General features: G+C 42.4%; 4 protein-coding genes across 11 annotated transcripts in view; all 4 read right to left on the bottom strand.

The window, feature by feature from the left end:
• The window catches only part of SRSF10 (serine and arginine rich splicing factor 10), a 13,071-nt gene extending 9,826 nt beyond the window's left edge, over nt 1–3,245 (bottom strand). The window contains exons 1-2 of one of the 6 annotated variants that reach the window (XM_058195476.1): nt 2,972–3,241; nt 1,643–1,749 (exon numbers count right to left, since the gene is read on the bottom strand). In XM_058195476.1, the coding sequence (XP_058051459.1) occupies nt 1,643–1,749; nt 2,972–3,036 (172 nt within the window). In that variant the 5' untranslated portion in view covers nt 3,037–3,241. Of the gene's footprint in view, nt 1–832; nt 1,549–1,642; nt 1,750–2,971 lie in introns of those variants that run through there. The other 5 variants (XM_058195475.1, XM_058195477.1, XM_058195473.1 and 2 more) reach the window with 5 other exon arrangements.
• A 7,935-nt stretch (nt 3,246–11,180) lies between these two features.
• LOC131204680 (interferon alpha-inducible protein 27-like protein 2A) lies at nt 11,181–18,549 on the bottom strand. The gene is made up of 5 exons (XM_058196182.1): nt 18,379–18,549; nt 18,023–18,040; nt 17,639–17,668; nt 14,579–14,737; nt 11,181–11,355 (listed from the first exon to the last, which is right to left on the bottom strand). The coding sequence occupies exons 2-5, from the start codon at nt 18,024–18,026 to the stop codon at nt 11,282–11,284; spliced, it is 267 nt and encodes an 88-aa protein (XP_058052165.1). The 5' UTR covers nt 18,027–18,040; nt 18,379–18,549; the 3' UTR covers nt 11,181–11,281.
• A 9,619-nt stretch (nt 18,550–28,168) lies between these two features.
• LOC131204351 (fatty acid-binding protein, liver) lies at nt 28,169–34,571 on the bottom strand. Its single transcript, XM_058195547.1, has 4 exons — nt 32,224–34,571; nt 31,731–31,903; nt 31,010–31,099; nt 28,169–28,643 (listed from the first exon to the last, which is right to left on the bottom strand). Exons 1-4 carry the CDS (start codon nt 32,288–32,290, stop codon nt 28,593–28,595), a joined length of 381 nt encoding a protein of 126 aa, XP_058051530.1. The 5' UTR covers nt 32,291–34,571; the 3' UTR covers nt 28,169–28,592.
• Nucleotides 34,572–43,284: 8,713 nt separating this feature from the next.
• On the bottom strand, nt 43,285–121,069 carry MYOM3 (myomesin 3). 3 transcript variants are annotated; one of them, XM_058195544.1, is made up of 38 exons: nt 120,933–121,049; nt 117,280–117,408; nt 104,617–104,777; nt 102,977–103,051; nt 101,252–101,411; nt 95,238–95,395; nt 90,927–91,022; nt 89,240–89,328; nt 87,995–88,039; nt 85,514–85,654; nt 83,309–83,470; nt 82,753–82,894; nt 81,880–82,079; nt 81,476–81,532; nt 80,551–80,678; nt 79,839–80,022; nt 79,216–79,390; nt 78,068–78,189; nt 77,230–77,417; nt 76,589–76,715; nt 75,547–75,725; nt 72,485–72,599; nt 72,086–72,242; nt 71,259–71,368; nt 70,078–70,122; nt 68,870–69,006; nt 68,084–68,228; nt 66,398–66,457; nt 62,091–62,158; nt 60,087–60,197; nt 58,390–58,477; nt 56,192–56,230; nt 55,729–55,834; nt 52,876–53,039; nt 50,158–50,194; nt 49,739–49,761; nt 46,870–46,925; nt 43,285–45,300 (listed from the first exon to the last, which is right to left on the bottom strand). In XM_058195544.1, exons 3-38 carry the CDS (start codon nt 104,721–104,723, stop codon nt 45,043–45,045), a joined length of 4,254 nt encoding a protein of 1,417 aa, XP_058051527.1. In that variant the 5' UTR covers nt 104,724–104,777; nt 117,280–117,408; nt 120,933–121,049; the 3' UTR covers nt 43,285–45,042. The 3 variants fall into 3 exon arrangements, with proteins under 3 accessions (XP_058051527.1, XP_058051528.1, XP_058051526.1); XM_058195545.1 differs by lacking the exon at nt 117,280–117,408 and having other exon boundaries at nt 101,252–101,402; nt 120,933–121,069; XM_058195543.1 differs by lacking the exon at nt 117,280–117,408 and having other exon boundaries at nt 120,933–121,069.
• Nucleotides 121,070–123,857: the final 2,788 nt, after the last annotated feature.

Raw genomic sequence — 123,857 nt, forward strand, 5'->3', positions numbered from 1 at the left:
CAACAAACTTGCTTATGAAGGGTTTTTTTTTTGTAAAGTTTAAAATTATGATTTCAAAATTGAGTTATGGCGAAGACAGGTTTCCAGCAAGGAGAACCCAAGTCAAGGAGAATCCTCTGGAATTCAATCTCTCACTCTCCTGAAGGCAAAGTGATCCAACTCAAAATGGCAGGCAGTGTTCTTTCTCCTTCTACTAAAATTGCACAATGCTTTCAAGAACTGATAAAAAAGGAATATAATGTATTAAAAATACACATACTACTTTGCAATGTTCATGAAATCTTTTTGTAGCTTCAGCAGTTTGTCAGCTCAAAGGAGAACACTGTCCGCCATCTAAATGAGATCACACTGCCAGTCAACCATCTGCTGTTTTAAATACTGTAATAAGTGATTTTGCAACACTTCTGCCATTTTGTAACAGTCCTGTTCCTCTCTTGAGGTTGTCTTTAAGTTGGATGTTCTTAGCCCAGGGACTGCCTGTATTGATGATTTTCGTTTTCAATAATTCATTTAATAAGATAGATCATTGCAAAGTTATATATGATTTTATGACAAAGACATATGCTGGAAAATTAAGCTCGTTACATATTGCAAGCCCCTAAGTGAGCTTAATTGTCCGTGTCAAATTACAAATATCCTATGCAACAAATGTCACCTTATTAATAGATATCCTCATCTCAAATCAGTAATGATTAGTTGAAATTGCACTTCTCAATTAAATGCACAGACATCATGGTTATTACAGGGCCACAGCTAAACTAAATTAGAATAAAAAATATTGGTTAACCACTTACACAACCAGCAAGAGGACAGCTCTTATTCTGTAGGATACATCAGGTAAGGCTTCTTTTTATCTTGGCCACCAGTCAACTTCATCTTGACCTTTAACTCTTTAAGTGCTTGTCAGAAGGACTTGAGATGCTTGGTCAAAAGTGACAGATGGCTTTATCTTTACACTTTGAAAAACAACCTTTTCCCCCATTTGTAGATAAAGCGAAGCTTTTTCTCCCATTATGGCTTGTCCTTCTTCCAGCTTTTCTTTACATTTTCTTTTCCCAAACTTTCCCTTCTCTTCAAGCCTGATCCTAAGAAGGTCTTTGGCTTGTCTACTTGCCTTAATTCTTGAATTCTACTCTAAAGGTTCTTTCATGCTTTTTCTTTGGGGTCGCCATTACTGTACAGCTTTACACTCTGAGGCAACAACAGAGGACAGTAAATTAGGGGACAATAATCAGAGCAAGAATTTTCACCTTATTTTATACAAGTCTGTTCTTGATCAAATAAACAATAAAATATCAGTCACATTTTGCTAAGCATTAAGAACAAATTTACTAGAAATGCCCAATATGCTGAATTGCATTGCAATGATAAAACTTTGGAGGCAGCAGCAAATGCCATTTCCATACTAAAAGCACAAGTCTAAATATGAGGCCTGTGCTACAATAATGCAATATATTACTGACTATAGTTAAAGTTTTCAAAATATGAAAATTTGTTAATGCATTAATCTTCGGAGGATTGGAACACACACATCACAAATAACACAAAAAACAGCCTTGTCATTTAGGTTTGTTACCTCATACACAAATGTGATTTCAAACTCCAACACCACTCTCACCAATCAGTCATCTGAAGAAAGGATATTGAACATAAGCAAATCCTCTTGGACGGCGGGTGTAGAAATCCAGGGGTACATATACATCAACTATTGGACCATAGCGACCAAATTCCCGACGTAAGTCTTCAGACCTGCAATGAGACTTAATGTTAATTAAAATACTTATGTGTATAAATACTGATCAATATAGAATGGGGGGACAGGACGGGGAACAACAATCCTATGACTTTACTAAATACATCCCACATTTTGTTGCAGACTGTGAACTCAGCTGTTAACTTTCCCTTGCCATCTTGAAGCAAGAACCCAATTTTTAATAGAATATAATGTTGCAATATTTAACACAATATGCCACTCATGCTAAATATTATTAAGAATCTAACCTCTGGAGAAAATAAATTCAAGCTTGTAAATGGCTACCAGCCAAAGATATACAAAAGTTCTTGCATCAGAATAGCTGATTTCAGATGCCTTGTGATTAAACCAAAACCTGCATGACTGGACTTCCAAACCCCAACTTACTTTGTGCATGGGACATGTATTTTTTAGTGTGCACGCTTCTACAAATCATAATACTGTATGACTTCATTTACTTAAATCTGACCATTTACTTAGATGCAAATTGATAAAAACATTGGGGAGGAAAATAGATTTGCTGTAGATTTCAAGTAATTTCTGAAGTTCTTTAATCTTAGGAAGGGGAAGGAGAGAAGAATTTGGGAAAAATATAACTTAATGTAAATCTCGAAACGCAATCCAAATTTAAAGAAAAAGAAGATTTGGAATGTGCTAAAATTGGAATTATGTATCATTACCCAAGAGCCATTTTAATGAAGCTAAATTCGAATAAAGGAAGTAGTGGATACAGCAAACGTGCAGCAGTGTCTTGCAGAAAGGAAAAAAAATAGCAAAAAATGTATTAAAAAAACAAAGGGAAGCTGGCAGAAAGGCAGGCAAGGGGAAAGAAAAAGAGGGAAATAAATAAATAAATCTGCTTCCCCTCTCAATAATCTCTCAAACAAAGAACGGTTTCATCGTTTTACTAACTGACGCGATACTCTTGATTTCGCACACGGCTTTTTTTTTAAAGTCTCTTTTGGCGCCAAAAAAAGACAAGTTAGCACACAAATCAAACCAGCCCCAAGTGGCGATCTAACGGAGACTTCGAAGAACGGGTGAGGAGCCACAAAGGCAGGAAAACGATCAAGGCGGACTCTCCAAGCAGGCCTGCCAGGAGCCTTAGCTACCTCACCCGAAACGCAAGGCCGGGACGAGGGAAACGAGGCAACCAAGCCGCCGGTCGCGCCTCAGGCCTTCCGCGCCCTTTCTTCCCCGCCTCAAATAAACACACACCTGGTGTCGTCGGCCACGTTTCGCACAAATAACGAGGTGTTGGGCGGCCGCAAGTAGCGAGACATGGTTGTTCCGGGGGAAGGGAAGCGGACCGCAGGGCGAGAGACGAAGGCCAAAGCCAAGAAGAGTTGAAACGGGGCCGGCGCTGAGGAGAAAGAGACACACAGAGAACGACTCAGGGCAACCGCCTTGTGGCGAACTCTCGCGAGAGCCAGGCAGCGCGCCCGCGCGCACCAACGCCGGGCGGGATAGCGCCTCGCGCGCTCAGCCGTCGCGCGAGATGGCTAAGGCGCCTGCGCCTTTAGCCCGCAACCGTTGTAAAAGGAGGCAGGTCTCGCGTTATTTGCCAAGCGTGTGGGGGTTGGGCGCGCCTGCGCGGGTTGATTCGGGATTTGCTTTGCCGCCTTTGCTGCGCGGGTGGAGCTGTGGTCGAATGATACTTAGAATACCTTTATATTGTCAGTTTAAACCAGGGGTCTCCAAACTTGGGAACTTTAAGACCTGTGGACTTCAACTCCCAGAATTCCCCAGCCAACCATGCTCCTTAGCGCCCCGCTTTCTCCTCAGCGCCATGCTGGCTGGGGAATTCTGGGAGTTGAAGTCCACAAGTTTTAAAGTTGCCAAGTTTGGAGACCCCTGGTTTAAATGTACACTAATCGGCCAACATTACAATGAAATTTCGTTGCATACTGTTCTCAAAGGGTCACCTCCAATATACACTACATAAACATGAGAAATAAATAAGTAGAGTGATTCTTTTTTGGGGGAGGGGGGAAATGCAGAAAGAAGAAAATAAAATCGTTTAAAATCGTGTCTTTGGGGGAAGGTCCTTGGTCATTTGGTTTGTTAGGCTGCGTTTTGTAAAAAATAAATGTTGGTTTTGTAAAAATAACGTTGGCTTTAAGAGGTGGTACTGTGGCCTGGGATTTTAGGCTTTGTTATTAGCATTTTTAAAAGATGATATTGGCACTTTTAACCTGGTAGGTATAGGTCTCTTTTTTTAATGTCAGGAAAACACGTTTGCTCTTGGCCATGGTAATTTCTTTTGGTAAATCAGAACTTGTCATTAAAGATCTAAACCAGGGGTTTCCAACCTTGCAACTTTAAGCCTGGAGGACTTCAACTCCCAGAATTCGCCAGTCAGGTGGCTGGGGAATTCTGGGAGATGAAGTCCGCCAGGCTTAAAGTTGCCAAGGTTGGGGACCCCTGCTCTAAACAATAGCATATTCTGAAAAATCTTGAATATGCCTGCAAGTTTTAAGAAAGATACCAAACCGGCTGGCAAAGAATAATGTAACCAATAAATTTGCCACTTGTGGAATGTTATTTAGAACCAATGTTTATTATTGTTCAAGTCCCGCATGTAATCAGTGCTTTTTTATTGTTCCCTTGTTTTCTGATGTATCGGATTGTAAGGTCCCAAAATGTACTTGAGTCACCAGAATGCCAAAAAGAGAGACTCAAGATGAGGCTTGCAGAAAGAAGCAGATTTTATTCATGGCCAAAAACAAAATACTGGGTGGGACTATATCCAGCTATATACAGATACAATGCATGTGAGGAGATAGCCACCTCTTGGGGAAGATATGGCGTCCTTTTTATACCCTCAGAGACATCAGCTTAGTACCCAATTCTGGCCTCCCTAGTTTAGATTTATGTATTCCTTGTTGCCCTGCAAAGGAATAGAAGCCTTCAATTAGTGTTATCTCTTCCTTGAGCATTCCTTTATTCTGCCAATTCCTCATTTGGCCCCCTGAGCTGCAGGGAACAGATCAAAGGTGTAAGTCAGGGCTGAAGAGTAAATTATCCCCAATGATGTCTGCAGTTTTAACTGAGATAAGTACCAAGCTCTTAGATGGCACAAGAAAAACAGGAAGAAGATTGATATGGGTTCAGATCAAATGGCAGGGACATATGTTTGACAAATACCAGATACATTACAGGGGCCTAATAACAGAATATGTTTGTTACAGGAGATATAAATATAAAGGCATAATATATGTGATACAAATACAAAGGCATATTTGTGTTATAGATATAAAGATACAATATATGTGTGTTGTACAAATACAAAGGCTATATATGTCTATTACAGAATAACAAGTTTCTACTAATTCTAGTTTGAAACTCTAGTTTGAAATTCAACATTAAGAAAACTAAGATCATGGCATCTGGCCCTCTCAATTCCCGGCACATAGATGGGGAAGAAATAGAGTTAGTGACAGATTTTATTTTCCTGAGCTCCAAGATCGCCGCAGATGGGGACTGCAGCCAAGAAATTAAAAGACACTTGCTCCTGGGGAGGAAAGCTATGGCAAATCTAGACAGCAGACTAAAAAGCAGAGACATCACCCTGCCAACAAAAGTGCCTATAGGCAAGGCTATGGTTTTCTCAGTTGCAATGTATGGCTGTGAAAGTTGGACCTTAAGAAAGGCTGAGCGCCAAAGAACTGAGGCCTTTGAACTCTGGTGCTGGAAAAGACTCCTGTGAGTCCCTTGGACTGCAAGGCAAACAAACAAGTCAGACCTAGAGGAGATCAACCCTGTTTGCTCTTTAGAAGGCCAGATCCTGAAGATGAAACTGAAATACTTTGAGAAGGAAGGACTCACTGGAGAAGGGCCTAATGCTGGGAAAGATTGAGGGCAAAAGAAGAAAGGGATGACAGAGAATGGGGAGGCTGGATGGACTGAAGCAGTCAGCGTGAGCTTAAATGGACTCCAGAGGATGGTAGAGGATAGGAAGGCCTGGAGGAAAGTTGTCCATCGGGTTGCGATGGGTTGGATACGACTTCGCAACTAACAACAAGCATATAAAACTTTTGCTAGGCCAATTCTTGATTACTGCTCGCCTGTCTGGAACCCATACCATATATCTGATATCAATACAGTTGAGCGTGTCCAAAGGTATTTTACGAGAAGAGTTCTCCACTCCTCTGTAACCAATAAAATACCTTATTCCACCAGACTTGATATCTGAAAACTTGGAACTTCGTCGCCTTCGACAGGACCTGGGTTTAGCTCATAGAATCATCCGTTATAATGTCCTTCCTGCCAATGACTACTTCAGTTTCAACTACAATAACACAAGAGCTACCAACAGATTTAAACTTAATGTCAACCGCACTAGTTTAAATTGCAGAAAACACGATTTCTGTAACAGAATTATCTATGCTTGGAATGCATTACCTGACTTTGTGGTCTTTTCTCATAACCCCAAAAGTTTTATTAAAAATCTATCCACTGTTGACCTCACCACATTCCTAAGAGGACTCTAAGGGGCGTGCATAAGAGCACAAATGTGCCTACATTCCTGTCCTATTGTTTCTTCCCCTATATATATATATGCTTATACTACCTTGTTTCTCCTCATATATATGTTTATATATTATATAATCTTTTGTGTTATGCTTGTTATGCTTGTGTATATTGTTATGACAAAATTAAATAAATAAAAATAAATAAATAAAACAACAACAACTGATTCTAGTATACCAGTATATTATATTCTAGTATTATTTATTATAGCCTTATTACTGTTTCCCTTCAAGATATACCCGTGATGGCGAACCTATGGCATGCGTGTCGGAAGTGGCACGCAGAGCTATCTCTCCGGGTACGCGAGCCGTCGCCTGTTGCTCTTACGGGTTCCGATACGCTGGCCAGCTGGTTTTCACGCATGCGGAAGCGCTGGAAACTGGAAGATCATCTTCCCGGTGTACGCATGCATACCAGGCAGCTACTCTTCTCTGGTTTCTGGCACATGCATGTGCACTAGCCAGCTGGTCTTCGCACATGGATGTGTACCAGAAACCGGGTGTCTGGCGCGCATGCCATCTAGTGGTTTTCATCCATCCGCTTTTCCGGCATGCACGCATGCTCCTGTAGGGTTCACTTATTAATATGACTAAGCTCATAACTGCCAATCAAGAGACTTAAACAGAGGCTTGAGTAAAATAGCATTTTAATCCTGATCAGGCTCAAAATGGTTAGTCGTTCCAAATACATAAGATGATACATACGTGCAAGGAAGGAATTACAAACTCATGAGAGGAAGCAATGTCCTCTTATCCCAAAAAGGTCATAAATCCTCAACTCTGGCATCTGCATATCCCAGAATCTGGTTTGTGTATCTCTTGAAATAGGATAGTGACTCTTAATGGGCACCATTAGTCTCTTTTGTTTTCACATGTGCCTATTTGGCCCCCTGGAGGATGACATACGCGTTCTCAGCCAGATTGGGGTGGGGAGAGAGCAAATGATGGGATATATATCCTGACAATTGCCAGACACTTTCGGGATGAGGTCCCAATAACAATCCAAGAATTTACTCAATGTGACCTCAACACTCCAGGACGCATGTCTGTTTTACAGCTTCAAGGGCACACTACTTATGTCAGTGTGGCATGTTTGTCTTATGTCAGTGCCACAGGGAACATATATTTATAGCGTGCAAAGACATCATATCTCATACATAACAAGTATGTTTCTACTAATTCTAGTATTTCAGTGTTGTGACCCAGGTTCCTGGACCTGGACTCCTGGACTCGGATGAGTCAGAAAGTGAGGGAGAAGACCTGGCAAGGCCTGCTTCTCCTGTGCCCTCTCCCTCCCTGGCACCCACCCAAAGGGAGGAGGAGGGGCCGGCAAGGCCTGATTCTCCCGGGCCTTCTTCTGATTTGGCAACGCCCCAAGAACAGTTTTGGAGTGATGCAAGACTGCGCAGACGTGACCGGCGCGTGCAGCAGAGGAAGCATTGGGACAAAGCCAAAGAATGATGGTCATGCAGTGACATCTGCAGAGACTATAAAAAGGAGGCGGAACTTCCTGGTTTTTTGTCTTGGACAAAGCAGTGAATTTGCGCGGGCAAACTGTATCAATGGAGGAAGAATATATTTGTGAGTAATTCTGGCCTTATCTATAATTTCCTCGTTATCTCCAGAGACTTGGCAGGCCCGTGGGTAGACATGGTGAGAACATTTATCTATGTAAATAAATTAGAAAAGAAGGCCTTTGACTGACTCTTTGTTGGGAGTATTGGGGGAGGGAAACAGAACATTCAGTATATATGTTCCCTTCACTCCCATTGTGGCACTTGGTGCCGAAAAGTTTTGCCAACATTGACATATATCAAATGTACGTATCATTTCTGTACTCTATAAAAAGATGCTTAATAAATGCTTTTTGCTTTGTCTGAATTATTTAGTGATTGGTATTTTCAGGTGAGCAAAAAAGCCACTTTGCAAAGGTAAAAGTCTCTCAAATCCAGGGATCATTCTTATTATCTCCCCGCGAGACTCGGGGCACCTTCGTTTGGGGGTAACAGTAAGAGCAAAGTCACGTCAGTCTATGGCAGTATTTCTCCAACCATGGCCACTTTAAGATGGGTGGAATGCTGGGAGCTGAAGTCCATAGTCTGGCTAACTCAGGGGTTGGCAACCTTAAGCCCTCAGAGAGCCATTTGGACCCATTTCCCACAGAAAAGAAAACACCAGGAGCCACACAACTGTTCCCGTGCCTGACTAGTTCCTGAGCAGCCACAAAACTAGCATATATAGTTGAATTAAAGATTCTGTTTTCTTCTGAAACTTTTCTTTCCTTGGATTTATCCATGATTGGCCTACCGGGGGTTGAAAAGCTTAATAAATTGTGCGTTGGTGGGTGTTGCAGTTTGGCGGTTGTGACGCATATTTTGAGCAACAAGGAGCCACAGCAGAGGGATGAAAGAACCGCATGTGGCTCCAGAGCCGCGGGTTGCTGACCCCTGGGCTAATTAAACCTTCCTGGAAGTTGACTTGTGAGTTAGTACAACTCTGGAGGAGAGGGTGGTGCTCCAGGCCTTTAAGGTGGTTGTTTGCGCCTTAAGAAAACATTGTTAGATCCCAGCAAGATCAATAGTTTTTGTTTTGCCTCTAATTTTCCCTTTCTGGGGAGGGTGGTTGAGAAGGTAGCTCCACTGCAGCTCCGGAGCATCCTGGAGGAAATGTGTAATGTAGGCCAGGGGTCTCCAACCTTGGCAACTTGAAGACTTGTGGACTTCAACTCCCAGAATTGAAGTTGAAGTCCACAAGTCTTCAAGTTACCAAGGTTGGAGACCCTGATGTAGACCTCTTTCGATTGGGATTCTGGCCTGGATGTAGGATGGAAATGATGGGACCCGGAAAAAGAGCTATGTGGCGACTGCCTCTTTTTGGAACATCATTCGTTGAGAGATAAGGTTGGCCCCCTTCTTGTTGCTTTTCTACAAGTGCCTTGGCTTGTCCGATTTTGTTGTTGTCGCCTTGGGATGGGGGTGTTAAACTGTGGCTTCTTAACTAGATTTTTAATGTTGTACATCGCCTGGAGTCAGTTGGGTGAGTTGGGAGGCTGTATAAATTTCACAAAATAAACATTTGATAAATAGGAATTGTCAATTTTGGAAGGTGTTCTGTCTTTTTTGCTTTTCTTTCTTGCTTCTTAACTGCCACATATTTTAGCTGGGGAAGTTGGGAGGGGGTTGTTGTTGGAGCGGTAGAAAGTTAGTCATAACAACATTCCGTTTTCAAGGACATTCTGCATCTGATGGAGACTGCCTGAAGATTGTATCCAATTGAGTGTGAAGAGTTGATTGGACAATGTGATGAACTTGTGGGTGTGGGGCAGGGCTGTGAAGTGTCAACTGGGTGTGGAAAACCTGGAAGCTTTCAGTTTCGAGTTTTCCCAGCTGTGCCAACATGTCATCTCTAATAAATTGGAACTTTGAAGAACCTCAAGCCTCAGAGCTTTATTTCGTTGGGGGTGTTCCTTGGACCCTGACAGGCATCTTCTTTAACCCAGTTATCAGCGAAAGGTCTACGCCGGGGGTGTCAAACTTAACATAACATAACATAACATCAGAGTTGGAAGGGACCTTGGAGGCCTTCTAGTCCAACCCCCTGCCCAGGCAGGAAACCCTACACCATCTCAGTCAGATGGTTATCCAACATTTTCTTAAAAATTTCCAGTGTTGGAGCATTCACAACTTCTGAAGGCAAGTTGTTCCACTTATTAATTGTTCTAACTGTCAGGAAATTTCTCCTTAGTTCTAAGTTGCTTCTTTCCTTGATCAGTTTCCACCCATTGCTTCTTGTTCTACCCTCAGGTGCTTTGGAGAACAGCCCGACTCCCACTTCTCTGTGGCAGCCCCTGAGATATTGGAACACTGCTATCATGTCTCCCCTGGTCCTTCTTTTTGTTAAACTAGACATACCCAGTTCCTGCAACCGTTCTTCATATGTTTTATCCTCCAGTCCCCTAATCATCTTTGTTGCTCTTCTCTGCACTCTTTCTAGAGTCTCAACATCTTTTTTACATCGTGGCGACCAAAACTGGATGCAATATTCCAAGTGTGGCCTTACCAAGGCATTATAAAGTGGTACTAGCACTTCACGTGATCTTGATTCTATCCCTCTGTTTATGCAGCCCAGAATTGTGTTGGCTTTTTTAACAGCTGCTGCACACTGCTGGCTCATATCTAGATGGTTATCCACTAGGACTCCAAGATCCCTCTCACAGGTACTACTATTGAGCAAGGTACCACATATACGGTACTGGTGCATTTTGTTTTTTTGGCCTTGATTGCATTGAGGGCCACATCAGAGTTGTGTTTGATCTTGGGGGGTGGGAGGTGGCTGTGGCCGGAGTGGGTGTGGCCAGCTCAACATCACTTGTGTTGGGAGCACCTGTGGTGGCCCGGGCGGGCCTGGGGGAATCCTCCTGCAGCTCTCTGCCAGTGAAAATGGAGTCTGGGAGGAGCTCTATTTTCACTGGCAGAGGCATCGTGGGCTATTCCTTCGCTGTTTCCAGGGCAGCCCCATGGGCCAGATCTAAGTACCCCATGGGCCCAATCTAGCCTGCGGGCCCTGAGTTTGACACCCCTAATTTTTCAAATCTTGAGTCTCACACCCCATCTCAAGTTCTAATTGCAAGAAAATCCATTTAAAAGGCCTGAGGTGGTCCCAATATTTCAATGTAACTAAAATAAAGAAAAACCCAAGTTTAACATGACCAAGGGATACCATTTCTCCTTTACAAAAAGCAAGCTCCAACACATCAAACTTTTTCCTATTTTAAATACAATTCCAAAAAAATCTACTCCTAACTATGTGGTTTATAGTTGAGAGTATCAAATGCTTCTTTATTTAGCTTTATAAATGTATACTCAGCCAACAGAAAGAAGAGACTTGTGAAATCATTCAGATTATAAATCACTTATTGATTAGTCGCAAATTAGCTTCTTAGTATACAGATAAGTATTTAAGTGCTGTTCCAAATGACATTCTTTGCAGGTATTTCTTACACCAGGAGCCCCAGTACTGCCCCAGTGGCTGCTATCCCAGCTTTGGTGGTGATAGCAAGGCCTGCCGCGCCTAAGGCGAAAAACAAAAATAGGTAATAGATTAGAAAGATGAAAAACAACTTATCAAATGTTCTACAAGTGTCTGAAAAAAATAACGTGATATCTTGGAAACTTAAAAGTCAGATCTAATGCAAATTGAGCTAGGGAAAATAAGCTACACATATATTCAGAAGAACTGCAAATGTAAATAATACAAGTACACATTGATGTTGTATATTTGTCTGTTCACCGCCCTGAGTCCTTCGGGAGAAGGGCGGTATACAAATTAAAACATTATTATTATTATTATTATTATTATTATTATTATTATTATTATTATTGTTGTTGTTGTTGTTGTTGTTGTTGTTGTTATTATTATTATTATTATTATTATTATTATTATTGTTGTTATTGTCTGCTTAAGTACTCAGGTAACTGTACCTTGGAAGTTCTTGGTTCTTATAGATTTTGAGGTTTAGAATGTGTGTGTGTGTTTGTATATGTTCATTAAGTGCTTTATTTTCAAGGCGCTCTGAAACTTCACATTCAACAAGATAAAAACAGCTAAACTCAGCATCACTTAATTATTGTTATGTATTTTTTCAAAGGTTCGACATGGATATCTTAGTTTTGGATAGCTGATTGACTATCATTCAATCTTGCGCCATGTAAAGTTTATTCTCTTGCACCCTGTTGTTCAGAACACATTTTAAAATGCAAACGATTTTATGTTCGTCTATTAAAATACAGTCATATGGACATATGGTCTATTCATCCTTGAGTACTGTTGATGCAGTATATGCTATATTTAACCCAAAAGCTACTTTGCACTTGGTGATTTGACCTGTATATTCTCTGTTCCAATATAACTTCAAGAATGCATGTGCTATAATTGTTTGGAGTACTAGTAGTATTATATACTACTTGGGGGATTAAATGAGTAGCTGGGCAAAGAGAAATGTTTGGTGTCTCCAGGATGGGGCCTCTGAGTAAATTCTTTTTTTCTTGTCCTCCCCTCTACCTCCAAATGCTCATTTGATCAGGTAGAAACTGCCACTTGTTTTTCTTTCAGGAAAAAATGGAAAAAGTAAATGCAGGCAGATTTTTAAATATTGGATGGACAGAAACAATCCAATTAGGTTTAGGAGAAGACATGGGAGAGGTTTATTTGAATTTTTTTTTTAAAAAAATAGCTTTCTCATAAAGGTAAAGGTAAGGGTTCCCCTCGCACATATGTGCTAGTCGTTCCCGACTCTAGAGGGTGGTGCTCATGTCCGTTTCAAAGCCGAAGAGCCAGCGCTGTCCGAAGACATCTCTGTGGTCATGTGGCTGGGCTTGACTAAACACCAAAAGCTCACGGAACGCTGTTACCTTCCCACCAAAGGTGGTCCCTGTTTTTCTACTTGTATTTTTAACATGCTTTCAAAGTGCTAGGTAACAAGTAACGGGAGCTCACTCCATTACGTGGCACTAGGGATTCGAACCTCTGAATTGCTGACCTTTTGATCGACAAGTTCAGTGTCTTAGCCACTGAGCCACCGGATCCCTGTAGCTTTCTCATAGAATCAATTTAATATTTTCTGCACAGATGTCCATCTAGTCTCAAGCAGCTAATTAGGTTTATCTAATTAGGTATCTAATTTAAAGTCAGATACACAAAAAACTGTGCAGAGCTTCCATTTGTACCATCGTGGCCATCATCTTGATCTTTTGGACTACACCCTCCAAAAGCCGCTGGACATCACTGATTTTTGAAAGGGATGTGTCTTGTGAGGAACCACAAACACAAAGCCAGCCTATTCTCATTGCATCCTTTCAATAGAACATCTGTTCTTCCAAAGAAAAAGAGAACCCTGGTGCTAATGCTACAGTACCAGATTTGGATGAAAACCACTAGATGGCAGCAAAGAGTTAATAGAAACAGAAAACTGGGCAGGAAAAGACCCAGTGGTCCATGGAGCCTGCACTTTTAAGTTTTCTTTTCTTTTTAATTACTGTATTTTTCAGAGTATAAGACGCACCTTTCGCCCCCCCCCCAAAAGAAGGTGAAAATTTGGGTACATGTTATACACCGAATGTAGCCCTGACCAGCCTCTCAAACAGAGGTTTCAGAGGCTGGGGAAAAAAGCAAAGCGCAGAGCTCACAACCAAGGAACCATTTTGCTAAAATTCACCTCTGGGAACAGCTGATTGGGGGTATTCCAGGAGGCGGATCCAATCAGCTGCCAATCAGCTTTTTTCTTATTTTCCTCCCTCAAAACTAAGCTATGTCTTATACTCCAGTGCGTCTTTTAGTCCGAAAAATAGGATAATTAATTTATTATTTTTAATGATTTTACATTTTATTTATTTTTATTTTATTTTTAATTTTTGTCAGATGATGGATGTGTATTTTTCCCAAGCATGTTTAGACTCAGTTAAATGTCTTTTATATCCAGGTACTGCCCTAGCAAAACACCCCAAATGATTTCTGGTTTGTTTTGGCTGTAACGTAGAACAGGGGTCTCCAACCTTAGCAACTTTAAGCCTGGAGGACTTTAACTCCCAGAATTCGCCAGTCAGGTGGCTGGGGAATTCTGGAAGTTGAAGTCTGCCAGGCTTAAAGTTGCCAAAGTTGGAGACCAGGGGTGAAATGATCCCGGTTTGCACCAGATTGCCCGATCCGGTAGCGATGATGGCACGTGGTTCGGAGAACCGGTAGCAAAAATCCCTGCTCCGTCTCCATGCCCAGCTGAGGCATGCAATCATTAGATTAGAGGTAATTTTTTTTCTTTTAAAAGCATTTTTTCTTCGGCCAAAAAAATGCTTTTAAAAGTAAAAAAAAAAACCCTCCGATGATCGCGCAGCTCAGCTGTGATTGTCACAGCCTTTTAAAAGCATTTTTTAACAATCTCTTCAGCTGAAGAGGTTGTAGAAAAAATGCTTTTAAAAGTAAAAAAAAAAAGTTGGCCATGCCCACCCAGTTGCATTACCCCCCCCCCCAACAAACCACGTTCACAGAACCAATAGTAACCAATTTTACATTTCACCACTGTTGGAGAACCCTGATTTAAAGCAATAAAATTCAGTGTCTGTTCCCATTGGCACCTTCCCAAAAGTATATAGGTATCCTTCCCCCCCCCCACTCCCCAAAATCACAACTTAGGCCTTTGAGGAAATGGGACAATCATCTGCAAAAGGCTATAGCATAATAAATGGCTGGGCCACTACAGGTTTTGTTGCAAGAGAGCAAAAAACTGAAAAACGATACTGACCAGCTGATTGTGCGAGGGCAACAAGGCCTCCAGCGGCCACACCACCACCATTGGCTACAGCTGCAGCAGACATCATTTTTGCTGCCACGGATCCTGCAGCAATGCCGGCCGCTGTGAACCCCGCGGCACTTAGTACAAGCGGGGCCCCCACCACCGACCCTGAAAAGTATGCTGTTAGTTACAGCTACACAGACATAACCTACATCTGAAGTAAATTCATATCACTTGTTTATTTACTGCATTTTCTACCAGTTTTTCCACTCCATGCCTTATTTCTCCGCAGAGTCATTCAAGCAGCTGCATGGTCAAGGGGTTGACTGTGAATGTATGTCTCCTTAAAACCAATCCTACCTTTTAACCACTGCGTTGGCTTTCTAAACAGAAACAGCTACAGCCTCTCCCAGGAGTTGGTTTTACTCAAAGAAGGCGGCAAACGAATCCTTCAGCTCAAAACAAGCTGCTTCTAATGTGCTCTCTAAACATGAACGACAGGTATTACGTTGTGTAGAACGCAGGAATCCAGCAGGATAAAAAGGACAGGCAATCCTTGTCTTACAACTATTTGTTTAATGATCGTTCAAAGTTACAACGGTTTTGAAAAAAGTGAATTATGACCATTGCAACGTTCCTATAGTCACAGGATCAAAATTCAGGTGCTTGGCAAGTGGCATGTATTTATGACCAGTGCCGTGGTCATATGAGCCACCATTTGTGACCTTCCCAGCCGGCTCCCAACAAAGTCGGTGGGGGAAGAAGCCAGATATCGTTTAACAACTGCATGATTCATTTAACAACTGTGGTGATTTGCTTAACAACAGTGGCAAAAAAGTCGTGGAATCGGTTACTTAACTGGACTTGCTTGAGTCCAAAATTTCCATTTTGGTCTCAACTGTGGTCATAAGCTGAGGACTACAAGTAGTTCTCCACTTACAACTGTTCATTTAACAACCGCTCAAAGTATTATAACAATACTGAAAAAAATAACATTTTTTCCATTTTTTTACAATTGCGACCTTTGTCATACTTACGACAGTTGCAGTGGCCTGGGGTCATGTGATCCCCTTTTGCAACCTTCGAACAAGCAAAGCAATGGGGAAGCCGGATTCACTTAACAATCGCGTTACTAACTTAAAAACCACAGTGATTCACTTAACAACCGTGGCAAGAAATGTCGTAAAATGGGGCAAAACTCAGCAAATGTCTCACTTAACAACATAAATTTTGGGCTCAATTGTGGTCATAAGTCGAGGACTACCTGTACCTGTAAAGATTTTTAATAACTCATTTTTTATACATTTTTTAATTATTAAGTGATCTTCATATTTGTGAAGTTCATGAAGGGTGAATATTGTGGCACAAAATTTGGACTACATAGGAAGCTCCCATTCCTTCTACCAACTCTACAAGTAGTTCTTACTACCGGTAGTAACAGGGACTAGAACTTCTGTTGCTAAGTGATGCTGTTAAAGGTAAAGGTAAAGGTTCCCCTTGCACATACGTGCTAGTCGTTCCCGACTCTAGGGGGCGGTGCTCATCTCTGTTTCAAAGCCAAAGAGCCAGAGCTGTCTGAAGACGTCTCCGTGGTCATGTGGCCAGCATGATTCAATGCCAAAGGCGCACAGCACGCTGTTACCTTCCCACCAAAGGTGGTCCCTATTTTTTCTACTTGCATTTTTACGTGCTTTCGAAACTGCTAGGTTGGCAGAAGCTGGGACAAGTAACGGGAGCTCACCCCGTTACACGGCAGCACTAGGGATTCGAACCGCTGAGCTGCCGACCTTTCGATCGACAAGCTCAACGTCCTAGCCACAAGACCACAGTGTCTTGTGGTCAGATGGCTGCCATTTGTGACCTGCTGGCTCCCCCATCAATTTTGCTTGTAGGAAGCCAGCAGTGAAAGTTACAAATGATGATCATGTGACCCTGGGGATGCTGTAACAGACATAACTATGAGGACCCTTCATAAGTAACCCTCATTCAATGTCATTGTAAGTTTGAATGGCTGCTGAACATGTGGTCGTTTAGCATGCACTCCCTTGTAGAGAGGCAGTCCTTTCATTCTACCGTTGATGTCTCTTATCTGCAGAATGGAAATTAATAATTTCATTTTCATGATTTAAAAAGCTCAGAAACTGATAATGTACATTAGCATTTAGATGCACTTGAAAATGTCAGTTATAACTAGTAGATCTTCATTGTCCACTGGTAGGCAACTATGGCCCAAGAGTGGGCTTCAAAAATTTCAGCAACAGGTTCTCTGCCCTGTTGCCGGTTGGGCGTAGCCATGGTGGGCGTGGCCTAGTTGGCCTCCTGCACCATGGTGGGGGGGCGTTTCACCTTCTCCAGACTCTGGAGGCTTTCCAGAGGCCGGAAACTCTGCCACCCTTGGGCTCTGGAGGCCCTCCGGAGGCCAGAAACGGGCCCGTTTTCAGACTTCCAAAACTTCTGGAAGGGCCATTTTTCCCCTTCCCCGAGCCTCCGCGCGGGCCCTGCACTTACCTCACATCCAAAACGGGCCGCATTGAGACTCTTGGGAGGGGAGGGGCAGGGTGGGTGGGAGCAGCGAGGGGTGGGATTTGGTGGTTTGCCGAACTGGCCATAACTTTAGCTTTGGGTCCTCCTGAACCAAGGTGAACCCGTAGCAGCCCACCTATGGGCTGTGGCCCCTTCACACCTGTGGCCCCTTCACACCTGTGGATTCCAACTCCTAGAATACTGGCTCAGGAATTCTGGGAGTTGAAGTCCACAAGTCTTAAAGGGGCCATAGTTGCCCACCCCTGGTGCAGACTGAAAGCTGCACCTATCACTGAAACTTCTAACTTCCCTATGGATCCCCAAATCATTTTTGTCAATAGTAACAAAGATTACTTGAGCATTACAGAGTCTTGGTGCATATGCTTCTTAAAAGCTAGAAAAATATAAAGGAAGAGCATGGTCATATTCCATCAGCACTAGGAAGATGCTAGCACTTTTCCCCAAATGAAACGTCTTGCTTGCACCGAGAACTGGTCCTCTAACACAAAATTTCCCACTGTTTAGAGATACAGAGAAACAACTTACCAAGGCCGATTGCAGCAGCTATTAGCAGCCCTAAGGAAATAGATATGTGCCAGTCACATTTTTGACATATATAGTAAGCTTCAAGTTCCACTGCCAAGAGAAGTCTATGAACATGTGGGTAAAAAGAAGCTGGGCTATGATGACAGGTATGCAGTCACCAATCTCTCTCTCTCTCTCTCTCTCTCTCTCTCTCTCTCTCTCTCTCTCACACACACACACACACACACACACACACACACCTCTCACATTCAGGCCTCTGATGTAAAGCACTAATAAGGGCATTTCCCCACCTTACATGGCCAAGTGAACCCAGCCATTGTAACTACATCATACAAGATTGACAATATCTTCATGGCCAGAAAATTAAATGGTCTTATTTCTTACCCATGATGACGGACAGATCTGTAAGTAAAAAGTAGAAACTCTGGTAAGAAAATACTTTCTACAGCTAACAACTCCTGACTGCCGACCCAATGCCTTGAGGTCCATCCAACCATTATCCCCAGAACTGGTTTCCAGCCAGTATTGTTTCCTAGACAGCCCAGGTACCAAATCTGAACATATTTTTCCCCAAGCCAACCGAGAACCACTGATTTCCCACACGATGCTCAAAAAGTTCTGTAACCCAAAAATAAATGTCTAAAACCCAAACTGCCTGGTACCTCATAAACCAGTAGTAGAGGAAACAAAAGCACCTTATTCTTACTAAATGAAGCTTACAATCTTATTGAAGGACTTACCAAATCTGCCGGCTCTCCCCACACACAAACCGACCTGTGGCTTAAAAACTTTCCACAGTGGGTGTGGCTAGTGACAGATATCCAATAGGATTGCAGGTAGTACTGTCCTGGTTGCCATGATGCACTTTCCAGCTATTTAATATTGACCCAGCCCCCCGAAACTTATTTTTAGGTTTCGATTTCCCAAGTAGAGGAAAAGAATAACGTTTTAATTTCGATTTCCCAGCAGAGGAAAAGAATGAAGGACTTCCCTGTGGGTTGATGGCAACCCATGAAGCCCTTGCCAGCATGGCAATAATATTCACATCCTGACAATTTGCTGAGGGACCGTAATCTTCATCTGTCAGGGGGCTGCTTGGCTTATGTAATGGTGAACTGCAAGGTTCAGATAACAAGCAGGAAAGAAACAGGCCAGGTTTTTAGGTTTGTTACTGTTTGCAAACTTCTTTTCTGGATGTCCAGATAGCAACCAGCTGAGGTTTGCAACTCTCTTACTATTTCTAAGGCCGTTGTCAAGAAGCAGATGAGTGAAATAGAGAAAATGTTTTAACAAAGTTAAATAAGTTAAGAAGAGGATTGTTATAGTACTAGGTATGGTATATATTAAGGGATGCAGTGGCTCAGTGGCTAAGACACTGAGTTTGTCGATCGAAAGGTCGGCTGTTCAGCGGTTTGAATCCCTAGTGCCATGTAACGGGGTGAGCTCCCGTTACTTATCCCAGCTTCTGCCAACCTAGCAGTTCGAAAGCAGGTAAAAAATGCAAGTAGAAAAATAGGGAGCACCTTTGGTGGGAAGGTAACAGCGTTCCGTGCGCCTTTGGCATTGAGTCATGCCGGCCATGTGACCACGGAGACGTCTTCTGACAGCGCTGGCTCTTCGGCTTTGAAACGGATATGAGCACCGCCCCCTAGAATCGGGAATGACTAGGACATATGTGCGAGGGGAACCTTTACCTTAAGGGAACCTTATGGTATATATTAGGATTAGTATTGTAAAGAACAGATGAAATAATAAATATGGCCATGAATTGTATAAAATATTTGCACAAAATATTTGTACCCAGATGACGTTTAATGGAAGCTGATGTTCAAATCAAAATAAAATATTTTTATTTTTAGAAGTTTGTTGCAGGAGTTGAGAATCACGTGCCAAAGTTTGCCTCCCGTCACTGCCCCCGACCATCAAATTCAAGATGTTTTGAGAATGGTTACTTCAGGTGTAGGTTGGCATGCAGCTGCGCTCTTCTCTCAGCTGGGTTGATCTTGAAGCAGGGTTCAGGAGAGATACAGCAAGCAACCTGGGGTGGGGGAGGGGGAATACAACATTTCATCTTGCTTTTCCCAAACAGCAGTCACTTTTGCCGGAAAACAAGCTACCAACGTTGTTTTCCGGCAAAGCCCAAAAGCCGTTGCTGGTCTGTTTTAAGCCTTGGGGGGGCGCGCAATCATTTCTTGCCCTTACTCCTGAGTTGTCCTCTCTGCTTGAGCTGCTCTTGCCTTCTGGCAGCTCTTCTCATGTGTGCATTAGGAACAGGCTCCTCCTGTACCTCTGCCTCACTACTATCAGTCTCTGGAGGCTCTGGAGTCCGCACCTCACTCCCCGATGGCCCTGGTCCCACCTCAGCCTCATCGCTGTCCGACTCCATTGCCAGCTCTGCAGGCTGCTGGCAGACCACAACAGGTAGGCTTTGCTTTTTAACTGTCATTTATTGAAGAAGTCATAGGGGCTTGGATCTTACATAATGCTTGATCCATGATGTGATGACCTTGGGGCATGGCACAAAGGCAACATAGCCAGAGAAAAAGTACAAGTCCCTTTATTAGCACCAAACTTTGCCCCCAATGTCCCTTTACTCTCCGGGCTGGAGAAAAACTCTTCCACAAACCTGTAAGCAGACAAAACTTCCAGCTATAAATCCCACAGGGCAAGATTAGGTAATTAATTCGGCAGGGCAAGCAAGATAAGAAGTCCAGACTTGAAGTAGCACGGCAGTAAATCAAACCAGTGGGGAGGATGCCAGAAACTCAGATAAAGCAGCTAACATGAACTCAGCATTTGTTCAACTGCCCCTCCCATTTGCCTCTCTTAAAAACTCCAGCTCCAGGTGTATCTTGTGAAGGGAGTCGGGGCCCAGGGGTGAAATCTGATTACCTTCCCTACCGATTTGGAAATGCACACGTGTGTCACATGCATCTGCTGACCCTCTGCGCATGCGGAAATCCTTCTGCACATGCGCAGAGGGTAAAAAACAGGTTACTAGAGTACCTGTCTAGAGCAGGGGTCCCCAACCTTTTGGACCTCAGGGACCACTAACTTCATAATTTTAAATCCCACAGACCACTAATATGATCTGCTTAATGACCGGCTGGTGGGTATGGCTAGGTGGTCATGTGACTGGGTGGACATGACCAACTTGATGTCACTCACGTCGAAGGGCACCTCGCCGGCATCTTCTCGCCCCTCCCCTCCTACCCACTCCTCCCCTGCCTGCTCGGGCTCCTTAGGACCCCAACGGGAAGCCATTGTTGGAGCTAAGCAGCCGCCATGAGAAAGAGTTGGCAAAACAGCTCAGTTCAAATTGGATCTGACCGAGAAGGAGGCTCAGCTGAAGCACCTCACTGAGGACTACGAGCATAGGCTTTCCAAGCAGAGGGAAGACCTGTGGGAGTGCAAGACCAGCTACCAGTGCCTGGAGGCTCAGCGGCCTGAGATGGTCAGCCAGTTCCAGGCCATGATGCAGTCCTACTGGAATAAGTCCTCCGGCTCTTTGCCACCAGCAGCATTTCCCTCCTGCCTTTGCCCAAAGCCCCGCACCAGGAGGTTTAAATAGACCCTGAAGGGGGAGACTCTCTGCAGCAACACAAGCATTCATTGCACGTTTCCGGTCCAGGGGCCATAGTTTGAGGACCCCTGATTTAGTCCAATATAAAAAATGCAAATACTTTTTCTGGGGACCACCAAAATTTTCTGGTGACCGCTGGACTAGAGGGTGGAAGGGCATTGGCTGTCATGTAGAGACTACAAGACACAAATAGCATCGGAGTTTGAGTTGCAGGCTGAATTCCAGCTGAATAGTGGTGGAAGATAGGCTAATATTTTGGGAAAATTTTCACAGCCTCGTTCAGGAAAACAAGGACCTTTGAACCACTGTTCTTAAAGAGTAGATGCAAGTAGAGACTATATCCCAGGTTGGTATTCTCACAAAATGGCTGCCATGATGGGGATCGTGCTCTCTGTTTCTCTCTCTCTCTTTCCATCACTCACACAGAGAAACTTGCAAAAGGTAAATTGGAGATTAATGTCAGCCCTGCGTCAGCTCGAGCCCTAAGAAAAAAACGATCCTTGACTCCATTTACTGAGAGAGGTCAAGCAGGATACAGTAAAGCAAAGCCAGTTCAATCAGAATGGAGCTGGAAGGGACCTTGGAGGTCTTCTAGTTCAACTCCCTGCTCAAGTAGGTCAGTCTTTTCTTAAAAACTTCTAGCGATGAAGCACCCACAACTACTGAAGGCAAGCTGTTCCACTGGTTAATTGTTCTCCCTGTTAGGAAGGTTCTCCTTAATTTCAGGTTGCCTCTTTCCTTGATTAGTTTCCATCCATTTCATCCATTGTCCTGCCCTCTGGTGCTCTGGAAAATAAGTTGACCCCCTCTTCTTTGTGGCAGCCCCTCAAGTACTGTTATCATGTCACCCCTAATTCTTCTTTTCTTTAGACTAGCCAAACTTGAATGCTGCAACCGTTCTTTATATGTGTTAGTCTCCAGGTCTTTAATCATCTCAGTTGCTCTTCTCTGAACTTTTTCCAAAGTCTCAACATCTTTTTTGTAGTAAGGTTGCTTGGGATTTTAGGCTTTGTTGTTAGCATTTTAAAAGGTGATATTAGCACTTTTAACCTGGTAGAGAGGTATAGGGGTCTCTTTCTCCCTCCCTCCCTCCCTCCCTCCCTCTCTCTCTCTCTCTCTCTCTGTTCTTGGCCAAGGTTGTTCTGCAGCTCCAGAGGATGCTGGAGAAAATGGATAATGAGGACCCCTTTCAGCTGGGATTCTGGCCTGGATGTAGGATGGAAATGATGGGATCTAGAAAAAGAGCTTCTCTATGATGACTCCTTCTTTTTGGAACATCATTCCTTCAGAGATAAAGTTGGCTCCCATCTTGTTGCTTTTCCACAAGGCTTTGAATACTGTTTGTCTGTCTGCTTGTCTTCTCTTGTCTTGTCTTGTCTGTCTATCTATCTCTATCATCTCTATCATCTATCCATCTACCCATTTATTAAATTTATTGGCCGCCCATCTTACCTCAAGGTAACTCTGGGCAGCTTACAGTGGTTTTGTCAGCAGGCTTGAGCCTATCCAGTTGCTTGTCTGATTCAGTTGTTGCAACTATGGGATGGGTGTTGAATAGTGGGTTTTTAACTGAATGCATGTTGCCTGGAGTCATTGTGTGTGAATTGTAAGTTTAACATAATAATTATTTGACTACCAAATCAAATAAGCAACATCTCTAATCCAGTTATCAGCAAAAGGTTTATGCAAAGCTTTAGGATTTTGACAATAATTAATGGAACACTCAGCATTTCACATCTCAACTCTTAATTGCAACAAAATCCATTTAAAAGTCCTGAGAGGGTCCCAATATCCCAATGTAAATAAACCAACATAACCAAGAGATACTATTTCTCCTTTACAAAAAGCAAGCGCCAATACACCAAAGTTTTTCCTATTTCAAATACCTACAATTACAAAAAAAAAATCCCCACCCTTATCAATAGCTGAGTCTCAAATGCTTATTTATTTAAGAAGCTTTATGTATGTATAATCAGCCAACAGAAAAGAATCTTATTTTTAGGTTTTAGTTTCCCAAGCAGCATTTAAATTTCGATTTCCCAGCAGAGCAAAAGAACGAAGGACTTCCCTGTGGGTTGATGGCAAACCGTGAGGCCCTTGCCAGCATGGCAATAATATTCACATCCTGACAATTTGCTGAGGAACCGTAATCTTCATCTGTCAGGGGGCTGCTTGGCTTATGTAATGCTGAACTGCAAGGTTCAGATAACAAGCAGGAAAGAAACAGGCTAGGTTTTTAGGCTTGTTACTGTTTGCAAACTTTTTTTCTAGATGTTCATATAGCAACTGGGTGAAGCTTCCAATAAACAGAAACCTTATGTAAAATACCGATCGCGTGGGCACAGTTCAGAAGGACATTTTACAAGAAGAATTCTCCATTCCTCTGAAAACAACAAAATACCTTATCCCACCAGACTTGAAATCCTAGGCTTAGAAAACTTGGAACTCCGTCGCTTTCGACAAGACCTAAGTTTAACTCATAGAATCATCTATTGTAATGTCCTTCCTGTTAAAGACTACTTCAGCTTTAATTGCAATAATACAAGAGCAACCAACAGATTTAAACTTAATGTTAACCGCTTTATTCTAGATTGCAGAAAATATGACTTCCGTAACAGAATCATCAGTGCTTGGAATACTTTACCTGACTCTGTGGTCTCTTCCCATAATCCTAAAAGCTTTAACCAAAAACTTTCTATTATTGACCTCACCCCATTCCTAAGAAGACCATAAGGGGTGTGCATAAGAGCACAAACGTGCCTACCGTTCCTGTCCTATTGTTTTTCTTTTTTCTTCTTCATATATATATACCTCCTTATACCTCCTTATACCTCCTAATTTTACTCATATATATGTTTATATACTATATAATCTTTTTATATGATGTTGTGATAAAATAAATAAATAAAAAAAATAAACATATATAATGATGTATGGATAATTTTTCATGCTGTACCACTAGCTGCCAAATGACCACCCTTGAGCCCAAAATTTATGTTGCTAAGTGAAACATTTGTCCAGTGAGTTTTGCCCCAGTTTACGTTTCTTGCCACAGTTGCTAAGGGAATCATTGCAGTTGTTAAGTTAGTAACACGGTTGTTAAGTGAATCTGGCTTCCCCATTGACTTTGCTTATCAGAAGGTCACAAAAGCTGATCACATGACCCTGGGCCAATGCAACGGTCATAAATAGGAGTCAGTTGCCCAGCGTCTAATTTCAATTAGCCTCCGTCCTTATACAAAGTGGCATTAGAGGAAACAAAAAATGTTTGTTATTTCTCTTGTCATCTAAACCAGGGGTCTCCAACCTTAGCAACTTTAAGACTTGTGGACTTTAACTCCCAGAATTTCTCAGCCAATTTTGCTGGCTGAGGAATTCTGGGAGTTGAAGTCCACAAGTCTTAAAGTTGCCAAGCTTGGAGACTCTTGATCTAGACCAATGGTTCTCAACCTTTATAGTGCTGCGACCCCTTTAATACAGGTCCCCATGATGTGGCGAACCCCAACCGTAAAATTATTTTTGTTTTGAATTTATCGCGCCTGAAGCCATATTGGCTAGCGATCTGAACTGCTTGCGATTGCCTTGAGGACGGAGGCATTAAAGCGGAGACTCCTCCCCTATTAAGTTTATCGCGCCTGAAGCCAGATTAGGCTAGTGATTGGAAGTGATTGCAGCTGGCTTGAGAGGGAGACATCAGAGCAAAGATTTCTCTCTTTTTTAATTGATCACGCCTGAAGCCGAATTCGGCTAGCGATTTGAAGAGCCTACAGCTGGCTTGTGGAGTCAACCATTGGAGCGCGATTCTTCAACTCACAAGTATACTTCCCATATTTCTGATGCTCTTAGGCGACCCCTGGCAAATCGTCATTTGACCCCCAAGGGGGTCCCGACCCACAGGTTGAGAACCGCTGATCTAGACCATTGTCAGAGGTCAGATCAACTTTGCAGGGAAATTTTACATTGTTTGCTATTGGATGAACATCGTGGTCTACAACAGGACTTCTCAACCCCACACATCTTAGCAAAAACACTGCTATAGTGGCTGAGGGATTCTGTGAACTGAAGTCCACACATCTTAACAGGTGCCAAGGTTGGAAACATTGGTCTAGAGGGCAGAGGGGCATTGGATGTCATGTAGAGGCACCAATAGCATCGGAGTTTGAGTTGTAGCTTGAATCCCAGTTGAATAGTTGGGGAGGATAAGCTGACATTTTGGAGGAATTTTTCTCAGCCTCATTCAGGAAAGCAAAGCCCTTTGAACCACTATCCTTAAGAATAGATGCACAAAGAGAATATATCTCAGGTACTCTCACAAAATGGCTGCCCTGATGGAGCTGATTCTCTCTCTGCTTTTCTCTCTCTTTCCATCACTCACACAGAGAAATATACTTACAAAAGGTAAATTGGAGAGGTTGCTCTTTGTCACTAGTCCCTATGATGTTCTTTTGTCACCCCTTCCTCTTTGGGAAATGTGCTATTCATGGATTGGGCTATAGCCACCTACAGTTTTTAATTACTTAAAGATGCTCCAGAGAAAGGCACCAGAGAGGAACTCATTTGATCACCTCAGCTCTTCCATAAATCTTAGAGCAGCCTTTTCTAGCGTAAGGCTTGTTTATTTATCTATTTTCATCCTGCCTTTATCACTTTTTATAAATAACTCAAGGTGGCAAGACTCCTTCCTCCTCCTAGTCTGCTCCTCAGAACAACTGCCCTGTGAGGTGATTTGGGCCGAGGGATAGTAACTGGTCCAAAGTCACCCAGCCAGCTTTCATGCCTAAAGCGGGACTAGAACTCACTGTTTCCTGGTTTCTAGCCTGGTGCCTTGATCACTCAACCCAACTGGCTTCTTCCAGAAATGGAAGAACAAAATGTTCTTGAGAGGAACAGTAAAAAAAGAAAAGAAAAACAGAGGGTCACTTGTGCACTTTCTTTCAAACAGTTACTCGTGCCCTGGTCACCTCCTTATGCAACAAGGAAGCTGATATAATACCAACAATTCCAACTGGTTACTACACCCAATTTAATGAAGCATTTCTTATATCCGGCAACCCATGGAACAACGCCCATAAAAGTCTTAAGAGATTCATGAATAACAATGATCACACCACCACCCCTGCCTGAAGTCTCAGCTGTTGACATAGCAATAGCATAACTTAGACTTATATACCGCTTCATAGTGTTTTACAGCCCTCTCTAAGCGCTTTACAGAGTCAGCCTATGGCCCCCAACAATCTGGGTCCTCATTTTACCCACCTCGGAAGGATGGAAGGCTGAGTCAACTTTGAGTCGGTGAGATTTGAACTGCCGAACTGCTGCTAGCAGTCAGCTGAAGTAGCCTGCAGTACTGCACTCTAACCACTGTGCCATCTCGGCCCATACCACAAACATATAGCTGGGCACACATTCCCAAAAGGAGAACACTCCTTTCCCCTCTGGACCCAGGCAGGTCTCAGTAATACAAAAAATCACAGATGAAGGAGGCCTTATGAAAGCCAGCTTTGCATTTAGTAGCCTCACCGGGAAGTCAAGGCTTGTGAAAGTTTGCTGCCCAGGTACATGGGTTGAGATCAGGGCAATGGAATGCAAAACCAGGATAGGACACCAGACAGAGGTGCCTTCTGCAAGAACTTTTGGGTTTTTTCCCACTTGCTTAGAAATGTGTAAAGGACCAGATGTGAATTTTCTAATGCAACTGCCCCATTTGAAATTCCTTGTGTGAAATTAACTACATCTCTAAAGCTTGCTTGTATATGCATTCACATGGGAACATCAATTTACGTGTCCTTGTTTGTCTGACCAAGACCAGGATGCTGGGGACCCATAATAAAATTTGGGAGATTCTTAATTTGTGTCCTGAACAAATAGAGGATTGGACCTGAACCTCATCCTTCAGGTGGTAAAGAAAGGGGGTTTTCTGACAAGCCCCACCTGAAAAAGAAGTCATTAGGATATGCTTATTCAAGTAGGCCCAAGTGGAGATATGTTTGTTCCAGAAGGACCCTCAAGGGCTGGCCAAGAAGGTGAAGTGGTGATGCCATCGAAGTTCCACTTTCTTGCCTTTTTAAAACATAACCTTGCAAGTACACCTGGCTAAGTTTTGTGGCAAATTATTTCTCGACCATCTGCAGCACAAAGGGAAAGGAGAAGATGGACACGCATGTGAGGACAACATTTCCCAAATGGCGCGATTTACGTATTTTACACGTGATGCTGCAATGCAGACAGGGGTGGGCTGCTGGGGGTTCGCAGGGGTTCGGGAGAACCTCTAGCTAAGATTCTGTGCAGTTCGGAGAACCCAAATTCCACTCCTGGCTGGGGCCCCCCCCCACCTCTCCCCTCCCAGGGGTCCCCACGTGGCCCGTTTTGGATGCAGGTAAGTGCTGGGTGCACGCAGAGGCTCAGGGAGAGTAAAAAAAAAGGCCTATCAGAAATTCAGGAATGCAGAAAACAGGCCCATTTCTGGCCTCCAGAAGACCTCCAGAGCCAGGGGAGGCCATTTTCGCCCTTCCGGAGGCTTGAGGAAAGCCTCCGGAGCCCAGGGAGGGCAAAAACGCTCCTCCTCCACCATGGTGCAGGAGACCAACTAGGCCACGCCCACCATAGCCACACCCACCCAGCAACTGGGCAGAGAACCCCTTGATAAAAATTTTTAAGCCCACCCCTGAATGCAGGTACCTAATGGTGGCATTTGCATGATGATCTCACAGCATGATGGCACAGCAGCTTTTTGTGCTATTGTGGTTTGCTACCTCTCAACTACACTCCCAGTTCTGAGAGTTCTGAGGCTGGTGGCCGTATCAATCATTTAAACATGTAAATAAATAGATTATTTAATAAAATGATAAATACAGAAATAAATACACCTTTACTACTTTTTCTTTTATATGGTATCAAAATGAATAAAATAAAATAATAATAATAAATAAATATATTGCCCCAAACTTTTTCTACTTTTTCTTCAGTATAGAATAGAATAGGATAGAATAGAATAGAATTCTTTATTGGCCAAGTGTGATTGGACACACAAGGAATTTGTCTTGGTGCATATGCTCTCAGGGTACATAAAAGAAAAGGTACGTTCATCAAGGTACAACATTTACAACACTTAATGATAGTCATAGGGTACAAATAAGCAATCAGGAAACAATATCAGTATAAATCGTAAGGATACAGGCAACAAAGTTACAGTCATAAGTAGAAGAAAATGGGTGAAAATGAATAAAAGGATATGCTTGGTCATTCTAACATCTGTTATTTTTGAATAAAAGGAAACATGAACTGATATGGACAGTGGTTTTTTTTCTTTTTTAATGTCTCATGTACAAAAGCACCTACAAAAAATAATAATAAAGTCCTCTTCCTTTTGGTTTAAATCTTCTTGCTCCTTCGGGTGAATGTGGCTGAGCCGCAGGAGATAGTCTGTGGGAGAAAAGTGAAGATACGGGTCTTTGAAATTAAAATGGCTTTTAATTAGCCGATGTAAAGCTTCTGTAGGCATGACAAAATATATTTCAACACCAGCATAGCTCTTTAAAATTGCAGCAGGCAAGAACCAGGAGAAAAATGAATATTTCTTAATTTCAGTAACAAAGTTTCTCCAGAGCCCTTCCTTTTAGATCAAATAAGCGTAGATGCTAAAAATCTTTGCTTTTGTTTCTTTCTCTTTTTAACAGAGTAACAGAGTTGGAAGGGACCTTAGAGGTTTTCTAGTCCAACCCCCTGTTTAAACAGGAGACCCTATCCCATTTCAGACAAATGGCTGTCCAATCTCTTCTTAAAACCCTCCAGTGATGGTGCAATTTCTGGAGGCAAGCTGTTCCACTGATTAATTGCCAGGAAATTTCTCCTTATTTCTAGATTGGTATTCTCCTTGATTGTCTTGGATTCATTAAAAGAAAAAAGAGAGAGATAGTTACCTGTATAGGTGGAGGTTACAATCTAGAAGACATGGTGGTTGTTTTATAGCTAGTAAACTTTAAATTGACCTCAACTCCTGATGCCTATGTGAATACACCATGCAGTTCTCTTGCATGCTTGAGTGTAGAGAATAAGGAAGCTGACTTTGCTGGAAATCTGCAAGAATTTCCAGCAAAGTCAACTTCCTTATTCTCTACACTCAATTTCAAAACCCAAGCAAAAGGATGGGGAACATTGTTAAATCCAGAACAATGAGATCATGTCTTCAAGTAACTCTGGCAGATACTTCCCTATTTCATTAAAGTGAAAGAAGGCAGAGATAGAATAGAGTTTCATTAAATAGAAAGAAGGCAGAGATAGAATAGAGGTTTTTTTTGTCACAACATTATATACAAGCACATATATTGAAAGGAAACAATAGGACAGGAACGGTAGGCACTTTTTTGTGCACTTATGCACACCCCTTATAGTCCTCTTAGGAATGGGGTGAGGTCAATGGTAGTTACAGTTTTTGGTTAAAGCTTTGTAAGATTTGTAAAGAGTTGTAAGATTTTGTTATCATAGCTAATGTCTATGTGGGTAATTTTAGCCTGCTTGGTCTGTCTGGGGAGGTGGGCTGACAGAGAGTATCTAGCCATTTTTTCAATTGCCTCTGATTTTTCCAACATCATGATCACCAATGATTCTTTGACTTGTTATTATATATCTGTAACATCTTAAGCCAGAGTTTCCCATCCATGGCAAACTTTAAGATCTGTGGACTTCAACTCCCATAATTCCTAAGCCAATATGGCTGGCTGGGGAATTCTGGGAGTTGACGTCCACATGTCCAAAAGTTGTCATGGTTGAGAAACTGTGATCTAACCTTTAACTTTACAGTTTGTGCTTCCAATGAATGGTCAGGTTAACTTCATTCTTCCTGCAGGCCCAGAAGAGTGTTACCATTGTTCTTCAGCACATTTCAGCCTAACTCTAGTTTAATCTCAGCTTGTATAGCATGCAGACTGAGAAAACTGGGTTAATTGAGGAAACAGGGGTTCCATATTCTCCATATTGATTCTCTTTGAATCAACTTCTTACCCTAGCTTCACTAGGGAGAAATTATTATTTTTTTCTTCCTGTCTATTAAACTATAGATCCAGGTCTATAGAGCCTGCGTCCTGAGCACACTCTTGTACTGCAGTGAGTCTTGGACCCTTTATGCACGGCAGGAGAGAAAGTTGAACACCTTTCATATACACAGTCTCCGATGTATTTTTGGCATTACCTGGCAAGACAAAGTTCCAAATAGCGCAGTCTTGGAATGTGCTGGAATTTCTAACATGTATACACTACTGAAACAGCGACATCTATACTGGCTTGGGCATGTTGTGAGAATGGCTGATGGGCGGATTCCGAAAGATCTCCTGTATGGAGAATTAGTGCAGGGAAAGAGCCTAACAGGGAGACCACAGCTGCGATATAAGGATATCTGCAAGAGGGACCTAAAGGCCCTGGGAATGGACATTAACAACTGGGAAACCTTGAGCTCCGATCGTTCAACTTGGAGGCTACATACGCAGCATGGCCTTCTCCAATTCGAAGAGACACTTGTTCGGCAGGCTGAGGCAAAGAGGCAGTCCCGGAACCAGCAAAATCTGGGGGCTGGGCAGGGACAGAATGTATCTGCCCTCAGTGTGGAAGGGATTGCCACTCTCGAATTGGCCTTTTCAGTCACACTAGATGCTGTTTTAGGATCTCTTTCCAGAGCACGATACCATAGTTTTTTGAGACTGAGGATGTCAATAGAATAGGATAGGATAGGATAGGATAGGATAGGATAGGATAGGATAGGATAGAATAGAATTAAATGATGAACATTGACTTACTTCCACCATTTCATTGCCTACAATTTGTTGCTCGTGGGTGAATTTGTCTGACTTGGCTATTAATTTTCCATCTGTGAGAGTTACTGTGCACTGTAAAACAATGAAACCATTACTGAACATAGATCAAACGGCAAGAAACATGTAGATGGCTAACAACATCCAAGCCACCAGATAATGTTAGAAAAAGATCAAAGTTTGGGGGGGAAAAAGAAAATAGTGCTGTAGTTACAATCTTGAGTTAATAAAATGCAGAGATATTTTGCCATAGATTGCAGTAGCAAAGGTTTCCTGCAGTCGTCCCAAAGGTGCTTTTATCAAAAGGCAACTGAACTTTCTTGAATTTGTTCCATTGAAAATGTTTTGCTTCACATTCAAGAAGTTTCTTCAGTTCCAACTTGGATGAGAAACAAAATGTTTTCAAAGGAAAAAAGCAAGAAAGTCCAGGTATCTTTTGGAAAAAGCACCTTTGAACCAACCATGACCTGGATGATTGAGAATCTCCATACACGTTTTCTATAGTCTGTCCAGATACTATAGAATTATAGAAAAACCTAAGTTGGGCGGTTCCAGGTTTGGAGTCTAAATAGCTAGCTTTAAGATTTTCAAGTCAAGAAGATCATTCATTCATTCATTGAACTTTTCATATTTTTGAACCCCATCTCTCTCAGAGAAGGACTCTGGGAAGTGTAACTAAAATGTCAAATAGTTGAGTGTGACTCACCTTGACTTTTTTCCCATCCATGGCGGTCATTTCTGCTTCTTTTCCCAACGTGAATGTGTTCGTAACAGATTTGTTGGGGGTTTTCGAGGTGATCACAAAAGTATTCCCAGTCTGATGGATTTCAGTTATGGGCATGATGTCTTTGGCGATTTTAATGATATCATCTGATAGGGCTGAGGAAGATGGGAGAGAAGATGATAGAACCCAAAATTCCCCACACCAGCCAAGTCCACACTTCTTAAAGTTGCCAAGGTTGAGAAACACTATCTAGCTACAGGTAAGGACAATTCCTTCCTCCTCGAGTTTGAGTAACGGCTCTGTAGGACTATCCTAAATAACTGTCTTGCTCCTCATTGTAGATTGCTTAGCTTTCCAGTTGTCCTCTTATTCAGAGGACTCTATGCTCAAGACGGAATCAGGTCTCCAGTAAAAACCTCAGATTCTGCTTTAGAGATTCTGTTCGTTTTGGAAAAAAAAAATGCCTATAGCTTACCAATTGCTTTCAGGAAGTCTTCATACTTCTCTTGGGTGTAGACTTGCCAGGTACCATTAAACGCCATGTCGGCAACGCCACTGTGTGCTTCCTATTGGGAAAGGCCAGTGGGGCATCTCCTGGCAATGGCTGCCTTTATACAGGAGGGAATCCTTTACCCTGCCCAAATCCGAGCTGTGCGCTCTCGAGCCATCAATCATTAATCTTCCATTTGTACTTTGTGAGAATAACCTCTCGTTCATCATGCCAGAAAAAGCCTTGGCTGACTCCAATAAAGAATATTATTTGCTAAATTCCATGGCCAAGACCAGGGAATCATCCGTAAGGGAAAAAAAACCCTCTTTTATTTCCACTTGTAAATTTTATATTTGAAAACCACATCAGTCTATTTTTATTTCTGATTGAAGCTTACTCCTAGTTCTCTTCCTGCAAAAGCAGCTCTTTGGCTTGTTTATCTTGTGAATTAATTAATTAATGGTTCGTCACATTGGCTAAATCCTGTCGAATCACATTTATAAGGATTTGTTAATATCAAGAGTTGATCTAATTCGGAGTATAAAGCATGTCAACTGGTGGAATCTGGATAAGATGTCAAGATCAGGTTGAATTAAATGGACCATCAGGACTATGAGGAAGAAATTTTATTTTTATTTATTTATTTATTTGTCAAACACAACAGTATATATAAGTATAAGCATGAAATAACCATACGAATTGGATACAATCAAAGGAAACATTAGGACAGGAACGGTAGGCATGCTGGTGCTCTTATGCACGCCCCTTACAGACCTCTTAGGAATGGGGTGAGGTCAACAGTAGATAGTCTTTGGGGACTAAGTGTCTGACAGGGTTCATTCATAATGCTGAGCTTTCCAGTAAGCTAAATGTAAGCATTCATAATGCTTAAGTTTGGCTTATTGGATAAACCCCAGTTGACAGAGTTCATGAAACATTCAGATGAACCCAAGAACAAATTAAACAATAATGCGGTTAGATGGGGTCTTCTGATTAAGCATGCATGAACTCATCCATGGTAGTTTCTAAAGTATATCACAATGTTTGAACACCGCAATTGTGGTTATAAAAGAAACCATGGCCATATCAACATAGTGTAGACGAAGTGTGAACTTATTGACTAAAGGAAAAAAGGGTTACTACCAAACAATATTTCCTGGGTGGGATTATTTCACTCACACTTTTCTTAAAGCAGTTGTCAAAGTACAGTTTTCCTATAGCCACATAACATACTTACACTGAACTCTTACTTACATAATGCTAGGCTTGGTTGGTTTTAACCTTAGCTCATTTTTTTTCTGCCTAAGAACCTAACCTACCTGGTTAACGCCAAGCATTGTGCAAAGTGGAACACGGATTAGTGTGAAGCCTGTTGTATAAACAGCATACAAAAAGTCATATTGACATCTCACTGCCTTCATTCCAGCTGTCTGACCTTTATTTTATTTTATTTTTTATTTTATTTATTTTGTCAAACACAACGGTATATATACGTATAAGCATGAAATAACCATACAAAATGGATACAATCAAGGAGAACATTTGGACAGGAACGGTAGGCACGCTGGTGCTCTTATGCACCCTAACCCTAACCCTAACCCTGGCTTGAAAGTCAGCCTCCTCCCCAATTTAGAACAGGTGTATCCAACCTTGGCAACTTTAAGACTTACGGATTTTAATTTGCCAGCGTGGCTGGAGAATTCTGAGACTCCACAAGCCTTAAAATTGCCACGGTTGGACACCCCTGCTTTAGGATAACTGGCTCCATCAAAGAGAACCACTAGTTGTCTACTCAAGGACATGAATTCCCAACCCCCGTGAAACCATGGCCCCTGTGGTCCTCAGAAAAACCTCTCCATGGAACCAGTCTTTGGTCTAGGACACAAAGCTTTATCTTCCAACAGAAGGACAAATCGGACAGAAGATCTCCATCCATCCTAGGAGTCATCATCTAGCAGGCCCAAGGAGCATTAAACCCTTGTTTAGTTGCACCTTTGTGGGAACTATACCAAAGTGGTACAGTATTTTTCCGGTACTTGAAGAGTATTTGAAGAGAACACCAAGGGCTGTATTGAATTTCACTGGTGTAAAATGGGGAAAATAAGTCACAGAGGATAGCAGTGCAACAGTTTCATTTTGTTGCCATGAATGCAACATGGACATCTTCGAACCTGGGTTTAATTCACAGGACTGTTTCATTCCTTCAATGCAGCTGTCAAGTCTGCAATTATTGGTATATTTGTGCAAGGTAGAAGGAGAAAAAGGCACAGAAAACCTGGCAGCAGGGGTGGGCTGCTGGGAGTTCGCAGGGGTTCGAGAGAACCTCTAGCTAAGATTCTGTGCAGTTTGGAGAATCCACAAATCCCACTCCTGGCTGGCCCTGCCCCGCCCACCCCGCCCCTCCCAGGAGTCCCCACATGGCCCTTTTTGGATGCAGGTAGGTGCAGGGTGTGTGCGGAGGCTCGTGGAGGGCAAAAGAAAAGGGGCCTACCAGAAGCTCGGGAAGGCCAGAAATGGGCCAGTTTCCAGCCTCCAGAGGGCCTCTGGAGCCTTGAGAGACCATTTTCACCCTCACGGAGGCTCAAGAAAAGCCTTCGGAGCCCGGGGAGGGCAAAAATGCCCCCCCCAACTGTGGTGCAGGAGGCCGACTAGGCCACACCCACCATGGCTACGCCCACCCAGCAACTGGGCAGAGAACCCCTTGCTAAAATTTTTGAAGCCCACCCCTGCCTAGCAGTGGATACTTAAGCATTCTGGCTTAGAGACAAACCATAATGATGACTCATCAGCTAGACACAAATGTTGGGTAACTTTATCAGGATCAATACACAGCAACCTTATCTGACAGGACATTACTCAATTTGTACCTGGTCATAGCTGAGCCTCTTCAACCAACTTTCTAGATGTCCATGATCCTACTGTAAAACCAGCCAACGTTCTTCTGAATTTCCATTTCTTTTCCGTGAGAACATTTAGAAAACAATGAGCAATGAAGACCAAACTTTTCTTAGGTGTTACCAATTTCTTTATAGAATCACCTTTTTACAGGAACTGTTGTCTAAATATTTGTCATGTCAGACTATGTTGCAGTTTTGCTTTTAATAGTTCCTGTGGGATACAGAGTTTGAGTTGTTAATATAAGAGAAATAGAAACATAAACCCTAGGTAGAATAGACTGTGTTGGCAGGATGTTCTCTTTCCACAAAGTTGATAGGAAGTTTATTTAAAAAAAATATTTTAGACATTTCAAAGAAAACGTATAAATAGGTAAAGAACAAGAACACCACCACCAGCACCAACAAAGGAGATAAAACTGGATTTCCTTATAGCAATAGCACTTAGACTTATATACCGCTTCACAGTGCTTTAAAGCAGGGGTCTCCAACCTTAGCAACTTTAAGCCTGGAGAACTTCAACTCCCAGAATTTCCCAGCCAGCTTTGCTTTTCTTTTCTTTTCTTTTCTTTGCTGGCTGGGGAATTCTGGGAGTTGAAGTCCTCCAGGCTTAAAGTTGCTAAGGTTGGAGACCCCTGCTTTACAGCCCTCTCTAAGTGGTTTTACAGAGTTAGCCTCTTGCCCCCAACAATCTGGGTCCTCATTTTACCCAGCTTGGAAGGCTGGAAGCAGAGGTGGGTTTCAGCAGGTTCTGACCAGTTCTGGCGAACTAGTAGCGGAAATTTTGAGTAGTTCAGAGAACCGGTAGTAAAAATTCTGACTGGCCCTGCCCCCATCTATTCTCTGCCTCCCGAGTCCCCGAAATGGAGATTTTACAATATCTTTCCCCTGTCACACCCCCAAGTCACACCAAGCCCCCAAGCCACACCACGTCCCCCCCAATCACACCCACAGAACCGGTAGTAAAATTTTTTGAAATCCACTACTGGATGGAAGGCTGAGTCAACCTTGAGCCTGGTGAGATTCGATCTGCAAAACTGCTGGCAGCCGGTGATCAGCAGAAGTAGCCTGCAGTACTGCACTCTAACCACTGCGCTATCTTATAGCTTCTGTACCTGATGAATTACACTTAATAAACTTCTTAATTGCAAATGCAATCTGATTAATGTCTACTCAGAATCTTCTTGAATTGAGTGAACTATGATCCTATGTTTTAAACAACACAGGGCCAGGACTGTAATATATACTCTTCCCTATTATAAATGCAGGTAGTAGTCAACTTACAACAATTCATTTGGTGTCTATTCAGAGTTACAACGGCACTGAATAAAGGACTTAAGACTGGTTTTCACACTTACATCCTCATAGTCACGTGATCAAAATTGGGGCACTTGGCAACTGGCATGTATTTCTGTCAGTTGCACTGTCCCAGGGTCATGTGATCACTATTGTAAACTTCCCAGTTGGCTTCAGACAAGCAAAGTCAATGGGAGAAGCTGGATTCACTTCGTGACTGTGTGATTTACTTAACGACTGCAGTGATTCACTTCACTGTGACGAGAAAGGTCGTAAAATGGGACAAAATTCACTTAACGACTGTCTTGCTTAGCAACGAAAATTGTGGGCTCAGTTGTGATCATAAGTCAAGAACTACCTGTGGTCTCAATTGCTAGGCAAGTTTGGGAAGATCCTAATATGGATGCCACCAATGGTCAGGCTTATCCATATATGGGATTGTCCTGCTTTTGTGCTCCAGTCTAGGTCACTGTGAAAATTGAGAAAAAAACGACAGTCCTGGAAAATGAGATGTACTGACCTACAATAGGGAATAAAGTTTGGCTTTATGTCCCTGATAACAGCCTTAACCAGGACAGGAGAAGCAAAGGGTTAGCCATTCAATTTTTTTTACCTTTGCTTCATAAATTGAACAGGAAAAAAGGGTGAGATTTTGAAAGAGTGCCTAAACTTCCTCTCCCTCCCTGGTTTTATTTGCACAAATCTGCTGATCAGGACTTTTGCCCTGCTTTAACTGCTCAGAATAGGGTACAAGGCACAAATATCATATTGTCATAATACTCAGTGGGTTCTTCTAACAGGTGCCAGAAGAATCAAGATGTAGAATCAAGATGTAGCCAGAAGAATCAAGATGTGACTCTGTAATTGAAGCCAGTTCCTCTGTTAGGGCATTGCCCCACACTAAAAAAGATTTTTTTTTTAAAAAAAGAGAGGCATTACTAGCTCTAAGTCAGTGTTTAAACCTTGGCAACTGTCAGGTGTGTTGCCCCTAAGCCCTGGGGAATGCTGGGAATTGAAGTCCACATATCTGACAGTTGCCAAGGTTGAGAAACACTAGTCAAGGCACTTGCTAAGGGTCCAACTTTTTTCCCCCAGATCTTCCCTGAGGGATGATAAGGACAGACTTTCTACCTATCCCTTCCATTTTTTAAAGACTGCTATATCTGATGCTTTCACGTTGTTTCAGTAATATGAATTGTAAACTCTTCAAACCATTGTGCATTAAGATGGAGGTCATCCTGGGTAACTTATCACCCTTCGGGTGGGTTTAAATTTGATGTCTTAAGATTTGCTAAAATTCCCAAAATAAAATGCTCATGTTTGTGTGAGATACGTCTTGCCATACACTATGAAAGAGTGATGGTTTAAAAGGAATAGATGATAATTATTCTTTTTAAAATGTGTCGCAGGAATTTCTAAATGTGTAAGTTAAACAAATCTAGTTTATACATCACCAAAGCTAGGCTATGTGTAGTAGAAGGACAGGCAGAGCCTGGGGGGGCGGTGGAGTCAAGAAAGGAATCAGCCTGGAATCCTTATGTTCCAACAAGTGGGATAAGTCCAACTCCTCTTGAATTTTGTTAACACTTTTTTAAAAAAAATATATTTTATTGGTAGAATTTTGTTAATTCTTACATCAATATACAGGTAGTCTTTGTTTGGTGCAAACTGCGCATGTGCAGCCATTGAACCGGAAGCAAACTGGTTCAGATTTCACCACTGGGTTGAGTAATTTGAGTCTCATAGAAAGAGAAACCCAGACATTCTGCAGGACGAGTGAAAATTTGCGTGGTTTTTATTTATAGCTATGACACCCCTCCAGGTTGAGGGTCTGGGACATTTGTAAGCTATGAATTCCTGTTACAGGAATCAAGGAAATTGACACATTTATTGTGGTCCACCAGCAACCTGCGGAGCTGGCAATGGAGTCAGACAGCAATGAGGCTGAGGAAGAACATGGGCCAGTCCTGAAGGCTGGGAAAGACCCAGAGGAGGGCTCTGCGTTGGAGGCAGAGGTGGGGCCAGGGCCATCAGGGAGTGATGTGCGGACTCCAGAACCTCCAGAGGCTGACAGTACTGAGGCAGAGGAACAGGAAGAACCTGTTTCTAATGCACACATGAGAAGAGCTGTCAGAAGGTAAGAGCAGCTCAAGCAAAGAGGATGACTTGGGAGTAGGGCCAAGAGATGATTGGCCCCTCCCATAAGGCTTAAAGGACCAGCAAAGGCATTTGGGCTTTTTGCCGGAAAACAACGTTGATAGCTTTGTCTTGTTGCATTTGTTTTGTATCAGTGTCTTCTGAATTTTTGCCAAGAAAGGTCTTTGGCAGTTTGTCTATTTGGACCAAGGTTGGTGACAGGACTGAGGAATTGTGTTGGGAGGAATTTGCTTTAATTTAGTTGAACTACGCTGAGAATGAGTTAATTCTCAGCTGTTCTAATAAAGTTTATTTTTACACTGATTGAGTTTCCTACTACCTACTTGGGCCTGGGTCACAACAACATTATTTAGCCAAAGCAGCAGTCAGACGCATCCAGATAAGGATCAGGAGTAAGCAAAATTTATCATTAGCACTGTAAAAAACATACCCAAAAGTAGTCAACTTGTATGATGGGTAGAGTAGAATTAAATAATTAATGGAGTATCCAGTATTCAGATGCCTTTTCTTTGTACGCAGGGGTGACTGTCATGGAACTTTGCAATCCATCAGCAATTTCCTTATGGTACTTTTATTTTCTGTAGTAAATTGCACAAAAATAACTGTGCCTGATTTCTCTTTGGATACGAAAGCCAGAGGAGACCTTTCCTACTTCTGTATAGAAATAAGAGTTTTGTCTTTCTTCAATCTTTGCGGACATTGGTTTCTTCACACCGTGTTCCCTTACCAAGCCAACAATTCAGTGGCGGTGGCAGGAGGCTCTGCCCACCCCCCTGGAAATCTCTGTGCATGCGCAGATGCATTGCGTGCATGAGCAAGCGCCCACGCGCCCACGCACCCACAAGCAAACCAGTAGCGATGGGATTTTTTTGTTTTTGTTTACATTTATACCCCGCCCTTCTCCGAAGACTCAGGGCGGCTTACAGTGTGTAAGGCAATAGTCTCATTCTATTTGTATATTTTTTACAAAGTCAACTTATTGCCCCCCCAACAATCTGGGTCCTCATTTTACCTACCTTATAAAGGATGGAAGGCTGAGTCAACCTTGGGCCGGGCTCGAACCTGCAGTAATTGCAGGCTCTGTGTTGTTAATAACAGGCTTTACCAGCCAGAGCTATTCCGGCCCTGAAACCCACTACTGCAACAATTACCTTAGTAATTTTAACAAGGGTTTATTATAGTTTTATTATTGTTTTTTAAGTTTTTATTTCGGCCTAATTTGAATCAGATTTTTAAAAGGTTTTTAATTTTTGTGCAATGTGTATAATTGTGTTTTTATCTGGCTGTAAACCGCCCTAAGTTCTTTGGGAGAAGGGCAGTATAGAAATTAAATAAATAAATAAATAAATAAATAAATTGTTAAGTGAACGAGACCATCGTGTTGAGCTCTGAATCAGTTTACCGGTAGTCCTCAACTTGCGACCACAACTGAGCCCAAAATTTATGTTGTTAAGTGAGAAATTTGTGAAGTGGGTTTTGCCCCATTTTATGACTTTCCTTGCCACATTTGCTGAGTGAATCACTGCAGTTGTTAAATTTGCAACACGGTTGTTCGGTGAATCTGGCTTCCCCATTGACTTTGCTTGTCTGAAGGTCACAAAAGGTCATCATGTGACTCCCGAGACAGCGCAACCGTCATAAATATGAGTCAGTTGTCAAGCATCCAAATGTAAATCATGTGACCCTGGGAATGCTGCAACGTGAAAAATGGTCATTTTTTCAGTGCCTTTGAAATTTTGAATGGTCACTAAGTGTAAATCGAGGACTACCTGTGTTTTGACAAATCGTCTCCCCTATTACACCAGGCCCACCAAAAGGGGAAGGCAGGGCATGTTATGGGTCCCATTGATTATGGATTATCAATTTACAGGAACTGGGCATGGCTATTCTAGTGAAGAGAGGGACCAGGGGAGACATGATAGCAGTCTTCCAGTATTTAAGGGGCTGCCACAGAGAGGAAGGAGTCAATCTATTTTCCAAAGCACCCGAAGGCCAGACAAGGAATAATGGATGGAAAGTGATCAAGGAGAGATTCGACCTAGAAATGAGGAGAATTTTTCTGACCGTGAGAACAATCAACCAATGGAACAGAAGTTGCCTTCGGAAGTTCTGGGAGCTTCATCACTTGAGACTTTCAAGAAAAGACTGGACTGCCATCTGTTAGAAATGGTGTAAGGTCTCCTGCTTGAGCGGGGGACTGGACTAGATGACTTATAAGGCCCCTTCCAACTCTGTTAATCTGAATAATTTAATCTGAACTAGTGGGACCACTAAAAAAAAGGGCCTTTTCAGTGGTGGCCCCTTTTTTTATAGAACATCATTCCTCCTGAGGTATGGTTCTTCCCATCCTGTTGCTTTCCTGAAAGGCCCTAAAATTGTAGCTTTATTACTGGGTCCAGGGATCCCAAACAGGGATGCAGAGGCTAATCTGATTGTGTTGTTGCTGCTTTAGGAAGGGGTGAATATTTTTAAAAAATGTTATAAGCCATCTGGAGTCACCTATGTATGAGTTCGGAGGCAATATAAATTTATTTAATAAAAAAAAAACAAAAACCTGTGCGCAAACACAATTGTGGTGTATTAACCCAGTTTTGTGACTTGTCGTGGGGGATGCTTTCTGGATGTTTCTTCCGTGATAGCAAATGCTTTGGCTTGAGCTGCAATGGGGCGCATTTGAATTGAAATGCCAAAGAGTTCAGTAACTTTCAGCACCTTTTGCTCAATAGCACCGTGTCTTCCTATCCTGACCTTGGGAAGCTAAAATTTAAGCTAATCTCTTCGAAGTTCTGCTGCGTGCACAGAACGGGGGGGAGGGAGGGCACCAATGTGCACGCTTGTTCTTGCAAAAAAGTCAGGGTCTTGGTAGCTTCTTTACATCCAGTGGTCACAATTTGGAGTGTCTCACAGAAAAATGCAGGTGCCACTGCAAAATACCATCATTATTTATTTCTGCTTTCTTTTTGTAAGCTGCCCAGTGGCACAATGTTGGAGCTGAGCAGCCGTGCACATTTCTTAAATAATTACAATTGTAATCATAGTGTCCAATTAATCCAACTATTTATTTAGCAAACGGAAGAGCAAGTCAGCAAAGATATAGTAGTGCCAGGAGATCGTTGAATCTAAGTCTGAAAAAATATCTGTGAATATTTGCAGTCTAGGCTTGAGTAATTCCATTCACACATCATCCTAAGTCCGTGACAGCGAACCTATAGGACACATACCGGAAGTGGCACGCAGAGCCATCTCTCTGGGCACGCCAGCTGTCACCCGTTCCGGCACGAGCATCCCTGCCAGCCAGCTGGTTTTCACGCATGCAGGAGTGCTGGAAACCAGAAGACCAGGTGACTGGCGCGTATGTGCACGCCAGAAACCGGAAGCTTAGCTCATGCGCGCTGGGGAACTGCTCTTCCAATTTTTGGTGCTCCCATGTGTGCGTGCTGGGGAGTTGCTCTTCCGGTTTCCGGCACTCCCCCCCATGTGCGCGCGCGCTCCCATTTGGCATTTGGTGCCAAAAAGGTTTGCCAACACTGTCCTAAACTATTTATTTCCATTGTATTCTCATAAATGAAGGCAAATATACATCTCCCAGGATAATGTTGAAGGATCCAATCGGGATTGGTCACCAGAACCAAAGATTTAGTCTTCGAAACTTTTGGACTTATGCTGGAGCCCATAATACTTAGCGCAAAGCACATATTCCGGCAGAGAGAAGTTCTCCGAGGATGGGCTCCAGCATGAGTCCAAAAGTCTGGAAGATTAAATCTTTGGTCCTGGTGACCAACCCAGATTGGATTCTGCAATATTAACCTGTGAAATGTTCGTGAGATTGGATCCATTGTGTTCTGTTGAATAAGCTACAGTGGTTGGGTTTGCTCATAGTGCTAAGCCATAAACCATGGTTTATGCCACATGGAGATGGCAAGCAGCAGCCACATAAATATTTTGTTTTGATTTAGAATCTGATACGAACCTAATTGTTGTGGTTTGTAAGTCATGATTTATGGTGGCTTTGATTTGAGCCCCTGGGCCCCCACGCGCCGTTTGCAAGCTTGGGAATGACTTCTAGAATTTGTCCAGAGTTAATTGCCAAGTTGTAATATTTCCTGAAAGTAAAGGGAAATAGATTGAATATTAACTGGAAACGAATCATTTTGACTACAGTATATTTATCTTTAATTCAATATTGTTCGATGTGAAATAGAGCCCAATTTAACCATTCACCTGGTCCCACCCATTGGGTTTAAGAATGTGAGTCACACTCCAAAATAAACCTATCATCCTGTTCAATAGTGTAGTATTATACAGCACGGGAGCTCTCCTGCTGTGGTTTACAGGCAGTCCTTGAATTACAACCACAATTGGAATCAGAATTTGCGTTGCTAAGCAAAGTGGTTGTTAAGTGAGCCGTGTCCAATTTTATGATCTTTTTTGCCACGGTTGTTAAGGGAATACGCCAGCTGTTAAGTGCATGATGCGGTTGTTAAATGAACCTGGCTTCTACCACACTGATTTTTCTTCTCGAAAGCTAGGTGGGAAAGTGGCAAACAGCAATCACATGACCCCGGGATGTTGTAACTTTGATAAATGTCTATAGCAGGGGTGAAATGCTTCCCGTTCACTCCCGGCTGATCCGGTAGCGATGGCGGTGGGTGGTTCGGAGAACCGATAGCAAAAATCCCTGCCCCCACCCCCACCCATTCCCACCCAATCGCCCACTTGCCCGCTTGCCGCTTCTTTAAAAAAACGCTTTTAAAAGGTAAAAAAGAGAGAAGGCTCTGATGATCCCAGCTGAGCTGCCTGATCGTCAGAGCCTTTTTTTTTAACTTTTAAAAGCATTTTTTTTTACAACCTATTCGGCCGAGTAAGTTGTAAAAAAATGCTTTTAAAAGTAAAAAAAAAAAGATTATGTGCCACAGCTGAGCCCCCCGGCTCCGCGCTGTTCTACTTACCCCATCCCTCTTTTTGGTGTGGACTGTGCGCCTGCGCACCTTGCATTTGGCGCCCAGGGCGCATGCACAGCCAGCGAACCGGTAGTAAACCGGTTCAGATTTCACCACTGATATACAGGTAGTCTTTGACTTACTATAGCTCATTTAGTGACCGTTCAAAGTTACAAGGGCCCTGAAAAAAGGGACTTATGGCAGTTTTTCACACTGATGACCGTTGCAGCATCCCCACGGTCACGTGATCAAAATTCAGATGCTGGACAACTGACTCATACTTATCATGATTGCAATGGGTCATGTGATCCCTTTTTCAACCGTCTGACAAACAAAATCAATGGGAGAAGCTGGATTCACTTAACCGCCATTTGACTAACTTAACAAATGCAATGTCTCACTTAACAACTCTTGCAAGAAAAGTAGGTTTCAGCTGGCAACCTAAATTTTGGGCTCAGTTGTGGTCATAACTCGAGGACTACCTGTATCAGGTGCCCAGGGCCTGAACTTTGATCACATAACCGGTAGGGATGCTGCCATGGTTGCAGATGTCAGGACCTCTCATGCGTCTCTTTTTTCAGTGCCATGAAACAGAAACATCAAACAGTTGCTAAATAAATGGTTGTAGGTTGAGGACCAGCTGCATTGCACAAAATGGGGAAAACCACCTGGCTCACTGAAATGTATGAACGCCTCATTAGTCCTTTGAGCTAAAATCAGTAATGGCTGTATCTTCACTAGCTCTTGACATTCTTTAAGAGCCGGGGTGGTGCAGTGGTTAGAATGCAGTACTGCAGGCTATTTCTGCTGACTGCCTGCAATTTGGCAGTTCAAATCTCACCAGGCTCAAGATTGATTCAGCCTTCCATCCTTCCGAGGTGGGTAAACTGGGACCTAGATTGTTGGGGGGCAATAGGCTGACTCTGTAAACCGCTTAGAGAGGGGCTGTAAAAGCACTTTGAAGCGGTATATAAGTCTAAGTGCTATTGCTATTTCTCCCTTCCTTTCCTTGGTCCTGGTGGTGCAGTGATTAGAATGCAGTGTTGCAGGCAAACTCTGCCCACAGCCTGGAGTTTGATCCTGACTGGCTCAAGGTTGACTCAGCCTTCCATCCTTCCGAGGTGGGTAAACTGAGGACCCAGATTGTTGGGGGGGCAATAGGCTGACTCAGTAAATTGCTTAGAGAGGGCTGTAAAAGCACCGTGAATAGGTATATAAGTCTAAGTGCTATTGCTATTTATGGATATATATATATTTGAAAGCACTGGAAAACACCGAGAGGTGACCAAGATGCCTGATGCTAATCCTCTTATGGGGCTTGGAGGTGGACTTTTATAAATATCTATAAATATCGTAAGGCTACGAGTCTGGTCAGAAAGCAACGAGGGGAAGGGGAGGAGATGGGGAGGTGGGACTTTCCTTCTAATGAACAAGGACCATCCTCTTCTATTGGGTGATGCCCTCTGGACCAGACCCAGCCCTTTGAACTGAACCTGGGCTCAGTCAGAGGGGTGTTCCTATTTCAGCTCCTTAGGTTCGTCCCCCTGCTTGTAGACGCTGACCGTCACCTTCCCAGTTTCGGAGCCCCACTTGTTCTTGACAAGGATGCTGAACTTCCCAGTGTCCTCACTGTTGACATCCTCAATGGTGATTGTGATCACGGTCCCCTTCACTTCCATCTTGTACCGATCTTTGAAGGTAATGACCTTCTCATTCTTGTACCAGGTGATTTCTGGGTAAGGATCTCCAGAGATGATGCAGGTCAAGCACAAAGTCTGTTTTGGAAACAAAGGAAGGATTCATTGTAGGGCTTCAGATTGGGCAGTGAAAGGCTGTTGTGTCTGCACCCCCCGAGCTGGGCCTCCTGCCAGAAAGTGACTTGGAAAGTGAGGGGGAAGGGCCGTCAGGGCTTACCTCGGGAGCACCGGCTTCCCTGGCTCAGCTCCAGGAGCCAGAAACAGGCCAAGTGGAAGAGATAATGAGGCCTCCGTCCCCTGACTCTTCCCCCCCCAGGCCACGCCTTCAGACCCAGCTGATGGCAATCAGGCTTGGTTGGATCCTAGGTTTCGTAGGCAGGAGAGGAGGCAGGAGAGGAGGGAACAACAGAAGCGGGGTGGGGTAGGCCTAGGAAGTGCTGAGTCATGGAGCCACACCCCACAGGATATAAAGGCAACAAGAACTGCTGTGTCTCTTCATAGCAGAAAAATCAACTGATTAACTAAGAGCTGAAGTTTGTTCCTGAGTGACTCACCAGCGTCGAGGGAGATAACAGAGACACTTGGCAGACGCTCGCTATTCTGCTGCCAGAACTGATAGTGCCGGCTAATTAAGCCATCACTCAGACAGAGGCGAAGGGGGGACAGAACAAAGGCAATGCAATTAGACAAGGCAGATGCACCCCGGGGGGACCGGTAGGTGGTACCTGTCAGGTCTGCTATCTTTGGCTTGGCGCCTTGCTGGCATCCTGCCATCAAAGGCTAGGAGGAGGGAGGGAGACACAGGAGGGGGGGAACAAATGGGCAATCGATCTGCATGTATATGTGTTGGGAAATTGGGAGAGGGGAATGGCAGCTTCAACAAAGAATAGGAATCTCAAAACCAGTTTGTGCCAACAATCAAGGCCATGCACCCTGAGAAAGTATATGGATTCCCCTAAACATCTCAGCTTTCTCAAAACACCTAGGCAGACTCTTATTGGCTGAACATAGATTGGTCATCAGCAGAAGGCTGAGATGGGGGGGGAGGAACTTTTTATATCATTTGAATGCAGGAAATTTAGTTCTACTCCAACCAACATCTTTTATTAAACCTTCAATCAAATAGAGTCCAGGGTCTTTCTTTTGAAGAGATCAGACTAGGGTAGGTCTGACAGTACCAATGTATGGGCAGACACTTTATGCCCTCTAGGATCCCTGTCCCTTTTGCCCCGTGCTAGGGTATTCCTATGAACCTCCAAAGGGCACCTACACTTCCCAGAAATTACATTAAAAATAGGTATTTCTTTTTAGAAAGTTTACAATGCTACAAGATTGCCATGTTAGCATTCTTGCATGGGTTTTCATGGGTCTCGCTCACACCTGAACTTGGGGGAACCAGGGGGTGATTGTTGGAAACATTGAGGATTTTATACTTTGGGGAAGAAGAGGAGAAACATCTGGAGTTGTGCAATGAATTTGGGGCATGCAAGGATTGCACAAAGGTACACACAAATGGAATGTCACAACGCCTGCTTTATCAGTTGCTAATACAAGTGGTAATGCAAAAGTCCCCTTATATAATTCAGGGTTCCCACAGCAGTTATTCCCCACTTGCACAGCTGGAGACCATCCAAGACAGTTCATTACCTTACTTTCCATGATGGTTGCAACATCTGGAAGGCCACGGACCACTTTGGCACGGACTGCAGTGGGAGAGTAGACATCATGATTAGCTATTCAGTTTTTAATCCCACATTTTGCTAATAGTCTTTTTCTTTCTTTCTTTCTTTCTTTCTTTCTTTCTTTCTTTCTTTCTTTCTTTCTTTCTTTCTTTCTTTCTTTCTTTCTTTCTTTCTTTCTTTCTTTCTTTCTCTTTCCTTCCTTCCTTCTTTCCTTCCTTCCTTTCTTCTGTCTCAAAGTAGAGTTTATGAGTAGAAGAGAATATTTCTAGCTCAGAGTATAATGGTGTGGTCTTTTGTGCTCTCAGAGCTTGATTGTTTTCTTGTAGTCATTTCATGACCCAAGTAGGTAACATTATCAGCACTAGAAGGGAGCAGGGTTTGCTTTCTGTTAACCCTACTCCCTTCTAACATGAAGACGTTATCTGGTTGGGTCATGAAATGTCTGCAAGAAAACAATTAAACTCAGATGCTACACTACAATTTATCATTAGTCTGAAACAAATTCTCTTTCTTTCTTCCTTTCTTCCTTTCTTTCTTTCTTTCCTTCCTTCCTTCCTTCCTTCCTTCCTTCCTTCCTTCCTTCCTTCCTTCCTTCCTTCCTTCCTTCCTTCCTTCCTTCCTTCCTTCCTTCCTTCCCTTTCTCTCTCTCTGTTTTTTTTCCTTTCTTTCTCCACCATTATTATTTTCACAAATGACTCAGCGTGGTGAATATATCCAACATACCTTTCTCCTCCTATTTTCCTCACAATAGCAGCCCCATGAGGTGGGCTGGTCCACAGTCACCCAGCCAGTTTTCATAGCTAAGGCAGGATTCATGCAATAGAGTTTACCTGATTGTGATGAAGTTGTTTTAAAATAAATAAATTCTTATATATGTTAGTTATTTTTATATTTGTGGACCTTTTAGTTTAGAGGTTCCTTATTTTATATTATGATGTTACAATTAACTGAAGTATATTGTTGCTTTAGTTCTTTCATTCCCTTTCTGCACTCTGCTTAGTAATAAGAATATAATAACTACTTGTATTATTATTACTACTACTGAAATATTCTGTGTCCTGGGTCTATGCAATGCACAGAACTATTTTTACACAACACAAGGAACCTATACAAGGTTAAGACTAACCTAGTTTAGCCTCCTTGTCTGAATGGAGACACTAGATTTTAAAGGGATATTGCCTGACCCAGCTATATATATTTCTTTGCTTACTACTCAGTGTTGACTACTGTCAGCTTCCTGGACAAATCCCTGCAGTTTTCTTGGCAAGGTTTTTGGAAGTGGTTTGCCATTGCCTGCTTCCTAGGGCTGAGAGACAGTGACTGGCTTAAGGTCACTCAGCTGGATTTGTGCCTAAGGCAGGATTAGAATTCATGATCCCCTGGTTTCTAGCCTGGTGTCTTAATCATCACATCGAAGAAACTCCTGAACCAACCATCCAAATAGTTTAGAGATTAATCATGTGAATGCTGCAGGAAGCCTTATGTTGCTAAAATCAAGGCGTGGAACAGATTAATTAACCTGGAAGCAAGTGAGTGTTATTAGAAGCTTTTAAGCAGAACCAGTGTACAATTCAATAACAGCAGAATTTTTTTCCCCAGAGGCCAAACATTGGATCTATTCAATTCTATGACTGTTTCATGCAACGGCAAAAGAAGAATCGGATAATACTCAGAGGGCTGAAAGGGACCTCGGAGGTCTTCTAGTTCACTCCCCTGCCCTTAGCAGGAATCCTTATACAATCCCGCACAAATGGTTGTCTAATCATTTTTTTGAAAACCTCTTGCTTGCTTTCATGTACAAGGTACTTCAGTTACAAACTAAGTAACTGCATTCACACAACTTGTTAAGCTGGGTTGATATTCATCTCAGTCTGCTTCTTTGCAATTTGGGATGCTGCATTAACCCAACCCATTAGATTATTTTGCAATTTGCTGTTTTCTGTGAACCTAGGATGTTGTGTAATTCAGTAACTGGTTGAAGCGTGTTGTGAATACATTTCTTCAATTGAGGAGTGGGTCTGAAAGATGGGAAGGAACGGCTTGAAGTCTAAAATTCGAACCATGAGTTTTTCACCAAAGGTAACTTAAACATCTTTGGAGATGCATCTTTGCCTGAAATGATTCCCTGCTATTGAAGGAGCATTTATTTAATTCCGATTTCTGCTGCTTCTAACTCTGTAGAAGCAGCAGATTTGAAAAGACACCTTGGATTTAAAGTAAACTGGGGCACACTGATTGTCCTTTTAATCACATGCTGTTGCCGGGGTGGGTGGATGGACTATTGTTTTTAAGTTTTCTAATTTTTTTGTTTTGTGTTTTTAAGCATTTGAAATATAGATTTATAGACGGCTGTTACGTATAAGCTGGGTTGACAAAACCAGAAATGAGGAGGTGATCAGTCACCTGGGAAAGCCAAGGGACATCATCCAAGCCCTTAAAAAGCGAAAGTTAGAATATTTTGGACATGTGATGCGACACCCGGAAAAATACGGCATCCTTCACTTAACCCTCCAGGGAAAAATTGAAGGCAAACGAGGTCCACGCAGAAGAAGAACATCATGGCTTCAAAACCTAAGTGATTGGTTTGGACAAAACTCAGCAGCACTTTTTAATGCGGCTGTTGATAAAAATAAGATCGCCAACGTCTGATGATGGATATGGCACAAGAAGAAGAGTTTGTGTTTTTACTGTTTGTAAGTCACTTAAAATTGCTGAGAGTGAGTAGGCAGCTATATTTTGTTTGTTTCTAAACAAACAAATAAATAAGTCTCCAAATAAATAAATCTCCTGCAACAGACCAAAAACCAGCAAAAGGTGCATCTTTTTATACTCACGCTCCTCCACCACAGCCGCTTGCCTACGATGAAAACAAAACAAAAGACATTTTTATGTCACATACAGTGTTTACCTAAATTTTACTGAAGCAACCACAGGATTAAATGCAAGACCCTTCTCCTAGCCCAGGAATCACTACATTTAGGCTACACAACAATCCCCAAATACTGCATGTTTCAAGTTTCTTAGTAAAAGCATCGATACACCAGATCTTACATTAGGGTTCCCTAACCCCCGAGCCACAGCCCAGGACCAGACGGTGGCCCATTCAGAACTGCTTGTCTATGTGGAACCCACCCTGCCATTGCCACCACCGGTCCACAAAGCTGGAAATTTCAGAGACGGTTGTCTTACACAATTGATTTTTAAAAAGGAAGCTGTTCAGAGCAAACAATAACTACAACCCCACCCTACTTACTTCAGCCTTTGATGTTCAGCAAGTGCGTCGTCGAAAACTACAGAAAGGAAACAAGAAAGAAAGAAAGAAAGAAAGAAAGAAAGAAAGAAAGAAAGAAAGAAAGAAAGAAGGAAAGAAAGAGAAGGGTTGGCTCGAATAAATGTAATTATCTGCAGTGGGGAAGAAGAGCTAATAAAAAAGTAGAGTTTTAAAAGTTGTTTGGTTCTTCTCTCATCCAGATGCTTCCATTTTAAAATCTATTCATACCGTGTTTCCCCGAAAATAAGACCCTGCCTTATATTTTTTTGAACCCTGAAAGAAGCCCTTGGCCTTATTGCTATGCGCTCAAAAGCCCAATTGGGCTTCTTACCAGGGGATGTCTTATTTTAGGAGAAACAGGGTATATATTTAATGGAGTTATAGGAATTGCCATTAGAACCCAGAATTATACCAGAAAAATAAAATATTAACGGACGTATAGCTATATTTGCGGAACAGCAGAGGTAGAAGACTTGGCTGGCATACTATTTGACTGTTGTCTGTATAAGGGGGTGAGAAACAGATACCTTGGTTCATATACTGAATGGATGACCTATTTGGAACACCATATTAAAACAACATACCTTCTCTGCGGCCAGAATTTGAAAACAACATTGAATACAGCACAGTACTTGAGTAAAATGGTTTGGTCGAGATCGGCATATGTGGGACTGATTGGAGTAGATTGTAGGGGTGATACTGAAATATAATTTTATCTTATTTTAGTTATCTCTATATTAAGTTGTATTTTATTCCAATTTCATTTTAAATGGTTTTTATAAGATTTTACTAATGATTTGTGTTTGAAACTCTATATTTTGATATAGTCTATGGGTTAATCAATAACAAAACTACAACCATATGTAACCAGTGGTGGATTTCAAATAATTTCACCACTGGTTCACCGAAAATGTGAGCGTGTGTGCATGGCTTCCCCCATGAGGCGAGGCGAGGCGAGGCTCGACCAAGCGCTCCCCTCCATGTTTGCTTTCCGGGGCAGCAACTGCTTCTTTCCGCACTGCTGGGAGAGCGTCTTGTGCAATTTAGCAGCTGTGAGCCGCCACTTTCCTCTAAGTCCCATCCGGAAAGTGCTGTGGCTGAGAGAAACAGCATTTAACATGGCCACGACGAAGGCAGGCAAGCTGGTGGCGCCATGTGGAACGGTGGGAGGCAGCTAGCTAGGATGTGACTCACAGGCTTACTCAGGCTGCTGAGGGCCGCTCAGTTGGGCCACGGGCACCGCGGAAAGCAAGCAAGTTGGCTGGCCCACAGAGACTGTGTGATCAATGGCATGCGAGGAGCCAAACAGAAGCAACAGCTATGCCAGGGAGGCGAGATGAGAAGTGACTGGGCGGGGTGGGGCAAGGTGGGTGGGTGGGTGGGGCAAGTGGTGAACAGGTGGGGGAGTGGGAAAGCAGTGAGTGGGTGGGAGCAGCGAACGGGTGGGCAGGGATGAGTGGCGGGTTGGTGGGAAGGGTGAACAGGCGGGTGGGGGTGGGGCCAGCCAGTAGTGGGATTTGCTGCTTCTCCGAACTGCTCAAAATTTTTACTACTAGTTCGCCCGAACCGGTATGAACCAGCTGAATACCACTTCTGTATGTAACTCAGGTGAAATGTACATTGCTAGTAAACAATGCTTGTCATTATATTTGAAAAACAGAAAAATAAAGGGTTTTTTTTTGGGTTATACTCTCAAATAGAAGCACTCAAGTCCTCACATAAACACTGCATAGAACGGGAACTTCTCGGGAGGTTGTATTGAAAAGAAAAAGTTTCATTAAAAATTAAAATCAAAAGTAACACAGGTAGTCCTTGACTTACAACCCAGCCCCAACATTTAGCCCAACGTTGTTGTTGCTAAGGGAGACTTTTGATAACTGAATTTTGCCCCATTTTTACGACCTTTCTTGTCACAGTTGTTAAGCGAATCCCTGCCATTGCTCAGCCAGTAAAACGGTTATTAAGTGAATCTGGCTTCCCCATGGACTTTGCTTGTCAGAAGGTCACAAAAGGGGATCACGTGACCCTGGGACACCGCAACTGTCATAAATATGAGTCAGTTGCCAAGGATCCAAATTTTGATCATGTGACTATGGGGATGCTACAGTAGTCATAAGTGTGAAAACAGTCATAAGTCACTTTTTTCAGTGCCACTGTAATTTCAAATGGTCACTAAATGAACTGTTGTAAATTGAGGACTTCCTGTAAAAAAAGAATGAAAAGGAAACATAGAAGGGTTTAGCTCAGGGGTGTCCAAACTTGGTCCCTTTAAGACTTGTGGACTTCAACTCCCAGAGTCCCTCAGCCAGCAAAGCTGGCTGAGGAACTCTGGGAGTTGAAGTCCACAAGTCTTAAAGGGACCAAGTTTGGACACCCCTGGTTTAGCTATACCTTATGTAAATGGTAATCTTTTAATAATCTGTAAAAATAAATTGACATTCTATGTCAGGAAAAGTTGGGTTTTGAAGGAGTATTGATGGTTTTTAACCTCGGTGTTGGAGAAGATCACAGACAGCCAAGAAAACAAACAAATGGCATCTAGAACAAATCAATCCCAAGTGGCACAAATATTTTGGATGCTGTTATGCTCTCTTGAGAAGTCTATCATGTGTGGTCCTTGTGCTCTCTCAGCTTTGTGGTTTTCTTGAAGATGTTTCATTACCCTACTTGGTAACATCATCAGAAGGGAGTGAGGTTTACCTTTCCCGGATAGGTCAGTTGTCAATCTGCGCATCTCTTTCCCATCACTGAGGTCCAGGGTGTATTTGCCTCGGTCGGACTCCTTGGGATCAAGGATGTGCAACCAAACCTGGTCCACGGTTGTTCCTATTCTCAAGCGATCTTTTCCTTCTAGACGCTTGTCACTGAAGGTACAGCAGGAGATTAAGTTGTCAGTTAATATACAGCCTCTAAACTATAATTATCCAACCATGGCCTGAGTCCTTTGGGAGAAGGGCGGTATAAAAATCTAATTAAATAAATTAAATAAATAAATAAATGGCAACTTTAAGACCTGTGGACTTCATCTCCCATGCTGGCTGGGGAATTCTTGAGGGTTGAAGTCCACAAGTCTTAAAGTTGCCAAGATTGGATATCCCTGCTTAACGTTATGCTATAAACTTCTTAATGATGGTAGCTCTATAAAGATGCCTACCAAGGTGATTCCGGATTGAAAGAGTTAGCTGGTGACATCACTGTTGCCAGCGGTGAAATCCTACTGGTTGGCACCGGTTCGGGAGAACCGGTAGTGATAAAAACTACTGCTTCAGATGAACCAGTAGTAAAGAAAACTTACCGGTTCCTCCGAACAGGTATTTCCAACGATCAGCTGAGCTGCGTGAACCGCTAGAAAGCAAGAAATCCTGCTTGCTAGTGAATCTAAATCACGCGGCACAGCTGTTCCCCCCTCATTGTTATACTTACCTTCGGAAGCCTCCTTTTTCCGTGTGTTTGGTGCGTACTGTGCATATGCGTGCACGCAGTGTGTGTTTTGTGTGCATTGCGCATACGTGCGCACCATGCATTTGGTGCACACTGTGTACATGCACGCACACAGCACGCATGCACAGCCAGCGAACCAGTAGCAAACCGGTTCAGATTTCACCACTGACTGTTGCCCAGGGGATGCTCGAGGGGGTTCCTTTCATGTCTTTAATTTTCCCACCTATGTGGTACCTATTTATCTATTTGCATTTGCATGCTTTCAAACTGTTAGATGGGCAGGAGCTAGAGTAAACTGACAGGAGCTCATTCCATCAGGTGGCTTGCTCTCAGGTTTTGAACTGCTGAGCTGTCGACTTCCAATGGTCTTTTGACTCAGCTTCCTAACCACATGGAGCCATCGCTTGCCCCAAGGCTGGCCACCATGAGCCAGAGGTGGACTGTGGATATTTCACCTGTGCTCTAAACTTGTCTGGCTCCAAAAACCAAAAAAACAACAACAAACCCACACGCTTCGAAATAATTTACTTTATTGTTCCTCACCTATAGTCAGAAGTGGGGGCTCCCGCCCTCTGGAACGAACTCCCCCCAGGACTCCGTCAACTTCCGGACCTCCGAACCTTTCGTCGCGAGCTTAAAACTCACTTATTCATCTGCGCTGGACTGGGTTAGTTTTAAATTTATGGGTTTTTAATGGGTTTTTATCCTAAAATTTTAATTTTGGCCAATTTAATAAGTTTTTTAATTCTATTTTAATCGTATTTATATTGTATTATTGTGTATTTTTTATCTGGCTGTGAACCGCCCTGAGTCCTTCGGGAGAAGGGCGGTATAAAAATTTAAATAATAAATAAATAAATAAATAAAGTCTTGCCAAACTAAAGCAACTATTTGTGTAAGTAAAGACAGACTCTGATAATTTCTAAGAAGGAGCAATCGTGATCCTTTCCTTCCCAACCAAACTATCAAAACTTTGCTGTTGGTCCTTTGGAATGCAGCCCCTCCCTCCTGGGAATCCAGACTACATTCCACCACAAAACCGTGGATTTTTTAGTTACTATTTTTAGTAAAATTTTTAGTTACTATTAGCTCTGGGGCAAAGTAGGATTAAGAACCTGAATCAGTTGAAGCAAATAACCTTGTGAGGCTAAAGGTTTCCTGGATGATCTACAGCAGTGGTAGTCAACCGGGTCCCTACTGCCCACTAGTGGGCGTTCCAGCTTTCATGGTGGGCGGTAGGGGTTTTGTCCGATACTGAAGCACTTTCCTTTTTTTTAATTTGCCTTTTTAAAAAAATTTCATAGCATTATTTAAAAACATTTTCATTAGGTTTTCATAAAATTCCCCGTGACAATTTAAATTTCTGAAAAAATACTATTTGTATCGCCCGCGCATAAGTTTAGTTCACGTTACTTAAGTAAAACTAAATGGCGCTATAGTGCGACCGCAAACAAAAGAGCCTCGTCCCAGAATAGCTTGCGCATTTCCCCCTGAACCCGTGGGCGGTTAGAAAATTTTACTACTAGCAGAGATACAAAAGTGGGTGGTAGATATAAAAAAGTTGACTACCCCTGATCTACAGGATGTTGAGCAGGGACGAGAAAAGGTAGGGTCCTGGCAAAGTTTGGGTGGGCGTCCTTCTCCTTAAGCTTAGTTTATGCTTTTGCATCCTCTATCGGGAATGGGACAACTTGCTAGCTTGCTGCGACCAACTCTCCATGGCCAATTCACTGCAGCCAACTCACCGCAGCCTACTCCCCACTGGATAAGTCGCCAAAGCCAACTCACCACAGGAAAGCTCACTGTGGGACAATTTAACAATTCTATTTAATTATTTAAAATAAATACAAATTATATTAATTTTTGCCATTCACATTTCATTCTGTCCCTACTTTTCCATCCTGTCTTTCATGATTCTATGCCACCATTTCTTTGGTATTAGTGTAACTCTTGTCCTGCACCAAGCTATCCTGTGGCGAGATGGCCATGGCAAGTTGTCCTGCAGCAAGTTGGCCATGGTGAGTTGGCTGTGGCAAATTGTCATAGACCCTCCTCTATCTGCCCCATAACAACACCTTACCCTACAAACTTAGAATCACAGGAATCACATACTTGTGGTACCAGGTGGTCTTCATGGCATCTGTATAGTACTTTACTTCACTGTAGATCTTGATGCCTTCTACAGTTGGCTGCACTTTCAATGGTGATGCAGAAAGAACTAATAAAAAAAGTCAGAGAGAGAGAGAGCGCGGGAGGGAGAGCGGGAAGGAGGGAGGGAGAGAGAGAGAGAGAGAGAGAGAGAGAGAGAGAGAGAGAGAGAGAGAGACAATTCGGCCTGCCCTGATAAAATAAACTAATTCTAGTTTTTTACAGTAAGGACAGGAACCCAAGGGCCCTCCTCCAAATGTTTTGGATCTATCTCCCATAAATCTTAGCTGCCTGGGATTGATGAGAATGGAAATCCAAATCCAAACTGAAGTGCAAAGAAAGCCATGTTATGAAATGGGAATCCTATCTCCTGTGCTTTGGGTACAATAAATGCCACCAGAAGAGGGTCCGAAGGTCAGCAACTTACTACTGATTCTGGCCAGTTCCTTGAGGATGTCATCAAACGCTGTAAAACAGAATGCATCACATAATAGTAAAGAATAGCATCATATATCAAGCATGCTGCTGTAGATAATGTTTAATTGTGTCCTGGCTAAACTTGGGTTTCCTCTTAGACATTTATTAGTGACTATTGAACAACAAGGAAAATTTTCGTTTAGATCAGGACCAGGTAGCCTTCAGCCTGAGGAAGATATGTGATTCCTGACCCCAGGGGGGTCCTTCCAATCACAACTTCCAAATAACCAATATCATGGTTTTCTACTGTTCAGAGGCAGGAAACCCAGACAAGTGTAGAACAGCCTCTAAATAAAAGAACCAAAAATAATATTTTCTTTCTACTCCACTGCAAATTTTCTAAAATCCAGGTTAAAAAAAGCCAGTTCTCCCATATTTTACATCATCACATTGGTACAATTTCATTGTACCATGTGCAGTGACAAAATTAAACTAAACTAAACTAAACTAAACTAAACTAAACTAAACTAAACTAAAGAGTGAAGTCTCACATGCTTAGGATGCTGGGTTGGAGGTTAGCAAGCCCACTTTTGAGACCCGAATGCTGCTGTGTGGTGGAGTGAGCTCCCGTCATTCGCTCCAGCTCCTTGACCCAGACATGAAAGGAGTCCTACCATTGAGGGTGTCCCCCAGCCAATGGTAATATCCAGTGGTGGGATTCAGCCAGTTCGCACCACTTCAGGAGAACCGGTTGTTAACTTTCTCAGCAGTTTTGTGAACTGGTAGTTGGAAGAAATCATTAGGGCAGAGAACCGGTTGTTAAATTATTTGAATCTCACTACTGGTAATATTACTAGCTGATCCTTTCAACCCGGAAGCATCTTACGTGGTGCCTCTGACACGAACGGGATGGGATCACGTCGTTCAGACATTCACAACAATCAAATGACAATCTTTGAAGGAAGGCTAAGCCAAGAGATCATCATCCTTCATGGCTAAAGATAATGTAGGTGCTAATGTAAGATCCCCATTACAAACTCCACTGACTCTCGGAAATGATTTCACCAACAGACCAGCTTTTTTGAAAGACTGCTTGTCCACTGCATGGTTGAATGAAAATGATACATCAGTAAAATCTTGGCCATGCCTCTGAATTCATGTGGTGTCATTCTCAGTCCTGGTCAGCTGACTGGTTGTGAACTGGAAAAATCTTACATATTTTCCCCAGCCCTTTGTGACAGATAGAGGTCCTCAGTGTGCAAAGCAAAGGAGTATTTGAAAATCTTTCTTCAGTCTTTCTGTTCTTTCTGTGCCAACTCAGAAAGCTCAAACTGCCCAAGGAGCTGCTGATCCAGTTCTACAGAGGAATTATTGAGTCTGTCATCTGCACTTCTATAACTGTCTGGTTTGGTTCTGCAACCCAACAAAACAGACACAGACTTCAAAGGATCATTAGAACTGCGGAAAAAACAATGGCTACCAACCTGCCTTCCACGGAGGACCTGTATACTGCACAAGTCAAAAAGAGGGCTGTGAAAATATTTACAGATCCCTCACATCCTGGACATAAACTGTTTCAACTCCTACCCTCAAAATGACGCTATAGAGCACTGCACACCAGAACAACTAGACACAAGGACAGTTTTTCCCCAAACGCCATCACTCTGCTAAACAAATAATTCCCTCAACACTGTCAAACTAGTTACTAAGTCTGCACTACTATTAATCTTCTCATCGTTCCCATCACCCATCTCCTTCCACTTATGACTGCATGCCTGTAACTTTGTTGCTTGTATCCTTACGATTTATATTGATATTGATTGTTTCCTGATTGCTTATTTGTACCCTATGACTATCATTAAGTGTTGTCCCTTATGATTCTTGATGAACGCATCTTTTGTTTTATGAACACTGAGAGCATATGCACCAAGACAAATTCCTTGTGTGTCCAATCACACTTGGCCAATAGAGAATTCTATTCTATTCTATTCTATTCTATTCTATTCTATTCTATTCTATTCTATTCTATTCTATTCTATTCTCTTCACTTTCTCCTTACTAATTGTCATGCTGAATAAAAAAAAACCTCTCCTGCTTTATTTTGGCCAAACTTGGTGAGAATTGCACAAAACATCATCAAAGCACCAGATTTGGAAGTCTCCTCTGAATGAACAAATATTTCGGCCAGTGAAGAAAGAAAGATTGTACCTTCCTTTGTAAGATCAAGTTGGGTTATGTCTTGTCCACGGTCATCAGAAACCACAGCTTTGTAGACTCCTTTGTCTGCTTTGGTAATCTAGCAAAATAAAGAGATGGTGTCTGGGTTCGCACAACACGTTGAACTCTAAATCCAAGTTAGAAAAACTCAGTTGCAGCTGTGCACCCATATTCCGCAATGACCAAATGAATGAACTATGTGGTGGTCTGGCTCACACTACGTGTAAAAGACCGGCTGAGTCCCTACATTACACACAAAGCACAAAGAAGCCCAGCTCTTTTCAGTTAGCGTAGCACGTTGTGTGAACGTGGATACAGGTTAGAAAATGAAGTATCTTGAATTTGCCCAGAAAATATCAACTGATGGATGACCATATCAACTTATTTTTAAAAATGTAAAAATGTTTAATATCTATGGGTACAGATGGGTCAGAATCAGTGTCAGAGTCTCATATTGCCATTCCCTGTAACCAGGGGTGCTATTCAGCAGGTTCTGACAGGTTCTGGAGAACCGGTAGCGGAAATTTTGAGTAGTTCGGAGAACTACTGTCACCTCTGGCTGGCCCCAGGAGTGGGAAGGGAATGGGGATTTTTTTTTAAATTTTTTTTTTAAAATTTGCATTTATATCCCGCCCTTCTCCGAAGACTCAGGGCAGCTTACACTATGTCAGGCAATAGTCTTCATCCAATTGTATACTATATACAAAGTCAACTTATTGCCCCCCAACAATCTGGGTCCTCATTTTACCTACCTTATAAAGGATGGAAGGCTGAGTCAACCTTGGGCCTGGTGGGACTTGAACCTGCAATATTGCAGGCAGTTGCTGTTAATAACAGGCTGCATTAGCCTGATGAGCCACCAGGAGCCCTTTTGCAATATCCTTCCCCTGGAGTGGGGTGGGAATGGAGATTTTACAATATCCTCCTTCCAGGAGTTGGGAGGGAATAGGGATTTTGCAGTATCCTTCCCCTGGAGAGGGGTGGGAATGGATATTTTGCAGTATCCTTCCCCTGGAGAGGGGTGGGAATGGATATTTTGCAGTATCCTTCCCTTGGAGTGGGTTGAGAATGGATATTTTGCAGTATCCTTCCCCTGCCATCTCTACCAAGCCACACCATGCCCACCAAGCCATGCCCACAGAACCTGTAGTAAATTTTTTTGAATTCCACCACTGCCTGTAACCGTAGGATGAACAGTTGCAGGAACTTGGTATGTCTAGTCTAACAAGGGGAAGGACCAGGAGGGACAATATTTAAGGAGCTGTCACAGAGAAGTTGTGTCAAGCTTTTTTCCAAAGCACCTGAGGGCCAGACTAGAAGTAACATTTGGAAACTTACGGTATCAAGGAGACATCCAACCAGAACTAAGAAAGAATTTCCTGACAATCAGAACAATGAATTGGTGGAAGAGCTTGCCTTCCGAAATTGTGGGTGCTCAACACTGGAGGTTTTTAAAAAGAGATTCGACAGTCATTTATTTGAAATGGTATAGGGCCGTGATGGCGAACCTATGGCACACCCATGTCGCTTGGCACGTGCGACATCACCCGTTCCTCTTCTGGTTTTCAAGCATGCATGCGCATGCGACAATCATTTTCATTTCAAAAATTTCATTTATGACATTCCATTTCTTTCCTATTTTGGCAGGTAATTTTACTAATTTAATCATTAACTCAAGATAAACTTACCCTTTTAATCCGTAGGATTCCAGCTCCTGTATTTGGATTATATTGACCATCTGAGCGGGCTTTGTTATCAAAGAACCATTGAAAAGCGGTATCCTTCTTCATGTTTGATGCCTAATGAAAGGAATGAATGAATGAATGAATGATGAAGGAATGATGAAGGAAGGAAGGAAGGAAGGAAAGATACTTTATTTTGATAAATATTTGCTCACTAAATTTCGGGGGGGGATGCATTTTAGCAGTTATAAATCTTGTTACAAAAATTTGAAGCACGTGACGTCCAGCAGATACCATTTGCAAAATGAGACCAGGTGCAGTTGCACTGCATGAAGTCATTCACCATTCCTCCTACCTCAAAGAAGAAAGTTTAGCCCAGTGGTTCTCAACCTGTGGGTCGGGACCTCGTTGGGGGTCGAATGACGATTTGCCAGGGGTCGCCTAAGACCATCGGAAATATGGGAAGTATACTTGTGAGTCGAAGAATCGCGCTCCAATGGTTGACTCCACAAGCCAGCTGCAGGCTCTTCAAATCGCTAGCCAAATTCGGCTTCAGGCGCGATGAATTAAAAAAGAGATAAATCTTTGCTCTGATGTCTCCCTCTCAAGCCAGCTACAATCATTCCCAATCGCTAGCCTAATCTGGCTTCAGGCACGATAAACTTAATAGGGGAGGAGTCTCCGCTTTAATGCCTCCGTCCTCAAGGCAATCACAAGCAGTTCAGATCGCTAGCCAATACGGCTTCAGGCGCGATAAATTCAAAACAAAAATAATTTTATGGTTGGGGTCGCCACATCATGGGGAATTGTATTAAAGGGTCGCAGCACTATAAAGGTTGAGAACCACTGGTTTAGCCTTTTTTCAATGACCTTCCCTTCTGCATTTTACCCTGGCTGAGACATTGTGGAAGTGGCTCTCTAATGGGATGGGATGGAAACTCACTGGAGGAACATCTACATCTTGGGTAAGGTAAAGGTAAGGTTCCCCTTGCACATATGTGCTAGTTGTTCCCGACTCTAGAGGGCGGTGATCATCTCCGTTTCAAAGCCGAAAAGCCAGCGTTGTCTGAAGACGTCTCCGTGGTCATGTGGCCGGCATGATTAAACACCAAAGGCGCATGGAATGCTGTTACCTTCCCACCAGAGGTGGTCCCTATTTATCTACTTGCATTTTTAACGTGCTTTCGAACTGCTAGGTTGGCAGAGGCTGGGACAAGTAACAGGAGCTCATCCCCTTACACGGCACTAGGGATTCGGACCACTGAACTGCCGAACTTTTGATCAACAAACTCAGCATCTTAGCCACTGAGCCACCATGTTCCTTTATATCTTGGGTAGAACAACATAAATTTGCCCTGTATGCCAAGGTCCACATCATGTTCCTGACTCTGCCTCAACCCACCTCATCTCCAATTTGACATGGGCGGAACTGATATTGTAAAAATAGGAACTGCTACAGGTAGTTCTTACCTTACGACTGATCATTTAGCAACCATTCATTAGGGTGCTTGGTAGCGTCACATGACTGCATTTTATGAGAATTTTGCCAAAATCCAGAGCTCACTTCCAATTTTGGGGAAAACTGCACCCTTAGCAAACCATTGGTTTGTTTAATGGCCCTGGTGATTCGCTTAATGACTGCTGAAAATTGTCTCGGTCACATGTGACCCAATTTAAGATTGTCACAGGTTGTGGTTGTGATGGGAAGGCTCAATTAAAGTCATTAATTCAAGGACTACTGTAATGTCAGTCAGTGGTGGGATTCAGCCAGTTCGTACCACTTCAGGAGAACCGGTTGTTAACTTTCTGAGCAATTTGGTGAACTGGTTGTTGGAAGAAAACATTACGGCAGAGACCCGGTTGTTAAATTATTTGAATCCCACCACTGATATCAGTCATGTAAACTCCTATCCATCATGGATTCGAGAATTTGATTGAATGAGGAAGACCACTAAAATGGTGAAACAGTTTTGTTTGGTGAAGTGCAACTATGGGGAAAGAAGTGTTTACTTTGCAAGTCAGCAGGACTTCACAATCTTCAGTGACCTTCCATGCCAGTTGTTCAATAAAATGAGGACCTGTGAAAGGAGGAGAAAAAAAACACACCAAATGTTGAACATCTTCGGATGTTTTGGTTGTGTCTTAGAATGCCACCTAGTGATCAATCTTATCAAAGCACCTTTGTGATGAATTTGTGGCTCAGGAGACTTCAGACTTCTGCAATCTGACATCTACCATATACAACTAGTCCTCGACTTACATCAGTTCATTTAGTGACCGTTCAAAGTTACAACAGCACTGAAAAAAAGTGACTTATGGCCGTTTTTCACACTTATGACCATTGCAGCATCCCTATGGTCAGGTGATTTACATTTGGATGCTTGAAAACTGACTCACATTTATGACGGTTAGTGTCCTGGAATGATATGACCCTGTTTTTATGACCTTCTGACAAGCAAAATCAATAGGGAAACCAGATTCACTTAACATACATAATTTTATAATAATATAATAATAATAATAATAATAATAATAATAATAATAATAATAATAATAATAATAATAATAATAATAATAATAATAATAATAATAATAATATATTATGATGATGATGATGATGATGATGATGTTAACATTCAATTAACATTCACTTAACATACAACTACATAGCAAAAAAAGCTCTAAGAGTTGTAAACCTAATCTTGCGTAGCTTCTTTTCCAAAAACACTACACTACTAACCAGAGCATATAAAACATTTGCTAGACCAAATCTAGAATACAGCTCGCCTGTTTGGAACCCTTACCACATCTCTGACATCAATACAATTGAACGTGTCCAGAAATATTTCACATTCTCCATTCCTCTGTAAACAACAAAATACCTTATCCCACCAGACTTGAAATCCTAGGCTTAGAAAACTTGGAACTCCGTCGCCTTCGACAAGACCTAAGTTTAACTCATAGAATCATCTGTTGTAATGTCCTTCCTGTTAAAGATTACTTCAGCTTTAATTGCAATAATACTAGAGCAACCAATAGATTTAAACTTAATGTCAACCACTTTAATCTAGATTGCAGAAAATATGACTTCTGTAACAGAATCATCAGTGCTTGGAATACTTTACCTGACTCTGTGGTCTCTTCCCATAATCCTAAAAGCTTTAACCAAAAACTTTCTACTATCGACCTCACCCCATTCCTAAGAGGACCATAAGGGGCGTGCCTAAGCGCACAAACATGCCTACCGTTCCTGTCCTATTGTTTTTCTTTTCTTCTTCCTATATATATATATATATATATATATATGCTTATACCTCCTTATATTTACTCATATATATGTTTATATACTATATAATACGCTCTCACAGAGAGGGTCTTCTCAGGGTGCCGTCTGCCAAACAGTGTCGGCTGGTGGCCCCCAGGAGTAGGGCCTTCTCTGTGGGGGCAGTGACGCTCTGGAACGAACTTCCCCCTGGCCTGCGTCAAGTGCCTGATCTTCGGACCTTCCGTCGTGAGCTCCAAACATATCTATTTATTAAAGCGGGACTGGCATAATTTGTGTTGAATTTTAAATTGGGTATTCTTAATATTTTTAAATTTTTAAATCTAAATTTTAATAATCAGCCTTTAAAATTTGCTCTTTTAAATGTTGTTTTAAATTGTATATATTTTGTTTTTATTCTGGCTGTACACCGCCCTGAGTCCTTCGGGAGAAGGGCGGTATAAAAATTTAATAAAATAAATAAATAAAATAAATAATCTTTTTGTATGATGCCTACATATATTGTTGTGACAAAATAAATAAAATAAATAAATAAACAACCGTGTTACTAATTTAAGAACGGCAGTGATTCACTTAACAAATGTGGCGAGAAAAGTGGTAAAATGGGGCAAATTCACTTACCAAATTTCTCAATTAACAACATAAATTTTGGGCTCAGTTGTGGTCATAAGTTGAGGACGACCTGTAGTGAATTTCCACACTTAGTCTCCTAGCCCAAGGGTCTCCAACCTTAGTAACTTTAAGACTTGTGGACTTCAAAGGTTGTAGACCCCTGTCCTAGCCAGTACATCCTCTAACTCTTAATTTGGGGAAGAGGTGTCTCATTCACGTCAAAACAATGTGGAAACTGAATTGAAGTCATTTCTGAGGTAAGCCTTTATAGCATCTTCTACAGTCAACCATTATTGTGCCAAAAATGTGGTAATGTGGTAATGTGGACAGGATTTGTATCTCTTCAGCAATGCCTGGGTGTTGCAGCGAAGATGCTATAAGATTCTAATGTGGAAATGGCTAAATTTTCTTGAATGACAGGTAGTTCTTGACTTACAACCCCAACTGAACGCAAGTTTTCTATTACTAAGCAAGACAACTGTTAAATGAATTTTGTCCCGTTTCACGGCCTTTCTTGTCACCGTTGTTAATTGAATCACTGCAGATGATAAATTATTAACCTGGTTGTTAAGTACCTCTGGGTTCCCCATTGACTTCACTTGTCAGAAGGTCACAAAAGGGGATCACATGACCCCGGGACATTGCAACCATCATAAATATGAACCAGTTGTCAAGCGTCTGAATTTTGATCACGTGACCATGGGGATGCTTAAAAGGTCGTACGTGTGAAACAGGGTCATGTCCAGTAGTGAAATCCAATTTTTTTTACTATCGGTTCTGTGGGTGTGGCTTGGTGGGCGTGGTGTGGCTTGGTGGGCGTGGCTTGGTGGGTGTGGCAGGGGAAGAATACTGCAAAATCTCCATTCCCTCCCCACTCCAGGGGAAGGATACTGCGAAATCCCCATTCCCACCCCACTCCTGAGGGAAGGATATTGCAAAATCTCCATTCCCATCCCACTCTGGGGCCAGCCAGAGGTGGTATTTGCTGGTTTTCTGAACTACTCAAAATTTCTGCTACTGGTTCTTCAGAACCTGTCAGAACCTGCTGGATTTCACCCCTGGCCATGTCACTTTTTTCAGTGCTTTGAGCAGTCACTAAACAAATGGTTTAAGTAGAGGACTATCTGCACCTTTGAAACTAGCTTTCCCAACACCATGTTTATATGGTGTATCAGCCTGCTACCTGGTAAAGATACAGACATTCTGCTAGTCATTTCGTCAGCTGAGCAGGTAAAAACCAGTCTTCCTCGTTCTTGCAAAACTACCTTGCTTCCTGATTGGGTTTGCCTAAGAAATGAATGGAAAATTCCCATATTTCGTAATATGCAAAAGAGGGGAAATCCCCACATTGCGGTGTGTCATGTAACGATTTCCTAATTGTTAGAAATATCTTGCTTGAAATAAAAAGTCACTCTGTTTCTCCTCCCCACCTCCCTTTTAGGCCATATCTGCAGTTCTGCGTGTGGACTTTCTACACCCATAATTAAATATCATGCCCTTTAAAAAATGAATCCTGAGTATTTTGATTGGATTGCACTGAGCAAGTAGGAAGGATTTATTTATTAATTAAATTGATATGCTGCGCATCTCATTCTAAAAAGGGACTCTGGGTGGCTCGGAGTTTGAAAATCCTCTAATCTTGACCTGTAATAAATTGTTCAGGCAGAGGTGGGTTTCAGCAGGTTCTGACCAGTTCTGGAGAACCGGTAGCAGAAATTTTGAGTAGGTCAGAGAACCGGTAGTAAAAATTCTGACTAGCCCCGCCCCCATCTATTCTCTGCCTCCCAAGTCCCAGCTGATTGGGAGGAAATGGAGATTTTGCAGCATCCTTCTCCTGGAGTGGGGAGGGAATGGGGATTTTGCAGTATCCTTCCCCTGGAGTGGGGAGGGAATGGGGATTTTGCAGTATCCTTCCCCTGCCATGCCCACCAAGCCACGACCACAGAACCGGTAGTAAAAAAAATTGAAACCCACCACTGTGTTCAGGTAACTCTTTTTTGTTTTTCTATTGCAAACAGCTAACATGGCTAACCTCTTGGGAGCAAATTAGAAAAACTGGTTTAGAACCAATTTAAATTGGGATGCTGCATTTTTCTTTGGTAACTTTTGACCCAGTTTGAGGTGGCTAAGTGTTGCCTAAAAACTGCTAAAGAGATTTGGCTGAATGAGTGACTGACTTGATTGAGTAGGATGTGCAATCTGGGGCAACAAATGTAAAATCCTTTGAAATGTTTTTGTTTCATTTTTGACATCCTTGTCACACTTCCTAAAAGAATTACAGTTCCCTTCCACTGTCTTACTTTTTGGGCGGTCTCATTTTAATTATTGGTTCTTTTGCCTTTCTGTCTTAGGAAGAATTGTCCTATTTTATATTCTTCAGGGAAGGGGTTGGCTTTTTTTTAAGGCTGACTGCATTCCTTACCATGTTTTCTTTTCCAGTCTTTCTTTTTGGCATCAACCTCTGCTTTAAGTTTATCAAAATCTGGAAGGAGAAGGGGAAGGAGAAGGAGAAAGGGAAGGAGAAGAAATGGAAGGGAAAGGAGAAGGAGGAATGGAAGCAGAAGGAGAAGGAGAAGGAGAAAGGGAAGGAGAAGAAAAAATGGAAGGAGAAAGAGAAGAAATATTGGATCAGTCATTACTGTACATGGTTGAGTCGGTAGACAATTGAAGAACATTTTACCTTCTAGCTACAAATACAGCTTATTCAAATGAGGGAATGGATTTCCTGGAAGTGACAGCCTCTTAGCTTCCTTTGAAGGGGCTGGAAGGACACAGGAAGTGGGCACTTCCTGGTCTGCAATTATACAGAGCCACAGGAATGTCTGTTGCTTCAGGGGAGCAGAAGATGACTCTACCTCAACTGTCTGAACATGCTTCCCTAAAGACCAGCATCGCCCCCAAATACTTCATTGCCTAAGGCAGAACAGAAAATACTTTCACGTCAGCCAGGATTCACAACGCCCAGTTGTGATGTCAACAGATGCAGAAAATGCTTGCAAGATCATATTATGGGCTTTCCTAGGAACTAAAAGAAACAGATATTTGCTCTTTTTGGTGATAGGCCTGGATTCAGCTGGTTCGGATCACTTTGGGCGAACCGGTAGTAGCGACCGCCCACCTGTCCGGGCGCAATCCTTTCCTATATCGCTGTGCTTTTGACGGCGCATATATGCGCAGACGGCACATGCAAGTAAATTGCCATGTTGTTATACGTTGCACACATGCGCAGTTGGCGCATACGCTCACATTTCCAGTGCTGGGAGAACTGATTGTTACAGTATGTGAAGCCCACATCTAGATAGGCCCAAATAATCTTTTCGCAATAGTAATAGCTTTGCCAAAGGGTAGGGCTGGTCTTAAGAAGATTTTTGCATCTCAAAACAAACAAACAAACAAACATAACATAATTTTCCTTCTCTGCCTCTCCACCTAGATTATCATCATTACCATTTTAAGTTTTTCATTACCCTGCTTTGCATAAAGAGATAAATCAGATTATAATAAAAAGGAATCAATAAAATTAATACAAGATTATGAAAGTTTAAAATCTCTCAGAATGATAAAATTGATGCAGGAATACAACATAGGAATGCACTGAAGGGTTAACAGAGTACAAGATTAAAAACCAGGGCAAACAGGAAGATATGAGTACCAATAGCACTTAGACTTCTATACTGCTTTACAGTGCTTTACAGCCCTCTCTAAGCGGTTTACAGAGTTAGAATATTGCGCACAACAATCCGGGTCCTCATTTTACCAACCTTGGAAGGATGGAAGGCTGAGTCAACCTTGAGCCAATGGGGAATTGAACTGCTGGCAGGCGGCAGAATTAGTCTGCAATACTGCATTCTAATCGCTGCGCCACCTTTAGATCTTTAGTTAATTCTGAAAAATAAACTTAACTGGGCACAGAAGAAATTCCATAATCAAGGTGTTGAGAATAGCCTTCACGTATTGAATGTCTGGTATTTTCAAGATGGTGTCATCTAATTAATTAGTTATAATTGTTAAGGAAGAACATGATACATAAGATGGCAAACAAGTATAAACCATGAAAAGTGACACTGCCAAGGAACTAATGAAGATGTAGATTTTGCCTTCTACATACCATCCCCAACGAGAGCCAAAGTAAATTGATTTTCCGCTTTGCCATCTTTTACATGGGCAGTGTAGGTCCCCTTGTCGTCCTCGCAGAAGTCCTGGATGATCAATTCCACAAGGCCTTTAGCTCTGTCAAAGTTGATCTTATGCGTCTGATGTAAAAAGCCAAAATAGTCATGAGTAAAGAGAAAGAAGGCTATGTCAGCCAAGGCAACATCTCTTCCCTCTGACTTCCAAGGCCATTCTTATATTCCATTACAGTTTGTGAGTAGAAGGAGGGGAGAATCTACAAAGAAGATGCCACCATATTTTCATTGCACAGTCCTGAAGTTTGCATTAAAACCAAGTGAGGGGAAGCAGAGGTGAGCCTCAAAACTTTTAGCAAGGGGTTCTCTGCCTGGTTGCTGGGCGGGCGTGTTCACAGTGGGCGTGGCCTAGTCAGCCTCCTGCGCATTGGCATGGGGGGCATTTTTACCCTCCCTGGGCTCTGGAGGCTTTCCTTGAGCTTCCAGGAGGGCAAAACAGCCTCCCCAGGCTCTGGAGGTGCTCTGGAGACCCATTTCTGGCTTTCCCGAACGTCCGATAGGCCCGTTTTTCATCCACCTGGAGCCTCCACACACATCTTGCACTTACTGCATCCAAAATGGGCTGCATGGGACTCCTGGGAGGGGCGGGATGGGCAGGGCCAGCCAGGAGTGGGATTTGGGGGTTCTCCGAACTGCAAAGAATCTTAGCAAGAGGTTCTCCTGAATCCCTGAGAACCCCCAGCAGCCCACCCCTGAGGGGAACTCACCGGGGTGCTTCTGAGCTCTTTCCCATTGAAGAGCAAATGAAGCTCAGCCTCTGGAGAGAGTTTCTCAACTTCTAGCCAAAGCTGTACTTCCCCTTTCTCCAGAACATCAATGTTCCATCCAGATATCAGCTCGATTACTGAAAAGAACGGAAAATGGACATTATAGAAATGCCAAACTGAGTAGTGAAGTTCAACCAGTGTTTCCCAGGGACTAATGATATTTGATGAATTACAGGTAGTCCTTGACTTACTACCATTCATTTAGTAACCACTCCAAATAACAGCGGCACTGAATAAAGTGATTTATGTCCGGTCCTCGTACCTACAACTGTTGCAGAATTCCCACGAGCACAGGACCAAAATTCGGGCACATGGCAACTGGCATATATTTATGTCAGTTGGAGTGTCTCAGGGTTACATGGTTGCCATTTGCAACTTTCTAAGCCAGCTTCCAACAAGCAAAGCCAGATTTGCTTCACGACCACATGATTCACTTATCAACTGCAGTGATTCACTTAGCCATGGCAAAAAAAGGACATAAAATTGAGTCTCAATTCACGACTCACTTAGCCATCTTGCTTAGCCCAGAAATTCTGGTCCCAGTTGTGGGCGCAAGTCAATGACTACCTGTATGGGAAGACTGAATATGTCTCCTTCTGGGGCCACCCACTTGGGGAGGAGCCAAAACTCTGTGGCAAAGCTGGAGAAGACCTCTGACACAAATATGGAGAGCAAATTCAAGTTGAGCAATTTATAGCCCTGGGACCCAGCCCGATTCATCCACCTATGCAAGAGATCAGTTCAAATAGCAAGAACTATTTGAGTCATCCCTGAAAACTGCGAAAGAGATAATTTTTTTTAGAGAACTAGTAAAAAAAGGAAGATGTTAGTAAGATAAGGAACAAGGAGGAATCTCCAGGGGTCTGACTCCATTCCCAACCTGCTTCAGGCCTCACCCAACAAGTAGACGTCTGCATTTATTCCAGAGGGAAGGTACCCCTTCACTGAAAAAAGGTGATTTGGGCTTGATGTAAGCAATGATAGTCTAATGTCAATAAACCAGTGGGCTACCTCTGCAGAAGACGTTTTGATATCTCAAAAGATCTGGAGGGCATATCAGGTTACAAAAGGACAACAAGACAATGATTGTGTATTGTGTCATTACGGTAATCATAATTACAGTATTTTTTTATCCAATGGCAACTTACAGGGGTTTCGAATCTCATGGCTGATCATTCGTAGCCGGTCCAGTTCTAAGAAATGAGAAGAGCAAGAACACACTTGAGAGACAGAATCAAGATTGTGTTTTAGTAATCATGATGCCCCAAACCAGTTCTTTCTTTCTGTGTCATAGCCTGTGCGGGGGGATGATTGTTATAATTATCATGATCTCACTTCAAAATAAGGCTGAAACCCATACAATCACATTGCCTTTTAATACAATCATTCGCCAAACCATAAGTTGGCCAAGCTGAATGCTGAATTTGTTCTTCCACCATGGGAAGTAGCCAATTTCTTGCACAAGGTAGGAAATTGCAACCTGTTTATTCTGTGCAACCTCTGGTGGCTCAACAGACTAAAGCAGTCTGTTATTAACACAGATGCTTGCAATTACTGCAAGTTCAAGTCTCACCAGGCCCAAGGTTGACTCAGCCTTCCATCCTTTATAAGGTAGGTAAAATGAGGACCCAGATTGTTGGGGGCAATAAAAGTTGACTTTGTATATAATATACAAATGGATGAAGACTATTGCTTAAGACAATGTAAGCCGCCCTGAGTCTTCAGAGAAGGGCAGGATATAAATTCAAATTAAAAACAAAACAAAAAACCAAAGCGATGTGGTCTTGGCACTAAATCACAAATCGAGAGCCCCCAATACACACATTGGCAGAACTTTTATAAGCTTTTGGAAAACAGAACCACATGATCATTAGGAAGCAATAGGCAACAAGCAACCGAGTATTTACACGCAGAATACTTGGCCCTCCCAGAAGTAGCGATTCTTTCTAAAATATTACAGCCCTGGCCTTTCTATCTCTAAGTGATAAGGTATGCAAAACTTTCTAGCTGATTTATCTGCAACAGAAAGCGGGAAATTAACCCCTAATAGTAATAGCAATAGCACTTAGACTTATATACCGCTTCATAGTGCTTCATAGCCCTCTGTAAGTGGTTTAGAGCAGGGGTCTCCAACCTTGGTCCATTTAAGACTTGTGGACTTCAACTCCCAGAGTCCCTCCTCAGCAAAGCTGGCTGAGGAACTCTGGGAGTTGAAGTCCACAAGTCTTAAACGGACCAAGGTTGGAGACCCCTGGTTTAGAGAGTCAGCATCGTGGCCAACAATCTGTGTAACAACTAAAACAAATGTGGGTAGTTTTCTGTAATTTACCTTCCTGAGTTAAAACATGACTGGCAGAAATGTCTTCATCGGTATCAGTTACTTCTACCGAATATGTTCCCAGGTCCCGTTCTGTAGCATATTTCAGAATGACCTTGGACCTGAAAAAAAAGAAAAGAAAATGCAAACATGCAATCTACACATCAAATATATTTGTATCCTGTAATTGTGGAAGGTACCCAGATTAATAATCAGGTGGAGCACTGCAGTAAACTTGCTCCTTGAATGTATAACAGAATAAATGGTGCAAAAATACAACAAAATACAGTAAACTCAGGGGAATAAATCTGGCAGAGACTGCAAATATGTCTGCTTTTTGTGCATGAAATAAGAGTTGAACGGGACCTCTGTGCATAAAATGCAGAGATAATAGGCTCAGAAGTGCATCTGGTATCTCAAAATTGGACACACAAATGGGACTACAGGTCAGCATTGAAATGAGATCTTGAAACAGATGCACCTGAGTGGCAGAGACCATAGAATCAAAAATTATTAAATGATCCAGCCCCCTGTTGATGGAATCGGCTTCATTGGGGGCAACTTTTTATTTCTTCTTTTGTTTCAAAGATAGCTTCCAATGAATTTGGCAGTGTGCTACAGGAAATTAAGAAAACATCCTAGTACAATAACACTTTCATATTACTGCCAAGAAAATGACATGAATTCAGGAGATCACCAAGGAGGTGAAATTCAACCTGATAGTCACTGGTGTGGAAAAAATTCTCTTAACTTTCTACAAGTTCAGCTACTCCTGAGGGCACAGAAACTAATAATTAGGTGCAACCCTAGTTTTCCTCCAAGTTCTCATGAGAACTTACTTGTCATCTTTGTCTACAATTTCAACTCGGTCAGGATTTGGAGGTCCTTCATAGTCTTTGGACCAAATAAACTCTGAAGTGTCAACCATCTCAGGAGCTTCAAATGCCAAGTAGATGAAGCCTTCCTCATCTACCCCAACTTCAATTTCTTTGGTGCCTGCAAAAGAGAGAGAGAAAGAATGAGAGAGAGAGAAAAAACTCAACACAGGAACTAAATTTCATCATCATTTCTTGTCTCCTAAGGCAAGAAATAACGTCAATACCCAAAAGATGGTGGGTTTTGTTGAGAAAGGTTAGCAGAGAAAGAGGATGCAAGGAAGAATGGATGGATGGGTGGATGCGTGGATGAATGGGTGCACAGACAGATAGACAGACAGACGAAAAGTAAAAATTTTATACCTGGTTTGGTTTTCACTATCACAGGATCTGATGGCAGTGATGGTGGGCCAATACCTGCCTTGTTCTCAGCTCGTACTCGGAAAATATAACATTTCCCAGTTTCCAGGTCACTCAGCTGATGGGGAACATAATATAGAGAAGGAATAGGTTTAACAACAGATTGTTGTTTGTCATCTAGAGCAGTGGTCTCCAACCTTGGCAATTTTAAGCCTGGAGGACTTCAACCTGCCAAGGTTGGAGACCACTGCTCTAAAGTCCATGCGATGGAGGAACATATAAATTTGAGAAATAAATAGGGAAGGAGACGTCCAAAAGTGATAGCAATAAATCAACTAGTCCAGCTTTTCCTAATTTGATACCCTCTGAATCTCTAATCAATATTATTTGATTTATAATTTTACATACTGTTTTTATATTTTTAATATTTTATTTGCACACTACCCATATAGTTCCTCTGTGCGGGAGATGGGAAGTTCCTAAATATGATAAATAAATAAAATACAATTTATATTTATTATCGACTTAATTCTCTCAGCAATTTACATTCTTTGAATGGATTATAAAGATAATTTCTCTCTCCAGTTCCAGAATTCCCAACGCATATCTTCATTAGCCATATAGGCTGGAGAGTTTCAAAACTGCAGAGAATACCAATATATTTCTAATATCCTATTGGCAATCTGATAAAGTTCCAGGAGAAGTTTTGGAAAACTACTAAGTGCAAATTCTTCAGTTATCTATGAAACAACCATCTCTTTGCCCTCCAAATAGGAGCTCTTACAAAACACAAGTTTCTGCCCTAAAGGACTGAAAAATATTATTGGCTAGAATGTGAAACTAATCCAGTTGCTGAAATGTTGTAACCTCATTTCCCCCCCTCTCTCAATAAACCTTGTGGAGAAAGACTCTGAGAGATAAACTTGCTTTTGTTGAATTAATTGTCATATCTATGCCCATAGGTAAAGGTAAAGGTTCCCCTCGCACATATACTAGTTGTTCTAGACTCTAGGGGGCGGTGCTCATCTCGGTTTCTAAGCTGAAGAGCCAGCGCTGTCCAAAGACGTCTCCGTGGTCATGTGGCCGGCATGACTCAACACCAAAGACGCACGGAACGCTGTTTCCTTTCCACCAAAGGTGGTCCCTATTTTGCTATTTGCATTTTTTACATGCTTTCGAACTGCTAGGTTGGCAGAAGCTGGGACAAGTAACGGGAGCTCACCCCGTTATGCGGCACTAGGGATTCGAACCGCTGAACTGCCGGCCTGTCAATCGACAAGCTCACTGTCTTAGCCACTGAGCCACCGCGTCCCTTCTCTGTGCTCATAAGTCCTGGTTATTCTCCTTCCATAGGGGGTCAAATGTCCAATGTCTATTAACCATTATGAATCTCCCTGTTCAAAAATAATATGAATAGGTTTGACTTAGAACAGTTTTGAGCATTTTACGGTGCCCAGCCCAGATCTGGCCCTTTGGCTGTTCCTGTCGAGCTCATGTGAATGGCTTTTATTTTGAAGGTGATTGCTATTTTTTTTAGTTGACATATGTGTGGGGGTGCATGTCTATGCACCTTCACAGCCCTATTGGTTCAGCCCTGTACAATAATCCCAGTTTCTCCTGTGGCTGCTTGTGAAAATTAATTGCCCACCCCTATCTTAGATGAAGGGAGGTTGGTAGGATTTACAGAATTCTAGACCAGGGGTCTGCAAACTTGGCTCTTTTAAGACTTGTGGACTTCAACTCCCAGAGTTCCTCAGCCAGCTCCCAGAGGAATTCTGGGAGCTGAAGTCCACAAGTCTTAAAAGAGCCAAGTTTGCAGACCCCTGGTCTAGACTTATCCAGTAAGTTATCTTTTTTAAACTCAAAAGCTAGAACTGATGCTGAAAGTTTATGAATCAGCCTAGAATTATAAACTTCATCCCTCCTTATTTTCCAGAAGTCCCTCAAGATTTGGCTTTGTCATCAGGCCTGGGGGCCTCAAAGGACTAGTGAGATCTTAGGGTAGTTCTGTTGCTGATCAAATCTCTTTTGTGTGATTTTTAGAAAAAAAAATCAAAAACTTTTAAAACGTGTTTGTATCTGACATGTTCATTGCTGTATTTCCCTTTTTTTTGGGGGGGGGGAGCTGTATACTGCCCAGAGTCACTTGTTGTGAAATGGCCAGCCACATAAATTTGATAAATAATAAATAAACTTCTTAAACAGCACCTTAAACTTCTGACAGCATCTATCAGAAATGGCTCCAAATTTATGCCAATTAAACTAGTACCTGTGGAAATGTGGTTCTGGATAGACTAATGTATCTCCAAAGCACCTGAAGGCAGGACCAGGAGCAATGGATGGAAACTAATGGAGAAGAAAACCGATCTAGAACTAAGGAGAAATTTCCTGACAGTTAGAACAATCGATCAGTGGAACGACTTGCCTCCAGAAGTTGTAGATGCTCCATCACTGGAGGTTTTTAAGAAGACATTGGACAATCATTTATCTGAAATGGTATAGGGTTTCCTGATTGAACAGGGGTATGTAGAAGACCTCCAAAGTCCCTTCCAACTCTGTTGTCCTGTTCTTCCGTTAATATATGTGATGAGAGATAGTTTGGTGTAGTGATGAAGGCATCAAGCTAGAAACCAGGAGACTATAAACTAGCTAGTTTAACCTGCGTTAAACTAGCTAGACACCTTTGGCCAGTCACTTTCTCTCAGCCCTTCGACAGAGGCAATGACAAACCACTTCTGAAAACCTTGCCAAGAAAACTGCAAGGACTTGTTTTGATACAGATACAGATTAACGGAATTGGAAGGGACCTCGTAGGTCATCTAGTCCAGTTTCCATCCATTTTGTCTTGTGCAGGCTGCCTCCAATTGATCAGGTACCACTAAATGGAAGAAAAAATAGTGCACTCATTTTTGTTTGTTTAGCCAACAGCAATGTACTTGGTGGGCCATCATAGACCTTAACCACCAGCCACATATTATGGCTGACCAAGGGTTTAAACACTGCTGCCATTAAATTTTTGTAGACTTTTTCATAAATGGAGCATGAATGTCAAATGCAACCCAAACCTTCATGTGTGTGTTTGATATCGGCTGTTTATTCAGTTGTTCCCAGGTGTCTGATCCTTCCTCGCAGGCCTCCACGTAATAACCACGGACTGGTCCCGCTCCAGTATACAGAGGTGGCTCCCAATGGAGCATCAGAGAGGTATCTCTTACTTCCGTACATCTGACATCATAAGGAGGTCCTATTTTGGAAGGAAGAGTGGCTTTCAAAGCACGTATTCTGGAATACATCTGAATTCCATCAACACTGTCAAACTATTTACTGAATCTGCACTACTATTAATTTTCTCATAGTTCCCATCACCAATCTCTTTCCACTTATGATTGTATGACTGTAACTTGTTGCTGGCAATCCTTATGATTTATATTGATATACTGACCATCAATTGTGTTGTAAATGTTGTACCTTGATGAAGGTATCTTTTCTTTTATGCACACTGAGAGCATATGCACCAAGACAAATTCCTTGTGTGTCCAATCACACTTGGACAATAAAAATTCTATTCTATTCTATTCTATTCTGGAATACTGCAAAGGTCCTTTAGACCTGTGTCTCCTGACTTTATCCATCTTAAGATGCATGGACTTCAACTCCTGGAATACCAAAATACTCCAGCCAGCATTGATCAAGTCAGGGAATGGGTTCCACAAGAAATACTGGATCTCTTTCTCCATGCATCTTGTATGCTTAGTTCATCTATCATTGTATGTTTTCTTCCTCCCAAAGACAGTTAAGGTGTAAATTGTTTACATTTGTTTCTAATGTTCTTTTCTCTTCTTTGCTTTAAATCATGCTTTATTTTGAAAGGTACATTCTTTCCCCAGGTCATCTCTGTGGTCCTCTACACCTCTGCCCACGGTCAGAAGAGGTTTGGTGGACCACAAAAAGAATCATAGATATATAATATTGGAAGGTTCCTTACTGTTGAATTCAACTCCTTCAGTTCTGGAAGCTACAGGTGACCAAAGCTATATAGCTTTATATGCCCAAACATCCCATCTTATGAGTAATGTGGTTTGGATCTGTCCAAGATTAGATCTTTACCTGGTTCTGGCATTGTCCATTCCTCACATTTGAAAATATCACTGGGCTCTGACACCTTCCCGACACCAACTATGTTCATTGCATAACCACGGAACTGGTAAAATTGTCCTTCGTCCAGGTTGGTGACCTATAGAATCACCAGAGATACTGAACATTTTCCAAAGCCTTGCCTTGAAAAGAAGGCCTAGCATTTATAGAGACATGTCTTTGTATTCCCACTAAACCAGCCTTCCCAACTGGATGCCCACTCTTAGATATGTAAAATTCAACTCCCCAAATTCCCAGTCAACACAGCTAAAGAATTCTTGGAGTGAAAGAGAGAACTTGGGAAGCTGAAAGTATGAATCATCTGAAGTGCATCAAGATGTAGAAATCTAGTTTAGTGAATATGGAAAAAGTTCTAGTGTTTGGTGTTTTTTTTTTTGGATACTTTTCAAATTCCTCCAGTTTTGTTGTCCACAATATCACACTGCCAATCAAGGACCCATTTTACCACCCATTTTAACTTTCGCCAAAAAAGCAAAGTTTTTGCTTTTTTGGCAAAAGAAAAAGATTCAGCCATAATAAAAAATGGCTGCAATCTGAGAGAGGGCAGAGGTTGAGATCCCTGCCCAAGTCCAAATATGGCACCGACACCATACCGTATAAACCCGTTCAGCAATGGGCTTAATGTTGGTCTCATGCCAGTCAGTCTGTGATGTATCATGCTGATCCAAGAAATAGCCCAGAATCTTTGAACCACCTTTGCGTTTCGGAGGCTTCCAGCCTATGGTCATGGTGTCCTTCCCACAGTTCAGCAGGGCAAAATCTCTTGGGGCGGATGGAAGAGCTGCAAGGGAGGGAAAACGTGAACATATCATGGAAGATGGGCATCTCATCAGCATGCTGCTTCTCAGCTTCAAATCCTGAGGCAAATGTAGCCTCGGTATTTCCATTTTTGCCCATAACTGTTGAAAAATGGCAATGATCTTCTGCTATTTTTAGGCTGGAAATGTCAAAACAAAGATTTCCCCCATCATTTCCTGAAGAAAAACAGAGAATCTTGATCACATCCCAAAAAATTGTCTCGTCTCGTCTCGTCTCGTCTCCTCTTGTCTCCTCTCCTCGCCATTCTTCCCCTTCCCCTTCCTCCTCTCCTCTCCTCTTCTCTCCTCTCCTCTCCTCTCCTCTCCTCTCCTCTCCTCTCCTCTCCATTCTTCCCCTTCCCCTTCCTCTTCTCCTCTCCTCCTACACTTACCTGTTCTTGCCTTTCTCCTAGTTTTCATGGTAGCACATAGTGACCCAAAGTTTTCCCGATCTACACAATTCATCCTTTCCAAACTTGATCTTCTCTAGATGTATTGGATTACACTTCTCATCACAGTCAGCCATGGAGGCTGGCTGTGGTGAAAGTTATGATTTGGCAGCACCAGGCTAAAGGAGGGTGTTTTGGCTCAGATGCAGGTAGAGGGATTGCAGAATACCACAATAGGTACTTACAGATTGCCTGTCTCACAAGAATGGGATCAGATTCTGGGGAGCTTTCTCCGACACCAGCTTCATTGACACATTTGACACAGAAGACATATTGTTTGCCAGTTTTGAGTCCTGGAACAGTAAATCTAAGAAACAAAACACCAAGTCACCCATCCATTCTTCAATCTTACTTCTGTTTTATCAGACTGGAGCAGTGTTTCTGAATCTTAACAACTTTAAGGTGTGTAGACTTCAACTCCCAGAATTGGGAATCTGTGAAATTCTGGCAGTTGAAATCCACTGACCTTAAAGTTGCCAAGATTGAAAAACACTACACTAGAGACTCTGAGTATAAAACAGTGGAAGCTTTCAGTCATCTTGGAACATCTTGGCTATTTTCACACAACACAGTGAATTTGGTCACCAAATTAGCCTATTTTATGAGTATATATATCATAAAAAACCAATATAGCTTAGATTCACAGACCTTGCTAAACCAACAAGCTACTAACCAAATTTAGCACAGTGCGAATGCAACCATGGGGTCTGCCAGGTGAGAGATGGTAGACAGTTGTAATCAGCAGTATACTTTCAGCAATGACACTGACTTTGCAAATTGTCCTTCCAAAGGACAATTTATCAGGTTATGATTGACCTTTCTAGTTGCTTGGATAAACCACCTCTAACTAATTCATTTTAAAGCAGGGGTCTCCAACCTTGGCAACTTGAAGACTTGTGGACTCCAACTTCCAGAATTCTGGGAGTTGAAGTCCACAAGTCTTCAAGTTGTCAAGGTTGGAGACCCCTGTTTTAAAGTGTTGACATCTCTGTGCTGTTATCCAAGATGAACGTATTTTAACTGTTGTTTGGAACACCGTTCTTTTTTAGATCTTGGTTTGATTAGATGAGTTGCTTCTAAGACAAACCCATTAAATGAAGAAGATTCCATGAGCATCACTTTGCCCATTACAACCAGTTCCTTTGTTGCTGAACAAAATTACAGACTTTAAAAGGTAGAACGTCTGGACTAGTTCAATGGAACTGAATCCACATGATAACAACATCCTTCCTTTCCTTGTTTTGAAACCACAAAACAGGGTACCATTTTCCCACTCCTCTCTCATAAATGCCTAAAAGCTACAGAGATGGAAAGGATCACCAAATGAACTCACTCATGACAAGTGACAGGTTTATTGTTCACTGTTTGCCATTCATCTGTCCCAACTTCCCGGCAATAGATGTAATAACCCAGCGGTTCCTCTCCTTTTCTTGGCTTGCTCCACTGCACGACCACAGATGTCTTGGTATCTCTGAAAGCCAGGACCTGAGATGGGGGTGGAAGTGGAGCTAAAAAAACCAAAAGATGAAAAAAAATTAAAACATAAAAGTAGCAACTACTTGAAGACCATTGTGCTTCCTTTCAACTCTCCCCCAATTTCTATCAGCTAAATTAGTGTTTCTCAACCTCAGCAACTTTAAGACATGTGGATGTCAATTCCCAGAATTCTCCAGCCAACAGCAGTATTTACTATATTTGATTTAAAGGTAAATGTTCCCCTCACACACATATGCTAGTTGTTCCCGACTCAAAAGTTTTCTACTTGCATTTTTTACGTGCTTTCGAATTGCTAGGTTGGCAGAAGCTGGGACAAGTAACGGGAGCTCACCCCGTTACGTGGCACTAGGGATTCGAACCACTGAACTGCCAACCTTTCAATCGACAAACTCAGCATCTTAGCCCCTGAGCCACCACGTTTTATTTATGACAATTAAAAGAAAAAGAATGAGAGATTACCAATCTTTTTTCCCAGGGAGATAGGGTCACTAGGCAAAGAAGGATCGCTCACTCCATACTTGTTCACCGACCGTACTCGGAAACAGTAGGATTTTGCCTTCTCCAGACCCAAGACAGGGAAAGTGGTGGAACCGACGGGAATATCCAGATTAACCATTTGCCATTTGTCACTCCCTGCGATTGACTGAAAAGACAGAAAGAATCCCACCATTATATGTCATAAAATGGGCTTCTATCAGCCTGGGGCAACAGGTTTTCTGCCAGGAGAAAAGAATGACCAACCCTGCATTTTCAGGTCCAGTGACCCAATGTGGATATCTGGAAATCCACAGGAATTGACTTAGTAAGGCTCAAATTATAGATCTTAGAAGAAATTATGGAAAGTTGCATAACCTGTGATGTAGAAATTAGAATGTTGGCTACTGACCATGGTTCTCCTCCATTTGGTGGTCTACCATGAAATGTAAAAAGTAGCAATGTGCATGTTACTATTTTTCAATCCTGCATCTACCTCCTGCAACCTCTTTTTTTCTGCCATGTCCCCATGATGTTGCCCTTATCTCAACCCTGATGAAGGTCATCAGGATTGGTGGACAGTTAGTCTTAGTCCTCAAATTTGTTTGAGGAAGAATTTGGTTTGGAAGAACCTGAATGAAGTTCAGGCTAATCTAAAGGTAGTCTACTGTATCTTGCAACTGTGCCATCTCCTTACCTTTTCTATATAGTAATTCAGTGGCTCTTTGCCTCTGGGATCTGGCTCATCCCAGGAGAGGATCACATAATCTTCTCTGGTCTCACTGGCATGAACATTGGTGGGAGGCAATGGGATCTTAATCTTAGCTATAGGAAAGGAGAGTTAAAATAGCCATCACACACTGTAGTAATACCAGGTTTGCAATAAGGAAATAATAGCTAGGTAGGTATTATGGTATTCTCTAGTAAAGTTGGATTTTACTTCCCATACTTTCTCAGCCAAGTCCAACCTATCTGGAGAGCATGACTGCTATGATAGATCAAAGGATGTGTCTATTTTTTTTTATTTGCATTTATATCCCGCCCTTCTCCGAAGATTCAGGGCGGCTTACACTATGTTAGCAATAGTCTTCATTCTATTTGTATATTTATATACAAAGTCAACTTATTGCCCCCAACAATCTGGGTCCTCATTTTACCTACTTTATAAAGGATGGAAGGCTGAGTCAACCTTGGGCCTGGTGGGACTAGAACCTGCAGTAATTGCAGGCAGCTGCTGTTAATAACAGACTGCATTAGCAGTGTGAGCCACAGACTGGCTCCACTATAAAGGAACAATAGAGCTGAATGTCAAAATTTTGTCCATAGAAGCTCTTTGCTTAGTTCTTGGCATCTCCAAGATAACGTATTTTTTAGACCCTGGAGAATCACTGGCAGTTGCGTAGAAGATACTCAACTAGATTAAGTTCTGGTCCAACTTAAGGCAGCTTCCTGGGTAACTCTTTTGTTACAAGAACTTCCATTTGTAGTGGAAAGGACAAATTCTATAATTGCTACTCCTCAAATGTATAAGTAATTCAATGTAACATGAAAACACCTTATGAATACACCCTAGAGTACTTATCGGAGGACTACTTAAGGAATGATGTTGCTTATGAACTTACGTTCCAGTTCATCTTTTGAAACTATAATTGTCCTCATCCCATCGTCATAAGGAATGTCTAATCAAAGAAAAAGAAAATTAATGAGTTGGAAGCCATACATTATCATGTGTAGGTATATAAATTATAAGTTCAGTTGAATTGTCAAACTGAATAGATCATTGGATTGCTTAAGTTTGATTAATTTGATTAATTCAACCAAAGGGAAAATTTGAACTGTCCTAGGACAAAAGTAACCACTTGATCAATCTAACAAAATCTTTTTTGCTCCTTGGATGTGTTGGCATAGGATAATTATTCTTTGTACCACAACTCTTTTACTTGAGGTTATTGGTGGGGCCCATTGTCTTGACGACTTCCTTCAATTCTTGTGAACCTTCACAGGGTCTAAACAAGGAATGACGTACTTAGCAACCTCTTGGCCTCATTGGGATCGATCATTGTCACAGGGCTGCTGGCCTTTGAAGGGTTACTGATTCCTGCACAATTGACGGCCTTCACGCGGAACTGGTAAGTCTTTCCTTCCATGAGACCCAAAACTGGTGACCTGCAAGTTTTCACCAGCTGGTCATTGTAAGGAACCCATTCATCTGTGCCCATTTCACACCTGGAAGGCAAAAACAACACTTTTTTACAATTGATAAATAAATAAATAAATAAATAAATAAATAAATAAATACATACATACATACATACATACATACATACGTACATACATACATACACACATGCATACATACATACCGTATTTTTCAGAGTATAAGATGCACCTTTTCCCCCCAAAAAAGAGGGTGAAAATCTGGATGCGTCTTATACTCCGAATGTAGCCCGCCCAGCTTCTCAAACGAAGGTTTCAGAGACTGAAAAAAGCATCAGAAAAGAAGCTTCAGAAACGAAGCTCCCAAACAGAGCTTCAGAGGCTTTTTTTCTGAAGTTCTGTTTTGGAGGCTTTCAGAGGCAGAAAAAAGTTTTAGAGTTTCAGAGGCAGGAAAAAAAGCAAGGCACAGAGCTCACAACCAAGGAACCTGTTGCTAAAATTTACCCCTGGGAACAGCTGATTGGGGGTATTCCGGGAGGCCGATCTACCTGCCAATCAGTTTTTTTCTTATTTTCTTCCCCAAAAACTAAGGTGTGTCTTATACTCCAAAAAATACGGGAAAGAAAGAAAGGAAGGAAGGAAGGAAGGAAGGAAGGAAGGAAGGAAGGAAGAAAGGAAGGAAGGAAGGAAGGTGGGAGGGAGGGAGGGAGGGAGGGAGATTGGAGTTCTATAGAGTGTAGACCTTTCAATGTAATAACCAATGATGGGGCTTCCACCATTATCACTGGGTGGTATCCACGAAAGTATGAGGCTGTTTTTGTTCACATCATGACATTGTACGAGGAGAGGCGATCCGGGAGCACCAGCCATTGCAGCTGCAGCATCTGAGAAGGACAGGAAGCTCTCGTGAGATTGTTGTATCAAGACAAAGGACATCTCGCTTTTATCTATCATACCCTGAAATCATTGTTGGTGACGGGAAGTGTTCACTATCATTAAGTACAGTATTTATGGTGGTGGCTAGACAAGGTTCATTTGAGTAACTTTGGTAAAGTCTGTTTCACAACTTTGAGAAAGGGCCATCTAATGGTGCTGTGAGTTTATGAATGAAATTAGACATATAAAGCTAACTCCTGATCTGTTTTTTCTTTCTCTTTGGGTTTCTCTTGCCCTTCAACCAGCCAGCCTTCTCCATCTAGATGCTCTCTAGAAGTCTTGGTCTACAATCCTATCAACCTTTGCTAGCACCAATTGTGATTCGGAGGACGAAAATGTCAGATCAATACTGGTGAACATACCCCTAACAAACACATAAGCTTTTTGTTCATGGTAGCCGTCTTGTGTTGGGATGCGGATGCTGTAAAAGCCTTCATCCTCCTTGTAAGCACAGGATACTGTCAGGGTTGCCTCCCGGTCCTCACATTTCATTTGCCGGCGGTCAGAATCTTTCAGCAACTCACCTGCCATACAGGACATAAGCATCACCTTATTTTATCCAGTCAGTGCATTCGTACTAGAGATGGGCTGGATGCATCACATGCTGGCCACTGTCGTGTCCCACTCCTCCACTGACGGCCGGGTCAGGGAAATCCGAATCAGGTGTGCCTCTGCAGCTCTGCCAAAGTCCTAGCAAAGTTCTCAAGGCAGGCAGGAGACCAGAAAGTGACTTCAGCAAGATAAGGTAGACTTTGCCTGACTCAGAGAATGCCAGAAAGCAGATCCTTTATATAAGCCATGGGTGTGGCTCCATGACTCAGCACTTATCCAGGCCTGCCCCTCCCTTCCTTCTGTTGCCGCCGCCTATCAATTCTCCTGAAGCGAGGGTCACTCCAGTTTGCAGCTGTTGGTAATTGACCTTCCTCAGGCTCACATGCTGTGAGGGAGGGGGAGGGGGAGGGGTCTAGTTGCTCCGTTTGCCTGGGCATGGAGCCAGGGCTGGGGGCTGGGGGTGCTTATTCTTCCTTGGCCTGTCTGGGCATGGAGCCAGGGCTGGGGCCGGGAGGCATGTTAGGACATTCCTCAGCATTCGGAAGCAGATAAGACAGGCCCGGCTGCGGGGAAAGCGGACGAGGCACAACAGCCACGCCCACACCTGGGAAAAAAGTCACGTGATACCACTGTGACGATGTGAGTTTTGACACCCCTGCTATAGATGGACAATTTCCTGGATATACCAGTCATGTCGGTTAGATTGGAGAGACACAATTCGTCCTTGCAGAAATCAATGACAAACTCGTTCCAAAATGCTACCAAGAATTTTGGATGGATGCAGTCACTAGGACTACAAATAAAGTTGACTTGTGCTAAGGACACTTTTATCCATAATAAGGAGCACCCTGATTCTACTTCCCATTTAAAATACTAATTCACATGATAAATGAAAATGTTGGAACCTGGAACTTAGAAAGTACGGCGATTAAAATCATGAACATATGAACATTGTGATAGGGAGAAATTCTCCAGTTTATTTTATTGGATTGCCTAGGATGAAATCAAATAATTTCCCCCACCCCGGTGAGGAAATCTTCTTAAGACATACAACTGAAACTATGAGGTGCCTTGGGCTATTCTTCTTGGTTCTGACCTATAAAAACTAAAGACAGATCGTCAAGGATATATAGACTTTTCAAAAGAACAAGATAGTTAAGATATCTGCTAGATCTCCACATGACATCACCCTGTCTCCCTAAAAATAATGTTTTGAATTTTCTGAAGTCTTACAGCTTGACATGAGATGTCCCCAAAAAAGATCTCATGCAAGAATACTGGAAATCATCTGGAAACCTCACAAATTCTTGGTAGGTTTTGCATGAGATCTTGATCATTTGGGTAGGTGATAGATCTCTCTGATAACCCCATGAAGATGTGAAAACTGTTGGTTTAGGTGAGGGCTCATTGTATTATGCAAACTACTGAAATGAATTAATTCAGTAACCAAGTAAAGAGTGTTTTGTTTTGTAAAAGCACTGTCATATAATTGGCATCCAAAGATGGGGAACAAAAGATTGCTAAACCTGATGCAGAATATTTTGAAGCTTTCTCATGCAGCATTGTGACCAGGGGTGGGCTGCTGGGGGTTCGCAGAGGTTTGAGAGAACCTCTAGCTAAGATTCTGTATGGTTCGGAGAATTCCCAAATCCCACTCCTGGCTGGTCCTGCCCACCCTGCCCCACTCCTCCCAGGAGTCCCCATGTGGCACATTTTGGATGCAGATAAGTGCAGGGCACACGTGGAGGCTCGGGGAGGGCAAAAAACGGGCCTACCGGAAGATCGGGAAGGCTGGAAACGGGCCCATTTCTGGCCTCCAGAGGGCCTCCGGAGCTTGGGGAGGCCGTTTTCGCCCTCCCACAGGCTTGAGAAAGCCTCCAGAGCCTGGGGGAGGCAAAAACGCCCCCCGCCGTGATGCAGAAGGCTGACTAGGCCACGCCTACCCAGCAACCAGGCAGAGAACCCCTTGCTAAAATTTTTGAAGCCCACCCCTGATTGTGACTACATATACAAACCATCACGGAACCAGGAAATGTTTCGTTGGTATTCCTGAAGGTCTGAGGTGAAAGTGCAGAAGAGGGTGAACGGTTCCTTCTCTCTAGCAAAGATGGGCTTCAACGTGCTGGCAAAGTCAGCTTCTATGTCTCTGAGCCTCTCTAAGAAGCAAACAGATGTTGGATTAGAAAGAAGGTTGAACATTGATGGCCAAAAAAGAATGATCGTCCTCTTCTGACTTGGGGCATTTCTGCCCCATTTCCACCCCCCACAATGGGCCCAGAGCAGTTTGAATCTGCTCTTCAGCTATGCCAGTCTTAATGCAGAGAACACCATGTGTGCGTGAGACAGAAAAGAGGTCCATGTTATCACTTACCAAAATGTATCTGTTCAGGTGTTTACATTTGATATGCTTTGATGTGCATTAAAGGTAAAGGTAAAGGTTCCCTTTGCACATATGTGCTAGGCATTCCTGACTCTAGGGGGCAGTGCTCATCTCCATTTCAAAGCAGAAGAGCCAGCGCTGTTCGAAGACGTCTCTGTGGTCATGTGGCCAACATGACTAAACGCCAAAGGTGCACGAAACACTGTTTCCCTTCCCACCAAAGGTGGTTCCTATTTTTCTACTTGCATTTTTTACATGCTTTTGAATTGCTAGGTTGGCAGAAGCTGGGACAAGTAATGGGAGCTCACCCTGTTACGCGGCACTAGGGATTCGAACCGCTGAACTGCTGACCTTTTGATCGACAAGCTCAGCTTCTTAGCCACTGAGCCACCATGTCTCACAGCCACCGCATCTCACATTTTAATGGGCTAATTCCCCATCATCATTATTGGGTGCCCTCAAATGACTTCTTGCTCTTTCTTCCCAGCTTTTACTAACCAGAAGTACAGATAGTCCTCGCTTAATGACTGTTCCAAGTTACAACAGACCTCCCCAGAGCTGCTTATGACCCGGTTTCAAAGTTACAGTGATTGCTTCCCTCCCTTGAGATAACTTGATTGGCACTGGGCTACTGGCCCACATTTTGCGGCCATTTGCAGCATTCCCACATTTTCTTGATTTTTGGCATTTTTGGCCAGTTTCTGGGGTTTGCTTCCAATTTCCAGCAAAAAACTCCCATTGGGTATAATGGGTTCATTTAATGACTGTGGTGTTTACTTAACAACTGCTGCAAAAAGGTCATAAAATCAGGCCCACTTAACAACTGCTATGACTTACTACTAAAATTTCAGACTCAATTATGGTTGTAAGTTGAGGACTATCTGTAACAAGTCTAAGATTGCTCTGGAAGAGGATTTCCCCTTTTCTTCTGTTCCGTGTAGATTCCAGGAGTCTTAAAATCTGCAAGAGGGTGGTTGCACAGAAGCCCTTCCCCTTTTGTATGTGTAACAATGCTACATCCATGTAGAAAAAGGGTTGAGATTTGATCATGACTCCAGACCAGGGCTATCAAACTCCCAGACCGGGCAAAAAAAGTCCTGAAACGCCACGTGGCCACAGTGACGACATGAGTTTGACACCCCTGTTCCAGACCCTCCATTTGGCAGATTTTGGTAGGGGCTAGGACGTTGAGCTTGTCGATCAAAAGGTCGGCAGCTTGATGGTTTGAATCCCTAGTGCTGCCATGTAACAGGGTGAGCTCCCGTTACTTGTCCCAGCTTCTGCCAACCTAGCAGTTTCGAAAGCACGTAAAAATGCAAGTAGAAAAAATAGGGACCACCTTTGGTGGGAAGGTAACAGTGTTCCGTGCGCCTTTGGTGTTAAGTCATGCCGACCACATGACCACGGAGACGTCTTCAGACAGCGCTGGCTCTTCGGCTTTGAAAGGGAGATGAGCACCGCCCCCTAGAGTTGGCAACGACAGGCTGTGTCAGCACAACATCTTTAATCAGGTCAAGTAAATATCTAACAGCTGCAATCACACAGCTCAGTCAGACTGGTTATTTTTAATCTTAGTTGTTTTGAAATTAAATCACTATATAAGCTCAGCCTGTTTAGTTAGCTCATGTTTTCACATATTGTACAAATCCTTATTAAGGGGTTAATTCTGTAACCGCATTGAAGTATGTTGCAGGAACCTATTTATTTCTGCTATTGTTACAATCCGAGTCTTGCTTTCTTTTCACCTCTGGTTCATTTTAAACCATCTTTAAAATGGACCAACCAAACAGTGGCACTATGTACATGGATGGCCTGCTAAATCCAAGGCTGCAAGTCTGTTATTAACACAGCTGCCTGCAATTACTGCAGGTTCTAGTCTCACCAGGCCCAAGGTTGACTCAGCCTTCCATCCTTTATAAGGTAGGTAAAATGAGGACCCAGATTGTTGGGGGCAATAAGTTGACTTTGTATATAAATATACAAATAGGATGAAGACTATTGCTAACATAGTGTAAGCCGCCCTGAGTTTTCGGAGAAGGGCGGGATATAAATGCAAAGAAAAAAAGAAAAGAAAAGAAAAGACAACCATTATAAAGGACCATAAACGTCTACTCACTTTTATAGATTTCTGAGTCAAATCCAGATTCCATCCCATAATATTCTACAAGAGATTAGAGGGGAGTTGATGGAGGAGTGGGAAAGGAAGAGAGGGAGAAATACAGGTATTGATAAAGGTGCATTTCACTGTTTCATTTGCAAATAAGAATGTACAGTTGGTTGTTGAAAACTTTGACCTAAAGGATTTGTATGGATCAAGTCAAGTCAAGTCCAACTTTTTAAGGCTGGACTCACACATCTGACTTGCCCCAGCAGGAAGTCAGTTCAATGTCCATGCCTTAAGGAAAGGAACACACATTGCCAGGGGTGAAATCCAGCAGGTTCTGACAGGTTCTGGACAACTGGTAGCAGAAATTTTGACCAGTTCAGAGAACCAGTAAATGCCACCTCTGGCTGGCCCCAGAGTGGGGTGGGAATGGGGATTTTGCAGTACTCTTCCCCTGGATTGGGGAGGGAATGGAGATTTTACAGTATCCTTCCCCTGCCATGCCCATCAAGCCACACCCACCAAGCTATGCCATGTCCACCAAGCCACACCCATAGAACTGGTAGTAAATTTTTTTGAAACCCACCATTGGTCCACAAGTCTTAAAGTTGCCAAGGTTGAGACCCCTGCTCCAGACAGAACTCCAGGTCTCCCCATAGCAAAGACTGTGATTGGGTCGAAAGGGACTACTTAAACTGGGTTTCATTCCCAGGCAGATTACTCGCAGGAGCCAAGTAGCTTCAAGTTGCAATGCAGAAAAGCCCATATTGAAATCAGGAGTGGGTGAGTCTCCAAATAGCTAAGAATGCAAACCTGATGGAAACCCAATTCTAGCCTCCATCAAGCTTCTTTTGTTTGCTTTACTTTAGACAAAAACCGGATTGAGAACTTCTAGACAGAAGAAACACCCTTGGCATTAAACTGATGGAAAACTGCAAAGGAGGACCGAATTGGCAATCACCCTCAACCAGGTGTTCTCCAGTTGTTGGGCTACCCTCCCTCCGGCCACATCTCGCTAGGGGAGGGCTGGGAATCCTTTTCCAACATGCCTGAAGGAGAATAAAAAATTGGCAATGTCTGGATTAATGGATGAGTAACGGGCATTGCTCAGAAAACAATTGGAAAGACTTCTCAGGAGTTGAAACATGCATAGCTTGTATTGCAACAGTGCATCTGCGGAAGAGATATGTTTCGTGCAGAGAACATCTGATGTTGCAAGAATGTTTTTGCACTTGTCAAAGTCAAGTCGAGACTTACTCCTGACAAATACGGTTGCAAATGAGTTGGCTTCCCCATAAGAGTTCTTCACTTCCACGCTGTATTCGGCAGAATCATCCAAAGAGCATCTGGAAATAAAAGTAAACGACACTGTGAGATACTCCAGTTGTTTCATATTTGACCAAAAGCAGTGTTTTCCCAGCAGAGCATGCTGGCTGGGGAATTCTGGGAGCTGAAGTCCATTCATCTTAAACTTGCTAAAGTAGGGAAACACTGGCCCAGGGGTGAAATCCAGCAGGTTCTGACAGGTTCTGGAGAACCGGTAGCGGAAATTTTGAGTAGTTCAGAGAACTGGCAAATACCACCTCTGGCTGGCCCCAGAGTGGGGTGGGAATTGAGTTTTTGCAATATCCTTCCCCCTGGAGTGAGGTGGGAATGGAGATTTTGCAGTATCCTTCTCCTGCCACACCCACCAAGCCATGCCTACCAAGCCACACCATGCCCACCAAGCTACACCCACAGAATCGGTAGTAAAAAAAATTGGCCTATATGTTAAAGCAAATGATGTGGTGACTTTCTATCTCAACTTCCTTGCATGATTTATGAATTTTGGTTTCTTGTCAACTGTTTTCATCTAAAAGTCTCTTAACTTCTGCTTATAGAATTCTCTTTTTTCTTCCAGATCACATGGTGACTGGCTGTAAGTTGAAGACATATACTGATCCAGTATCTGATTTTTTAAAATATAAACGATGCTGCACTTCAGTGGTTAGATGGCCTAGTCATTGGTATTTGAACATAGATCTTTTTATCGTTTATAATAATTATTTTTATAATAAAAACAATGGCTACCAACCTGCCTTCCATTGAGGACCTGTATACTGCACGAATCAAGAAGAGGGCCGTGAAAATATTTACAGATCCCTCACATCCTGGACATAAACTGTTTCAACTCCTACCATCAAAATGACGCTATAGAGCACTGCACACCAGAACAACTAGACACAAGAACAGTTTTTTCCCGAAGGTCATCACTCTGCTAAACAAATAATTCCCTCAACACTGTCAAACTATTTACTAAATCTGCACTACTATTAATCTTCTCATCGTTCCCATCACCGATCTCTTTCCACTTATGACTGTATGACTGTAACTTTGTTGCTGGCAATCCTTATGATTTATATTGATATATTGACCATCATTTGTGTTGTAAATGTACTTTGATGAACGTATCTTTTCTTTTATGTACACTGAGAACATATGCACCAAGACAAATTCCTTGTGTGTACAATCACACTTGGCCAATAAAAATTCTATTCTATTCTATTCTATTCTATTCTATTCTATTCTATTCTATTCTATTCTATTCTATTCTATTCTATTCTATATTTTATTGTGTTTTATTCATGCTAATATATATTGCTAATGCATGAATGATGTCCCATATACTAGAACTAGATAATATTTTTTTCATCCATGGAAACATCAATTGATCCAGATGGTTTGTGCATGAAAACTATCCATGTTTAGAACTAACCAAGGTCAAAAGTAGTCAAGCTTAGCAACTTGCAAAAGTGCAGTTGACTATTCTTTAGTGAGCTGTGTTGATAGGGGATGTAATCACAACCTTTGTTTACTGTTGCTTTCTTAACTTCCTGACATTCCTTTTCATCGTGAGTTCTTACAATCCTCCTAAAAATTAATCCTATTTAGATTAATTCATTACCTCCTGATATCCAAGGTAAGCATTCCAAATTCATTCTTCATTTTATATTTCCCTGCTGGAGCAACACGAGGGTCAATTCGAACACCATTTTTAAACCTGGTCAGGTGCAAAGGGAAGGAAAATTTGAAGATTTTTAAGGAATGTTTCTGGAAATGTTGAAAGTCCACCAAGATTTATCACATTGGGTTATTCACTTTGAATTGTAAGACAAGCAGAGTCATTGAGTAAGAGGGACGGCTATAGAAAACGAAGGAAGGAAGGAAGGAACACATTGAAAACTATCTGAAATAAGAGTTTCCAATTTCATGAAAGCAGTTAAACTTTTCTCAGGCTTTGCAGGGTGGTTCTGTTCCCACAGGAGGTCCAAAGCATTTCTTCCAATTTAGTGTCTTTCGTATGTGAAGAGTTTCCAAGCATGATGGAGCTTATAATCCAGCATATTTGGAAGGCATCAGATGGAAGAAAGATGTATATCAGTCAAAGGTTATCAAAAATCAGTACAGAACTCTTCTCCATCTATTTATGGGGTCTTTTGTGCTCTCTGCAGACATTTCATTACCAAACTAGGTAACCTCATCAGTGGTCGTCATCATCATCATCAATTTATTTATAGTTTTGGCGTTTGTGGAAAATCTTCCATTACATTAAAAAAAAAGACCAGCTGAAGGGGAATGTGTTGTTATAAAAAAGCCCCATAGAAAGCAAGTGAAAAAAATTTGATTGTTTTACAAAAAGGGAAGTGCTTGTAAGAGCAACCACAGATTTCCAGAGAGAATTAGTTTTGCGCTAAATCAAAATTTAACCCCAGGTCGGATGGTTTCTGAGCAGATGCATTCTTTAAAACATCCTTCTGGAATTTGGGCAATGCATTTAACGTTTTCCAACTGTAAACTCTTTCACCTGCGGAGGACGAAGCTATGTTAATTTCATTTGCAACATCGCTTAAGAGAAACCAAGCGAGCAAGCAAACAAAGCAGACAATCAGCTAGAATGAAATCAGTTCTTCCTGTATCTGCAACAAGGCATAACATGTCCTACTAATTGTAGGGAATAAGCAATAGCCCTTGCACATTTAAATGCTCCGTTGGGAAAAATAAATCCTCACCTGCATAAAAGTTCTGCTTCTTGCTATTTTTGTATGAACAGGATCAAATATTCAACCATGCCCACCTTTCTAAACTCAAAGGGCACAATCCAGTGGTGGGTCCCACTTACCTTTGCTACTGGTTCGCAGTTGTGACCATGGTTGCACGTGCTTCGCATGCGCAGACCATCTATGATGATGTCCGGGTGAGTGGGCGGAGCCTCCTGCCACCGCCGCTACCGGTTCGCATGAACCAGGGCGAACCGGTAGAAACTCACCATTGGTACAATTCTGAAAAGTCTGCAATCTGCAGATGAGGTCAAGCGACTTTTTCAGAACATGAGAATAACTGAGTTGGAAGGGACTTAGAGGCCTTCTAGTCGAACCCCCAGTTCAAGCAGGAGATACCATACCTTTTCAGGCAAATGGCTATTCAATAACGAAGACTTTGTATTATGTGTTGCGAAAAGATATAGACAGCTTTAATCAAACATCAACCACGAACCCAGCTTTTTTTGAAAATGACTCTCATAAAAGGCTATAAACATCCAGCTGGTTCTTTAGTGTTTTGCTACTGCTATTTGCTGTTGGATTGTTTTCTGGTGCCTTGGGCTGTCAGCTTAAATGTTTATAAATATGAACAGATTTTAAACCATTCTTCAAGGCTGTAAAGAGGAAGAGCTTCAAAGGCATGTACTGTATGATGAAGGGAAGGAGGGGAAGGAAAGAAAGGATGGAGGAAAGGGAAGGGAAGGGAAGGAAAGGAGGAGAAGGGAAGGGAAGAAAGGGGAAGGAGGGGAAGGGAAGGGGAAAAGGAAGGGAAGGGAGGGAAGGGAAGACAGGAGAAGGGAAGGGAAGAAAGGGTAGGGAAGAAAGGGATGGGAAAGGAGGGGAAGGAAAGAAAGGGGAAAGGAAGGAAGGAAGGAAGGAGAGAAGGAAGGAAGGGAAGGAGGGAAGGATAGAAAGGGAAGGGAAGGGAGGGGAAGGAAAGGAAGGGAAGAGAAGGGAAGGGAAGACAGGAGAAGGGAAGGGAAGAAAGGGAAGGATAGAAAGGGAAGGGAAGGGAGGGGAAGGAAAGAAAGGGGAGGGGGAGGGAAGGGGAAAGGGAAGGGAAGGGAGAGAAAGGGAAGGGAAGATGGGGAAGGGAAGAAAGGGAAGATAGGGGAGGGAAGGGAACGTATGATTAAAGTATGATTAAAGCTGTCTATATCTTTTCGCAACACATAGACAGATTTAACCGTAGTTTCAGCTGGGAAAATGTGACCATTCTAGTCCAAGCCAAGTCCAACAATGCCAGGGAATTTTTAGAAGCCTGGCAATCTGACAAATCAGCTGTCAATAGACAGATAGACTTTAAAACATCTATAGGCTATGCAAAAGAGACAATCAATCAGCCCCAAAGATAACAAAAAGGACTCCAGCATCTCTCCACCAGGAATCAGCACCCAGATCAGCATAGATTAACTCCAAGGTAACATCAGACCAAGAATCAAGTAAAAAATACCCCAATCAAGAAACCTCCAAAGAAGTCAACGATAAACAGCCCTAACCAAAGAATCTCTAAGACCACCCTCCCCACAACACTGACAAGCAAGCCACTAGAACAGAGGTGTCAAACTCAAGGCCGAGGGGCCTGGATCCAGCCCGCAGGGTACTTAGAACTGGCCCGTGGGGTCAACCTGGAAACAGTGAATGATTGGCCCGTGGTGCTTCTGCTAGTGAAAACAGGCTCCCAAGCTCTGTTTTCAGCTGCCACGGACTCCTGCAACCATCTGCCAGTGAAAACAGAGCTCGGGTGGGCCACGTGGCAGCCGAAAACGGAACTTGGGAGCCTGTTTTCGGTAGCAGAAGCACCGCGGCCCACGACAGGCACCCACAACACGGGTGACATTGAACTGGCCACACACACCCAACTGCCCCCCCCCAGGTCAAACACAACCCTGATGCGGCTCTCAATGAATTCGTGTTTGACACCCCTGCGCTAGAATATAAACTGACAGCAAACTGCCCTCCTTACTAGCACTGGCGATGATGTTACCTAGTTTGGTTAATGAAACGCCTGCAAGAAAACAAGCTCAGAGAGTCTTAAGGACCCCCTTCCAATAGCTATTCAACCTCTTCTTAAAAATTTCCAGCAATGGAAGACCCATCTTTCAACGGGCCGACGAGTTCTTCTTTCATAGTTCCAGAGAGAGACGATGCCAACCTTCTGTTCCTTTTTTAAAAATGAAAGTTTTTATTTTTTAACAAACACGCGCAAACAAACAAACAATGCATTTTTTCTGAACAGAGGTATTGGCCGAGTCACAAATTTGTACGGCTTTTAATTATCATCTCCCAACACAATTTATATTTTTCACTTTTTGCCATAATATTCTTTCTCTCTAATTTTTCTTTTCCTTATTTCTGCTATATAACTAATCTTACCATTCACCCTAATCTCTAATCATTAATCAATTTTTCTCTCTGTTCTCCCCCCCCCGGTCCTCTCATTACTTCCTCCAAGTTAAAACCCTTTAGTTTCAAATCAATCATTTTTCTAATATTTAACCCTAACTCTAAATCATCCTATTCTAATATTTAACCCTAACTCTAAATCATCCTATTCAAATATTTTCCCATTTCTCCCTTTTCACAACATAATATTGTTATGTCTGACAAAGTCCTCAGGGCTACACCGCCGCCTGAGCCTTGACAACAGCCAGGCGGTCCCTGATTGGCTAAGATGCGCCTGGAGGAAAAGGCGGGAATTTGGAAGTCCTGTCATTGGTTAAGCTCCTGAGGCAGCTAGTATATAAGGGCTGTCACCGGAGGGTTTGGTTGTTGTCTTCTTGTTATCCACAGTTGAGTTAAATAAAGGTTGTGTTAATTACAACCTCTGTGCATGACTCAGTTGTACCCACTAGCCACCGATTTAATAAATATAGTGTCCAGTGTTTTCCCTAAATTCCATTATTCCAATCACAAAAATTAATATTCATACAATTTTACATGTACAACTTATCCAAATACTACAGTCAAATACCTTACTACAGTGCACTTAAATATATAACATTAAAAATCATTCATTTCTATTTCTCAATTCCCATCATTTTTTCTTTTTAAGTAAAGCCAATTTTTCCACTGTTTTTAAAACTAGGTTAACCTTCACAATATAGCATCATTTCAAACGTTTTAGCTGAGCTCCGTATTTGCAATCGCCAACGTTTTCTTCCTGACCCACTTACCAGGTGACCTTTGGCTGAGGGTTAGCCAGGATGGTGCATTCCAATGTGACGCTCATCCTCTCCCAGACCGTGTGAGCTCTCAGGGGGATCCAAAACATGGGCGCCCGGCAGGACAACAGCTCCATCACTTCCTTTTCCAGTAGTGCCTTCGCTTCAGCCTTGGACGAAGAATGCAGATGGTTTTATAACTTTTTATCTTACTGTTCTATAAATACATCTGCAGACATGGGACAGGGAGATATTGGCACCCTCTGGGTATTAATGTTAAAATAACACTTCCCTTTAGATAAGTTAAATTGTCCAGGATGTCACCTGGAAAGTTCCGTTTATTTTTTTTCATGTAACAATATGAAATTGTTCTTCATTGGAAACAGCACTTTTGAGAAGTTGGGAGGAAGGGTAGAAAATTGTGGTCCAAGGGGACTCTTTCATAGTGGAGCATCTAGATGGGAACTGACGGACATTGGGCCATGGTTGGTGATGCTGCTGCATCTATCTGAAACAGAGCCAGATGCTGACAGAGCAAGCAGGTAGAAATTGGGACTGAGGCGGGAGGCCTTCTGGACCAGGGGTCTCCAACCTTGATCCCTTTAAGACTTGTGGACTTCAACTCCCAGAGTTCCTCAGTCAGTTTTGCTGGCTGAGGGACTCTGGGAGTTGAAGTCCACAAGTCTTAAAGGGACCAAGGTTGGAGACCCCTGTTCTGGACCACCTACTGCCATCTTTGGGGATTTTTAAGTTTTTAATTCTTTAGTGCAGGGCTTAATCTGAAGATTTCTTGGGTGTCTTCCATCTAAATCAGTGGTGGGTTGCTACTGGTTCACCCTGGATCGGGCGAACTGGTAGCGGCGGTGGCAGAAGGCTCCGCCCACCCGCCCGAACGCTTCTGTGCATGTGCAGAAGCGTTGTGCGCGTGCATGAGCAAAACGGTAGCAAACTAAATTGAAACCCACTACTGATCTAAATAACAACAGTCCCCACTGTTTAGTTTTTCACAGATCAGCCACGTTAGTCTAGGACTAGGTACTACACTAACAGTTGCCTAAAAGTCTCTCTTTGACATTTGGACCGTTACAGTGGTACAAAGGCTGCCATCAAAACAAATAACCTGGTGCTTTCTTTCCCTGATGCAACTTTTCCAAAGAAAGAAAAATGAAGAAAAGGATGCTATTGAATGTCACATGTCACACGTCATGATATGTTGTGACTCTGGCTCCTGAGCCTGTCCTCACGGAGGAAGATGACTCTGAAAGTGATGGGGATGAGCTGACAAGGCCTCCTCCCCAGGACCCTCCTTTCTGGCAATGCCTCAGATTCCTGCTGAAGGCCAGGAGGAAGACATGTTGGAGCACCCACTAATAGGGAATGATGAAGATCAATCTTGGATTGATCCCAGGCAGCGTCGGAGGGAGAGGCATGCGCAGCAAAGGAAGAGGTGTGGAAGGGCTAGAGATTGCTGAGTCACTGAACCATGCCCCACAGGGGATAAAAGTGGATGGGGTTGCTCTGCAGGCTCTGTGATGGACAAAAACTGCATATCGTGAGCTTCGGATGGGATATCTTCCAGAATTAAGGCTTGGACTTTGTGAATGACTTCTGACTACTCTTTGAACTCTTGGTTGCCCCAGCAGTGGACTACAGATACATTGACTCCTGTTTCTAGAGGTGATAAGAAACTTGGCAGGCATTTGGAGAATAGCTGCCAGAACTTTTATCCGCTAAAGGGATTCAGGTCGGCTTGTAAAAATAAATTACTGGTAGACGTCGTTTGCTCGTGTGTCTTCCTAGGTGAGGTGGGGGGGGACAGAACATGATAGCAGTCTTCCAATACCTGAAGGGCTGCCACAAGGAAGAGGGGGGCCAAAGCAACTGTAGGCAGGATAAGAAACAATGGATGGAGACTAATCAAGGAGAGAAGCATCCTAGAACGAAGGAGAAAATTCCTAACAGTGAGAACAATTAACCGGTGGAACAAACTGTCTTTGGGAGTTGTGGGTCCTCCATCACTAGAGGTGTTTAAGAAGAGACTGGACAGCCATTTATTGGAAATAGTATAGGTCTCCTGTGAGAGCAGGCAGGGGTAGGACTAGATCAGTGGTCACCAACTGGTGTTCCGCGAGAAAATTTTGGTGGTCCGCAGAAAAATTATTTGCATTTTTTATATTGGACTAAATCAGGGGTCCTCAAACTACGGCCCCTGGGACAATTACGTACAATGAATGTTTGTGTTGCTGCAGAGAGTCTGGAGAGTCTTGGAGGGGGACAGAAATTCTGACTTGGGGTCTGCTTCAGCCTCTTGGTGGGTATAGGCTTTGGGTATAGGCTGGAGGGAAGCACCACAGGTGGCGAAGAGCCAGAGGGCCTCATTCCAGTGGGACTGCATCATGGCCTAGAACTGGCTGACCATCTCAGGCCGCTGAGCCTCCAGGCACTGGTAGCTGACCTTGCACTCCCACAGGTCTTCCCTCTGCTTGGAAAGCCTATGCTTGTAGTCCTCAGTGAGGTGCTTCTACTGAGCGTCCTTCTCGGTCAGACCCAATTTGAACTGAGCTATTTTGCCAACTCTTTCTCATGGTGGCTGCTTAGTTCCAACAACTGCTTCCTGCTGGGGACCTAAAGAACCCAGGTGGAGAGGCGAGGAGTGGCTTGGAAGGGAGGGGCGAGGAGGCTGGCGAGGCACCCCTCAATGTGAGTGACATCATGTTGGCCACACCCACCCAGTCACATGACCACCTAGCCACGACCACCCAGCCGGTCATTAGGCAGATCATATTAGTGGTCCGCAGGATTTAAAATTATGAATTTAGTGGTCCCTGAGGTCTGAAAGCTTGGGAACCCCTGGACTAGATAACCTTCAAGGTCTCTTCCAAATCTGATACGTCAACCATGCTGGTTACATTAAAAAGGAACTTATGTTGGGTGTTTACACTTGCAAAGTTTCCTCTGGAGAAAGAACATCATGCTAAATACCCAAAGGTGTTTTTTTTTTCTTGAAAAGGCAACTTAACTTTCTTGAGTTTTTTTTCTTTGAAAATGTTTTGCTTCTCGATTTCTGGTGGCTCTGCGCGCGTTGGAGACGGTCCTTTTGGACCTCCGCCCTCGTGATTCTGTTAAAGCCGCTCAGACAGTGCAAATCAGCTGTCTGGTGGCTTGGAAACCTTTCCCTCAGGAGAAGAGGGAAAGGTGAGCAGCCGGTTGGGGGTAGAGCTCCCCAAAAGCTCCAGGAATAATTCCTGGAGCTAGAAGGTGAGACCTCCCTGTTTAAACCTGGCAAATGCTCCAGATCCAGGAAGCTTCTACATCTATGCAGAACAAAGCGCTCGCGGCCATCTCTGCTATCAAGATGAAGATATTCTAATTACTTTAAGCAGATGGAGTGGAGGCAAGAGGCAGGGTGGATGTATGTTTTAGACCTCATCTCGATCTTCGGAAGGTATTTGAGAAGAAGAAAAATGGCAGATTTGTTTAATGAGGCGTGGAAACGAAACTTAAGGAAGTCCTTGTTAACATCGTTAGTGCCTTGTTAACTCTGTTTAAATTTGATGGACTTTATACTTAAGTGAAGAAATCTTAAAAAGAAAAGCCAAAGGCTTATAGAACTAATTTACCCATTTCAAATAAGTTGCTTGAAAAGATTTGACTTTGTTGCAATTTATAAAGTTAAAGCAAGATGGCTTCTAAACAAATACAGCCTGCTGATTCTAAGGGAGCTGCCTTGCTAGTTCAAATACATAAATTACAAGAGAAGTTGAAAGAATTTTTGAAGGCTCAAATTTCTGCTCGAGGCAAAAAACTTAAGGAAATTGAGGAGAAATTATTGGAAATTAAAAATTCTGCTACAGCTGAGAATGAAGACTTACAAGAAGATATGAGGTCATCCTTTATGATTATGTTTGAATTTATAAAAAAGCTGGATGGAAAAGTGCATGAGATTGATCAAATTAACTTGAATTTAAAAAGTCAAATAGAGGAGCTTCGGAATAAGGTGGAGAGAGCAGATGAAGAATGGGTTTTATTACAATCTAAAATAATGGAATCTGCATTGAGGGTGAGAGGTTTAAAAGAAAATAAGCGAGAGAATCTAAAAAAGATATTTGCAGAAGCCTTCTCACAGGTGATTGGACTGATATCAGTGGATCTTGAAAATCAAATTGAGAAAATTTACTGTGTTAATTCATGGGTAGCAAGGCAGAGACAACTGCCAAGGGATATAGTGATTTATTTTACATCTAGGAAGATTAGGAGTGAAATTTCACAAGCCTCCTATAAAAGTAAAATTCAAATATTGGGTCAAGAGGTTTTGGTGTTGAAAGAAATTCCTTCCAAAATATTGAGAGATAGAAAAGAATATGCTTTTTTGGTAACTGAGCTTAGAAACCGCCAGGTATGGTATAGATGGAATGTGCCAGCCGGATTAACAGTAAATTATATGGGAGGGAAGTATTGTCTTAACACAGTTACTAAAGCAAGAGATTTTTATATTAAGGTATTGAAGCCTGGAAGTTTAACAGTCTTAGAAGTTAAGGTGGGAGGAGAAGTTGAAGTGGCTAAAAAAAGGGAGAAGGAAATAAAGCAAACACAATTTGAAATTGGGGCTGCAACTTTGGGAGAAGAAATACAGAAAATAGCAGGGGAGGAGCAAAGGATGGTAATCTCTAAAAAAGAGCAAGGAATAAAAAAGCAACATTGTCAGATGAAATGTGTTTCCTTTTATGGGAAAGAGTAAACTGTAAGTGAAAATTTCTGAACATAAAAGAAATAGAAAGGATAATGTGCATTTGTTTGAGTCTGTAAGTTAAATATGGGTGTATTATACTTATGCTGTTATTATTATATATGGTGGATTTATCTATTTTGAATAAAAATTGAAAGTAAGAGGATAATTTAAATTTTTTTTTTTACATAAAATGTCTTACAGATGGTATTTTTGAAATTAAGTTGGGGTGTATTTGTTTTAATTTGTAAGTAAAATGTGGGAGATATATTTTATTGATGTTATTTTATTAATGGTATATTTAGTTACTTTGGATAAAAATTGATGTTGGGTTTAAAGTGTTCGGGGGGAAATTAAATTAAAAATTAAAACAGAAAGGGAGTTGTTTAAGGTTAAAATGTTAAAATGGTCATAAAAACTTGTAATTTATTGTGATGGAAATATGGGGGAGGGAAAAATTGAGATAATATTAGTGTAATATTGGAAGATGGATTATATGTTTGTTATCAAAGACTGGAAGTTAAAAATATTGATCTTGTTGGAAACTTCAAGGTACCAGACAAACCCACAAGAAAATATACCGGAATGAGGAAGACAGATTGACTATTTTTAGAACAATTACAGGATGAAGAAACATCAAATATTTTATGAATGAACATTTCCTTCTTCTTTGTTTCTTTTTATGGAGAAGGAGAGTTGAGGTTTTAAGGGAGGGATGGGAATTTATGGATAATTAGGGTATTCTAGCTTATGATTGTTAGATCTTATACCTTGTATTCTGCTCTGGGAAGTTGGTGTGTGTGTGTGTGGGGAGGGGGTGGTGGTGGGTGGGGGGAGGGGTGGGGGATGTAATGGGGAAAAATTTTCTTGTAAAACTTTTTCAATAAAAAAAAAGAAAAGAAAATGTTTTGCTTCTCATCCAAGAACATCCAGAACTGAAAAAGCTTCTGTGATTAAATGAACAATCATATGTCAGGAACTACCTGTATTCAAACAGTTTTGTAATCGGGGACTCTGAGCTTGGCTGTTTTCTTGCAGAAGTTTCATTACGTAACTAGTTAACAACATCAGTGCACTGACAATGATACCTACAGTAGTTGGGTAATGAAACATTTGCAGGGAAAGCTACCAAGTTTAGAGTGCATTAAGGACTTATCCTACAGTTCAACCCTAAGCTACAGATATTATCTTCTATTTGTTATGTAATTCCTTGGACCTACCCAAAACCCAAATTATATTCTGCAGACCTTTTTTCATGCCACCTCCTTCCAGGTGCCCTTCAAAAACCCCCATTTCTTACCTTCCTCCGAAGGGCCATCTTGTCAGCCTTCACCCGCAAGAACCGGCAGTATATGATGACATCCTTCTCTAGCTTTTCCATGTCATTCCCAAAACGAATTCTCTTCTTTCCCCTCTCTTCCAGGTTTAGTATAGCGGCCTCCCGTCTCATCCTGGTTTCCCTGAGGAAGATTACCATGAATTGGGAAGTCCAGTTTTTCAGATTCAGAAACAGACCTCACGCTAACCTTGAATCTCCTCTTTTGATTCCTATTTATTCTGGGTCCCGAAAAAGGTGAATAATGAAATCTCACCCACCCATATCTGTATTTTTATGAGGCATTTCTCTGCTAGTAATTAATAGTTATTCAAATTACCATAATTGTACCGTATGACATATGAAGATAAATGGAAATTGCTAATATGGAAATGTACATCCTAGTATCACAAATACATGTCAGTTAGTATTTGTACACAAATATTAAAGCAATTACCTTATTAGATGTCTATTTATTATTGTTTTAGAAAATAAGGGCGTTTATATTATGGATATAGGCAGTCCTTGACTTATGATCAGAACTTGAACCCAAGATTTCTGTTGCTAAGGGAGACAGTTGTTAAGTGAATTTTGTGGCATTTTATGACTTTTCTTGCCACAGTTGTTAAGTGAATCACTGCAGTTGTTAAGTTAGTAACACGGTTGTTAAGTGAATCTGGCTTCCCTCATTGACTTGGCTTGTGAGAAGGTTGCAAAAGTCGATCACATGACTCTGTCATAAATACATGCCAGTTGCCAAGCAGCCGGATTTTGATCACGTGACCATGGGGCTGCTGCAATGGTCATAGGTATGAAAAGCAGTCATAGGTCGCTTTTTCCAGTGCTGTTCTAACTTTGAACGTTCACTAAATTAATGGTTATAAGTTGGGGACTATCTGCCAACTCAGGAAGCTCAAACTGCCCTAGGAGCTGCTGATCCAGTTCTACAGAGGAATTATTGAGTCTGTCATCTGCACCTCCATAACTGTCTGGTTTGGTTCTGCAACGCAACAAGACAGACACAGACTTCAGAGGATAATTAGAACTGCAAAAAAAACAATGGCTACCAATCTGCCTTCCAAGGAGGACCTATATACATCCACAAGTCAAAAAGAGGGCTGTTAAAATATCTACTGACCCCTCGCATCCTGGACATAAATCGTTTCAGCTTCTACCCTCAAGACAATGCTATAGGGCACTGCACACCAGAACAACTAGACACAAGAACAGTTTCTTCACTCTGCTTAACAACTAATTCCCACAACACTGTCAAATAATTTACTAAGACTGTATTACAATTATTCTTCTCTTCCTTACTAATATCTATCTCTTCCCACTTATTACTATAACCATGTTACTTGTATCTTTCAATTTATATTGTTCCCAGTACGATATGATAGCTTATTAGTAACCTTGACTATCACTAATCTTTTTATTCTTGATGAATGTATTTTATTCTCCTTATGTACACTGTGTACACAAATCCCTTGTGTGTCCAATCACACTTGGCCAATAAAGAATTCTATTCTATCCAAAAAATTTTCTCAGGCTGGGGATGTGGCCTTCAGAGAAATCCAGAAGTTGTCGTCAAAATATTTAATATAGCAGAAGGTGAAAAGAAGTCCACCGATGCAGAATACAATGTTAACTATATTTATCGAGTAGGCTTGGCGCAGAAAAAAAATCCTTCCAGTAAATCATTGGACATACCAAGATACTTCAGTTGTCAGCGCAAGAGCAGATGCGATGGTCCTATCAAGGGAGGTGAAGCTTTCTTCTTCTTCACTGTTCCAAGAAAGTTGACATGGCAGAACAAAAAAATATATATGAATATTTAGAAACATAAATATTTGGATGAAAGAACAAAAATGTTTCATAAATAAAATATTCTGTCTGGAGAGCTTGTGCACAAATAACGGAAACTATTATTAAGATGTACTAGATGCATTTGCATAATATGTTGAGTTTGATTATGATTAAGTTTTGGTAGCTTCCTGTGCTATGGAAACTCAACCCACTGAATATATCCATTTTCAGTGTATTATACATTAAACCCTAACCTATCCAATTAGCTGAGTTTACGTAATAGGCAAGCTTTCTTTTTCTTTTTAAAAGTTTTTTATTTTATAGACATACATTAAAACATCAGCAATTCCTTCCGTGTGACGTCTCAGTGTTTTCTTCCTGGCTCCATCCTTTTGTTGTTTCTTCTTTCTTCACTTCAATGTTTAAATTTTTTTTATACATTTTTATACAAATACATTACTATCATTTTCTTACATAATTATCCATTGCTTATCTATACCTTTCTTCTAACCAATGGTAAAATTTATCCCATATCTTAAAATATTCTGAATCCTCTCTTTCTTTAATCAGCAAAGTTAATCTGTTCATTTCTGCACAAAATAATTATTAGAATTATTTTTTCTAATAATTTCTCCTTCCAGTGGTATTTTCTCTGCTTTCCAATTTTGCGCAAAAACTATTCTTGCTGCTGTAATCACGTATATCAAATAAACTACACTTACAGCCACCTATCTCCACAACCCCCATCTTAGACACACCAACAACAGCCAAGCCTCCTACAACTGACCCCATTTCATTGGGTTCACAACCCCTAGTGATCACAGAAAAGGAAGTGCAGAACCTATTTCACAGACAAAAGCCAGGAAAAGCTCCAAGCCCAGACAAGATAACTCCTTCTTGCTTAAAAGTCTGTGCTGACCAATTGGCCCCCATCTTCACCTATATTTTCAATAAATCACTAGAGATGTGCTATGTTCCCTCTTGCTTCAAATAATTCCCTCAACACTTTCAAACTATTTACTAAATCTGCACTACTATTAATCTTCTCATAGTTCCCATCACCAATCTCTTTCCACTTATGACTGTTTGACTGTAACTTGCTGGCTATCCTTATGATTTATATTGATATACTGACCATAAATTGTTTTGTAAATGTTGTACCTTGATGAACGTATCTTTTCTTTTATGTACACTGAGAGCATATGCACCAAGACAAATTCCTTGTGTGTCCAATCACACTTGGCCAATAAAATTCTATTCTATGTTCTATTCTATTCTAAATATTTTCTTTATTAATTTTCTTTGGTAGGATCCCCAATAAAAACAACTCCGGTTTTAAATCAATACGTTGTTGGATCATTTCTTCTAACCAACCCTTTATTTTCTCCCAATAATTTTTGGCGTAATCGGCAAGCTTTCACAGAAACTAACCAAACAAGTTGAGCAGGTTGTGAGAACACAGCCACTAGATTTTAAATGGGTCATACAAGATAATTCTCAGACCCTTTCTCTCAAACTGTTACTTTCTTAATCCCTAAACTCACCTGGTCCTGAATTTGGACTTTCTCGTCTGTGAAGTCATTTGCAAATCTCGGTGTCTCTCTTCCTTCTGTTCCTCTTCTCTGTGGTGGTAAAAGGTGTGGGTAGTCATGATGGAAATCAGAGGATTCCTCTCTGCCAGAAAACATCAAGAGTCCAGAGTCACCTTGTAGGGGGAGATGGGCAGGGAGACAGGGAGCATAGATATTAATTAATTACATTTGCATTTGATAAAGTAGACCATAACCTACTACTAGATAAAGTAGAAAAATGTGGGTTAGACAGCATCACCACCAGATGGATTCGTAACTGGCTGACCAACCGCACTCAACGTGTAGTCCTCAACGGAGCTACATCCACATGGAGGGAAGTATGCAGTGGAGTACCCCAAGGTTCTGTTTTAGGCCCAGTACTCTTCAACATCTTCATCAATGACTTGGACGAGGATATAGATGGGGAACTCATCAAATTTGCAGATGACACCAAGCTGGCAGGAATAGCCAACACTCCAGAAGATAGGCTCAAGATACAGAAAGATCTTGACAGACTAGAACATTTGGCACTATATAACAAAACAAAATTCAACAGTGAAAAAAGTAAGGTTCTACATTTAGGCCAAAAAACCCAAAATGCACAGGTACCAGATATGTGGTACCTCGATCAGTAGTAGTAATTGTGAGAGGGATCTTGGAGTCCTAGTAGACAACCATTTAGATATGAGCCAGCAGTGTGCAGCAGCTGCTAAAAAAGCCAACACAGTTCTGAGCTGCATAAACAGAGGAATAGAATCAAGATCATGTGAAGTGTTAATACCACTTTATAATGCCTTGGTAAGGCCACACTTGGAATATTGCATTCAGTTTTGGTCGCCACGATGTAAAAAAGACGCTGAGACTCTAGAAAGAATGCAGAGAAGAGCAACAAAGATGATTAGGGGACTGAAGGCTAAAACATATGAAGAACGGTTGCAAGAACTCGGTATGTCTAATTTAATGAAAAGAAGGACTAGGGGAGACATGATAGCAGTGTTCCAATATCTCAGGGGTTGCCACAAAGAAGAGGGAATTAAACTATTCTCCAAAGCACCTGAGGGTAGAACAAGAAGCAATGGGTGGAAACTAATCAAGGAGAGATGCAACTTAGAACTAAGGAGAAATTTCCTGACAGTTAGTACAATTAATAAGTGGAACGACTTGCCTGCAGAAGTTGTAAATGCTCCAACACTGGAAATTTTTAAGAAAATGTTGGCTAACCATTTGTCTGAAATGGTGTAGGGTTTCCTGCCTGGGCAGGGGGTTGGACTAGAAGACCTCCAAGGTCCCTTCTAACTCTGTTGTTGTTGTTGTTGTTATTATTAACATAAATAAATAAATTTGCTCTATAAAACTAAAAAAGAAGGGAAGAGAAGGAAGAAAAAAAGGACCCTGTAATCCCTTTTATCGGAGTGGAGTTGGGGTGACTGCTTGGAACTGAACATTTACTGGCCGGATGCCCTTCCTGATGCCTATATGGAGTTCGCAGCAGATATTTTCTCTTTGCACCCTGATAGAAAAACAGCTCTCATTACCTAGGATTGAACGAAAGCTGTTTCTCTATCACAGCGCAAAGAGAAAATATCTGCTGCAAACTCCATATGGGCATCAGGAAGGGCATCTGGCCAGTAAATGCTCAGGTCCATCATTCATCCTGAGATGAATGGAACCAAATTAAGTGCATTAAATTCTTCAAAGGTTAACCTATACAATACGTTTCTTTCCAACCTTCAAAAAAAAAAAAAAAAGGAAATCCAGTTCAAAATTCCTCTAAGCATCAAGGCTTTGCATTCTTTTGATACCTAAGAAAATAATTTTCATTTTCATTTTCAATACCAAGGTCATTTCCTTGGTATTGTCAAACATTTGGGCAGGGGAAAAGTCTGTTTTTATTCACAAAACATTAGTTTTCTTCATCTCTGAACACAAGTTCCAAATCAGGACAATATTAATAATAATAATAATAAATCTAGACCTGGGAAAGAAATGGTTAATGAGTGCTTATTTATGGTCATGTCGATGTTGGAAAACTCTCAGAAGCCTGTGTGGGAGGTGTACAAAAATGGGATTAGGTCAGTTGCTTTCTTAAAGATAGAAAGAGGGAGAGAAACAATGCAGCTCTCCTTGGCCGATGTCCATTTCGTGCTGTTGGCTGCCAAAGACAAGCTACAATACCATCCCTCCCCCGCGGATCAGGCTCCATTTAGCCACAGCTGAAATGCTTGGGGGATTCGATGCATGTGGCCTTCCAAAGCACTTCATCCACCCTGCCAAAGAATTTTAGGAAGCAGCTCACTATGGCTGGGGACAAATGCAGCATTCAAACATAGTGCAAAGTTAGGTGACCATCTCAGGTGGCAAATGCCAGGGCGGGGGAAGAGAAGGGCAGCTCCCTGACTCAAGAACCTCCTGGCTGTTGGGAGACAACTGGAGGGGTGGGGTCACATCACTTGCCCTGGTCTCCTAATTCAGCCTGGTTGTTTGAGAACTAGACAAGGAGGCTGTTCACACCCCCTCCCTTGGACTCTCTCTAGAACTAAGGAGTAAAAACTGGCTGCCTGTGGTCTATCGGGTGCACTTCAAGGTATTGGTTACCACCTTTAAAGCGCTCCATGGCTTAGGACCGGGATATCTACGGGACCACCTTCTGCTGCCGTTTGCCTCCCACCGTCCCGTGCGCTCTCACAGGGAGGGACTCCTCAGGGTGCCGTCGGCCAAGCAATGCCGGCTGGCGACCCCCAGGGGAAGGGCCTTTTCTGTGGGGGCTCCTACCCTCTGGAACGAACTCCCCCCGGGACTCCATCAACTTCCCGACCTTCGGACCTTCTGCCGTGAACTGAAGACATTTATTTCGTCAAGCAGGACTGGCATAAGATTTTAGAATTTTAATTCTTGTTATTGGGGTTTTAATTCAATTGGTTTTATTGTTTTATATGTATTTTATATAGGGCCGTATTTGATAGGTTTTTTAATTATTGTTTTATTATATTTATTATTATGGTTTTATATGACTGTCAACCGCCCTGAGTCCTTCGGGAGAAGGGCGGTATAAAAATCTAATTAAATAAAATAAAATAAATTAAATAAATAAATTGACAGTTAGAACAATTAATCAGTGGAATGACTTGCCTTCAGAAGTTGTGAGCGCTCCATCACTGGAGGTTTTTAAAGAAGAAATTGGACAGCCACTTCTCTGAAAGGGTATAGGTTTGAGCAGGGGGTTGGACTAGAAGACCTCCAAGGTCTCTTTCAACTCTGTTATTATTAAGATCATACTAAGTATATTACGGCATGCTATGAAATATTACATGGCACCTATAAAGCTACTGAGCATGCTTGCTAGATCAGAGATGAGTCAAATGATGCTAACCAATCAAAGAACACATACTAGACTGTACAGTAGTAGGCAAAATTGTGGAAACCTTTGGGGAAAAGTATATTTTTGAGGTTTGATAGCTAATAACACTACTTTTTTGGGGGGGGGGGAGTTTCAAGATAATCATATTCCACTGCTGGAATGGCCTAGGAATAGCCCAAGGCCTTAACCCAATTGAAAATCTATGGAGCCGCCTAAAGAAACTTGTTTAGTCAGAAGCAACCCAGCAATAAAACCCAGTTAATAGAAGCAATCATTCATTTATTCTGTTATTCTCTGCACCTCTCCAAAAGAAGTACATGTCACAACTCACTGTTTGGGGAAACCCTGCCCTATATGCAGGGGTGGGCTTCAAAAATTTTAGCGAGGGGTTCTCTGTGCAGTTGCTGGATGGGCGTGGCTATGGTGGGCGTGGCCTAGTTGGCCTCCTGCACCACGGTGGGGTGGAGTGGGATGTGTTCTTGCCCTCCCTGTGCTCCCGAGGCTTTTCTCGAGCCCCCAGGAGAGTGAATATGGCTTCCTCAAGCTCTGGAGGCCCTCCGGAGGCCGGAAATGGGCCCATTTCTGGCCTTCCCGAGCTTCTAGTAGGCCTGTTTTTTCCCTCCCCGAGCCTCCACACGTGCCCTCCACTTACCTGCATCCAAAATGGGCCGCGTGGGGACTCCTGGGAGGGGCATGCCAGTGTGGGCGTAGCCAACCAGGAGTGGGATTTGGGGGTTCTCCAAACTGCACAGAATCTTAGCTAGAGGTTCTCCCAAACCCCTACGAACCCCCAGCAGCCCACCATTGCCTTATATGTTTTATTAAAAAGTATAACCTATAGGGCACGGGTTCCTAAACTGTGAAGTGCACAGCAATGTTTAAACCCGCCTTTCCCAAAGTTTCATTGTACTGTTTTCATTGTTTGTTTACTCTATGTTCATTGTAGCATTTGGACTTTTATGGAGATGCCTGTACATTAACATTACGCTAAAGGGAGGTGTGAGGGCAAACATTTTAGGAACCTCTGATACGGAGAAATCCACTCCTTTCAGCCTGTTGGCCTTTTGGTATCTACAATCTTACAACAACAGATTTGAAGGAGACAATATATATATATATATCCAGCTGTTCAACAGACATCAGAAGTTATTTTTTTCTGAACTCTGCCATCTTGGAAATAACACTTTGAGAAGCTGGCAGGAAGAGTAGGAAATTGCGGTCCAAGGGGACTCTTTCATAGTAGAGCATCTGGATGGGAACGGACGGACATTGGGGTGTGGTTGGTGATGCTGCTGCATCTGTCCGAAACAGAGCCAGATGCTGACAGAGCAAGCAGGTAGGAATTGGGACTCAGGCGGGAGGTCTTCTGGACCAGGGGTCTCCAACCTTGGCAACTTTGAGCCTGGAGGACTTCAACTCCCAGAATCCCCCAGCCAGCAAAGCTGGCTGGGGAATTCTGGGAGTTGAAGTCCTCCAGCCTTAAAGTTGCTAAGATTGGAGACCCCTTGTTCTGGACCATGCACAGCAGTCAGCGTCCCTAAAACGTGATAGCTCAGGCTGTTAAGAAGCCTGTTATTAGAACACACAGCCTGCAATTACTGCAGGTTCAAGCCCGGCCCAAGGTTGACTCAGCCTTCCATCCTTTATAAGGTAGGTAAAATGAGGACCCAGATTGTTGGGGGGGGCCAATAAGTTGACTTTGTAAAAAATATACAAATAGAATGAGACTATTGCCTTATACACTGTAAGCCGCCCTGAGTCTTCGGAGAAGGGCGGGATATAAATGTAAACAACAAAAAAACAACAACAGCACAATCTTGGCTTTTGCCTCAGTAGCAAAATATTTTGGACCACCGCATGGGCAGCCAGATCTTCAGAAAGCCAGGACTAGAAATAGGAAAAACATCTTGAAAATAGATATCTGGTTGAGTAGAAGGAAGGAATCTGATCAAATATGTAAACTTTTTTTAAAATTTTTTTTGAAAGGTCTCTTTTAATATCGTGTTGGTATCAGTGGTGGTATTCAGCCGGTTCAGGCCAGTTCGGGCAAATGGGTAGTTAAATTGCTGGCTGGCCCTGCCCCTCCCTTCCCCGCCCCTTCCAGGATGTGCCCCCCCCTTTGCTCCCAGGAGGCTGCAGGGAGACCTCCTAGGCCCAAAACTGGGCACAGGGGGGCGTGTCCCCCCCACGGCCCATTTTGGGTACAGGAGCCAAGTGCTGCCAGCCACGTCCCTTAGCCACGCCCACCCACCCGGTCATTAAGGCAGAGAACTGGTTGTTAAATTATTTGAATCCCATCAGTGGTACATATGCTGTATCCAAATGTCTGTTTTTTTTCCTCTTTCTGCAACTAGTTAGTAAAAGATATAAATCAAGATATGAATCAATGTTCTCTGAATCCTACCAATCTGATTCAGGTTCATGTGTAAAAATCTTTGGCTTCATAGGGGATGAGGGATTTTGCTTCGCTACCTGTCAAGAAACCTTGGCTGGATCCACATATTATGCAAAGCCATCAAGCACTTTCTTTGGCTTCACTTTGGCATGTTGTGTGGATCCAGCTAATGCAGTAAATAAATCAGCATTTCTGGTTTATCCAGAACATGTAAACTGAATCAAAGATGACTTTCTTAAGAAAATGACAGCTTGATGCAATGCATGAACTGGATCATAGTGGAATTATTCTCTCTTTTTCTCTTTAATTGATTTGCTACAAACCTGGCTAGGTGGCTCAGTGGCTAAGACACTGAGCTTGTCAATCAGAAAAATTAGCAGTTTGGCAGTTTGAATATCTAGTATAGGTCTCCTGCGTGAGCGGGGGGTTGGACTAGATGACCTCCAAGGTCCCTTCCAACTCTGTTACTGTAAGAACAGTAATGAAAGAGGTGGTATGAAAACATAGGATAATTATGACGAACCGTACAGTCTGGTCCCTGAACAAGATTTTGAGAAAAGGCAAGGAAAGAGAGAATGTGATAACACTGATAATTTCAAAAATCTATTAAAAACCCTTCCCTATATTTATATATTCCTTATATTTAAGGAGATCCTTGTTTCAAATTGGTTTTCTGGCATGCCTCATACTGAACCTGAAAACATTTTTTAAATTTTAATCAGAACACATCAGGCTAAGACTTTTAATAAACTGTTTACGCCTGAACACAACTGACAGGTTTTAAAATAGCCCATGTGTTACAGTGAAGTAACAAAAAAAAAAATACTCAGAACACATGTCTCTATCACTCTTACATTGGTGAAGCTCAGGACAAGAAGACCAGCTTCAGGAATCCAGCAGACAGATGAACAACTGTTTTCTTAAATTCAAAATTCAAAGTGTTTTTGACAGGTTGAGGAAGAACTAAGGAAAGAGAACTATTGCTAAGTGGACTGAGGAAGTCAGGCTGGATGAAGCAATAAACATCTGTATCAAGGAAGCTTGTCTAGACTAGTGTTGTGGTCCACCAGCAGCCTGGGGACCTGGCAGCAGAGTTGGACAGTGAGGAGGCTGGGTTGGACAATGGGCCAATCCTGGAGTCAGGGGAAGGCCCAGATGAGGGCTCTACATCGGAGGCAGAGATGGGGCCACCAACTCCGGAGCCTCCAGAGATGGACAGAAGAGAGGCGGAGGAATAGGAGGACCCTGTTCCTAGTGCACGCATGAGAAGAGCTGCCAGAAGGCAAAAGCAGCTGATGCAAACGGGACGACTCGGGAGTAGGGCCAGAAGATTATTGGCCACTCCCATAAGGCTTAAAAGAGCAGCAATGAGCCGTTGGGTTCTTTGTAGAAAAGCAACGTTGATTCCATTGCTTCTTGTCAGTGTCTCTTGAACTTTGTGGGGGCTTTGCCAAGAAAAGCCTTTGGCAGGTTGCCAAAGACAACAAAGGTTGGTGATAAGGCCAAAGAACGGTTTATGAAGGATTTGTTTTGGACTAAGCTGAGAATGAATTAATTCTCAGCTGTTTTAATAAAATATGTTTGTTCAGTACTAACTGTGTTTCGTAATCACTACTTGGGCCTCAGTCACAACAACTAGGAGCTTCGGAAACAGGTGGACACATGGACATCTCAGGAACATTTGGGTTAGGTGACTGCACTGCCCTCTGCTTGGTGAAGATGGTTTGCCAATTTCAGTTAACATGGAACGGAACAACCATGATACAGTTTGCACAACTGGAGATACCTCACGCTTATTCTCATGCAGGTTGCCCAATGACTTCTAAAACTATCTCAAGGTATGGATGTGTTGACCTCAGGATCAAAATGACTTTGGATGATCAGATTTTGTTGGTAGACCCTGGCATATCCATTGAAACTGTGAACATGATTTTATTTGTGGTACAACTAATGAATAATGGCTGAGTTTCAACTACCCAAGTAAGATGTTCTTGATGTGGCTAGCGTCACTGGTGAGCCTTTTGCCGTTAGACCTATATCAGAATACATTTTTCCGCTGAGCTTAATGTGTTTGCTTCTAATTAAAGTACAAGATTTGATCATTTTTTTTAAAAGCTTTGTTGGCTGCATGATTATCGTATTGTGGCAAAGTGTTTTATGACAATTAGATGAAGAGCAATATGCAAATAAATACTATTAATGATGTTGCTGTTCTCAGGATCTGCAAGAGGAAGGCTGTAATGGATCCGAGCAGTGGCGGGTTGCCCCCGGTTCGGACCAGTTCTATTGAACCGGTAGTAAAACTGGCGGGAGGCTCTGCCCACTGATCCAAATGTCATCAAAAGTGATCTGCGCGGGCACGATGCGAACCAGTAGTAAAGATAAGTAGAACCCACCCCTGGATCCGAGGGCATGTAAGAAGAGTTTTCCCTTTGCAAAATGCCATGAATGAGATGTCCTTGAACTTCCTGTTCTAAAATCCTTTACACTTTTTATTTACCGTATATACTCGAGTATAAGCCGAGTTTTTCAGCACGTTTTTTGTGCTGAAAAACGTCCCCTCGGCTTATACTCGGGTCTATACGGCTTATACTCGAGTTTTTTTTTTTTTTAAGCCCCTCGGCTTATACTCGAGTATATACGGCTTATACTCGAGTTTTTTTCTTTTCTTTTTTTCACATTTTACCGGACGGCGCGGGGAAGCCCTGCCGGTGCAGTGAGAGGGCGGGGCGGGGGAGCCGCCAGCCTTCTCAGCTGAGGGAGGGAGGGTTTCCCCAACCGGTAGGTGCCTCATTTCCCTCCCTCGGCTTATACTCGAGTCCCCAGTTTACCCCAGTTTTTGGGGTAAAATTGGGGACCTCGGCTTATACTCGGATCGGCTTATATTCGAGTATATACGGTATTTATTTATTTATTTATTGTTTATATTTCTATACCGCCCTATCTCCCAAAGGACTCAGGGCGGTTTACAGGCATTTAAAAGCAATAAATACAATTCTAAAAACAATTAAAAAACTTATTCGAAAGCCTAATAATTAAAAAATATAAAAAATTAAAACCCAAGTTAAAACCCACAAACTAAAAACTAACTCAGTCCTGCGCAGTTAAATAGGTATGTTTTAAGCTCGCGGCGGAAGGTCCGAAGGTCCGGAAGCTGACGAAGTCCTGGGGGCAGTTCATTCCAGAGGGTGGGAGCCCCCACAGAGAAGGCCCTTCCCCTGGGCGTCGCCAGACGACATTGCCTCGCTGACGGCACCCTGAGGAGTCCCTCTCTGTGAGAGCGCACGGGTCGGTGAGAGGTATTCGGTAGCAGTAGGCGGTCCCATAGATAACCCGGCCCTATGCCATGGAGCGCTTTAAAGGTGGTCACCAAAACCTTGAAGCGCACCCGGAAGGCCACAGGTAGCCAGTGCAGTCTGCGCAGGATGGGTGTTATACGGGAGCCACGAGGGGCTCCCTCTATCACCCGCGCAGCCGCATTCTGGACTAACTGCAGCCTCCGGATGCCCTTTTCCACAGCAGGGGTGTCAAACTCAAGGCCCGTGGGCCAAATCCAGCCCACAGGGTGCTTAGATCTGGCCTGTGGGCCCACCCTGTAAACAGCAAAGGATCAGCCCGCAGTGCCTCTGCCAGTAAAAACGGAATTCGGGAGGGCCACATGCAGGCCTCCTGAGTTCCGTTTCCAGCCACAACGGCCTCCTGCAGCCCTCTGCAAGTGAAAACGGAGCTGGGGAGGGCCACACGCAGGCCTCCTGGGGTCCGTTTCCAGCCACGATGACCTCCTGCAGCCCTCTGCCAGTGAAAACGGAGCTCGGGAGAGCCCCAGGCGCAATTTTCACCAGCAGAGGGCTGCAGGAGGCCATTGTGGCCGGAAATGGAACCTCGAATGAGTGACGTCGAGCTGGCCACGCCCCCACCCCCCCTCTCTTACGGTCAAACACAACCCTGATGCGGCCCTCAATGAAATCAAGTTTGACACCCCTGTTCCACATCAATCTTATCTGTGTCAGGTAGCCCGGATGTAGCTCACTTAAGATCTTTTTGCTGCAAAAGTGATGTAATTCTTTTCATCGGTGCAAAACAGAAAAAGGAAAAGCAATGGGTTTGGCCTTGAATGACGCCCTGCCTGTCTCTCTGCCTGCCTGAACTGATGCTTGCCAAAGCTGAGAAAAGGTTCTGCGCAGGATGGGTGTTATACGGGAGCCACGAGGGGCTCCCTCTATCACCCGCGCAGCCGCATTCTGGACTAACTGCAGCCTCCGGATGCCCTTTTCCACAGCAGGGGTGTCAAACTCAAGGCCCGTGGGCCAAATCCAGCCCACAGGGTGCTTAGATCTGGCCTGTGGGCCCACCCTGTAAACAGCAAAGGATCAGCCCGCAGTGCCTCTGCCAGTAAAAACGGAATTCGGGAGGGCCACATGCAGGCCTCCTGAGTTCCGTTTCCAGCCACAACGGCCTCCTGCAGCCCTCTGCAAGTGAAAACGAGCTGGGGAGGGCCACACGCAGGCCTCCTGGGGTCCGTTTCCAGCCACGATGACCTCCTGCAGCCCTCTGCCAGTGAAAACGGAGCTCGGGAGAGCCCCAGGCGCAATTTTCACCAGCAGAGGGCTGCAGGAGGCCATTGTGGCCGGAAATGGAACCTCGAATGAGTGACGTCGAGCTGGCCACGCCCCCACCCCCCCTCTCTTACGGTCAAACACAACCCTGATGCGGCCCTCAATGAAATCAAGTTTGACACCCCTGTTCCACATCAATCTTATCTGTGTCAGGTAGCCCGGATGTAGCTCACTTAAGATCTTTTTGCTGCAAAAGTGATGTAATTCTTTTCATCGGTGCAAAACAGAAAAAGGAAAAGCAATGGGTTTGGCCTTGAATGACGCCCTGCCTGTCTCTCTGCCTGCCTGAACTGATGCTTGCCAAAGCTGAGAAAAGGTTCTGCGCAGGATGCTTGGCAGGTACAAACACATATTCTGAACAGGTGGCTGATTTGAATAGGTGGAAGACAGATTCTCCAGGATTTTGCAAACACGATTGAACCAGAAAGGTTCAAATTGGCACTGATGGTTGTGCTTGCCCTAATTTTATAGGTAGGGTTCCTCTGATGCAAATCAACCCATTCCAAACTCAAAACATCTCAACATTGAAAGCATTTGCAATGCAAAAACAGGCACCCTTCTTGATGATCTACACAGTACCATTTCTTGGGACATGTTTTATGTTTGCAAGTCACTAATTATATATACAGTATAAATAAACATATATTTGGCAGATTCTTATCAGGACAATGGTAGCAATTTTATACCAAAGATTTCTGTAGATCAGTTGCTGTAGAAATACCCTTTTTCTCTCTCATACAAGATTAGCTCAATAAAGCTAAACTATGGGGAAATTTAGGACAGCTAAGAGGAATTTAATCTGTGGAATTCACCTCCACAAGATGTAACAGGGGCCACACAGCTTGGATGACTTTACAGTAAAGACACATTTATGGAGGAGAGGATTATCAGTAGCTGCTTTACACAGTTCTACCTCCTAAGAGGTGTAAACACAAAATAGGAGGAAGCCATGACCTGCTTATTGTCTTTTTTCAGATTTGGGGAAGTGGGTAATACAATATTGATTTATACTGGCAGCCTTTGACTTACAACCGCAATTGGAACTAAATTTCCTATCTTAAGTCATTACAGTCAGAAGTCAAGGCACCTGTATGACCGAACCTAATTTTACAACATGTATGTAGCGGTTGTTAAATGAATCACCATGGTCATTATGAAAATGCCGCAGTCATAAGTTCAAATCCGCTCTTTTGAATGGGTGCATTTTGCCAGAAACCGGGAAAAAAATGCCAGAAAATGGCAAAAATCATCAGTCATGTGACTTTGGGAGGCTGCCATCAGTCCTAAATACAATCTAAGTCAGGGATGTCCAAACTTGGCCCCTTGAAGACTGGTGGACTTCAACTCCCAGAATTCCCCAGCCAGCAACTTGCTCATATTTATAGCTCATGCTGGTTAGGGAATTCTGGGAGTTGAAGTCCACTACTCTTCAAGGGACCAAGTTTGGACACCCCTGATCTAAGTGCTTGGCATCCAAAATGCAATCACAATGACTGGTGTGTGTGTGTGTGTGTGTTTACTGACATTTTACGATGGCCAAATGCTTTGTGGGCCGTAAAGCAGCTGTTCTGGTGTGTCATAATTTCAAATGGTTGTTAAGCGATAATTGTAAGTTGAGGAATACAATTGCCTTTATCTGACCTTTATGGATTAAAACCAGGGGTGAAACCTAAATTTTTTCCCTACCTGTTCTGTTGGTATGGCTTAATTGATGGGCGTGGCTTGGTGGTCAGGTGACCGGGTGGGTGTGGCCAATAACAATAAATAATAAAAATAAAGTACACAAAACAATAAGAGGTAGCAAAAACCAACTTTCACACTTTACACACACACAACACAACACAATACAACTGACTCACACACAATGTAAAAGCAGCTGCACTTCATCCAAAATGGCCCCTGCAACAAGCAGGAACCTCACACAGCCACAAAAAGCTCAAAAACCAACTTTCACACTTTACACACACCCAACGCAACACAATAAAACACAACTGACTCACACACAAACACACAAAATGCCACATACAGCTTTGTGAGATTTTGTGTGTTTGTGTAGTTAGAGTGAAACACTACAGAAACATACCAAATCTCAGAAAGCTGCACAAATATTTTATTTTATTATTTTATTTCATTTATATTTTTAGAAAAAAGCAGCTAAATTTAAAACTTCCTTAACTTTAAATTGCTATGTGTAAAAAAAAAATAAAACTCCTTAAAAAAAACCCAATTAACTATTTTTTTTAAAGCTCCCTTACCTACTTTCTTACCCAATTGAAGGGATAAGACAGGCAGATTGTGTTGCTCACCGATGAGATGGATTGCAGGCAGACAGATTCAATTGCTAGCTGATGCAATTGATTGCAGCAGCCAAAGCAAGGCAGGAATAGTGAGCTAGCCTGAAAGAAGCAGCAAGCTGCCAAGTAGGCAAGTGGGGACTGGGCAATTGGGGGAGAATGGGCGGGGGGCAGGCAGGGATTTTTGCTACCGGTTCTCAGAACTATCCACCCCCAACTGGGAGCATTTCACCCCTGATTAAAACAAGAGAGGAAAACTACCCCTTAAATCGGGGGTCTCCAACTTTGGCAACTTTAAGACTTCAACTCCCAGAATTCTGGGAGTTGAAGTCTGCCAGGCTTAAAGTTGCCAAGGTTGAAGGCCCCTGCCTTAAATTATATTCCAAGATCATAAGATATCATTATGGATACTGCAGCAATTGTCCAAATGTACTTCCGTAATCCAAGCTGTGGTGACAATACATGACACACACCTACCTACCTCAGGTCTCCTGTTTCCTGTTAACCCTGAGAAGTATTACAAGTTTATGTTTACCAAAGGGTGAAAATAACCAACAGCCTTCTGACACAACGAAAGAAAACAGATTGATTTTCGCATGAACCCTGGTCCATAAAAACCTCTGCGAGAAGAAGACATTTGCTTGCCTCTGAGATAGTACATGAGATTTTGTTTTGAGTTTTAGGCTTAGATTCCATCAATATCTGTTCGAATGCTTTGCTGACATCCTCAGAAGCCCACAGGCTCAAAGGATCTGCTGTACTTTCACATTGCAAGATGATGTAGCTGTGAAAACAGAGGCTGAGGACATTCTGTCTATTGGAAGAATTTGCTCATGGAGAAACTCATGGTCATCTACAAATCCTGAACGGTCATCTCAGAGCAAAAAGACACTGAGAGCTAGAAAAAAAAGTTTCTTTGAAATTAAAACAGTGACAACTCCTAACTCATGTTCCTCTTAATCAAATTCAAACACACTGTTTGATAGACAGGTGGACTGTTTTTAGGTCTAGAAAGTTTCCTTTTGTGAAAAAAAAAATCCCATTTCTTCCTATCCCATTAACAAATTCCTTACAAATCATAGGAAGAGTTAGCTGGTAATGAACGGAGAGGAATGGTTGGAAAAGAATAGAATTAAATTTCCACCTAAACAATTAAAAGACTATTTGGGTCTTATAAGAGAGTACCACACATCTAAAAGAAGAGATCGCAGTCAAAAATAAATTTGCCATGGTTCAATCTCAGTAGATGTTTCTGATCTCTTTCTGTCCCTCAACAAATAATTCCTAATTCCAGGTGTTAGTTTCAATCTTTGCAATTTATTGCACACATTTATCTCATGTTCATTGCATGTGATTATTTTTCAATGTACGTCATCCATCCTTCGTAATGGAAATCAGTGGTGGAATTCAATTTTTTTTTACTACTGGTTCTGTGGGTGTGGAGTGGCTTGGTGGGCGTGGCAGGGGAAGGATACTGCAAACTCTCCATTCCCACCCTACTCCTGGGGGAAGGATACTGCAAACTCTCCATTCTCACCCTACTCCTGGGGGAAGGATACTGCAAAATCTCCATTACTACCTCATTCCTGGGAGAAGGATATTGCAAAATCTCCATTCCCAGCCCACTCCAGGGGAAGGATACTGCAAAATCCCCATTCCTTCCCCACTCCTGGGGCCAGCCAGAAGTAGTCTTTGCCGGTTCTCCGAACTACTCAAAATTTCCACTACTGGTTCTCCAGAACCTGTCAGAACCTGCTGAATTTCACCCCTGATGTAAATTCACTGAAAGGGAAAGAATATGAAGCTTGCAACTAGATGCATAAACAACCTTGAAATGAGCAATGCTGACCAACTAAGACCCCTGTCTTAGAAAGAAACCCAAGTACTTGTAACCATCTCAGGCATCAGCAGTGGCATCTTAGCAGTGTGGCTCTTAATCTCGCTGTTAAGGTAGTTCTCGGTTTACGACCACAATTGAGCCTCACATTTCTGTTGCTAAGTGAGACAGTTGCTAAGCGAGTTTTGCCCCATTTTACGACCTTTCTTGCCATAGTTGTTAAGCGAATCATTGCTGCTATTAAGTTAGTAACACGGCTGTTAAGTGAATCTGGCTTCCCCCTTGACTTTGCTTGTCAGAAGGTCGCAAAAGGTCATAAAACTGCCACCATCATAAATAGATGCCAGTTGCCAAGCGTCTGAATTTTTCATCACATGACCATGGGGTGCGGCAATGGTTGTAAGTATGAAAAATGATTTAAGCCACATTTTCCGGTGCTATTGTAACTCTGAATGGTCACTAAGTGAATGCTTGTAAGTCAAGGACTACTTGTATCTGTATGCCAGGGGTGGGTTCTATTTATCTTTACTACCGGTTCGCAACGGAACCGCATGTGCGCTCAGTTCACTTCTGCGCGTGTGCATGTTTCTGCGCAAGCACAGAAGCTTCCTGATGATGTCCGGGTCAGTGGGCGGAGCCTCCTGCTGGTTTTACTACCAGTTCGCAAGAACCGATCCAAACTAGGGGCAACCCACCATTCCTTATGACCAGTTTCCCCTCTGCCCCCCAAAGCTCCATGCTGGACTCATCTTGAATATGCGCTAGACAGAATCAGGCAAACGACTGAAGCAACACGCTCATTTTAACACTTTAACTTGTTTTTTTTAAATCATAAAATAATGAAACAGACAGTCCTCGACTTTCATTCATTCAGCGACCGTTTTGACACTACATTGACACTGAAAATAGAGACTTATTCTTGCACATTTACAACCCACACAACATCACCATGGTCTCATGATCCAAATTGTGACCTTCCCAGACAGATTATAACAATCTGTCTGGGAAGATTGTTATAATCTGTCAATGGGGGAAGCCAGGTTCACTTAACAATTGCCGTGATTCACTTACAACTCTGGCAAAAGGGTCGTAAAATCAAGTGTGACTTGTTTAACAACTGCCTTGCAACAGAATTCTGGTTCCAGTTGTGGTTTTAAGTCAAGGACTGCCTGTACAAATAAACACTTTCCAGGTTTTAGTGCCAAGTTGTTGAAACTCCACAAATCCTTGGGAGGATATGAGAACGGTATGCAGGCAACCTGCAGTCTTAGAAAAACAAGTACCGAGAACTTGCCCCATTAATATTCATCAAGCTTGCATATGAGAATTAGGAATACCCTTTCCCCTGTTTATGGGAAACCATAGTTTGCTGTTTCATCAGAACCTGTAAGCTATAGATTGCATTTACCTAAAACAAAAAGAATTAGTCATGAATTAAGGTTAGATGTTGCCATGATTTGATATGGTGTGATGGAAATATCTCACTGTCACCCAGGCTGCTTTTATTGATAAAGGAATGACATTTTATTATTTCTACATTAGAAATAATAAAAAGGATGAACTATTTTGGGGGCCTAATATAAAAGAATAGGTCGTTTGTTTTTAATTGTATTCCTCTTCATAGTAACATAAAGTAGAGGAAAAGAACAAAATGTTTTAGTAAAATAAAATAAAAGGCTGGTCTGATGGGATAGGAATCAAACCATTATTTCATGCAAAGTAAAATTGAAGGAGCTCAGACAACCTTTCGAAGCAAGTTACATATTTGAGAGGGTAGAAGATCACATACCTTGAGGCCGAAAAGTATTTTCCCAGTGTTTAGGATTCCCAGTGGAGAAGAGGAAAACCTGAGCAGGGTTGGTGAAGGTCTCAGTTCTGAAGAAGAATAAACCCCCCAGAGTGATGTCCGTCCTTTGCTTGATGGCATTAAGCATGACTATCCCTGCAAGAATGTGTCTAAGGATAAACTGCCCACCCCTGCCGCCTTAAATATAGAATTATCTCATGTCACTTCAATGACAATGGAGCAAACCATCCAGGATTTATGATCTCTCTGCACTGAGAAATCTGGATTATTTTTCTGGCTCGCGAGTATTCATATCCATTGTCAGGCCAGAACTAGCAAGAATAGCTGGAGTGTAGACTCGCTTATAATGCTGCCTTAAACAGATGCCTGCTTGGTGCATGATGGATTTCTTGACTTTTGAGGACCATTCACATGGAGCTAGCCTGAGAAACAGCCCCTCCTGGAAACAAGTTCTGTTTATTTGTCAGTCTTGTTTTATTTTTTGAGATGGGATTAAGGAGAAAGATTTACAAGGAACAATCAAGGAACTTGATTTGCCTCTTCCTTCCTTCCTTCCTTCCTTCCTTCCTTCCTTCCTTCCTTCCTTCCTTCCTTCCTTCCTTCCTTCCTTCCTTCCCTCCCTCCCTCCCTCCTATTAAAAAGGTCACACTTCCAAACAGTGGTGATGGACCAGAATTTCTGTTGCTAAGAGAGTTAAGTGAGTTTATTTATTTATTTATTTATTATTCACACTTTTATACCGCCCTATCTCCCTAGGGACTCAGGGCGGTTTACAGCCATATAAAAAAAAAACATATATATATACAGGGTAAAACATTAATTTAAAAAACTAATTACATAGGCCGAATATTTAAAATAGAGATATAAATAATAAAACCCATTTAAAACCAAATTTAAAATTTAAACATTTAAAAATTTAAAATTCTAGTCCAGTCCTGCGCAGATAAATAGATGTGTCTTAAGCTCACAAGGAAGGTTCGAAGGTCAGGAAGTTGGCGAAGACCTGGGGGAAGCTCGTTCCAGAGGGTGGGGGCCCCCACAGAAAAGGCCCTTCCCCTGGGTGTCGCCAGTCGGCACTGCCTGGCCGACGGCACCCTGAGGAGTCCCTCTCTGTGAGAGCGCACGGGTCGGTGAGAGGCATTGGATTGAGTTGCACCCAATTTTACAACCTTTTTGGCTAAGTGAATCCAGCTTCCCCCCATGGACTTTGCTTGCTGGAAGCCATCTGGGAAAGGTCGCAAATGGAGATCACATGACTCCAGGTGCTGCAACTGTCATAAATAGAGGACAGTTGCCAAGCACCCGAATTTTGATCATGTGACCATAGGGATGCTGCAACAGTCATAAGGGCAAGGATCAGTTATAAGTCATTTTCCCCCCAGGGATATTATAACTAATTTATTTATGGTGGTTGCAGAAGTGAAATCTACTTACCTTCCCTACCGGTTCGGAAGTGCATGAGCTTGGACCCTCTGCGCATGTGCAAACTCTTCTGCACATGCGGAGAGGGTAAAAAACAGGTTATTTCCTGATTAAAACCAGGAAGTAACGATGATCGGGTGGGTGGGTGGAGCCTCATGCTGCCGTCACTACTGGTTCTCTGAACCAGCCACTGACATTGCTACAGGTTTAGGCGAATCGGTCCAATAGAATAGAATAGAATAGAATAGAATAGAATAGAATTTTATTGGCCAAGTGTGATTGGACACACAAGGAATTTGTCTTGGTGCATATGCTCTCAGTGTACATAAAAGAAAAGATACGTTCATCAAGGTACAACATTTACAACACAATTGATGGTCAATATATCAATATAAATCATAAGGATTGCCAGCAACAAGTTATAGTCATACAGTCATAAGTGGAAAGAGATTGGCGATGGGAACTATGAAACGATTAATAGTAGTGCAGATTCAGTAAATAGTCTGACAGTGTTGAGGGAATTATTTGTTTAGCAGAGTGATGGCCTTCGGGGAAAAACTGTTCTTGTGTCTAGTTGTTCTGGTGTGCAGTGCTCTATAGCGTCGTTTTGAGGGTAGGAGTTGAAACAGTTTATGTCCAGGATGCGAAGGATCTGCAAATATTTTCACGGCCCTCTTCTGGTAGCATTTCACCCCTGGGTGGTTGCAGTGTCCTGAGCTCAAGTGATTTCAACCTTCCAACTCAGCTTCTGACATGCAAAGATAATGGGGGAAGCCGGATTCGCTTAATGACTGTGCGATTCACTTAGCAACTGCCATGATGCGCTTAATAACCACAGCAAGAAAGCTTGCAAAGTTGGCTGCTACTCATGTAACAACCCCTTGCTTAGCACCAGAAAGTCTGTTCTCCATTGTGGTTGTAAATTGAGGATTACCTGTATACAACTGAAAGCTTGTATGGACATTTTACAAGATTACAAATAACTGGTCAATTAAAAATCACAGTTTCTTGAAAGTTGTTCCGTTTGCTGAGATCTTCTGAGACAACCTGGAAATTTAATAAATGTAGTTCAGGAATTTCTTGTTGAGAAATAGTGGGTTTAAATACCTGCTTCCCCCCGACAAGAGTCATTTTAAGGTCAGTCAGTGTGTATTATCTCCACCTTTCCTGTCCCTATTTAAATCCAACATAATCAAACTACTCTTATAAAGTGAGCTACACCTCCCAAAATTCCTTTTTAATAAAATTGGATTGTTGTTGTTGCTGCTTCTGGTTTTTGATCAAAACAATGAAAGCATGAGTAAAAACAAAGAACCGGGTTCATTAGCCTAAGATTGTGTAAAACACACACACACAAACACCCCAAAGCATACAAGAACGTTATAACTGGAGGGCAAAAAGCACACTTAACTTCTCCTAAATCAATGTTCCGCCGACAGAATGATTGGCAGCCCTGTTTCAGCCTACTATGTTATACAATCCTAG

Source organism: Ahaetulla prasina, chromosome 10 (genome assembly GCF_028640845.1).
Source record: "Ahaetulla prasina isolate Xishuangbanna chromosome 10, ASM2864084v1, whole genome shotgun sequence".
Taxonomy (NCBI): domain Eukaryota; kingdom Metazoa; phylum Chordata; class Lepidosauria; order Squamata; family Colubridae; genus Ahaetulla; species Ahaetulla prasina.

Bases quoted from the DNA above. Each gene is read 5' to 3' on its own strand.
- LOC131204351 (XM_058195547.1), bottom strand. From the start codon at position 32,290: ATGGCGTTTAATGGTACCTGGCAAGTCTACACCCAAGAGAAGTATGAA. The intron at 31,904-32,223 runs GTAAGCTATAGG...CATCTTCCTCAG, and splicing joins AGACTTCCTGAAAGCAATTG to CCCTATCAGATGATATCATT. The intron at 28,644-31,009 runs GTAAGTCAATGT...TTTCTCCCACAG, and splicing joins TAGGCAATGAAATGGTGGAA to ACTATCTCCTGCGGCTCAGC.
- MYOM3 (XM_058195543.1), bottom strand. From the start codon at position 104,723: ATGACTACCCACACCTTTTACCACCACAGAGAAGAGGAACAGAAGGAA. The intron at 70,123-71,258 runs GTAAATTACAGA...CTCATTTCTTAG, and splicing joins TCATGTTTTAACTCAGGAAG to AACTGGACCGGCTACGAATG. The intron at 56,231-58,389 runs GTACAATCTTTC...TCTGTTTTACAG, and splicing joins ACTTGATCTTACAAAGGAAG to CGTTTGATGACATCCTCAAG.
- LOC131204680 (XM_058196182.1), bottom strand. The intron at 14,738-17,638 runs GTAAGTTGTTTC...CATACTTTTCAG, and splicing joins AGCTGCTGCAATCGGCCTTG to GGTCGGTGGTGGGGGCCCCG. The intron at 11,356-14,578 runs GTCAGTATCGTT...TTTTCGCCTTAG, and splicing joins TGCCCTCGCACAATCAGCTG to GCGCGGCAGGCCTTGCTATC.